We start from the raw sequence: 117,284 nt of genomic DNA on the forward strand, positions 1-117,284 counted from the left end.
GCTGCAAGCAGACCCTGGTCACAGGGCTTTTGTGTCCCCTTCTGTGACCCATGCAGAAGAAGACCTGAACCCCTGGGGCATTATGGCTCAAATCCAGAAACTGAGGGCAGGGGAACATGAGTTTTATTCATGTGTAGAGGAATTTGGGGTTTTTTAATCTGTTGTTCAAACGTTCAGTGAACATTTGTAAAGCCTATACTCTCCAAATCCTTTACTATTACTTTTGACCAATTATAGTAGCCCCCTTTGCTTCCTCATATAGGAAGTAAACAACTGCTTTGACTAACTAAACACTTATCTCAGGTTTCAATTAGCTAATTTCCCTAATCACGCTATCTGTTGCTGTGGAACAATAGAAAAGGCTGTTAATACACAATGAGCCTGCAACTGTGCTTTTTCCTTCAAGATAATTAGAAAAGGTATTCTGACCATGTCTTGTAATATGTGACAACAGCGGTACTTTTTCTTAGGTTTTTGTCTTAGAGTTTAATACTGTTTAATATCCAGTACATCATTTGTTGTGGAAACATACCTTACAGTAATAGAACAGGTTATGTGTTTTATAGAGGCCAGCTACAAGTTTGAAGTGAAATGAGAATTCTGTGAGTACTGTGGTACATCTTGTTCCTACCTACCAAAGGTTGAGAAGGACACATATATCAGAATTTAAAGTTTTATGAGAATCGATGCACAGAAAACAAACCCAAAAACCCAATCAAGAAAACCTCAACTTTAAAATTACTTTTCCAGAAAAAATGCCATAAAACACTGCAAAAAACCTAAATGTACATGTTTTGCTCTTATGTGCTGTAAAATTAATGTGGAAGTTTGAAATCTGGTATAGTAAGAGAGTGTAAAAACTTCAGTGTAATTCATTTGAGAAGCACATTTTGTAATTTTAAAAGATGGGACAATGAATCTAAAGTAGTTGTATTTGAGAAATATATGTAGTGGTCATAAAAATTTTGAGGCTGACATCAATGTATATAAACCTTGTTCAGCCAACTCTGTTGCACCCTAAGTGATGGTAATTGCTCTGAAACCAATGACCTAGACTCTGAAAATGTGGGCTGTCTGCCTGTACTCATTTTTCATACAATAGGTACAGAATGGGCAATGGTGTTGCCAGCTTCCCATGCAAGGCAATTGCTTCACCACCCCAGTCAAAAGCGATCATTCAAAAGTGATCATTCCCTGATCAGAGTGGAAAGAGATTATTAATTTGAATATGTTGTTCAGTACTAGGACTTTATGTTGTGGTCAGCAGGTCATGAAAAATCTGAGTGGGAAACACCACCACCTTAGTCCTCTTGGCTGCCAGGTAGTAACTTTCAGTCAGTGCTGCACTGGTCCTAGACCCAAGCAGTAGCCTGGAGGTAAAAAATGTGGAGGAACTGCTAGTGAATCTTTTGAATTGCCTAGTTCCCACTTCTTCACTTAAATTATACTTTTTAATGTTTTTACCAAAAATTACATGGTATTCTTTGAAGAAGAAAGTTTCTGTTTTCAATAAGCATCACTATTTACGTTCTCTTTTGAAAAATTGCAGGTGCATTATATCGCTGTTGCAGGTGCTATTCATTATTATCTCTACTGGGAAATAAATTGGTGCTGCAGAGGGCAACAACAAACACCTATAGCAAAAAGGAGATGATATTTTCCTGTGGCGATATTGATGAGACTGATATATGGTAAATACATGGTCAGAGAAAACCCCACTGTTAGCCTGGCAGGATTGATTTTAAACAGCTATGTAGGCCCATATGTATTCTGGTTTCAGTCTGCCACCAAAGCAAAAGCAATGGGTGCAGTACACATGTAGGCTGAGTGTCAGCATTAAAATTGCATTTGCATCACTTTTGTTTGTTTTTAGAAGAATGCTCTTGGGTCTGTTTGCTTGAGTAATGAAGCAAGGATTTCATTATTTTAGTATGAGGCTCTGTGGCCTGAAGTGGAACAGCAGCCACTAGTCCTTTACTTATCTTGCAGTCAAAAAACAATACTAAAATATATCAAAGTATCTGACCTCTCCTGGTTCTCTGAAAACCTCAGCTACTGTCTCTACTGCATATCCTCTTATTGAAAGTAAATGCCAAGACTCCACTGCACACCTGGTCTCTGGTTTTGTGTTTAAGTTTGTCTTATTTCTAACTTTCAGTGCTGGTGGCAGAGCATTATTTTTGTGTAAAGCCCTACAGAGGCTACACTAGCATGACAGACTTTCTCTGCCACGCATTGCTCTAATGCACAACGAGCACTAGCATCTGCCTGGGACGAGCACAAGCCCTAGCTGTGGCAGACAGAAATTCCCTGATATTTTCTGTAAGAAAGATACCATGTCCCAATTTAATTCCAGCTTGGATAATTACATTGTCTAGTCACCCTTGCCAATGGTATCACTAGAATATAGCCTGTATTTACTGCTTTGCCTGTTGTTAACAAACTGTTCAGCTATCACACTGTTGGCTAGTCCTTAAAGCACGATCATGGATATTCTCAAAATCTGTAAAACAATTGGAGTTGATTGAACAGGTCCACATCACACTGCAGAGTTAACTGCATCTCAGAGAGAAATGAGGTTTCTCCTTTATTTAGTATAGGCCTAAACTTACTTTCTCTGAAGTCAGTAACAAGCTGTGACTGACTCCGGGATAAATCTGGTTCCAGTCTTTCATTTGTGGATAGACTTTGGATTTACAGTGAGGAAAGCTCACACTGGATACGACAGTATTGTTTTTCTATGTGATCTAGTAAGTGACTTCTTCAGGTCCTAGCCTTGACAGTTATAAAAACTTTTGTCATTGTCTTCTGAAGTGCAGCATTTGCATTTTTGAGGAAATCTAGCAACATTCACGTGGAAGAAAAATAATAAAAATGTGGCAGACCATTAGAAATGCAAGACTGAATTATGGTCTACTGGGGAAAACTAACCTGAGTGTGCCTAATGACATCCTTCATAAAACGATATTCATCTAACAAGATATATTGATGTCATTTGTATTGATAATCTACTATGTTAATGCTTGCAAAGAGTTTGATTTAAAGATACGAAAAAATGTTAGGGAGTACATGGTATCATAGCACATGGTATCAAAAAAAAGGGAAAACAAATATGAAAAGCCTAAAAGAAAGAATGAATCTTATTACACTTAGATGAGACGACAACCAAAGTAACGTAAGAAAAAGTAAGAAATGTCAGTAAAGCTAGTAAAACATAGGCTAAAACAAAGCAAATTTCACCTTGGCCATATTAATATATGATATAGTTTAAAGCAGGTTGAATGGTCGCTGTTTAGCCACAGCTGTGCAGAAATCAAATCAGATTATACCACTCTGGATTTGTGGTTAGCTAATATCATGCTGAATGCGATTTGACTTCGTCTCTGCTGGCTATTTGGTTGTGCTCAAGATGTTCTAACAAATCCACCTTGATTTTCCATAATCATATTAAAACATAGAATCACCTGTGTGGGCAGACAAGGTTTACGATTTCAGTTTACACTTGAAGGCTTTCTGTTGTGTAGGGTGATTTTTATGACATAACTACTTCAACAAAAGCCCTAGCGTAGACACAATTACACCAGAAAAAAACACAAGCGGTTTTGATGTTATGGTTTATATTGCTTGCCAAACTGGCATGCGTTTTACAGGCAAAACCAACTCTAATTATATAGGAGGACTTTACTGGCCTAACTACACTAGCATGACAAAACTTTCAAGTGTAAACAAGAGTTAGGTGCTTATTTAAGTCAGTAAAGTCTTCTAAGCACTTAAAAGTACAATCTGTTTCCAAATCCTTTCCCAGCCACACACTGGATCTTATTCTCACCTGGTTCAGAAGTCATCACCAGGACACCTGCCCATCTCCTGATTCCTGGAGGATCAGGCCTGCTCTTTTAGATATGCAATTCCCCCACTAGCAGAAGGTAATTTAACAAGAAGAGCAATGCCACAGGAAGTTCAAAAACATGCAAAAAAATTAGTCCTTCTACTGCTACTTACACATTTGTTAACAATTTCTTACACCTCCCCATGTAACTTCTGCCAGCTCAAACCTCCTTAGTAATCAGTGTATGGTGCAGCTAGGACAACAGGGACTTAAGAAAACAGCAAGAAAACACGGTTGCCAGTTCTGCTGCCAGAACCAGCCACAGGGAACTTTTTCCTTGTTTGTGGATGGGCTGGTGTGTAAGGAAGCCTGACCAACCCAGGTTGTCCATAGCTTGCCTCAATCTTCCAAATGTACCCAGGAAGGCTGGGCAGAAAGTAAAATTTCAAAGATTAGAGGAAATGGACAGTACTGTACCTGCCTGTTGTACTTCTGACTGCCACCATCACATTTTGCATTTACCCCTTCCACTCTCTCCCTATCCTCCACCCCCCCAAAAAACCCCAATCAAGCCAGACATGTTTTTTTCTTGTATTTGGGTTGAAAATGGCCAGGAAATAAGAAGAAAAAAAAAAGAAAGATAAAACTGTAAGATCACATTCCAAAAATATTTTGGAAATCCATGGGCTTTGTGAGAGAACTGAACTAAATGCATGAATGTTGTCATTAGCAAGTCATTCTGAGCACATAAGAGAAAATGCTTTTGAAATCTTTGAAGTAAATGATCATGCAAAGACAGAAGATAGTCAACACTTGAGGCAATAGGTGTTTAATTAGAGTGAGAAAAGTCTTTGTTCTAAGTAATTAAAGGTAAAATTCCAGAGTAGATGAGAGAAATCCAAACATTTGACAGCTTTAAAGAGGAATTTGCAAGGGTTCAGAGATAAACCCTCACAAGGAGAAGCAGAGGCTAAGGTCTGATTGTCTGCTTACATAGCTATGCTGAGGCATTGCAGAGGGCTGAGAAGTAGGTCCCTGCCCATGTAGGGTGATTCAAAGCACTCAAGACAGGTGTACAGACATCCGCTATGACCAACGAGTAGAAGAAGCACCCTTCAAAGACTGATGGAAAATCCCATATGCCAACCAGGGAGCTGCCTTGAATTAGTCTGTAGGTAGTAGTGTGCGGAGATGTACAGAACATAATTTAGAGTGGATAGGATCTGGGGGTCACTGGGTCCATCCCCTTCAATTTAAAACAGAGCTGGCTTAAGTCAGGAACTCGGCACCGTGCTGACTCCTTGTCCTGCTCAGCAGGCTGGAGGGTCTTGTTCCTTTGCATGCTGGTTACTGGACCCTCTCCTTAGCTAAGTATTTAGCAGGAGGAGGATTTACTCTTTAAAAGAAGGCTGTGGTGGTGATTGCCAGTTTTGTGGAATGATCCATCAACTAAAGTGTGCACTCAGAAAATGTAATTTGGGATCAAGAAATACAACACTGTGCAGGGCATGCTGTAATCCCCAACCTATGGTATAGTTTGAGAAAGAGGGAAACATTTCCTCCTTCCAGTAAAGCTGGCCTGTAGGCATCTGGGTAGCCACAGTCATGGGGCTTAGACAAAAGGTTAAGGCAGCATGTCATGCTGTAGGGCACCTAAGCTTTCGTCCTTACTCTCAGAGCTGTTAATGGATTTTATATTAGATGGCATCTTCTTCACATAAAATAAATAATCCTGGTATCTGGGACGAACAATAAAAAAACAGAATAAGTACATGGGTCCTCATGAAACTGAGACATTGTGGTACCAGTACTGTTTGTGCTGAACCACTTTTGGACATTCTCAGAAACAGGACTGCAAACACAAGGGGGATGTAACAAATCTGAGATTTACCCACCAAAGCCTTAACTTGGAGCCTGATAGGGTGACTATGGGCATCACAGTTTTGGAATGTGGCATTGCCAGAAGGAGCTGTTTAAGACTTGGGCACCTACATATTTTGGGCAAGTCTAACTATAAAGACATACACACGCTACAGTGACTGTTTTACATGATAAAAGGTTTCAAATCATAGTGCTCAATCTCCTAGGTGAAAAAAAAACCAAACAGAAAAAAATTCTCAGTGTGCTGTGAGCTTAAAATGTTCTTTTTCATTTGTTCTAGGTACAACAAATTCGGGTATTAGTGGTGTAATCTTTCAGTTGTAATTGTTTCCAGTAAAATCCATACTTTCAACAACAAGCTTTGTTGTATGAAGGTCATGACTGAGCTTAGAATAATTTGAATTCTGCTTTTTTTTTTAATAGCATTTTCCAGTTTAGTGCTTTCTTCCTTCTCTATAATTGTTGCCCAGCGAGAGGATTTCTTGTCACCCAAAGCTTTCCTATGGAGATGCTCATTGATATTTGCTACCATTTTTTAAATTATCACACAATTACACAGCTACCAAGTGTACTGCACTTCATTAACAAGCTCACTGATGTTTATTGAAATTTATTTTACTCAATTTACACATATATGACAGGACACTGAAAAAAGCTGTATCTTCTCTCAGGGCCGGTGAAAACCAAAAAGCTTTAAGATTACATTCCACTTCTCAACGACTCAATATCATCTGCACAAAAGCCTAAACCATTTCCTAGTGACATATTTTAAAAGACCTTGCCACAAGTGGAAGTGTGATTACCTAGGATTATGCAGAGCAAGCTAATTATCTAAAGCAGGTATCAAGTGGTATGAAAAAAATACACAGATGAGTACCAGAAATCTTTTCTTCCTGATAGAAAAAGAAGAGAAAGCAGAAGAGTTAATTTATACCTTGGCAAACAGGAGGTCAGCTTGCTGCTCTCAGAGGAAAAAGACAAAAGCTGAGTCTTATCAAAGACATTGCAGCAGTATTTCTGTCCCTCAGGAAAGAGTTAAAACTCAGTGGTTGCTGAAAGACAACTGTCAAGATCACTAACCATCCAATTACAGTTTATTCTGATTAGGAAGTGCTCATATTTTAATGGATGAGTATATGAAATTTTAACTGCCACACGAACTTCTCTGATAATTTAATTGGAATGAAAATGATCATTGAAGTTTTGGGTTTTGTTAGTTTTTCTTTTTAAATTCATAGGAACAGCCCCCAAAAGGAGCTCAGCTTCAAACAGGGGATTTGTACTGCTTAGCTCTCAAACTCATCTTGTGAAGGACATCATTTATAGAGCGCCAAACTCAGAAAGTGCCATGCCCCGCACAGGTGCTATAACTGTCTGCGCTGCAGTACATACCTAACAGATGCTGTGTGCAAACAGAAGTGTTCTGTGCAGGCCTCCTATGTTAAACACAGCCAAGGTTCTTAGGGAAAGTAAGACCTTTTTATTGGTTTGTGGTTTGGTGGGGGTTTATTTGACCAACTGTATCAGTGCTCTCTCTTTGTCTCTCTCTACATGTATCTCAATATTTTCTTGTTGCCCAAGGCAGCTCTGGACTCAGTGGTTTAGTTTCTGGGGGGGTTTCACTCAATGACCCAACTGACTCTGCCCTGCTATAGACTTTTTTATTTTAAGTCTCTACAAGGGCATAGGACTGCAATGCCTGTCACCCTTTTGGCTTTGGGCCTTACACAAAATACAGCTTTGTCCTTTTACTTCTGCTCCTGTGAAAGTCATAAGAGTGTTTATAACAAAACGTTTTCTCTTACACTTGTTAAAGAGCCTCAGTAGCGCAGCCAAAATTGCCTGTATGTTCTAAACTTATAAGCACCATCCCACCAGAGATGTGTTCTTGAATATTAAATTTAGGCTAATTGGAGACATATCCTTTAATTTAGCAAGCTGAGGTTACTAATACAGATCAAGAGCTAAAAATTAACAGTGGAGTTGATGTATGCAAAATGCCTAAGTGATATCTTAACCTATAATTATACAAGTTCTGTTAATAGTGAATAATTCAAATCTGCAGGGATTTCGATAGTCTAATAGGCTGTAGTTATTTCCAATTTACATTATGGTTGCTAGGTTTCATTAAAATGAGAAAAAGGCTGTACGGCGTAGCAGAAGAAAATTGGTGTTTGAAGTTATCACTCAGGAATCAAAATATGAAATTTAAATTAGAAGGTGTCCAAGCAACACAATGACACCAAAGCCAAGCGTTGATAATGAAAGTAGGAAGAGAGTGAGTTTGAGGAGAATATTAAGGGAAGATGGCACTACTATCAACACGCTCTGTAACAACGATACCTTAAATGCTGCACTACTGTAGCATGTAAGGAGTCCAAAACATATCACAAACCTCAACTGAGCCTTGCTACGTTCTCTGAATTATTTAAATTTTGTTATCACTGATTTGCAGATGGCAGGCTGAGGCACGATAAAGCATGTGGCTTATCTGAAGTCATGCGATGACTCAGTAGGATGTGAGAGCACCAGCTCAGGACTGCAGTCTCTCCGCTAGCCCCCTGCCACAGATATTTACACCACACCAGCACTTTGGGGGGCTGCTCAGCCAGCCCCCCACCATGGTTTGCTGCTGCTCATTTCATCCTCACGCCATAGTCCTTAGTCTCCTTGGCTGGGCTGAGACACACATGCATGGGAGATATGCTATCATACCCTGTCACTCTGAGCAACATGGGTTAAAGCTGATGCTTTCGAGAGAGCGGCAGTGGGTTGTTATGCATCTGGATTGCTGCAGACACCTGGCTTGAGGTGCAGTCCTGCACACACACCAGCACAACTGCCTGGATGGCAGATCACTGCCGACAAGGACAGCAGGTGCTTGGAGAGACCACCTTCAGCCAGGATTGCCACCACTGAGAAAGCACGGTGTAGCCAGCCTGGTGTTTCCACTGACCTAGGATATGGGGGTTTTTTTTGGGGGGGGGCTACAAGGTACACTCCCCAAAACCCACATATGCCAGCTAATGGCTCCCTCTTAGCCAAGCCCAAACAGGCTTTCAGATTAAGTCTAGGCTTTCATGACTCAAGGCTTAAACCTATCTAAGGTCACTTATTGTTGCAAGTCACAATGGTGTGGTCCCTCTCAGCTCCTGCTCTTCTGAGCCATACTGTATGCAGATGAACTATTTTTGGAAAAACAAGGATAAATTAGATTGACAGATAGTAAAAGTACCATGTAAGTTAATAGGAATGAGCAGCTTGTGTTACAATTCGGTAGAAGTCAAGGTGCCTGACACCTTGATATCTAAATTTGTCTGATGTCTAAATTTGACTTTAAAGTTCTTTTAACTTCTTCTGGAGTGTACTTTAAATATACAGAATGCGTGCTTCTTAGGAGCAGATTAACAACTGAAATAAATGCTCTTTTGTACCTCAAGATCAGCTATTTCCTCAACATTTTGTTAGTGATTCATGATACTTTATCTAAATTTGGGCTGGAATTCCTTACTTGTCTATCATTTCATGTTTTGAAACTAAATTAAGTATCAGAATTTCTCTAAAGAGGCAGATAATTCTGTGCGGTTTGTTTATTTGTTTGTCTGTTTTGATTTAAACACTTTGAAGCTCTGCAGCTTCCATGTTACTGAATGAAAATAGGGTTTCCCAATAGCTTTTATTTATTTATTTGTTTGTTTAGAATCACAGTAACCTCATACATCTTGGTCTGAAATACATGTCTTCATTTTGTAACATATTGCTAAATTTCTCTAATTTACATAAGAAGCAACAGCAAAACTCCACGTACATTGTGTTAAATTATTATTATTATTATGTAATTACATAATGGAGAAATAGCAGATTCAAACTCTGAAAATGCTGATCATGAATATACTAAATTATAGCATTGCCTCAACTACAGGGTAGGTGTGCTCAGTGTCACACCCTCCATCATGCAGATGATGGGAGAAACCAGAGTACGACACAGCTTCTCTCCTGGAAACTGAAGGAAATCGAGACCCAAGGAGACATTTTAGACTTCACCTGCAACAGGGACAGGTTTTAGGGTTTGCAGCTGTAGGACTGAGAAGCAGTACCTAGTGATTCACAATAAATATGCATCTCACTAACTGATCCAGAAAACCGATGTGCTTTTTATGGGCAGCTTCACTCTGATATTGCAAATAGAAAGAAATCCTTCCCAAGACTATTTTTACATGCAGCAGGCGATGGGGAGTCAGAAGGGTTAGATTTGGCTCAGGAACTTGTGCTGCAGCCGTCAGTGACCACAAGGCCTGGAGCCCCTGTAGCCTTGCTTGCCATGCTATGAAGAATATTGACCAAACCACACCAGCCTCCCAGTAGTCCAGCGAAACAGTGTACCTATCATAACCGCATAGTTTAATTAGTGAGTGGTTGAAAACCACTTCCAGATTGGTAAAAAAGAGATGCCTTGGTAGTGCAGAGTTATGTTAAGCAATAACAGCACAAATCAATACAAAACACCAAATAATTAAGCACCTTCAGACACTAAACACCCATTGTAACTGCCATTAGCAAGAGGCTTGAGAGCTGCTCACGAATCCCTTTAGCATATTATAAATTCCCCGTAGAGCACTCAGATGTCACAGCTAATGGCGATGCGTGCTGCATACACCACAATCCTGTCCCTGTGCTATTAACAGTAATGGTTTCACGTTTAAAACTCGTGTCCTAGAAATATGACAGAGGACACAGCACACTAGAGGTGCATTAGTAAGAAAAAAGACATGTGGATGGCCAGGGCACACAGGAGATGAGACTGTGACTCACTGCTTAACTCAGAGAATCTCATTTACCTTCTCATCTTTAGCGTAACCCTCTGTGAGAAATGTGTCAAAATTTCGTTACTTCATGGACTGTTATGTAGTCTGATTAACAGTATTTGGAGAATACTGGAGATCCCTGGATAAGGGTAGAGGGTTTTTTTTTTTCAGTCGGTCTATTATTACTGCCTTCACAGCTTTCATTTCTTATGTTGGGTCCCTGACTTTTTTAAGAGAGTCCTTCCTAATGCTCTGCACACATTTTGTGCAACTCTGGCTGCTGGTGTCAAATGCCAGCATATTCACAGAGCATAAACCATCTGGTTTTGCTGAAACTAAATATTCCTGTGTTTACTTACAAAAATGGATGCAGACACTTTCAGTTCTTGCAGCTGTTCCTTCTGGGGAAACAGGAGAACACTTTTCTCTCCAAAGCAGAGGAATAGTAAGCTTGATCGATATTCCCCAAACTGCAGATCCTGCAGGCCCAAATTATTTTCCTTGTTTTTCCTTAAAAGTCCTTCCCCCTTCCTCGCTTGGGGAATAACGCCACAGCAGGTGTTGTGTATTTCTGATAGTCTGTGGGCAGTACGACAGGCTGCCAGAGTAACTGAGATTGCATCATATGCTAATAAATGTAATTTTTAAAAGAAAACCTCTTCACATATTCAAATAGATGAAGCAATCTGTGATACTTACCTCTCCGTAAGCCTCACCTTGTCCTTGTTTTGCATGGACTGCCAGGAGGCTCACTCATGCCTTCAAGGCAGTGCTTACCTTGCCCAGGCTCCCTAACCCAGATGGCAGCTGTTGGGATAAGGCAGGGGTAGCCGCTCTTTCCAAATAAGACTTTTAAGTCACACTTACTGGATTGAATTTGCTATTCTATTTTTTTAAAACTGTTTCAGCACTGGTTCTTGACAACGACAACCTGTTTTCTTGTTTCGATTCCAGAGAAAATAAAGGAACACCTGGACCTGGCCTGCCTTTTAAGTACACATAGAGAGTAATGAGAGCATAACTACATTCACAGGAGTCGAGGGTCAGTTTTAATTCTAAAAAAAAAGAAGCTTGTTCTTCAAAAAATACTATTACTAAAGCTTTCGTATTTGTGTTAAAAACAAGGATCTCATAATGTGTTTCAATTATTTTAGTTATGTATCTTTCCTCCCTGGAAACATTCACATGTGTTATTATTCCCATCTTACAAATGTGGGAATTAAAACAGAGAGCTCACCAAAGGTGCCCAGGTAATGATGAGCCAGTGTATGACAAGAATCTAGGGAGGCTGAATCTGACTTACCTATTAGCTCTTTGGAGCGGAAAGACTAAGTGTAAAATTGTATGTAGAATATTTACAGTGTGTTACCTTAATAATACTCTGCCTCTTTGGTTGGATTAGTCTTTAATTATTTCTACAAACTGAAATTGCTGCTTCAAGAGAGACAGACAAGCTTTATCACTGAATGACTGGGGCATTCACTTGACTCAGGTCCAGACTTGAGTCTCTGCCCCCGTGGATATTGAATTATTTATACAAATTGTTGCTGTTCCAAACAGTGATACCAAAAGATGTAGCAATTCAGGAAAGAGTTTTTCACATCCTAGTTATGTGCCTCCAAACCCAAACAAGAGGCTAGTTTGGGACTCTCCTCCTCCTCTTCTAATTTCTCAGAAAGGTTGAGAAAGTCTTGGTTTTATCTCAGTGTAGGAGAGTATTTTATTTTAAAAACCAAAATCCTTAGAAGATATAACAAAATGTACTATTTAGCCAGCTTCACTATAAATGCTACAACCAACTATATACAATACTACAAGGAAAAAGGGTCATAAAGTGCTATGGAATGGGATCTGTTTGGTTTCCTGCACCACTCTCTGAAGCTAAATACAAAATAGTCATCATTTATCTGCAGTCTTTCTGTATATTGAGATTACCTTGATACAATTTCTTGCTATTTCTGACTAAAGAAACAGGACCTGTGAATATTTTGTTAACAAGCTAACATTGCTGATTTAGATCAGTAATTTCTGTTTCCAGACAGAAACTGGGAAAGGCCACTGAGGAGACAGCGGTGTCTCAGCTATCATCGCCCAGGGAGAATATGCTCCTAATTACATGCTGGAAAACTAACCACATGGCTCCTTTCAGCTTCCTCCTCTCATCAGCATTACAGCTGCAGTCAGCCCAGAGTTACAGTCAGCAAAGGTGACAGAGTACACCAGAAACAAGTTATAGTGATGGGATAATGCAATAAAACACTGCCGTGTGCTGTCTGGCAGGTAAATGATGACAGACCTAGGAGGGCAACATAGCTGGGGCCACGGATTTTGAAAGCAGCAGCTACAGTGGTGCAGCAAGTAACTTAAAAGCACGTGTAGTGCACTAACATTACAGCACAGGGAGCAGTAGAAGTACTGGCTGAAGTAACGTTAGGCTGCTAGGAAAGAGCAGGTAATGTCACAGATGCTGAGACAGTCTCAAATTCGCAGCTGCAACCTAAGTGAGAACTCATGTCTAGAGAGCCACAGTTTAGGGAATTTAGGGAATGACAGTAATGTGTAATTTTTCACCAGCTCCTTTGGAAATGTCTGTCTTTCAAATCTTCTAAACTCAGCAGAAGAGCAGTGCAAATTAAAGAACACCTTGAGATGGCATGCAGATAAGGAGAGGAAAGTTGGTACACAGGGTATTTGTGGTAAATAATGTTGAGACCAAGTAGAGGAAAGTTAGAAGCAAATCTACATTGGTGGACACAAGAGGAAATTTCAAAATAACTGAAAGGAAGTTTAGAAAGCTGAGCATTATTAATGAGAATTTGACACAGGCATCAGCAATGATAACTCCTCCTGCTACTTGAATCACCTGTTACGTATCTCTGGCCTGTATCTGTGTTGTGATGTTGTGAGCAAACTTTACAGGGTTATGCTTCACAATATCCAGAAGGAAGGAAGTCAGGTGTTTTGGGTTTGGTTTTTTTTTTTCCAGCTTGTTCTGTTCTATAGCATCTCTGCACATTACATTATTTTATTATTATGATATGCCACTGTTGGATTATTTTCTCTGGAACATGCTGACATGCCTAGTAAAACCAGTTGGTATAAAATTATAGTTTGCTTAGTGCATCTGAAAGGTTAGTATCTTCTGGAGTTTTGGAAATCATATCATAGTCATGCCTTTATGCCATAGTACAAGATAATTTCGTATTTTTTGTTGTCAATGCATAATGTTGAGCGATAATATCATTATATCTGAACTTGATATGATGGCTTAAAATAACCTTCAGGGCAGTTTGGTTGTGGGACATGAAACTGGGACAATTCCTAAACGCTCAACAGGGATCGTGGATCTATTAGTTTTGGCAGCAATAATGCAGTCGGGATAAGGAAGATTCTTTTAAAAGCTGAATAATTATTTTTCCTAGTTTGACAAAAAAAAAAAAAGACAAATAAAACAAAATACGGTTTTGATTTAGATTTCCGCTACTAGTAGAATTTTAAAAATAGGCAGGAATAGCTATATATGCTTTCACGAGATGAGTTGCAGGTACACTTCCATATAAGCTGCCTACAAATGAAGAAACAAAATAAAATTGATTTTCTGGGGTTTTATCCTCTTCCTTCAGTGTATCAAGTGAAACTTTATTATCATTGTGCAGGTATTTAAAAAGAGTGCTCTTATAGTTGACTGTCTGGACACCTAATATCATCTGACACGTGGCCCCACGTGTCATAATTGCTTTTGTGTTGCTCGTACTCATTTTCTCCTAATCAAGAGGTTAAAATATGGGGTTTGAAATAATTTAAGGTGACAAGAATTTGCTGCCTTGTATGGACTGACGGAAAAAATCAAGTTTGAGCTCCCAGAGGTAAGTTTCTACACAATATTTATATTTAGGCATATAAATAAGTGGCTTTTCTTAGAACATCTGCACTTTATTATTTTGTCAACATACATTTATTTTTCTGTCCAGTTCACAAGAAGTTTCACCACCTACATTTTAAAGCACCTCTCTGTCCATCCAAGGCAAGCACCTGTTGGCAAAAGTATGTACCTAACACATCTTGAGACAGTTTCTCTTTAAAAGAAACAAAACCGTTTCAGAAGTCACCAAAATAGTACTCTTAGCAGGTCCAGCCACAACGAGACATAAACCACATTGGTAATTTTTTTCTGACAACCGTGTTAGAAGAGGGATATGAAGAGCACAACTTGTCATTCCAGTTCTGACAGGTCTTTTACTGAACTGGTAGCTTTCAGAGGCGCAGTTTCCGGAGAAGAAAGGGTGACACACAGGTTACACACAGCCTACTAGAACTCAGTTTCTTGCCTGTTGTCGGTAACTGATGGCTGCCAAAGCAACCTCTCCTTAAAGCCAAGCTACCTGCAGTAACACACTACGGGCAAAAGGGGCACCAAGAGCGATGCCAACCATCCCCACATTCACGATGAAGCCCTCTGAGCTGTTCCTTGTGTTACGGAGCCAGCCGGAGGGGCTGTCTAGCCCTCACGACCGGCCACTGCAGGCGTCGTGATAACAGAGACTTCCTCGTCCTGCGCTCTGCGGCGCGAGGCTCGAAGGGGCTGACCCGGAGGAAGCCCCCCGGCTCAGGGGCCCGGGCTGGGTAAGGCCGGCTCGGGGCGCATGAGCCGGGCAGCTCCCTCCTGCCATACCAGCGTCTGCAGGGCGGCCTGGTGCCCGGCCCGCCGAGCACTACCCATACAGGGTCGCACCCGTACGACCCATCGACCAGTCGAGCACCCTGGCGGGAGGGTCTGTGGAGCTGTGCGCACGCGCCGCGGAGCCCGCCAGCACCTTCGACGCCTGCGCGGTACCTGGAGCGCGGCGCGGCTTAGCCGCGGCGGCGGGCGAGGCGGGAGGAGCGAGGGGGCGCATGCGCGCTGGGGGCTCCTGAGGCGGGGAGGAGGTGCAGGGAGGAGGGGTGGCCGAGTCCCCCCATTTAGTGGTGAGGGAGCGGGAGCGGCGCTTGGGGCTGCTAGCGCGGGAGAAGCCAGGTGGCCGCAGGGGACTGTCGGAGGGGGGTGGGGGGGGAAGAGCGCCACCACAGCTGCAGCCACCACTCCCTGTTCCTGCTCCTCCTCCCTGAAGCGCCCTTCACCCCGCCCTCTCCCCGCCCGGGACCGAGTCTGGTGGCCACAAAATGGCGGATGGGGAGCTGAACGTGGACAGCCTCATCACCCGGCTGCTGGAAGGTGAGCCAGGCGCCGGGCGGCCCCGCCTGCCTTCCTGCCTGCCTCCTCACGCGTGGAGGGCGAGAGGGCACCGTCGCTTCCCCCGGGGAGCCGACTCTGCCGGCGGGGCGGGGGGGAAGCGGGCGGGGCAGGCTCGTCCCGCGCTGCGGCCGGGGGCGCGAGGGCAGCGCCTCCGTCGGGGCCCGGCGTGGCGGCTGGGACGGTGCTTGTCTCGCCTCGTCTCGTGGGAGCCCCGGGCCTGGCCCCGCGGAGCCCCTCGGAGGAAGGGAGGAGGGGCATTGAAGCGCGCTGTCGGCCCTGTTAACGCGCGGGAGTCCGTCCTCACTGGGTAGCTGAAGTGGTCACTTTCATACTTAAACAAGCAAACAGACAAACGAACCCCAAAAGAGCGCCTCGCATTTCATTTTCCCTTTTCCACCCCACCGCAGTTGCCTGGCTGAGTGCGAGCTGGGGGAAGCCTCTCTCGCTGAGCTATGGGCGGCCTTATCCCTTCCTCCGGTGAGGTTACCCGCAGTATTCTGTGTTCAAAATTGTGTGTCCAGGCTGTATGAGGTAGGGAGTTAAGTGTAAGTGAGCGTCAGGGGAAGCAGAGGGTTTCGTTGCGCTGGTGTTTCGCTGCTTGCCTACGGGGCACTCTCCGAAAGTGGCTTTCACGGATGGCTAATAAAAACTATGTGTGTATTAAATAGCGAGTCGTTCCTTTAAATTGAGGAAGCTGCCTTACTCATTGCTTTTGGAGAAGCTGAGAAGTTATTGCTAACATTATCTTTTTATTTAAGTTATTTCCCGAATGTTTAGTCTTCTTAGGCCCTCTTCTCCCATTAATCTTTCATTCCACACTCAACAAAATTCTGGTATGCTGGAGAGTACGTGCATGGGTATGTGCTGTTCGCTTACTTGGTTGCTGTACTCATTAAATATTTGTATCACTTTGCAGAAGCCTCATAGAAATGAATTTATGGAGTAGGTACAGTTCTGGAAGTGAAACAACTTTTCTAAGTCTGAAAGTTTTGTTTACCTGAGTTATTTTTACAAAGCAGAATTATTCGGGCTTTGAGATTTTTTTAGTAGTTGGTATCTGATGTTTTTAGATGTGAAATGTAATTGTGGACAATAAAATCAGTATTTTAAAACACATAAATGGCTTTGAGCAATTGTGATTTAAGGTGTGTAGTGTAGTATGAAGAAACCTGCAGGTATCATCAGTCAAAGTTTATCTTTGATCACTAATACAGATAAAACTCCCTTTTTCTGCATGTTGAAACCCAGATTAGTACGGAGGTTTTTAAGGTAAACCAAATAGTAACCTTGTAAACATGGACATCATCTTGCAGATTTTTGGGGGATGTCAAAATACATGTACCTATGTTGGTGGTAGGTTTTAAAAAATATATTGGGAGATTACTTTTTGCTCAACAGTTTAGTTACTTAGATTGCTTTAATAGGAGAGGATTCTACCGTGTTTTGGTATGCAACTTGTTGGATTGTTCTGCTCTCTGTTATCTAAGTATTGCTCTGCATGTGCTGTTTTTTTAACAGAGACTTTTAAAATACGTGTTCAATACCTTTTACATGTGCCATTAATACTTGTGTTGCAGCTTACTAGGTTTTTGGGTTGTGATTGGGTGCCTTGTGTCCGAGCAACCTAATCTGTGCTTTGTGTTCCATAGTACTTTAATCTTTAGGGATGCGTATGTGCAACTTCAGAGCCAAGCTTTGCTTATAATTTTTAATCTCTTATTTCTCAGTCTGTTTCTTCCTCTGAGCACAAATTGGGAAGATCCTTAGGGAAAATGGGGTGGTTTTTTTTTCAGTTTGTCATCTATTAATAGTAGTAGAGTGCCTTGCACAACACCTTGCTTCTGAAAGGGAATAGATTCTTGCAGACTGCTTTATTTAAAAAAACAAAACAACAAAACCTCTTCGAAGAATGCATTGTGTAGAAATTTTTTTTTTGCTTCCATTTGACATCTTTTATTTGTTGTACTGCAAGTGTGTAATATTGTAAGCTGTGGTTCGAATAGTAGTTTTTCACAGTGAGGAAGGCTTTTTATTTTTTTGACAATTGGCAGCTCGCATTCTGGAGTTCATGCTGTTGTTTAGCTGCCCTGTTCTTGTAAAGGGAGTACAAATCCCTCCCCATACTGCTTGCACAATAAAATTTCTATTGACTCTTATCTCTGGAGCAATTAATTAGTTTAAAGCAAGTGTTTTGTCTCCATTACTGACACTTCAACTTTGACTTAAAGGATAAGGGCATGTGGCTTTTGAGCTGTAAAAAAGCACACTGAAGTAAGAAAAAGACGATTTTATGACATTGTCATGTGGAACATATTTGGCCCTTTTGGTTACTTTTAAGATAAGTGGATGGCTTGAATAGCAGTTGACAATTGTCTCTCAGTGGCTGCTGCATGTAAATTTTAAAGGGTAACAAATACATGTTGAAAGCCACTGCAAGGGGAAGCTTTCCTGCTGTCATTGGGTTGCTGGCTGGTGATACCTGTTTCTAGATTGTGATATTAGCTGTCATTAATTCTTGCTCTTTAATTAGGTTACTCTGTTTTTACATTCAAGACTACGTATCGTAGGGTTATATGACCTATTAACTTGGCGCTTGATTGGAGTTACCTACTTAGATCATCTTACCCTCCATGCATTGTGGTTTGGTTTGTTTTTTTAGGTGTTTTGGGTTTTTTTTCCAGATATCAGTATGAGGTGGCCTAGAGCTAGGCTGCTTGGGAGAACTCAGCAAGAACTTGTTCCCACCCCCCAACACATGTGCATGCATGCTTATTCTTGACTTTGTACTTAGTTTAGAGATGTTTTGAGTGCTGAAAGCCAGATAACGCAAGTTAAATTGAGGATAGTTTTCTGAAAAGTTCAACTAAACTGTAGTTTAATCGCAGTAGTCTTCTAGGACATTAGCTTTTATTTCCATGTTCTTTTCACATGCCAGGTTCTTAAGTGGTGAAGTTAGGTATGATAAGTTTGTTTTGCCTGACTTTTTCTCGTGCAACGTGTTTCGTACTTGTTTACTAGTTAGTGGTACTTCATGAGTGAATTCTATTTGGAGGAAAGTAAAACTGAAGTGTATACTGTATGCATAAAATCTGAACGTAGCAATGCTTTCTTGTATTTGTTTTACCTGTAGACTTAAATTCCCATTCCTATTTCTTTATTAGAAGAGTGAGGGAGATGCTACTGCTCTTAGATGTGTGTGCCTGACTGATCTTGGAGATACTTTGAACTTTGATATAAGTTGGTTTGGTTTTTTTATGAGTGAATCTGCAAAGGTTTGTAGATCACGTAAACACGTAGTTCCATGGCATTGCTGAAACTCTTTTGGGTGAATATGTGACTATGAAAGCGAATAAGCCAAATTAGTCTTAAGACTGTTTTCTACCTGCAGTGGTATTCAGAATTCTAGTCAGGCTTAGTTGTGTGGTAATGCACAAAAAGATGGTAGTCACATTTTTTTGCTTCACTGTACAGGATTTTTTTTGTGTTGGCTTTTTCCTTCCTCCCTTCCCAGCTATGCCATCTGGTGGATAGATTTTCCATGTCCATTCTATCTGTGGACTGCATGGGAGTATGCACTCATGTGAGACTGCTGTCAGTACAACAGATGTAAAATGTAGAATCATAGAGAGGTTTGGGTTTGGAGGGACCTTTAGAAGTCATCTAGTCCAACGCCTTTGCAGTGAGCAGGGACATCTTCAACTAGATCGAGTTGCTCAGAGTGCTGTCCAACTTGCCTTTGAATGTTTCCAGGGATAGGCATCTGCCACCTCTGGACAGTCTAATAGTAAAAAATTTCTTCCTTATATCTGGTCTGAATCTACTCTGTCGTAGGTTTTAAAGTAAAACCTTGTCCTATTGCAACAGGCCTTACTAAGAAGTTTTCCCCTATCTTTCTTATAAGCACACTTGAGTGCTTATAAGTATTGGAAGGTTGCAATAAGGTCACCCCATAGCCTTCTCTTTTCCAGGATGAACAGAAAGTTTTTCTTAATTATTTTTTTTTCTTCTTGATTTCTGCAGCTGAAATTTCTGCACATTTGTGTTGTGTTTTGTCCATCTAGGGACACCATGGATCCCTCTTTGGGAAATGCCCTGAAATCTGCAAACATGCTGAGCTAAACAGATACAATAGACTTACATTTAAGCCAGACTCTAAACTAATTAAAATTTGATGTGTGGAAAAGTTCCCTCTGTATCAGAGGAAGGATGGTGGAAGACTTATGACCTTACTTGCAAGGAGTACTGTGGATGGTATTAAGTAAGACTGCCATATTTCTGACCAGGTGGGCTTCCTGCTTCTGTGCTGCATATGTCTGAAGTTCTGGATATAAGACAGCCTGTCTGGACTGGACTTTATGCAGTTTTAAATATATAGTGTCTATCTTGGTAAACACTAAAGTTTACCATATGGAAGAGAGGATGTACTTGGAGGAAACCTAAACACTTAGTAGCCTTCAATATAAGCTACATTCCTGTGAAGACAGTTTCTTTATATAGCTGTACAAACAAGTTTACCTTGCCTATGCAAGACCTCTTCCTTGCCTAAATCTAGATAACCTGTTTGAAAAGAGCAATTTACATTCATTTGGTGAAACTTTGTGGATCTGCTGTAAACCAAAATTGTTCTTGGTGACACTAAGAGATCTCCTAGTCTTCATAGTATTGATCCACTGAGAAAGCTGGGAAATACTTATCCAAGAGAGTTGTCAGACTTTTGAGTAGATGTGGAGAATGATTATTGCCTCAGTATTTATCTCAAAATGTGGCTTTCTTCAGATTGCCTTAATAACAGCTGGTTACATAGTGCTCTTAGTGTCACATGATGTCTCTTAAGATAGCTGCAACCTTCATTTTCTTCTGATTTCAGAGGTCTTGCAGGTTGTGATGAAGGTAGACATCAGAATGTTCAGTTTTTTTCAAATGGGAGTTGGATTTTAAATGTTTATGAAGTACTTGAAATTTTCCTTATTAGATTGTGTTACAGAGCTACCAACCTAATGTACTCAACAGTATAGTTATTCTTTGGTTAGTCTTAACTAATCAATGCATCTAGCCAGGCTGATGGTGTGGTGTGATACAGAAGTAGTGCTTGCAGTTTCATGAGCTTTTAACTGATACTGAAAAAGAGGCAGTTGTAGAGAAAAAAAATAGACCTTAATCTGTTGCAGAAGAATATAAACAAACCACAGAGCAGAACCTTGAATAAACAAGGGTTATTACCTGGTTCAGTGTAAAGTCTTTGGATAATCTGCTATTAGATAAGTGAACAAGGAGAAAATGAGTTTCTTGCAAATGATGTAGTTTTGAAATAGTCCTCAGAGAGAAGGAAAACAGGTAGTTTTCATTTATTTCTAGGAGTGTAGGTATTGTACAGGTTGAAGGGATAGAAAGAAGAATAACATTTGTTTCTGGGTTTATGCAGCAGTGCAGATATCAGCCAGTTCATTCTTAGCTTTGTAAGTGTATGACAAATGGGATAGTTGGCTTGAAATGGCACTGAAGGCCAGGAGCGGAGCATCGGGCCACGTGTGCTGGTTTTCTATGATTCTGGCTGGTTGTTTTTCCACTTGAAGGTTACATGATTCAGTTACTGTTTCACTTATGTATTCTGCAGCACAGTTTTTGAGTCATTCCATGTCTTGCTCATGGTAAAGGTAAGTCATAGTATAGAAGGAGAAAAATATTGGTTTTATTTAATACAGATAAGAGGGTTTTTAATACTTGATCATTGCGATTAAATGTTCATTAGTGACCACCAAATGTAAGCTTTTTAAAAAAGAGGGGAAAAAACCCCACCATCACAGTATATGGTTCAGCACTGTGGAGTCAGGCATACTATATTTGGTTATTACTCAGTAAGGTCAGATGCTGTACTCAGCAAAGGGGGCGGGGGGGGTATGTGTAGAGGAATCTGCTCAGCTACAACCTGAGGTTGCGTCTCATGTGATATGTATCTGGTTCATAACATGAACATAGAAAAGAACCTGGTTACTGCTACCTCTTACTGTTATGTGATTTGCCTCTGTACATAGGCTAGATGACCTTGGTTTCTCAGAACCATCTTCTGTGCAGTTTGTGCCTTTTTTTTTAATGCAAAGCTTGAGACAAAGCTTTTGTATGTATATCCCACATAACTATATTAGTTAAATACCTGAGAAATTTGAGAGATGCAGAAGTCATGTTAAACCTTACCTTTTTGTATTCCAACCTCAGCAACATTTCTCCTTAGTACTTCTCGGGAGTTAAGAAATAACTTTGTAACTTATCTCTACCTTCCTCAAATTTTAGGAATTTTGTTAGCACTACTTTAGACGAAAAGGAAGCCAAACTTTGAGAAGAAAACTTAGATTGTTTCATGGGATTTTTATGCTAGTTTATACTTCCAAATGGACTAGAACAGGAATTATTACCACTTTCTATAATACAGTGTACTGAGATGCTTCTGCCTTATCCTATGCTAATTGCGTGAGCTTTAGGTTTGAGTTGAATCAAGCAAACAGTAAATATAGACCAATACCAAGCATTAGGGTTGCATATTTTGATTACAGAATGGAATGACTAATATGTAATCTTTCAGTCTTGAATTCATCAGTTCTTGGAACTGCATGGTACAGAATGACTGAGACCACTGGTTTGTGGAACTGCTATGTAAGGAAGCAGGTGGTCCCTGAAAGCAAATACAACAGGTGAAGGTTGATGTAGGAACCCTTGTGTGTTTTCAAGGGCTTACTTGGGTATCCCCCAACCCAACTTTACACACTAGTATCTAATGGTGCTCCTTCTTCATAATCATCGATTCTGATGGATAGTGTATATATTTTAAGACTGTCAATTCAAATTTGGGTTATTATGTTTGGTTATTTTCCTCATTGAAAATTACAGATTTGGGCAGGTCATTACTCTGCAGCAAATGTTTGTTACATAAATCCTGCTAAAATAAGCAATCACTCTGTTCTTCAGCAAGATACTTCATATCAAGGGTATCCAGTGAAGGCAAATTTATTAAGGTTTTAAGATTACTTGATTGTAAAAGCACAGTTCTTCAGGGTGAAAAACCTCCCAAGAAGGCTGATTATTTTCAGTGGGAAGTTTGGGTGATACACCCTAGGAATGGTGCAAGTCTTTGCTGTGTACACCATGCAGAGGAAATGTATGTTCAGCAATATTCTTCTTACTGATTTGAACAAAGCTCTGTCAGGACTTCATTTATATTATTCTTGTCCACCGGTGCAACACATCAGTGAAAGCCATTCTAAGCTTGTTTTCGTTACAGCAGTTCTGAAACTTTGAAAACTGTTTGCTGGCTTAACTATTGATGTTTTACTGCAAGGTAGGGAGTGACTGCTTCTGAATGACATCTGAACAATTTAAATAACAGAAAATATTTTGAGAGAGTAGATGTTTTCCTTTCCAAAATGAAAGACACTTCTAATACCCAATGTAGAATTCCTCAAACCATGAAAATGTATAACTTGAATTTTAGAAATGCTGAAAGAAGGTAATTTCATAACATGTTTCCAAAATTAATGTAAGGATTATGTGGGTTTTTTTACAAGTATTAAGTAATGCCACCTTTACTTTCCAAGTCTAGTCTGCTCTTATTAAGAGGCTGTTTAGGATTCATCAGATACTCCAAAGTACCTTGAAGTACCAAGAAAGAGTTAAATATCATAGTTGTTAATCACCAATAATTAAAAATTCTACAGAAGATGTGGGGGAGGCTGTGGAGTTGTAAGCTTGTGGGAGTTGCTTGTGTACAATTTGTAAAATTGCATGCTTGCAGCCTTGTGTTGTAGTTTGGAGTTGATTTTATATATATATATATACACATATACACACATACACACACACACTCTGGCAAAACACATCTCTAAGCCATAATTTCAGAAATAAGCTTTGGCTGTAGTGAATGTGAAAAGCCGCAGAATCAGCTGCTTAGTTCTTCACTAGTCCTAGGCCAAATTCATAGTGGATATATTCTCCAGCCTGGGAATTCATCTGGATTATGTTTTTCTTTTGTTATCAATGACATAGCTAACTTTGAGGCTGCATAAAGGCCTCTGCCTGCAAAAAAAAAAAAAGAGTGTAGGGAGGAGGCTGCATCTTACAGATGAGGAAAGACTGCGGAAGCTGGGGCTGTTTATAGTCTAGAGAAGAGGAGACTGAGGGGGATCTCATTAATATTTACAAGTATATAAATGGTGGATGTCAGGAGATTGGGGCATCCCTTTTTTCTATTGTATCTAGTGACAGGACAAGGGGTAATGGAGTGAAGCTGGAACACAAAAAGTTCCATTTAAACAAAAGGAAAAACTATTTTACTGTTCAGGCACAGGCTGCCCAGAGAGTGTGGAGTCTCCTTCGTTGGAGGTCTTCAGGACTCGCCTGGACATGTTCCTATGAGACCCGATCTAGGTGAACCTGCTTTAGCAGGGAGGTTGTACTAGATGATCTCTAAAGGTCTCTTCCAACCCTTACTATTCTATGATTCCATAAATATTGATTACCTCAATTTTATGAGATTTAGGAGAAGTTTTAATGTTATGCCAAAACCAAGAGTGTTTTGTCCAGTAAACAGGACACCTGTGGTATTGGAGAACACAGTATAAATGCTTAGATCAGCTCTGCGTACCACAGCTGATTTAGTAATTGTAGAAACTTCTATTAATGATGCCCTAAAATGAGCACCTTATTTAAAAGTAAGAGGCAAGCCAGAAGCAGTGTGGCAGCATAGGTTAAATGTATTTTCTCTCATTTGTGAAAGAATGTGGCAAAACTCATGCTCATACAACTTCTGATGGACAGTACTTGACCCACTTTCCTCAGTGTTACTTATTCCTCTCCAGCACTGTCAGAAATAGTGTGACCAGTACGGCCAAGGAAGTGCCTGTACTCCTGTACGTGGCACTGGTGAGGCCACACATTGAGTACTGTGTTCATTTCTGAGCCCTTCACTGCAAGAATGGCATTGAAGTGCTGGAGCGTGTCCTGAGACAGTCAACGAAGCTGGTGAAGGGTCTAGAGAACAAGTCTGATGGGAAGCTGCTGAGGGAGCTGGTGATGTTTAGCTTGGAGAAGATCACTCTCTACAACTGCCTGAAGGGAGTTGTAGTGAGGTGGGGTTGATCTCTCTAGTAATGAATGATAGGACACAAGCAAACGAGCTCAAGTTGTGCCAAGGGAGGTTTAGATTAGATATTAGACAACTTTGTAACTGTGAGGGTTATTAAGCATTGGAATGGGCTGTCCCAGACACCATCCCTGGAGATACTGAAAAGACACATAGATGAAGTGCTGTGGGATATGGTTTAGTGATGGGCTTGGCACTGTGAGATTAATGGTTGGTCTTGATGATCTTAAAGGTCTTTTCCAACCAAAATGATTCTCTGATTCTGTCTTGCATAGTCTCCTACTTTCTGGCATGACTTTGGATGGATTAAAAAAATTACTGTCTTTGCTGAAGTGTTTCTTCCCTGCCCCAGTGTGACTCAGGTCTTGAATTACAAACTGTGGTTAGTAGACTTGCAAAGGTTATGTAGATGCAGAGACTATTTTAATATTGATTAGTTCAGCTTTTGGATTACTATAGGATCTATAGCTCGACAGTACAATGCATATAGTTGCCTTTAATTCTCTTTTTTCCTTGCTATGTCACTTTGCTTTAAGCTCCAGGCACCAAACATAGTTGTGGCGCAGCACTATGGATGTGGGGTTGTGTATTACAACAGGAATTGTTGTCCCAACCAAAGACTTTTATGTAAATCAAAGCTCATCTACAGCATCTCTGTCTTAAAGAGAATTAATTTATGTCTAGTGTTGGGATGCTCTTTCTTCTTTGGATAGATGACAACCACTGAAAATTACGTTTTTCCCAATGCTGTTAAAGGCTTTTTGTGAGCTACAGTTTCTATAATGCATGCAGCTATGACTTGCGTATTTTAGAAATGGTCACCTGTAGTAATTCGTAGTCTGAAAAACACCATTTACACTCTTGATCTCATTCTAATAACCTTCTCTCAAATCTATTCTTGGGGATTTGTCTTTTGGAAAACAGTGTATTCCAGATATGCTTTTGTTTACAGTCTATAAAGTCCTCATCTGGGTCAAGAAAACTCAAAGTTCTAGTTGTAGTGTGAGTTGGAGAAAGATAGGCTTAGTTTTGCTCTTTGTCTGTGTACCACAGCTGTGCAACAGCTGTTTGCATGACTACTTGGTGAACCTTTCAGTGCCTTTGTGAACCCAGTGAAGTGTTGAGGCTTCCAGGGTCACAGTAGCATCTTGTTTATCTGTATGTAGTATGTTTATTGATGATCAGAGGCTTGTGGGAGAAAACATTCCTCTGTAAATATGCTATTGATTATTGGTCCTTATTTCACAAGGAAAAGAAACTTCCCCAAGCTTTGTGCTCCATCAAAGGTAACTGAGTGTACATGTTCATTACATGGAGCTGCTGACTGTTTGGATGGAGGGTGCATTTGCAAGGGTGCAGTGGCCCAAATGTGTACACTTCCCAAGGGCTGGAAGTAACCACAATCATGAGGTGTGTATAGTCTCCTCTTCCCAGTGTTACATAGTTGACATAGTTGTAGAAACTTCTCTTATCTGGGGAATCTGAAGTGGGGTAATAAGATACTGCCTTTGTTTATTAGTTTGTCTGTTAAGGACTTGCAACATTTGAGGCTCTACTGTAAAAAGTAAAGCTGACATCGAGGTACTGGACAAACTCATGGCAGTTAGTAAATGTTGAATGTTTGTACTAACAAATAAAGATGATCTGATCAGGGATGTGAAGACTGGGGGCAGACTTGGCTTCAGTGACTATGAGATGATGGATTTCAAGATCCTGTGTGGAAGCAGCAGGACAGCAAGCAGGATTGTGACCTTGGACTTCAGGAGAGATAACTTTGGCCTTTTCAGACACTTTCTTGGAGGAATCCCATGGACTAGGACTCTAAAAGGTAGGAAAAGCTGATCAATCTTTTAAGTGCCACTTCCTCCAAGCCTGTGTATCCTCATGAATAAAAAATTGGATGAAGTAGGTAAGAGGCCTGAATGGATGGTCAAGGAGCTCCTGAGGCAACTCAAGTGGAAGACTGCAGGCTATGGAATGTGGGAAAATGGATTTGGTTACTTGGGAAGAGTATACCAATGTCATCAGAGTATGCAGGGATGAAACAAGGCTAAAACTCTCTTGAAATAGAATCTTGCAAAGGATTTAAAGCAAAAAGGGCTTCTTCAAGTACATCTGCAGCAAAAGGAGGACTAGAGAGAAAATGAGCCTGCTGCTGAATGAGGTGTGTGCACTGGTGATGAAGGATAAAGACAAGGCAGAGCTACTGAACGCCTTCTCTGCTTCAGTCTTTACACCCAAGGCTTCTGCTTGGGAATCCCAGCATGTGGAGGATAGAGGGAAGGTCTGGAGAAATGAGGAACTTCCTTTGGTTCAGGAGAATTGGGTTAGGGATCTGCTACACAAACTGAAAACTCACAGATCTGTGGGACCTGATGGGATGCATACACGAGTGTTAAGGGAGGTGGCTTATGTTATTGCTAAGCCACTCTCCATCATTTTTGATCAATCATGAAGGAATGGTGAGGTGCCTGAGGACTGGAGGAAAGCCGGTGTCACTCCAGTCTTCAGAATGGCAAGGAGAACCCAGGAAACTACAGGCCAGTCAGTGTCACCTCCATCCCTGGAAAGGTAAAGGAACAACTCATCCTGGATGTCATCTCCAAACACATGAAGAAAAGATGGTTATCGGGGGAGTCAACATGGCTTCACCAAGTGGAAATCCTATTTGACCAACCTGATAGCCTTCTATCAGGCTATGTATAACCGACTGGGGAAGTAAAGGGAGAGGAGTGGATGTCATCTACCTTGACTTCAGCAAGGCTTTTGACACTATCTCCCATAACATCCTCATCAGAAAGCTCAGGCAGTGTGGCTTGGAAGAGTGGACAGTGAGGTGGATTGAAAATGGGCTGAACAACAGAGCCCAGAGGGTGGTGATCAATGGCACGGAATCAAGTTGGAGGCCTGTGGCTAGTGGAATTCCACAAGGGTTGGTTCTGAGGCTGGTCTTGTTCAACATCTTCGTCAACAACCTGGATGAGGGGACAGAGCAAGTTGGCTGATGACACCAAACTGGGAGGACTGGCTGATTCCCCAGAAGGCTGTGCTGCCATTCAGCAGGATCTTGTCTGGCTTGAGAGTTGGGCAGAGAGGAACCTCATGAGGGTTCATCCTGGGGTACATGAAGAAGAATGTGTTCAGGAGGTTGAGGGAGGTTCTCCTCCTCTTCTCTGCCCTGATGAGACCTCATCTGGAGTCCTATGTCCAGTTTTGGACTCTCCAGTGTGAGAGACAGAGAACTTTTGGAGAGAGCCCATTGGAGGGCTACCAAAATGATCAGGGGACTGGAACATCTCTTTGGAGGGGAAAGGCTGAGATAGGGGGCTCTTTAACTTGGAGACATAAGACTGAGGAGTGGACCTTATTAACGCTTCTAAATACCTAAAGGGTGGGTTCTGAGAGGATGGGATGAGTCTCTTTTTCTGTAGGGCCCAGTGACAAGCCAGGGGGAAACGGGCACAAGCTGGAAAATGGGAAGTTCCACCAGAACATGCGGAGAAACCTCTTTCCTGTGAGGGTGAGGGAGTGCTGGCACAGGCTGCCCCAGGGGTGGTGTGGAGTCTCCGGAACTTTTCAAAACCCACCTGGATGTGTTCCTGTGTGACCTGATCTCAAGGTGACCCTCCTTTGTCAGGGGAGTTGGACTGGATGGTGTCTAGAGGTCCTTTCTAACTTCTACCATTCTGTGAAGTCAGGAGTTGCGTGTTCAATGTGTCTTCTGGTGCAAAAATCCACCGACACTGAAAGCCTCAATCCTATAAAGCAATTGTTCCAAATTTAAACTTCCATGCGAGTTTCCAAGGGAGTTAAAGGCTAGTGTTCTAAGAAATATTGATTGGATCAAAGTTATTTTAAGTATTATGAGTGCCCTCATTGCACTACTGTTTCGATTTTGGACTCTGTGCTTGGTCTGGTGCTACTTACGGTAATGCTAATATTGTGTATAGTGTACTTTTCTGGGTTTGAATTTTGAAACTGGAGTGGCTGTAGAAACTGGCAGTTACATCACTTCTTGGTTTTAATCTACTCGAAGTGGCTTAATTGTGATGTTTGAAAATTCAGAGAATACAGAGGAGAATTTCATCGATTATGAAAGCAGGTTAAAAGAATGCACAGTTTGTAGAGGTCTTCTTTGTCTTCTTTGACAGAAGAGTTTGTTGTGCCTGGTGTTTTAAGCTCTTAATTTAAAATTTAGCAGTTTTTTCAATGAAGTGATAGCCTTTGTGATAGGAAGACTCTTTCAAGTGGGAGCTTTCTTACGTGTAGTGACAGTTTGTTGTGCCTAGCAGAACATTTTCCTGGTTTCTGAAAGGGATCACTATAAGGTACAGAGTGCAAGTGTTTGAAAAAGTGGAGATCATTGGAGCATTTTGGTACCTCAGAAATGGGATGGTCAAGTCCTGTGCAAAGCTGTTGAACCTGAGATGGTTCTTTTTCTTTTTTTTTTTTCCTCTAATAATCTCCTTTGGGCTGAAATATATCTGTGTGTGCTGTGTGGACATTTGAGATGTGATGAAATGGAAGCCTGTAGGCATTTTTGTTTTCTAGTCACCTTGATTGTGTCTAGTGTCTGCTTTTGTGTTCTTCTTCTAGCATCTTCATGCATAAAGTATAACCAAAAAGAAGTGTCTCAAAAAAACTGTTTGCTTTTGCAAGTACAGCTGCAATCTTAATTTCAGCAAAAGGAATGTGACTTGCCATATGGTGAATATCACCTGGTACTGATTCAGAGTTTCAGTGAAAACACTTGGTGAAGCCACAGCCTTGTTCTTTTGGGATTCTAGTAAGCAGATTTTCAGTATATTCTCACTGCAGATACACTAGCCCTCCTGCTATTTTGGCACTCATGCTGACTGTCCTAGAATCTAGTTTCACATCTCTTCCCTGCTTGAGGGAACTGTTATTCATTTCTACCTCTTCATGTGTTCCTGTGGCTGCTTCCTAACCTCAGCTTGACAAGTGTCTGGTGTTATTAAAAATAAAAGATCATAGCATAGTGTTGAAATGGCCAGATGTGCAATTACACTGGGAAAAGTATGCAGTGATAACCAGAGCAGAGCTTTTTGAGCTTAACACTTTGGACTGTAGTGCTAGGTGACCGACCACAGGTTCCCCTCAAATCCCCTTTTTCTCCATTGCACAACATAGATAATACCTGATCCCCTCTGTAAAGTGTGTTTTCTAGGAGCTAAGCAGAAACAAAAGGATGAGTGTGGTGTTACTATTTTTTTTTTAAATAATGTTGCAAGCTTACTCATCTGTTTTGGAGAGGGGAAGGTGAGAAACCAGGAACTTTTTTTATGTGTGAAGAACTAATATTTCCTATTCTGTCTGCAAATATATATTATTAGCTTTCCTGAAGCTGCAGCTTGATTTTTATGAAGTAAAGTCTTATGTTTGAGCTTGCAAGCATTTGGATTTGAACTGCTGAAGCTTTATGCCACTTTCTCTTGTGGGTACTACTGGGGTTTGATGCGGACTGTTGCTTCCATCTAAAGCAGATGGCAGAACAGGATGTTCGCCTGTTGTTGACACGGATCCATTCTGCTTTACTAATTTGAACTCTGAAATTTGGTTTGTGCTGAGATGCAAGACTGAACTGGATCAACAAAAGTGCAGACAGATTTGTTCTGTTTTTCTGCCTCACTGAAGAAACATTAAAGCCACTGACAGAGGACTCATGTAGGTATTTGTGGAGAGAAGGAGCTGTAGATGAACTTGACAGAGAATGTTGATTGGAGTGCAGTGGCATGTGAATGTTTTTGAAAACTTGATGCTAAATATAGATCTGAGTTACCTGACTTACTGATTTAGGAGTTCAGTTTAGTTTCAGTTAGTGTGCAAGTTTGTTCCAATAAAGGTTCCAAGTAACTCAGAAGCCGTAATACATGAATGAAGGTGTGATGGTCCTGTATTTTGGCTGCCAAAAGTGTAAAGGTGACTGTGTTTTGGTTTTCTTTTTTCTTGTTGTGTTTAGCTAGCACTGTTGAACTCAACAGTTTTAAAGAAGTTTATGTTGTGCATAACACATATGAAAGTGTTTTCAGGATTTGGATTCTCGGGATTCTTTTGCCTATTGTGAATACTCTAGCATAATGGGATTGTTATTTTAAACAGTTTATGAACTTGCACTTACCCAAATGTAGATGAAAGCAAGGCTTAAATTATTCCCTTGAGAATCTTGATTTAACAGGGATGCATACAGATTCTTAAGCACAGGTTACCACACTGTCAAAGATTAATTTTAGAATTTGCTGGAATACATATAATTCCAACACAATTGGCAGATATGTTGGCAGATGCTGATGGCTTTTTGCAAATATAGATATCAGATACAGCTCATCTGCACTTATCTGTTGCTGTGTATTGGTGTGATGGTTACTTTCAATTGTTAAACATCTCATTTCAGTACGAGGATGTCGTCCTGGGAAGATCGTTCAGATGACCGAAGCAGAAGTTCGGGGCTTGTGCATAAAATCACGGGAAATATTTCTTAGCCAGCCTATTCTCCTGGAACTAGAGGCACCTCTGAAAATCTGTGGTATGTAAACTTCATATGTATATGCTTCACGTAGGCATTTTGACTTGGGTGATACAGATTAGAGTGGGGTCTTCGTAATCCTGAACGTAATTTTCAGTTTGAGACTGAATTGAGACAAAGTAGCTAAACTTAATCCAAACAGTTGGTAGATTACTCATACTCCCAGTACTGTTTAAAGCAAATTCCCTTGGCAGTAAGAGCTGCTTGTGTTCTCTAGGCAAATCCCGTAACCTCTCCTTTGTAGTTGCCTAGGGACTACTTGCACAGAGCTTCTACTTGTACAATCACTATTTCAAAGCTGCTTAAAGAAATTTCAAATGATGAATGCGCTTCGAAGCATAAGCAAAACAAAGGTCTTTCCATGTTGTGAAGTGGTACATCTCACAAATAGTGGTGAAGAAAGCATTGTTAGTCTTTTAAGTTGAAAAAATAGAACTGGATGTAGACTGTTAAATTAGTTACCATGTAATAAAATCCTTGAGCACTACAGCATGCTTTAACAAACATTCTTGCTACTATCATCTCAGGATAGAACTAAAACCTGTATGTTCTTTACTTCTCTAAGCCTTTGTAAGAAAGTAGACTTCTTTGACAGTATACTGTTAGTTAATAGGTGTGTGAGCTTGTAAAACTGTTACAAAAGTATTGTAAATACTGGTTTGTGATCATCCTTTAAGTTATTAAAAGCAGTCAGTCTTACAGTAAGAGATTTCTTGAATCAGACTTCTTCAAGTTTCATAGTATTAAAATGGAAGCAGTCTTTGAATTTTTTTATTACTAACATGCTCAAAGATAGATTAGTTTCTTCCTAGGCTTCCTCTAAGCACACATAATGTAGCAATGTTTCTTACATTAAGAGAGGATATTACCAATTAAAAAAAAACAAACCAAAATACTAATGGGACAGTCATTTTCAAGTGACTAATGACTTAGTAGGGCGGGGAGGAAGAACCAGACCAGCTAGAATGAATAATGGCATAAGTTTGAAGGTAAAGTCCATGTTGTGTTTATGCTGCCCTGCAAAGACTACAGTAGTCTCATCGTATTCTTAGATAAAGAAAAAAAATGAAAACTTAAATTTTTAGGTTTTACATAAAGTCTGCAAAGTATAACTAGCATCTGTCAAAGTTAGTTTTTCATTTGCTTAAATTGAGACAGATGAAAGAACTGTTAGGAGCATACTAACAGGGTAGCAAAAATGCACAGTTAAATAAGGTATTTGTTATTTTTAAATTGCATTCCAAAAACAGTAGTAGCACCAGGAAGTGTCAGGTGTATCTAAATTTAATATTAGAGCAATTGTCAAAGAAATATTTTGATAAAAGTGAAAGGAAGTTGATCGCTCTCATTTAAAAGCAAAATGTGCAACTGTACTGCTTTGAACTAGTCTTTCAGTGTGTTCAGGCAATACCTGAGGAGCCATTATAGGATTGTCTTGTCCTGTGATCAAGTCAGTTCACAATAAGCTTTTACATGTTGACTGGCTGTATTTTAATGTAAGATGAAAGAAATTCTTATGTAAACATCCATTTTAAATAGGTGTGGTTTTCACTTGGAAGACTGTTGTATCTCTGGTAATCCTAAATTTATTTTGTGCTTATATGAAGTTGCACTTTGCCAAGTGCTTTGAATGGAACAGTAAATGATTTGGTCCCTTTACAAAGCTGTTGCTGTAAAATGTTCCTTTACCCTTTAAGTGCTTTGATCCTTCTGGATTGTGTGTAATTGCAAGCAGTTCGAGACAATGAACAAATTTGTAATATTGTTTCTTGTAGTATGTTTAATTCTGGTGATAGCAAAGTCTGGGGAGCACATTGATAGTGTAGTTCTGGAGTACTAGACTCAGCATAGCAATGAGTTGTCAAAGAGTCTTCTATGTTTTCTTTTGGTTGTGCCCTGGAGATTTCTAAATATCAAATAGGTTAGGAATCATTTTTCTTGCAACATACGTGAAAATTATTTTAGTCAGGATACTTCAGATTGTATCTGGAATTGGATATTGGATAATGTTCCCTGTTATTATGAAAGTGATAGTTATGTGTGAAATACATAAAGGAGAAGGCATTTCTCATAGAGTAACAAGGAGCGTAGCTATGTGCTCTTAAAACTGTATGCTTTAAAAAGTAAACTGGAAAGCCTGCAGTTCTGGGAACCTTTTTTAGGATTATGTGAAAGCTGTATAGAGATGCATGAGTGTCCTGCTTTAAGGCCACCATAGCTAGAGCTCTAGTACACAATAGCTGTGCTTAAAGTTGGGATTTTGCCACTGAATAAACAGCAGAAGTGAAAATGCGTTTATGGAATGGTTAGTGTGAGGGACCAGGAGGTATTAAATATAAACAGTGTTGAAGCTTGTTCTGAAGGCTTCTTGTGTGTAGCTTTTTCGTATTCAATCACTTTGCTAATGAATTCTACAGTCAGCTGGAATACATTGCATGTATTGTACAAGTTAGTGTAGAGCAGCATTATACTTTCTTTGACCTTATGGGCAGCTCACAGATAGCTTTGGCTAGTCTGATAGGGTATGCTGTGGTGTCTTAATTGCCACACGGAGCTGTTCCATGGAAAGCCTGCTTAATTGCTGGCAGTGTGATGAGTAACACGACGGTTACTCTTCCTAAGATATACCTGCAAGGTTGAATATCTTGTAAGGAAATCAGTCTTTCAGACTCTATGTTTTTTCCATGAATAGTTGCATCAAAGGAGGATTTACCTTAGACACTGGGGCATGGGGATCTTAGTACAGCAATGTTATGGGAGGACAAGCAGTTGACCTTTGAAGTAAGTGCTCTCTGCCAGCACAATCTACAGTTTCTTGACGGTCTGTCAGGATTTACTGATCTGTTTTTGCAGTAAATAATGTGACTTAACTTTTTCATACTGCATCAGCTTCCCGACTTTACATCTGGTGATATAAGTCATCAGTTAGAGGTTGTCTTTCTGACCTTGTTTTAATTTGACAAATTCGAACTCTGTTGGAAAGCTTATGCTTGATTGTGAAGAATTCTGTAGCTGACATAGCAGTTCTGCAAATACTGTGTATTGTTTGCATGTAGTGAGCACTTCAGTTTGTAATATTGGGATGGTTCTTGCCTTTAGATACCTATTGACAGTCTATTTTAAAAATAAATACGAATACATTTTTTAAGGTTAATTACTAAAAATTTATTAGCTGAGTTGTCCTTAATTTGTGGACTCTTTTGTTGCACTAATCCTCATTAAATATTTTCTTATTCAGGTGATATTCATGGTCAATATACAGACTTGCTTCGATTGTTTGAATATGGAGGATTCCCACCAGAAGCTAATTATCTTTTCCTTGGAGATTATGTAGACAGAGGCAAACAGTCTCTGGAAACAATTTGCCTATTACTGGCGTATAAAATCAAGTACCCAGAAAACTTCTTTCTCTTAAGAGGAAATCACGAGTGTGCTAGCATCAATCGGATCTACGGATTCTATGATGAATGTAAGCAAAACCTGTTTGTTTTGAAAGACTGTAGCAGACTAATACTGTGTTTTAAAGAGACTTATAATAGTGACTGGTACTACAAGGATTTCAGTATTCTAGGAACCTGCTTTTAAGCTTCCTGAAAGTACAATTCAAACCAAGGTTAAAGTCACTCTACAGAATTACTAGTTGTTCTTCTGCGGTCCTTAAAATGCTGTTGCTGGAGACTGACTCCTAGATAAAGCCATGTGACAACGTTTGCTAATGTTTTTTGACAGTTTGTGATATGTATTGCAAGTTGACTGTAAGAAAATGGCCTTCTCTTCCTAATGTCACACTCTGTTCTTGTAGGCAAGCGGAGATTTAACATTAAGCTGTGGAAGACCTTCACAGACTGTTTTAACTGTCTGCCTATTGCAGCTATTGTGGATGAGAAAATTTTCTGTTGTCATGGAGGTAAGATGATGACAGCTTTTAAAGGTTGAGTCTAAACTGATCTTTGGGTTACTTCTATACTAAATGCAGTGTGGATGTGCATACTTGCTATTTAGCTGGAGATGTTTAACTTTATGTTGTCTGTAAGGTTGCTGTTATGCCATGAACTTTTCTGTGCATGTGGCAGTAGACAGATGTCATCTTTACCTCACACACTGGCCCTCTGTGCCCAAGGGGCAAGTGGATCTGGAAGTATTCCCATCAGTATGTCCCTCTCTGAAGGATACTAAATGCTAGAATTCAAGCCTAATTTACTACATAACTTAGTGCTGCCAACTATCAATGCAGCCTTAGCTAACATTGACATCCCTAGCAGTCAATTGGAAGAAAAACTTTCACAAGTAACCTCAGCTCTGTAGTCTTGGCATTTTTAGCTGGTTTGATATTGGTAGAAAGAACCTCAGAGGTCACATAATCAAGTCTGCTGCTTGAAGTAGGACATTTGTTAACATTGGAGCAGGTCAGCCATGGCATGCTCTCACTCCATGAAACCTTTGCTATTGGAAAATCTCTGTTCCCTGGGCACCTGTCCCAGTGCTGCCCTGTTCTTGTAGGGAAAAAAAGTGGTGATTTGGCCGAGGCTTGTGACTTGTCTGAATGTTGGAACCTACTTGGGTGCTGTTCATTGTAGGAGACACCTCATGTTTTTACAGGCAATGATGCTTACTGGTTTTCAGGACCTTGCAGAGACAAATAGACAACAATTTAAAATTACTTGTGATGAGAGATGTCCTGCATTATTGCGATTGTCTTTGCAACTGCCTCCATTAATAAACTACTCAATGCCTTGCACTGAGTTATTCGTAGGTGGTCTGGTAGGTGTTGCACCTGCATTGCCACAGAGATAAGTGGCAGTGAGAGTACTGCAGAAACCTTCAGTTTGACTGAACAGCTCCATGTAGAATTAGAAATAACTATTAATCCAAAATTCCTGAGCAGACTTTTTCAAACTTTATGGTTGTTATTGATGGCTGCCATCCTGCCTTTTGTTAATTACAGGTATCTCTGCAAGAGCTTTGTATGGAATGTACTGTAAAAATGATCCTGCCTCTTCTTACATCTTGTATTCAAAGCTTCTGCCTTCAGTGCCCTGCTAGTATAAGCTACCAGTACCTTATGCATAATATTCTCTGAGATATTGTCACATCTCTGTAAAAATAGAATTAGTGCAATGATATACAGTTGAGTCTGCCAGTCTCCAAGTAGCACTGACATGTTAAAATACTTGTTTTCTCCCAGGTCATATTTTTATCTCATTCTCAGTGTGACATCTGTTTTTTTTACCCTCTTTTTTTACCAGTAGCTATCTATGAGCTAGATACCATAATTTTGAGAATGAGATACAGAATCACTTCCACAAGGAGGTAGCCAGTTGTCAGTGACTAAAACCATGTAAAAAATTTGTTTCCAAAAAAAGTGAAGGAATTACCATTTTACTAAAAACTGTACTTTTTTGAATGTTGTTTTATTTGGGAAACAGTAGAGACTGAACGGTGACAAAATACTGGCTTTCAGGCAAAAAAGCTCAGATGGGTGGCAGAAGGTAATTGAGGGAGCTTAGCAGGTAGAGTAGGATGCTATTCTATGACGAAACTGGTAGTTTTGTGTGTGTCTGTGCACTTGAGACTTGAGTTATGAGCAAAAAGCCTAGAAAGCTATTTTTCAAGAAAATATAAAGCTCTGTTGTAGTTGTATTGGGGGGGGATTAACTTCTTGTTTAAACAAGTAGAAGAACTTTTGTGCATATTGTTCTTTAAGGATCCTCTTAGGAAAAGCAGCATTTATTTCTTTATTAAATGTTAATTATCCCTTAAACTTGCATAGGCTTCATCTGTACCTGAAATTACTGTCACTCACAACTGATGCGCGGCTGTGAAATAAAGCGAAAAGATTACTAAATGTGCTGTGTGCTCCTCGTAACTGAAAGTGGCCATTCAGCACATCAGTAAGTTCTGCCCTTTTTCCGCTCTTCTCCAGTCCTATCCAAACTGCATTCCACATCCTGTGAAGCCATGGACTGTCAGCGCCTTTTCTTGATGTTACTGCTATAATAAACAGTGGGGCAGCAACACAAACCACTCAACTCTGCTGGAGAATGAAGCTAGCATGTAGCTATAAGGTAGGTGCCTTTTTTACTATATTGCGCATTTTTGCATAGTTTATTTTAAATATATTGCCCTCTGGGATATATAATAAAACTTTGCAAAACCGCATAACATAGTAAAACAAAAGGCACCTAACTTAGCCCAGCAGGCTATCTACAATAGCTTAAAGTCCTGGGTCAGCATTTTTACCTAGACTTTTCTGGATATCTGCTGTTTTGAGTTCTCTGTCTCACAATAAAAATCAGACCTCTCCTGTCATCCCTGTCTCTAAATGTTCATGCTACTGCAAGGATCTTTTGTTGTATCCTTCCTGTCACCTCCCCCTCTGTTACCTGTTCTTTCCACGTTGATCGTACGAGTCATACTGTGGCCAATTTTTAAAGCTTTCAGCTTTTGATTTAGCTTTAGTGAAAAATAAAGAGCGTCTTCTATAACCATTTCCTTTTGTTCTGCTTTGTATTCTGTACAGTATTGTTGTCTTATCTAAGACACCACTTTCTAGTTCTAATCTTTAGAGACCTTATGTGATCACTGTCAAGTTTCTATAAATTAAGTCCATGTTGTAGTGCCACGTTGATGGAACACATCAGTCTTACCACATTGGATTTAAGCTCTGAGATGGGAGACATGTTAGTTTAGTAGAATACTGGGTTTACATAGTATTTTCAAGCTCTGAAATTTTACTTTTCTTGTGACATTAATGACAGTGAAATGTTTGAGGTCTACTTGGCAACTTTACAATGTCCAGAGACCTGATGATTTTCCAGGATTACAGTTTAGAAAGAAACAACCATCGCTCTTATCAATTCCACTTGGTTGGGCTTCAAATCTGGAAGCCTGTATTTGAATCTGCCAGGAGTAATGACAATTCATTTTCTCTTTCCCTTAGGGAAGGGGTGCTCCTATGCTTCAAGAAGACAGTATACTGAAAGCTAGTTTTTCTGTACTTAGCTGTCATTATGTGACAAGACAACTTAATTCAATTGTGTGCTTTTCAGTTTTCTTTAAGTACATACATAGTAGGTTGCACCAATCCCTATAGTGGCAGTGGGTTGACAGTGATCTTAAGTAGCTTGTGTTTGCATTCTTAATTCCTTAATGCTTATCATGTACAACTTTCTGTAGATATGAATTTGAGACATGAGCTGTTTCTTTATGTGCAGAGGGATTAGGAAGGAAGAATCTGGGAAAAGATAACCTCTTGTATGGTTACAGAGAGATCTGCAAACATGTGAGCAGTTCTGTGGGGTTTTTCTATTTTAGTGCTGTAAAATAGCACCAAAATGAACAGCTATAGGGTTGAGATGGTTTGTAATAACACGTTTCCTTTTAAAGAACTGAATGCTTTGAGTGCAACCTGAAATGCTGAGAGCTGTAACCTCAAAATCACAAACTGGTTGTTCTTATTTGACTGAGATTATGCATTACTATATTGAGGTGTGGTGCTGAGTAGCATTAGAGTAAAATCCACATGCCTTTGTGCTAATGTAATCTGTATGCAAATAGATCAGTTCTGAGGAAGGAGAAGTGGTGGGTTGGTTAAAGTTCAAAAACTAATTATCTATTTGAATTCATATTCAAAGTATCCATGTGTTGTTGCGTAAGTAGAATTGACTATATCTCATTTGATACACCATTTAAAGGACATGTTAAGATGATAGAGCATCTAGTAAGTAGGCTGTCTTCCTTGCCCGTATGCCTCAAGTAGAAGGGTTCTGGAGTGTGCACTTAAGTTGTTCAAAGGGTAGCTTTAGATTTTCATGCTTTGGTTGTAGTTACATATTAATATGGCAGAATTAAGCAGAGCTGCATCTTTGTGATAGATGAGATTGAGTAATCAAGGTACTATGGTTTTAGAAATGACTAAGCAGCTGAGCTTATAGGAGATGGCCACCTCTATGTTCCTCATTTATTGCAGTTTCACAGTCTAGTATTTGTTCACAGCATCCAGTGACTCCTGCTCAGCTGACATGTAGTGAAATACTGAAATAAGTGATGTGACTCATGATTGTAGTCACACCTGTAGGCTGTTTTGGCTTGTGGTCTTTTAAAGCTGGGTAGGGCATTTTTTCTTTAACTTTTATAAAAGTAAGCTGGTTGTAAAGAAAGCCATCTGCACCCACTGTAATTGTGTGAAGATATTGGGAATGCTGTTCTTCACTGGTTCTAGTAAGCTGTTGAAGAGAATGTACTGAACAAAAACAATTAAAGCCCCTTGCTAATTTCACTTGCATTATTCTTTGTCCCTCTGTTCAGGAACTTAATTGTCTTATAGCAGGCTGTCTTTTGTTTATATTACAGTGGAAACAATGGATACTGCATGACTTTGAACTTCTAACTGTGTGTTCTCTGGAACCCTTTTTACAGGTAAAATATGTAGATAAGTCACTTGTTTTCTTGTACTTACAGGACTGTCTCCAGATCTCCAGTCAATGGAGCAGATCCGGAGAATTATGAGACCTACAGATGTTCCTGACACAGGTAAGTGACGTGGAATTTGCTGTAAACAGATTTTAATAGTGAGACGAGCTGAATCAATTTCTGTACAGGCAATGCAGTGACTTAACCTCTGTTCACAGTACAGTATTCCTTGATGTCTGTAGGGTGTGAGTCTTGTTCCTCACGATGGCTAAGTTATCTGGTATGTTAGAGGCCCACGCTGGTATTGCTTGTCATAACAGAGTAGGAGACATTATCCAAGTTTGGATACATTATCCACCAGTTTGTCTTAAGCTTAGAAATCTAATGTAAGATCAAATGAAACTAAACAGTTCTTTTGCTCCTGTTGGTTAGGCACATCTAAACCTTTTAGTCTGTCATAGAACGTTAAGTGTCTAAAGCTTGATGAGTATTATTTAAAATGTTTTGGCATCTCTCTACCATGTCCCCCTCCTCTTTACATTAAGTAGAGCTCCTGCTTCACTGCATCAGAATTTCAGTTGCTTCTGTCATTGTGCTAGTCCTGAAATGTTTTTCTGCTAATGTATTAGTACTTTTTATATAGGTGTCGTGTGTAAATTGCCAATGCTTTCTGTACAGTATTCTTTTGAATTATTAAATTAGTCATCTTAGTGTCTCATTTATTCCAGATTTTGTTACTAGTGGATTGAAAAGACTGTTGAACACTACAATATTTTTTGAAGTATTTATTACAACAGTGGTCTTAACTTTCAGAGGAGATAAGACATCGAAAGAAATTGCAGTTACAGTTAAACCTTGAAATAAAATAATTCTGCCTCCTGTGGTGTTCCTCAGTGCTGATGCAAAAGTAATTCAGGGACTAAGGTTGATCTATCCACTGTCTCTTTAAGCAACAAGATTTCTATGCAAGCTGGTATACACAGAGTTAACACTGAGAAGCACTACTAGACTGGTGAATGAGTGTTTTTGTAGTATAAATTACTACGTTGTTCTTCCTTTATGCTGCTTATTCACTCAATACATAACCAAGTCAGTGTCAGTACAAACGAGTCAGTCTTTACATGTATCAGAGCTCTCAGAAAAAGTAATTCTATTCAACAGGCTAATACTACTTGTTTGAGCCACCCCCACTTCAGGAATGCCCTTGCAGAATGTAGTTCTGGTTTCCATGGACACCCCACTGAAATCATACGTATTCTTAGTACTTCCTAAAATAAGTGTAGAAATTTTAAAACAAGGCTTTTGATCTACAAAGTGTTTTGCAGTCTTAATTTGCTTTCAGAAGCAATAGCTGGATGTTCACCAGCAGAGGTAAGGCAAAATGTCCCATCAGAGGCATGTGCATATGGTACAGTGACATAAAATGTCTTGGCCTCTTGGACCTACTTTGTGGCCCTTTTTTCCTTCCTACAGAATGGAAATAAATCTTGTGGAAAAAATGTGAAAGTTACAAGTCCTTAAAAGGGATATCACTTTGGGAATGCGTGTTGATACAGACATTCGTGGTACGTGGTAGTGTGGCTTGTGCTCAGAAGATTATATCATTGTGAGGGTTTCTTCTAGCATTACAAAAAAAACCTCCCGTCTTTTCAACCTCAACTGCAATTTCAAGACTTTATTTTGGTGACATTTTTGTGGGATTTGGAAGCTGTTTGCTCAAATCTGTCTATTCCAACTTGAAACGCTTGTCTTTGTTAACTGTTGAAGTATTTGCATTTTGTGAAGCCAAGGGAGAAGTGCTGCCTTTTGGTCAGCACTGCCAAGCAGTTGCTTATTAGGAAACTAACTCCCTCTGTTCTGTAATCACGAGTGCCTTGTGACAGCTGGGCTATGGTGTGCTCCTGGTCAGCCTAAGCTAATGCAGTGGTAGAAGTCGTGTGCTAAAATACAGTCGGACTTGGGTAGCAAGGTTTAGTTCAGTTCAGACAAACTTGTTGCACTGATTATAGGACAGATTTGCCTGTTGCTGTGTATAACGCTGAAGATTATTTGGTTTTGGAGAGAGGATAGAAGCAGCAGCACTTCCTAAACAGCTGAGAAGCAATTTCTGCCACTTGATGGAGATTAATGATAAGAAACCATTAGTGATTACAGTGCAACGATTCTGTTTTGAAAAACCTGTTATTCCTTGTAGAACTGCATTTTGACAAAGTAAGTTTTTCACAAATGCTGTCTGTATTCAGTGGTTTATTTCTAGATAGTTATTTTATCTAAAATGCAGTTGGACTTGCTCCATTCTCTGTTTCTTAAAAGCAAGTGAAATCTTAGCCTCTGCTAGAGAGGAACTATGACTGACAGTGGAGACCATTTAGTTGCTATATGTAAAGACAAAGTAATTTAGTCGCACAATAGATTTCAGAAATTAATTTTGCTTGATTACGACTGGAAGGATCTATTATTTAAGAAATAGTGCTTTCAATATTTTGTTTAGCAAACAACGAGGTGTAATTGTAAATCAAACTTCTGAGTGCCAGATAATGGAGCCTGCTGGCATCTCTTCCAGAATGTAAAACAAAACTCTTTAAGCATTTAGATGCTTAAGGGTTAGTTATCACGAGTAAAGAAGGTACAATTTCAGTAAACTATGTAATGCCTTTTGTTTGTGTTGCAGTTGAATTGGCCTGGTTCTTCTTCATGAAAGATGCTTAAAAAGTTCTGTGTACAAAGGCATTGAATTAATCTAGAGGCATGTTTTTTAGTACTAAGTTCTAACTCCAGACCTAGCTCACCATTTTGCAGCAGAAAGAAAAGATCTTGACCAGGGTTAAAACACCAGAGGGGTTTATTGTTTTAATTTATATTCCAACCTGGTTGTCACAAGGCTTTTTGAGAAGTCACAGTAGTCCAAGCAAAGTGCTGTCTGAAACAATATATCAGAATTTTGCTAAGCTTTTTTTTTTTTTTTTTGTCATGTAAGAGTCTCCTAGTATGGTAAGAAACATCAGAATTAAAACTGTTCTATGTTCAGAAGCTTGAGGTATGAGTTTGTTTGCTGTATTTATGACTGGCTTCACATAGGATTCTAAAATTGACTGCAGCTTTCAAACTGAGCTTTCTTGGTGAGCTGTGAAATTCACGATTCTAAGATGTACCCACTGCAGTATTTTTAAACTGAAATGCTGAATATTACAATTACATATTATTTTAGAGAACTATTTGGCTCTGACTTGTTTCATCTCAAACTACTACGAGTGGTGAGAGGAAAAAGTTTTTCTAGATTCACATAGACCGTATCTTTTGTCTGACTACAGTTCAAGTATTGGTGAATTTGTTGCTGGGCTTATTTTCTTCAGGAGAGCTCTTCTGGTAATTACAAGCAAACTGTTTTGTGCTATAGAATGATACCTTCTAAGACTAGCATCTTCACTTGTATTGTCTTTCAAAGGCTTGCTGTGTGACCTGCTGTGGTCTGACCCAGACAAAGATGTGCAAGGTTGGGGTGAAAATGATCGTGGGGTCTCTTTCACTTTTGGTGCTGATGTGGTCAGTAAATTTCTGAATCGTCATGACCTGGATTTGATCTGTCGAGCTCACCAGGTATGAATTACGCTGCTGTTGTTTCTTTAAACTTCTCCTCCTAGACTTTATCTCTTTGGTGCTGCTTGTCAGTAGGATGCATTTTAAACTTACTTACCACTGTGTTACTTTTTAGGGGGGAAAAAAACCCACCACCTCCCAAATAGTAGGGCTTCTAAAACTGTAGGGCTGTGTCCTGTTGACTCATGTTGAACTGAGTGTCTAATGTCAGTGAAGTAACACTAGATTTCCCCATGGTTCTTTTTCTTTTGATTTGCCTGTTTATTGTTAGACTGTTCTATATGAACATCAGAGCTAAAGTGTCCAAGTTTTAAAGTGTCAAAATGAGTTGAATTTGAGATTTACACCGAAGTTTCACAGTTCTTCCATTTCAGTAGCAGTCAGTTCTCTGCTAGTTGTGCCTTAAACTGTCTCTGCTTCACTTCACGGAAGTATTAAATATATTTTGAATGCTTCTACAAAAGCTTGTACATAAAAGCTTTCACCAATGCTTTCGTTGTGGTTCTGTTATCTAGAGCACTTTGGCATAGACTGTTTGACTTCCTGAAATGTGCAGAGGGCAAGGTTATTTTTGTCATTGTCAATCTTTAAGTACACTTTTTTTGCAGTTTTTATTAAGTTACTTTAAGCAAGTGTCCTAGTTAGGTAGACATCAGGTTTCAATTTCCTGTGTAACGTTTCAGTTCCATTATTTAGTCTTTTTTTTAAAAGCTCTCTCCTGCTGTGAAACAAATGGACTTTTTATTCTGTGTCACTATGTACTATTAGAACACTAAAATGTATCTCCTTGCAATTCTACTGCTAAAATAATAGAGAAGATAGTGTATGGAATGGATATTAAGATTTCTTAACTGCTGATCAAGATTATATGAATAGAAGAATCTGGTAGCAGTCACTTCAGTCCTTTTATAAAAGTAGTAGGACATCTTTTAAAGACCATAGTGACTGGACCAAAGTAAGCAGTTGATGCACTAGTTTCACTACATTATAATGTGAGGCTTCTGTGTTGGGGAAGAGGGAACGTGCTTAGCTGATGCATCATACTTGTTGCACTATTTTAAATGTGAGTTGTACTCTTAAAGGAAATATGACAGAACCACTTTGCTTTTAGAGAATCAAAATCAATGAAAAACATGCACTTGAGTAATATACAATCAATACCAGTGTAAGTGAAACGTATAGGTACAGTTGCAATGAAGATAGTATTCAGACCTTGTGTACTCTGAACTAATACACATCCAGATTCTGGATATAAACTACAAATGCCTGGAATACTTTTAACTGGCAGTGCATTGTTGGACTTTCAAGTATGAAATTATTGGAACAGTCAAGCTGATATCAAGTTAAAGCTACCAGACCTAGTATTCACTGTCCAGATAAAACAAAACGACTGAAAAGTCTGAAAGCCAGGACATACCTTTTGATGTGTTCACATCAGCTCTTTAATATAAATCCTGTTTGCCTCAGGACTGGAGCTTTTCTTCAAAATTTTTCTGTTTTTTTTGAGCTATATTGATTTCTCTGGTGTTGACAGGTGGTTGAAGATGGATATGAATTCTTTGCTAAACGGCAGTTGGTCACCCTATTTTCAGCTCCAAATTATTGTGGAGAGTTTGACAATGCAGGAGGCATGATGAGTGTGGATGAAACTCTGATGTGTTCATTTCAGGTAAGATATGTTTGTACATTATTACTTTAGGTATTGGGCTGTATGGACTGAGTTAGTCTGCTTGTTGCTGTACTTACGGTTAGTCTAGGGTAATGTACCCAACATACAGAAAGGACTGCAGGGCAGGCTGGTGTTTGTGGCCAGTTAAAACTGCAAACCATATGTTCTCACAGGATCACACAGAATCACAGAGATTGGAAGAGACCACTAGAGATCATCCAGTCCCAAACCCCTTGCGAAAGCAGGTTAACTTAGATCAGTTTGCACAGGAACACTTTTAGATAGGTTTTGAAAACCTCCAGAGAAGGAGATTTTCACACAGCCTCTCTGTGCAGCCTGTTCCAATGCTCCATCACACTCACAGGAAAGAAGTTTCTCCTCGTGTTGAGGTGGAACTTCCTGTGTTCTAGCTTGTCCTGTCACTGGCTACTATCCTCCTGACACCCATCCTTTAAGTATTTATATGTGTTGATGAGATTCCCCTTCAGTCTTCTCTCCTCCAGGATAAACAGCCCCAGATCTCTCAACCTTTCCTCATCAGAGAGATGCTTCAGTCCCCTAAATCATCTTGGTAGTCCCCAGAGAACTATCTGATTTGCTGTTTTCCAAACTCCTGCATATCAAGTTATACCCTCTATTCAGTTGCTCATTTCAAAGTTTAATTGGGTGATTATTTTTAGTCACACCCAGTGCTCAGAGTATCTAATTATGCAGACTAATGGACTATTGGGGTCTCTTTGGTATGGTTACTCTGATCAGATTTTAATCCCTGTTCCTTCCTGGAGATGTTTTCAGCCCTTTTCCACTTCTTGCCCCAACACAGCGGTAGAACTATAAAGATTTAGGAGCAGTGTTGTTGCTGTTGTAGTATTAAGAAATGTGTAGGACCCTGTGATTTCCCCTTCACTCTCTTTCACACTTTCCCCATCTTGTTCCTGCTGAATGAGATTTCATGTACTTTAGCAATATTTAGAATGCTCTTAGTTGCCAGTGACTCCAAAGAACTTCTTTGTTTTCTCTTAGATATTGAAACCATCTGAAAAGAAAGCCAAGTACCAGTATGGCGGACTGAATTCTGGACGTCCAGTCACTCCACCTCGCACAGCTAATCCACCGAAGAAGAGGTGAAGAAAGGAATAATGTAGAAACACCATCCGATCTGTCAAGGACAAAACTCCATATTACAGTATATAATAAGTGTGCACTGTAAAACCATCCAGCCATTTGACACCCTTTATGATGTCACACGTTTAACTTAAAGAGACGGGTAAAGGATCTTTATTAATTTTTTTCTAGTAGAAGGATGTGCGACACTGTATTGTAACAAGTATAGCTCCAAGTTCTAATATCCAGCATAGAGTTAAAAAAAAGATTAGGAAAAAACTATTGCAACTACATATTCACATTTACCACGGTTTTTAAAGTTGACCAACATCCCAGTTAAAACTTGATGTAATAGTTAAACCAGATGAGAGCATGATGTTCCATTTGTGTAATGTGGTCTTATTGTTGCTTGATTGCTTCTACTTTGGTTATTTTGTAGCTAGAATGATGCAAATATGGTATCTAGTCTTATTTCCCGGCTCTCTCTTTGAAATTGAAGTAAGAAAGGGGCTTTTTAGAACAGCCGTTGATCTCTTATCCTCCCCCTTAGCCCTCTGTTGTTCATAATAACACCGCCTCAATGTGTGCCCAGTTATAACGCAAACTTGATAGTATGGTAGTGATTAAATGGCAAACTAAGTCCAAAAATGCCCAGACTGGACAGCTTGACAGCCAACATAAATTGAGACAGAAAAAAACTGTCTTGACTTTTTAACTTATACTGCCACACAATGGATTTGTGCACTACACTGTTTTAAATTATTGACGTTACACTGTGCTATGGCACTTCATTTAACTTAGGACAAAAATGGTATTGCCTATTAGTTGGTAACTCGATTATGTGGTACCTTGGCTTTAGTTTTATTAGCATGAAACACCTTTGGCATGCTTAGCTTCCAGGTAACTCCTACCTGCATCAAAATTCATCTTACATAGTTCCACAGAACATGAAGATCCTTATTTGCAAAGCCTTTGAAAGCTGACATTCTTTTTCATAAAGAGGGTATGTTGAAATAGATGTTCGTCAATGGACAATAGGCTAACTGACGAGTGGTGAGCTGAAAATGCAACGCTTTAGGAATGTCCAACATGATTTTATAAGGCTTATGTCACTAAAGAGTCTACCTTTTGGATTTTCATGATCAAATTTCATATACTATTGTATAGACTTCTGCTTTGTAGTGTACTATAGTAGCAATAATTTCTGTACATGATTAAGAGTTATGCAGTATTTCTTTTCCGCTCGTTTCTTAAGAGTTAACATTGGCAAATGGCAAGATACACAAAATATACAGAGAATATACAAAATTTATCGTAGGATAAAGGAAAAGGCACAGATTTGTGATGCTTTAGCATCAACTTAGGATGCAGTACTTATTGGATATAACTACAAAAGCTTTTATTGAACATTTTCAAATTTGTACTTTTCTTTGGGGGAAGGCTGCAGATTTCTACCATTCTAAATGTGCATCAGTAGATGTAAAACTCTTGACTTCAGTATTGTCTTTCAAAATGTTAAATTGAGGATTCTAGTAACTTACGTTTTTTGAACTGGCACATTTATATAATGCAAGAGTTCTATTGATTTCTGACACAATGGATTTAAGTCTCTTTTCTAATTCCATTTTGGTTTAAATGCATATTTTAAATGTAGGTTTTTTCATTTAGTAAAAGTTGTCTAATTCATTTGAATGAAGTCTGACTGGTTATTTTAACATACCTTACTGTTACTCCAGAAGCATGGAGTTTGTTGCCTTTTAAAAACAAAACAAAGTCACAGCATATGTATCTGCTATTGATTTATGTTGGATTGGTCTGTGGTTTTGAACAATGGTGTAATTTACCCCACCTTGAAGCGAGCACCAGTTTCAGTACACAGAATAAAATGCAGAAGTAGATTTCTTCTGATACTCCTCAAAGACGCTGTTCTTGAAAATCATTGATGAGAGCTGTATGAGGGTAACTTCAGTTTGTGATAAGGTAATTGAAATCTCTTTTGTAAGCCTCGACAGGGTAACTTCCTACTGTCAGTCATTGCTTACTTGAGCTTTGGTTTTAAAAGTTTTGAAAGTGCTGGGTTTTGCAAAGTGCCAGCCTCTGTTATAAGAAGCATCGTGTTACCAAACATCTGGATTAACACTTTCCCACTTTTTTCCTTAGTTTCTGGAACAATGTCTTCTGTATCATGAAATGTCCAGGTGTAAAGCTGTATGTTATGTGAGTACCTAACATGCTCGCTTGTGTTACAGATGCTATGTGAAAAGAAAAATAAAGTCTTCAGGCCTTCTTACGTGTCCTAAAGAAATAGGAACTTCTTAATTTATTTTGTGACACTAGAAAGCTGGATCTGGTGGTGGTGGTATTCTGAAGTATTGCTGGTTTTCTTTAGCAGCAATCACATGGAAAGGATTTGAGTGCTATTTTGACTTCTGGGGAGTTGAGACCTCTAACATCCCTCATCAGCCTGTATTGTGCAGAAAATACATGATTTAATAAACTTACACCTACATATGTGATTGATACCCAATGCTAAAGTGAATCAGGAGCATCAGATACATAATAAACGCTCCATACCACTTCAGCTTACATTTGCAATGTTGACGTACATCTCTAGAAATGTTACTCTTTTCCATTCTGGAAGAGGTAGTAAAGAGAACCTGAATCTAGTTATACTCAGATAAAACTGACACTTCATTTGATGGAAATCACTGGTAGTCCAATTTGTAATAAGGTTTTTTCCATGTAACGTTTTTTTCCATGCAAGCTTAAAATGCTGCTAAGTAGCACAATGTTAGTGTGCTGGGAGGTAACAGGGAGGTTCTCAAACTAACTGTTAAGAGGCAGATAAAACATTATACTATTTGAGGGATACTTTTGCATGTTTTCCCCCTCACCCCCTTTTTATCTGACAGTAATATCCATTCTTAATTTCATAGTAGAGGAGAACATGGGACATAACCTCTTGTCTTTTTGGTTGACAGGAATTCTGTGATTCTCAGATACTACAGAAATACTTGCTTTATCTGTTGTAAAGTACTGCTGCAAGGAGTGCTTCTTTGGTCTCTTCTGTGGTGATTGATGTGAGATTCTTGTCTTACATCCCTTTTTTTTGTATGCTTCATAGTAATCAGTGTTTTCTGTGCATGGAATATTCATAATTGTTTACTGCTTTAAACAAGTTGGGGAAAGTAGAGTTTCATATAGCTATGGGGTTTTTTCTGTTCTAAAACCTTGAATGCTGTTTAGGTAGAGGGTTTTTTGTAATGATCTGATGCCTTTACAAAAAACACTGTGGAAATAGACTCACTGAAAACACTGTAATGGGTCTTACACTAGGGGATTGTATTCAGTTTGCTATGTCTGGACACATAGAACTACTTGTGGCCGCTGAAGTCTGAGTTGATATTTCTGCTTTTAACTTAGCAGCAGTCCATTTGTAGTTAATCACACTAGGTGTCAAACAAGCTTTGCAGTTACAGTGTCAGTTGGTATTTGTACTATGTCCTCTGTTGAGAGAGGAGCTAATGGGTTTGTATGATAAAGCTAGTAGAATCACAGTGCATTGCTGTGCACTGACTTGCCTGGAGACTTCAGATCAGTGGAAGGAAGTTGCTTTTGTTGGTAATAGCCTACATCCCCGTTGAAGGATGTCTGAAGATAAATATCTTCTCTGCTGTGTTTCTGCCAGAAGATGATAGCAGTAGGATTTGATGAGCAGCAAGATATCTTTCATGTGAAGAAGTGTTCCTGTCTGTGTCTTATCTTCTGATAAGTCCAAGAGGATATTGCTATCATACCAGCTGTCAGATGAAATTACTGGAGCAGTATGTGGTTAGTTTGGGGTTGGCAAACATGTTCTTTGTTCTGTAGTAATGGAAATGTCACCGAAATTGGTGACACCACAGCTATTGAATGTGCTTGAACTGAAGGTCACCTGGGTAACTCTGTGTTGGATAGCCATATTTTTCAGAATATGTAGAAGACAAACACAAATATCTCATGCTTAGCATTGGGTATAAAGTTTGAAGGTTAACAGAAAAGGGTACCTGCTTTGTAGATGCTTATGTAGATAATAGTTGCAAAAACCTAGCTTTAAACCAGGTGTTGAATTTCTTCCTGGCAAACTGTCAATGTCGTATCCATGGCCAGTGTTTCTGGAGCTTTCCGTGCTGTCAGGTGTGTGTCGGAGGTGAAGCTACTTTATACAAACCTGGCAGGTAATGTTACAGCTGAACAAAGAGCAGAGGCGAAGTGATACTGTCAATATTGTATTGCTTTTGAACTTGCTTGAGTTGTAACGTGATTCATGTTTGGCACTCGTCTGCTTCATGTTCGTGGGGGTAAATGTGAATATTTGGTTTCCGGTGAGCTGGTGAAAAGACAAGGGTAAGAGAATGTCTCCTTACGCTGGAGCAGAGGCAACTACAGCACAGTCACATGTCTCTCAGTCCACATGGGCCAATAATATGCTTTAAAGAGCAGTGTAGGTAGTTTTAATACAAAAGAACTGCAGTGAAGTTCCTGCACTAGTCCTTTTCAATAAAAATTTCTTTTTCTCCTTAAGTGGAACTTTTCTTTGTGTTCTTTGCAATTACAGAGATATGGAGGAAGAGCTCCTATGACTGGAGCTCAGCCATGAATGGCCATGTCCTATTTAGGAAAGACAGGCCAAGGAGGTGAGAGGGTGGAGTTGCTCTCTGTGAGAGACCAATTAAGAGTATGTTGAGCTCTGCCGGGGCAGGTTGAGTGTTTATGGGTGAGAATTAAAGGGCAGGGTAAGGTAGGTGGTGCTGTTGTGGGAGTTTGTTACAGGCCACTTTATCAGGAGGAAGAAGTGGATGAGTCTATGAAAAGCTGAGAGCTGCCTCACAGTCACAATCTCTGGTCCTCATGGGGGACTTCAACCACCCAGATATTTGCTGGCAAAGCCACTCAGCCAAGCACACGCAGTACAGGAGGTTCCTACAGATTTTTGATGACAACTTCCTGACACAAGTGGTCAAGGAGCCAACAAGGAGAAGTGTGCTGCTGGACCTTGTGCTGACAGATGAAGAGTAGAGGAAGAAAAGCATAAGAGCATCATCAGAGCATGCAGGGACAAAACCAGGAAAGTCAAAGTGCTTTTAGAACTAAACCTGGCAAAGGAGATAAAGGAAGAAAGGCTTTCAAATACATCAGCAACAAAAAGATTAGGGATAGTGTGAAACTGCTGATGAACAAGGAGAGTGTCCTGGTGACAGAGGATGCAGAGAAGGCTTAACTACTGAATGCCAGACTTCACTGCCATGGTCAGCCCCTAGGAAGCTAAGTCTGTGCAGGACAGTAGGATAGTCTGGAGAATGAAGACTTTCTGCTAGTGGACAACAATGAGGTTAGAGACCTGTTGGGCAAGCTAGACAGCCACAAATCTATGGGATGCACCCATGGGTGCTCAGGGAACTGGCTGATGTTATTGCCATGACACTCCATTGTTTTTGATCAGTCATGGAGGACTGGTGAGGTGCCTGAGGAATGGAGGAAAGCTAGTGTTACTCAGGCCAGTCAGCTTCACCTCCATCCCTGGAAAGGTAATGAAACAGCTCATCCTGGATGTCATCTCCAAATGGGTGAAGGAAAAGATGGTTATCGGGGGAGCCAACAGGGATTCACCAAGGGGAAATCCTGCTTGACCAACCTGGTAGCCTTCTTGAGAGTAACTGGCTGGGGAGATGAAGGGAGAGCAGCAGGTGTCATCTACCTTGACTTCAGCAAGGCTTTTGACCCTGTCTCCTGTAACATCCTCATCAGAAGGCTCAGGTAGTGTGACTTGGAAGAGTGGACTGTGAGGTGCATCGAGAACTGGCTGAATGACAGCCCAGAGGGGGGTGATCAGTGGAGCCAAGTCAAGCAACAGCTTCATCAATGACCTCAAATGAGGGGACAGAACGTACCCCCAGCAAGTTCATTGACACCAAACTGGGAGGACTGGCTGATTCCCCAGAAGGCTGTGCTGCCACTCAGCGGGATCTTGACTGGCTTGAGAGCTGGGCAGAGAGGAACCTCATGAGGTTCAATAAGGGTAAGTGCAGAGTCCTACACCTGGAGAGGAACAGCCCCATGCACCAATACAGGCTGGGGGTGACCTGCTGGAGACCAGCTCTGTAGAGAGGGATCTGGGAGTCGTGGTTGATAGTAAACTAACCATGAGTCAGCAATGTGCCCTCGTGGCCAGGAAGGCCAATGACATCCTGGGATGCATCAAGAAGAGTGTGGCCAGCAGGTCAAGGGAGGTTCTGCTCCCCCTCTACTCTGCCCTGCTGAGGCCTCATCTGGAGTCCTGTGTCCAGTTATGGGCTCCCCAGCTCAAGAGGGACAGGGAAGTGCTGGAGAGAGTCCAGTGCAGGGCCACCAAGATGATCAGGGAAATGGAACATCTTCCTTATCAGGAAAGGCTGCGGCAACTGGGGCTGTTTAGTCTAGGGGAGACCTTGTTAATACTTACAAGTATTTAAAAGGTGTATGTCAGGAAGACAGGGCAGTACTTCTTTCTGCCGTGTACAGCAATAGGACTAACGGTGAAGGACAAAAGCTGGAACACAGAAAGCTCAACTTAAGGAAAACTTATTTCCTGTTCAGCCTGGAGGAGACTGAGGAGGGATCTTATTAACACAAGTATTTAAAAGGTGTATGTCAAGAGGATGGGATACGTCTTTTTCTGTAGTGCACAGTGACAGGACAAGGAGTAATGGAGAGAAACTGGAACACAAAGTTCCACTTAAGGAGAAACCATTTCACTGTGAGGGTGAGAGAGCCCTGGCACAGGCTGCCCAGGGAGGGTGTGGAGTCTCCTTCTCTGAAGGCTTTCAAAACCAGCCTGGACATGTTCCTGTGAGGTGAACCTTTAGCAGGGGGTTGGACTTGTGGATGATGTCTAAAGTGCCCTTCAAACCCCTACCAATCTGTGAATCCATAGCCAGCCTTGGGATAGTTAGGCACAGCACTGGAAGCTCTTTGCTGTTATGCGTAGCAGTTTTCAAGCTCTGTCTTGCAGCTGTGTACTTTTTTTCTCCTGGATCATACATTGCTTTTGCTTGCTTTGTTCCAAAGATTGATCAGGTTTTGATGACAGCATCTAACCAGGTGGCTATACACAACTCATGGACTCATAACCAAGCATTCTTCTCTCTACATTGTGTCAGATGATCAAAGCTGAAGGAACGTCAGGCCACTTTGGACCAAACACTGCAAAGCCGTTACAGTTAAGTCAGTGTTGGGAAAATAAATAAGTTGCCAAGATAAGACACAAGTTTGGGTACTTTTGTTGTTATGGATCTGCCAAGTACTAATCTTCCATGGATTTCCGCAACTAGTAGTATTTGAGCATCTTCCTTGCAAATCCCTCGAGCTGTTGGGAAACCAGCAAAACTCTGTGGTTATTTCTTCTTTATAGTGTGCCTTGGTAAAGTTGTAATTATGATCTCAGTGTGTTAACTGGTAAGAAGAACAAAATTTTATTCTCTTTCAGGGTGTTGTGTTTGAACTCATTAATCTCAGCACCTGAATGTCCTGAGAATTTAAAAATGTAATTCAAAATAACAGTTTCCCTCAGGCCCTGGCTTTAGTGGTCTTTTTCCAAGGAAAACTCTTACTGCTGCCTGAAACAGCCTGACAAGTGGAGCTTTAAGCATGGTATGTGCACTGCACATAGCCTCACACAGCCCCTTTCCTAGGTTCTGCTCCCTTGGTTAACAGAATTTGCACCCTAAGCTTCCTATTTAGCCTACTGCAGACTCAGAAGCAACCATATCAGAAAGCAGATGATGACTAGATCCGTTTGCTAATAAAGATTAGCAAAAGCTATTCTGTATCTTACAAGCTTTACGTCTCCCAGGCAGAGCTGCTTTCAAGCACCACTTGAAAAATCCTGTTGAAATAGGATAGACTTTCCCAGGTGTTAAGTTTTAGTGTTTAACTTAGCCTGAGTTACTGTTACATGGAGGAAGTAAAGCAAACAGACAGGATTACAGTTTTTTTACCCTTACAGTTGGATGCTATTCAAAAATAGTAAATTATGTTTGCAGAGTGCAGAATGAGTTACTGATTTTTCTCTTGGTAGAGGGAAATGTTGCTTTGAAGGTTTTAATCTTCAGGGTGCAAGAGAGAATGCTATACATGGATTCAGTTAATCATTGAAAAGATTTAGCTGGAAAAAAGTAGCATCTTGTGGACAAAGTGGTGCAGCTCATGGTATGAAGCAGAGGAGCACACAACATCGATGTATGTGGAGGACAACCTGGATAAGTAAATATATTCCAATGTAAAGTTACTCTGTGCTGCTTTCAAGTCCCAAGAACGATACCATGGTCTGAAAGCAGTTACAAGTAATGCACATTGCTCCCTCTTCCGAGGGGCTACTTCCGAGCAGCATTTCTACAGTTCCACCTGTAAGTCCCTCATTTCCTCATCGAATTTCTGGGCATGTATAAATCAGCAATTTTCCACTGGCTACCACAGAATATCTTATATTTCAGGTTGCTGTTCCCAAGTGGCTTCTTGGCACTTTCCACAAAGATGGAACAGGTATCATTTCCATGAAATGCTGGGAAAGGGCACGTGTTATGAGAATTACATTTTAATGGACATCTTAGTTGCATCTTAATTGCCTCTCGTTTCCAGGAGGCTGGGCTAAGGGTTAAAGCTGTTCTGTTGAGGCACAAACACCTTATTTCTTTCTTTTACCTAGAGGCACATCAAACAACAGATACACTAGTCTTAGAGACTCTGGCCTTTACCAGCTTGGGTAAGAAGATGTGTTCTTTTCCTTGGTCCATCTTGTTTATGCTAACACTGTGCAAAAAATTTGACAGTTACTTAATGAAGTCTGTTCTTCATATTAGAATTGGTCTAGCTTTCATATGCCATCTAGTGGTCGGACGCCAGCAAATGAAAAGCCATTCCTGTGGAGCTGGCATTTCATTGTGTGTATCCTGCACTTTTCTAATGTGGAAACCTTATCCCTTGATCAGTGCTGAAACATATCCATATCAGATCTTGGTGCATGGGAACAAGACTTCCCTCAGTTAGACATGCAAGTTTATTTTCATGAGGTTTGGCAGACTTCATGAAGTCTCCAGGAATTACCTCAGGATTCTGAAGGCAAAAGGAAAAATCAGACGCTTAGGCTTTGCCTTAGGTGAAGGTTTCCAGGTTTCTTCTCCACTCTGGAATCTTCTGTTCCCAAGTTGAACCAAGTAGGGTGGGTTTCTTTGTGTAAGTTTCCAGTGACTTGTGGAGAACTAGTGGAAAATATGTAGGAAAACGTGTGGTTAGGTCTGGCATAAACTAATATGACTATATATAAAAAAAAAAAACTATTCTGGCGTAACTGGGGAAAACTAAATGGGCAATGCTGTCAGAATAGGGCTTGTTTTGAATTTTAACCTACTCAAATACTACGTCATTTATGTTGCTTTTAATTAGGCAGTTCTTCCTCTGTTCCACATATGGGCTTGATAATCATAGGCATGTGCTGTTGAAAAGAGATCTATAGACCCGATTTGAGGGAATCACTTGATGTTTAGCCTGGTTCCCCTAGTTGCCTACAATGAGTACTCTTGAATAGCTCTTATCTACATTAGTGTGTTAGTTGGGAGCAATTATGTGGTTTTGAAGTGAATTCTTCTGATTGTCCCCATGCAGAGCTCATGCTGTTGTATGCAAATTAGATCTTTTGGTTTAGTTTCATGCAAAAGACTTTTGTTCCTAGTGTATGTCCATGGTGCCAATGATCCAAACTTCTGACTGGACTCTACCACTGTGGAGTTCGCCAGGAGTGGGTGACACATGGATATACTAACAGTGGAATCAAAATGGAAGGAGCTTCTGTGACACTGAAGGGCTCCTGTGCTGTGTAAAGTCAAACTGGCATTTGCATGTCTTGACATTCTGTCAGGAGTCTATTACTGAAGTCTATTACTCGACCATTCTATCATCTACCCAACGTTTTCTTCGTTACCCTTTCCTTTCTTTGTCGTGCTTTCTGTTGCTCCAATTTTGTCTATTGTTTCTCGTTTACAACTGCTTTTCTACCCAGCTACAGCAAGATCTCTTTGGCTTCCCAGATGTTCCATATGGTGGCACATTAGGCTGTCTGGCATGAGGGCTGTGATCTTCAGTATCTGGATAACCTAGCAGCAGGAGGAGGAAGTTGTATACCGCAATGATCACTGGCTTCCAGAAGGCCAGCAACTGATATGTGTATCCAGGCCAAGAAGGTGGAAGAAGCCTTAAAGGTCAGAACAACAACCAGATGTTGAGGTATAACAGCTCATGTCCTTACTACAATGATACCAAAGAGATCTCTTTGGAATTGTAAAGCCTCCTGTACTTGTAGCAGCTGAGATTCAACCCATGTGAATGTACTGCCTTCCTATAGATGTTGAGTCATGGTGAGGAAGGATGACAGACCATGGGTCCAAGTGTGTGGAAAGGCAGTGAGTTTCTAGTCTGAGCAGGAGGACCATTTTAGACTTTTAAAAACAATACCACACAACTGGAAACTGATGGAGAAATGAATGTGAAACTTTTTCCTCAAAGTGGTATTTTTCTGCTATGCAAGGTCTGTCCAAGGAGCAAAGCAAACTGCACACAAGGTTAACGTGCTCATGTAACATTTCTTAACTTCAAAAGGCAATACAGTGTCTTCTCTTCCATAAATGATGTAGGGTATGAGCTAACGACACTACACAACCCTGTGAACAGTAGCGATGACAAATATTGGCCGAGGTGTCAGTTTACTTGGAATGAAGGGCAGTTGTCTGCTGACACTGCAATAATGGCTTTTTTTTCCCCTTAACTTGCCAACAAGCCTGAAAGATTTGATGGCTGCCTTTCCTTAGTCAGGCCTTGGTGGCAGCAGCTTCATGTTTGCATTGGAGGAGGTACCTTACACCACTGTGTACTCACTTCAGGGTCAGAGGCTTAGAGGCCAGGTACAGAGCTGCTATTTCAGTAGCAACCTGCAGTCATGGATGAGTTGTGGGCCACACAACCCTAGTATTGCAGAGGAAAAAGGATGTGTTGTTCTGCTTGCTGGCATGATTTTGTTCCAAATAGGTAACAGTCTAGTGGGAGGAAGACAAGCTTGTGTCATGAGAATTCCAGGTGTTTGTTTACTAAGGGAAGGCCATGCTGGAAGGTGTGCTGTTCACAGCTGTGATCTCAGGCAAAAGTGAGATGGAAATTGAAAAGGAAGAGCTTGAAGACAGCCATGGTCAGAGTTACCTAGAACTGTAGCAGGCCCAACAGCAGTTCTTGGGCAGCCTATGTGCCAGAGTTGTTTAAGAGGAGGCATTTGATTTCCTTTCAGAGCTCCCACATCATGGTCTTTGGTAGTGAATCATGAGCTAACTGCAGGAGGAAAGGTGAAGGTCAGATTGATTTTTTTTCTAGCAGCTTTCATACACCTGGTCATCAGGTACCCTCTCCACTTATGTAGGTGAGCATGAGGTAGTGTGACATGGAAGCAGGTGCTATACAGAGTGCTTACTGGTCTTCTAGCCTTCTTCAAGACTTAGTGGTGTGATACTTGGCCCTTTGGTTAGGCTACACTGCTAAATTTGGGCAATTACTCCCTAGTGGGCCATGTTGAACCTTTGGGAGGTTTGTATTGGCCCAATCTTTCCCATCTTTCCGTGTCACTGAAGTTCTGGGCCCCACTGACTCCCCCAGGGCCCTGTCTCTGCTCATTCACATAGGGATTATGAACCACTTCTTGGGGAATACAATTTTGATACTTTTGCTGAGCCATTCCAGTTCAAATTGGGTGCTCTGACCACTCAAATTTTTAGTTTTGACCTCAGATTATTTGGCTTGAGGGTTTTTTTGCGTGACCTCAGTAACGTTTACAAATACATAAAGGGTGGGTGTCAGGAGGATGGAGCCAGGCTGTTATCAGTGATATCCAATGACAGGACAAGGGGCAATGGGTATAAGCTGGAACACAGGAGGTTCCAAAGAAATACAAGGAAGAATTTCTTCACTGTGAGGGTGATGGAGCACTAGCACAGGCTGCCCAGATGGGTTGTGGAGTCTCCTTCTCTGGAGACATTCAAAACCCACCTGGACGAGTTCCTGTGTGACCTACTCTAGGTGGTCCTGCTCTGGCAGAGGGATTGGACTAGATGATCTTTGAAGGTCTAACCTTGTTGGGCACCACTGGGAATCATGCAAGAGCTTGATTGTCACATACTTATACTTGTCAGGTATAAGTTTGCTCACATACTGTGCTACATAGTCTGTTTTTTAGGTAACAGTGCTGTCAGATGAAGTGCTGCCCCTCCATTTGGAAAAAAACAAACCAAACCAGTACTCAAGTTTGTGTCTGAGTTACCAAAATGGCCAGGAGGTGGCAACAGCGTACCACAAAGAAGAATTTGAGTTTCAAAATGGCCCTTCAAGGAGCATTTTCTGAAACTGTCAACGTTTCATTCAGCGCTAGCTTGGTCACCCTTGTATGTACCCTTGTTAGATAGGTGAAGTGCAGGATTTTTATGTAACTTATCTGCAGGTAGTTGTTATTTGCAGGCAGTTATGGTCAGATAAGGTAATTTTTGTACACAATTACTCAGTTCGTGTGGTTACCAGTTTATGCATGTAGGTTTTTTTCTACGGGTCACTGATCTCAGTCACTGGTTTTGGTGTCCTAGCTTTCAAACTGAGGAAGACTTGGGTGACTGAAGTTTATCATGTTAATGCTTTATGAACAAGAAATGCTTACTCTGTGTTGTGAATATAAAGCATTCCTACTCCTCCTTTCATGTTAAAGTACTCTATAGTCCACAAATATTCAAGCAAGAAATCTACCTCTCAGCTTTTTAAACTATGTAAGTATGGTGGTAGAAAACAAAAATGTCAAAGGAATTTTTTTACAATAGTGCTTGTGAGGACTACAGTTGAAGTTGCAGGAATTCCTGACTCAGGCCTACAGTCAGGGTTAAATTCCTACCTAAAGACCTGGGTTAAATTCCTACCTATGTGTCTTGTGTACAGTACTGACAGTGCTGGCCACCATTTCCTAATACAAGGTTCCATTTTATTTTCTTAGAACTCTTTCAAGACTTTGATTCTTTCTCAATCTTTGTTTTATTCTAATTTCTTTTTTATTTTTCCACTATTTTAGCCTTTTCAAAGAATGAACAGTAAGCAAACCTGTTTTCTCCAGCCATATCACAGATTACTTTGTTCTCGTGTTTTTTCTGATCTGCAAATAATGTTTCTAATTGCCATGAAGTGTTGGCAGCTCATCTTCCTAGCTGATTGCTACTAGACCTTAATGTCTCTGGCCCTTGAACTGATGCCTGTAATTCTTAGAATCAGTTCAATAGAGGAAGAAGCAGTACCATTGTGAGACAAGGAAAAAAAAAAAAGCATGATCCTTGCTCAGCTTTACAACTAGCACATGCCAAAGGATGACCTGTACTATGCTGAGATGATTGTTTCATATGCTGCAGTGATCTTGCATGTGGCTTTGATAGGTGATTTTCCCAAAGACTAGGGACAAAAGCATCTATCTGTATTCTTCTCATGGGAGACTTTTATTGATATTATGTGGCTGCTAGCAGCTGTGGAAAATCCCATGAACATGTCCATGAGGTGAGAGCTGGGCTTCTGAAACTTCATGAGATGCTTCTTTCTGTTCCTGTCAAGAAAAATTGTACACATGTGACTTTAACCAGCTTTAGTATTTCCATTCTGGGAGTCCTAAGCATTGTAAGCCTTGTGAGGGAATAAATTGCTTGTGTAGTTCCTTATCTGCTTCTGGTGGTATTTTATATTTATTGTATCCACTTTCCCCATCCTGAAAATCTGTCTTTATTACCTCTGTTCTATGTTTATTAGTTTGTGGCTTCTGATGATATACCTTCTTACAGCTGGGAGAGGTGTGTGTGTGTGTATATATATGTGTGTATCTTTTCAAACATCTTTTGACTCCTTTTTTTCTTTTGAAGTGGAAAATCAGAGTGGTCAGTTTGAGAGTCATTTACTCCTGAATCCTGCTACAGACACCTAAGCTCATTAAATCAAAGTTTTAAAAAAAGCAGTTTAATTGCAGTAAAGGTAACAACACCCTGCTGAGGTGTTTGCATGTTCTGTGCTGCTTTAGCAAGTGTTTAACTGGTATCTAGGCTACCTATTTTTAAGCTGTTCAGCTGGAGGTGGTTATGATTGGTACTGCTGTTTAATAAACAGTACAACTTGGTGTGAACAATCCCAAGAACAAATACGTCTTTGGAATGTGCGATGCTGCTGACCAAAAGAGTAGATACGAAGTGGCCCTTTGGTACAAAGAGTTACAGAGATACGCCTTTACTCCCTTAAATTTGAGGTGCAATAGTTTAGGAAAATTGCATGTAGAAGCTTTTGTTGCTACCTAAAAGGGATTCTTGAGTTCTCTGATCTGTAGCAAAGATACTGGTAGAATTTGTGTTGGGTCTGTTTCTCCATTCTCTGCCAGGAAGGACTTAATAGGGCAAAATGCTGACCTCCAATTAATGATAAGTATTTCCTAAGAATTCAGTGTCTTTCAGAAGTAGTCACTTGTGTAAATGTAACATCATGATAGGACAAGGGGCAATGGGTATAAGCTGGAACATAGGAGGTTCCAAAGAAATACAAGGAATAATTTCTTCTCTATGAGGGTGATAGAGCACTGGAACAGGCTGCCCAGATGGGTTGTTGAGTCTTCTTCTTTGGTGACATTCAAAACCCACCTGGACGAGTTCTTGTGTGGCCTACTCTAGGTGGCCCTGCTCTGGCAGAGGGATTTTTCGAGGTCCCTTCCAACCCTTAAGATTCTGACATCTGGAAAGAGAAAGAAGTATTTTCAGAGGTCATCTCTATATCAAACACACTTTCCTTCCTCCTCAGGTTATGCTCTTTAAGAACAGCGGAGACGCTGCAGGGAGAACAGAGGATTGAGCTGCAAACCTAAACACCTAAGTAGCTCAGTCTGTGCACCCTGATCCTAGCATATTTCTAAACCTCCTTGACTTCCTCTTCCAAAGAGTTGAATTTGAAGATATTACCATCTCATGCTTCTGCTGTAACAGTTTGCTCTCTGTTTATGATGTGGGGTAATGTAAGACTGTCATTTTTTTTTTTTAAGAACTCCCAAACTGTCATAGATTAGAACATTAGCTACTGTCCTGCACCATCTGTTGTTGCCTCTTGGGCATACAAGCGTATTCCCAAGTATTCCCTTTGTCAATATACCACGTATGGTAGGTAGAGAGATTTAACTATTTGTTGACAAAGTGTTTCTGCTTTTGAGGTGATATCTTGCATTCCAAGGAGATTTCCCTGTATGATACTTTAACTCAAACCATTACTGTTATAGCAGATATTACAGAGAGTTTTTCTAATTTTTAAAGCATATTAAATGTTCATTGATTTCAGACTCATAAAACTTTTGACATAGTTACAGAGCATAGCTCTGTCTACAACCAATATATTTCTGTTGTTTGCTCTCATGAAATGCTGTTTCACTAATAAGAGCAAGTGTTGCTCCATAAAAAGTGAGGAGCTTATGTTGATCCCTGTAATTACTTTTTAAGCAGATGTAACATATGTGTCCAGCTCATTTCAGAAGCCCCAGGCACAGCAGTCTTGCAATTATGAGACACTCAGTCTCACTTGCATGAAAAGGAATAGCAGTAAAGATAAGTTGTGAATTCTTCTTGATCCCTACCACACTGCAAGTGTACTGTTGAAAGGACGTGGAAAGCCTTGAAAAAGTAGCTAAACAGAAATGAATGCTGCATAAAGTGCCCTGGACACCGAAAAATGCTCATTTTCAATGTCAGCTGATCCCAGTGTGAAGCTTTCAGTGCTGTGATGGTCATATTTTGAGGTGGGCCAGCCTAGTGTGTCAGCTTTCTGGCCAGAATCCTGCATGGATCATGAAGAAGTGTCCAAAAAAAACCCCAAGTGGGCAAGATCTTTTTTTCCTCACACTGCACAAAAGCCATCTATTTGGCCTCAAAGCTTATTTACTACTGCATGGAATCAACCTTTTATTGAACATTAAGAATCTCACTAGAAGTTTGTCTGATGATTAATATCTACAAACAGTCTTTTGCTGGATCCCAACAAAAAGCTTGTCAGGTCATGTATTAATTGAAGCATGACAGACAACTGTTTTTCTCATGGGCAATGGCAAAAAACCCCATGTGATTTAAAGAGCTACAGTTGCTAATTTGGAAAAAAACTAAAAGACAGGATCTGGATGCCTTTCTTTTCGGCTTATACTTTTATCGTCAGGATTTCTGGAAGCAGCTGGAACTTCTGCTAAAGAGAAACAGGGTCTATCTGGCTTCAGCTGAGATGTGTGTTGTGCTGCCTGTGCCAGCTGAGCCCTTTTTTCCCAGAGGAAGGGTTCCACCCTGTGGGAGGGCACATGACAGTTGTGCCTCCTGTCCTCCTCCTGACTCTGCCAGAGCAAAACCTGGCTCTCTGTGGGAGTCCAAGAGATCATGCTCAGAACCTTTACACTCTTTCATTGCCCCGGCAACAGCATTTTCCTCTCTGAGCTGCTTCTCTGCCTCTGGTACTGTTGCATACCCCAGGGCTGAAGCTACCTCTTTACTCTTACAACCAGGAGTAGGTTAGGCATAACCTTACTGGTGAAAATGTCAGTGTCTTCTTGCATATACTCACCTCCTCATGGATTTTGATGAGAAGGCATTACCTGAGAGAAGAACTAACATTACATAACCATGACATAAGAAACTAACTTTTCTAGTTGCTCTCTGTATTGAATATCTTTAGTACATAGTAAGCCTCTTCAAATCAAGCACTCACCTTGGTCTCTTTCTGTTGCCTTGGATATTTTGTCAAGTATTCACAGAAGAATGTCTGTAGCAAGATGTGGCAAGTTCAGGTAATAGAAATCCTCTGCCGTCTTACTCTTAGTGTAACTTTTTATGCATTGCAGGATCCTTCTTTTGCAGCATGGTAAGAGTACAAGAGATGTCTGTAAATGGCTTTTTGACGTGGGTGAAAGTGTGTCAAGGTTTGTGCTAAAAAATAGCGCAGCAGCTGTGTAACAGTGCTTGGGGCCATTCCTCTTTATGGACATGTCTGTGAGTCCTGCTAGACTAAGGAATGTATCCAGAAAGAAGGTGCATAATATGACCTATGCAACCTGTTTAGTCATATATTGTCCTTAAGTTGCAACTTCAGTGAAGCTCTTGCCAGCAGCTCCTCTCATTGTGGTAATCTTGTTCTGCATTTAATGGCTGTACAAGATAAATTCTACCAAAGTTACCCCAAAGCCTGAGGCTACATTTATAGAAAAGGTGACATGGAAACATCAGCACCCCAAAGTTTCCTCTAGGTTTATGTCAACACCATTACTAAGAGAAAACTGTCTTACAGCAGAGCAGACTGTTGCCTCTGGAGAGGAAAAGGTCTCTTTGGAAGGGAAAGGGCTTTGAACAGGTGACATGCAATAGAGATGTGCTAGTGGAAGTAGGAACTGCACTTGGAGATTGTTGGAGGTGTTCTGTAACCCATGGCGAGGGCAATCGCTGCCTCCTTATCCCTCAGTGAAGTGGCTGGCATACTGGGAGGGACTGTTTAGTTGTGGGAGCCTGTGCAAGGTGTATGAGGAAGAGGGTGATTATACCCATAAGGACCTAGACCCAACACAGCCTTAAACAACTGAATTCTCACTCAAGTAAGCAGCTGGCTACTCTTGTGAAACTGTTCTTGAAGGAAGGGGAAGAAGCCTTAAGATAAACTTTCAAGTTGCTGAGCTGTCGCATGCTTCATGCTGAAGATCAAATAAGGTGATACTGCTTCCTTCCTCCCTGTGATATTTCCAGCAGAGAAAAGTTCTGCTTCATCTGCCTTTCTATCATCATGATTCTGGGATTTTACAACATTTCTTCACAATACTTGTAGTCTTCTCCACATAGGGACTTTGCTTTTACAGAGTCTGCAGACAGTAGTAGTTATCAGTTGTCAGGATGAATTTGTTTAATTGATCAGACCAGCTTGTGGGAGGGAGAGGATAGACCTTTCCTACCATTTCGGTTATCAACCTCTATGAAGTCATTTGTGTGCCAAGAGGAATAGTATATAATCTCTAAGATTTGACACGTTTTCCTGTATCTGTATTATTTTCTAGTGGGTAAATAGGTGTTACTAAAGAGGAGAATTTGTGCAAGCATGAGAATTAATGAGATTAACATGAAACCAGAAACATTCTGTCATGGTGCTACCATCTGATGGTACGACCGTCCAGCAATTTGAGTACTGCTTTTAAAGCCAACAGGTCTGCCTCATGTTAGGGTTTGGTTTTATGTTATCTTTTGATAGCTTTGCACTACTGAGAAGTAGTGCAGAACAGTGTTGGAAATTAGCCTTTCAGATCAGTTTATGAAATCAAGTTCTTCAGGTATTTAATTTAATCTTGTATGCAGATTTGTAATCTTTAATCCTTTTAAACACTGGTACAGTGGAGAACCTAAGTGTGTACTTAATTTTAAGCAGAGGTAGTTCCCTTTCAATCATTAGGGCTGCTTGCATACTGTACTTTAGGGAAGTATTGAAGCACTTATCCAGATCAGGATCATAAACGGGGACTATTTGACAAGGCAGCAAAGTACACTAATGCCAGCTCTAACCTTTCCTTAACTGTTTCAAGTCTTTATCCTGTTCGTACGTGTTTTCTTCAATCAGTAACTTGAGCCTGTACTTGTCTGATCCTTTCATGAGAAGCTTCCTGGTCCCTTAGCGTTTAGCAAAGCAGTGTATTCTCATGTTCCATCCACCTCTTCATACTAGGGGAGAAAAAAAAGTGGAAAAGAACTCCCCCACAAAACAACAACAACAACATGAACTGGCTTCTTTTCCAGTGTTCTTTGACCTCAGCACAATTATATGGTTGCACTAGGAAGCAGAATGTGGCTTTTGAACTGGTGTTTCATCCCCCCAAGTTTTGTCATTGGTTTTAAGATCATGTGAATACTGTGACAGAGGGAGATGATAGGCTCTTCCACCTTGTGTACCACTAGTTAGGTTTTGACATCAAACAGGAATCAAGTGCTCTCCAAAGCTTATGACGCCTGTGTCCTATAGACAAGTGTCCCCAGCCCTTTCCGATACATTCTATATGTTATTGATCTCACTAACATTTGTGCAGTTGCCTGCAGGCTCTGCTGTGCAGTTTGTTCCCGGGATTTCCCATAACTCAAATGCCTCATTAGTTACTGTTTGTCCTTTGCATGAAATTTGAATGCAGCCTTTAAAAAGATAAGTGAATACCTTGAGCTGTTTGAGGCCTGCAGTTGTAGCCTCCTTGATCCTATATGAACTGCAAGGTTGTTAGAAAGGCAAGTAGTCTTGTTAGTCTTGTATGAGGGCACAGGTATGTGCAGGTGTGGTTTTATCTGTGAGTCAGTACGTTGCCAATGCAGTGTCCGTCTGTTGCAGGCTTGACCACAGAGTTCTACTCCCTCTTAAATATAGATGCTTGCAGAGGTATTGAAAAGAGTTCCACGATGAAATTGCAAGGAAGACTAAATGCTGGTATCCCAGACTGTTCACAGAAGAGGTTTTTGAAATATCTTAGAGTGATTTTAATGTCTAATTCCTCTTCCCTCCAAAGAGAAGTACTCATATATCCAAAAGGTATTGAGAATCTCAATCTCTTTTTATATTTGTGTATAGTCTTTGTATGTGTGACTGACATATGCAATATTTCACATACGCATGTTTGCCAAGCTGTAATTGCCATGTTATAGTAGTGCTTCCCTCACTGTGATGTCTGTTTTGTTTCAGGAGAGGAAAGAGAAATCTAACTGAATAGCTACATCTTGTTTATTGCTCCTAAATATACCTGCATTTTTATAGGAAGTTATTTTGTTTGCGTGAACAGTAGAGGCAAGAGAAGAAAGACAGTATATCTTAGCCAACTTCAGTAAATTTAGTCTTCTTGATGTTTGAGTAGTAAAGAGAAAGAACACAAAAGCAAACGAATGGAAGAAGATGTTATTCAAGTTTTGCTCTATGAGCCTGTGGCTCTGTAAAAAGTTTAGGTAAGTTGCAAAGCTTTAAAGGAACATGAAGAATAACTGGAAAAAGAACCCAAAGGAAATCTCTATATTTTTTCTTTTAAAATGCATATAAACTATTTAGTAAGACGTGTTGTCTAGACAACTTAACTGCAGTGATGCTAGGAAGGTTCAGTATGCTGCAGTGCTTCAGTGACTGTGCAGTGTGGAAAAGCTCCAGACAACTGCACTGGGACATTTTGTTAAGGAAACTTACCAGTAATTTGGCACAGTCTGGGTCAACATACTAGTAAGTCCTGAAGTAGAGGGAAAAAACCCAAAAGATGGTACAGTCAAGGCTGTGGTGGGCTTTGTGTTGGAACTGCAAACTATGGGCCCATAATAATCCAAAATAGATACCCTCATAAGCAAAAGTATAACTGGAGGTGATCAACCTACGGTCTGTTTTCTATATGTGTGCAAGAAGTGTAGCAAGAAAGCAAAGCCTGTTGTTTCTAGTTGTCTTCTTCCACTTAACACAGTTTCAATACAGTGTGACTGTAATGCCTGCTGTGCACGTTAGGGTGGCTTGCTTGGCGCTTCCTCCTCAGAAGTTTTATAAGCATCTTACAGCAGAGGGCAGTAGGAACCTAACTGTGTGAAGTGAGTTTATGTCACAAACATGCAGTACATATTTTCTTCCTACTCCCCTTCCCTGTTGTAATGCTATTCAAGGGCCAGATGAAGCTTATAGAGGGGAGCTGCCACAACTGTTGTCACCATACTCGTCACAGCAAATGCAAGGTCTGTGTTTGTAGATCCATTTCTAGTCAGTGAACTGATTCTCTAGATTTGATGTATGCTGCAAAGGATCCAGGCCCAAGCTGATGGCAGTTTTTATCTCAATTCAGAATCCTGTAACAGTTGGTAGAAGGGAAATGATGACAAACTATACGACTCATCCTCAAGAGTATTTTCCTGCTAGTTGCTGAAATATTTTAATCTTCTCCCGGAAGGCTGTTTTTTTTCACCCCCCAGTACAATATCTAGTGTCTGAAAACCAGAGACTTTTAAAAGTGAGTGCATTTGGGGATGCAAAAAGCTGACACTGCAAAGCAGCTTCAGCTGGGAACCTTTCAGATCCATAGAAGGTGATGATGTCATCAGTGCCAGGATTACCTCCCCCCTGTTCATCTCCTCTCTTTAGTCTTCACTCACCCTCAGCATCTTCTGCCAGTGCTTGAGAGCCACTGCAGTTCACTTCAGCTTGGTTGCCGTTGCCTGCTGTCAGTTCGAGTCAGTGTTCCAGTGCTGCAAGCCACCTCAGTAGGTCTGGGGTTTCCCTTCCATCCTGTTTTTACTTCCTGAGGTGGGGACATGCTCATACACTCTCTTCTCTGGCTCAGTGGGCTTGTGACTTGGCAGCGAGCGCAGTCGTCTCTGAGTATAGTGCCAGTTCACAGCTGAGATCAGCGGAGGCTTTGAACTCGCTGCCTCCTTTAATTGGAAGTAGCCTGGGTCTGATGAGCTTCCAGACAACATTGCAAAGCTCAGCTTTCCCCCGCCTCCAGCTTCTCCAGGCATGTGAGAGTGTACGTGTGTGGGAAGGACGGAGTTGTCATTCTGAAGAATTGTTCAGGAGAGTGGGGGATTTACTCATTTCCTAGCTTACTGGTGAGGCTCTGCCTTATTGCTACACCTAGGATGTATTTTTAACTTTTCTCTGGTAACTATAGCATACATACAGATGGACTTAATGAAAGATGGATAAAACATGCTACAAATTACATGGGCTGTGCATAGGGATACTGGGAGCGTGGCTGGCTGTAGAAGTTCCCATGTCTTGCAATCACTTGTGGGGTTTTTTTTAAACTGAGTCATTACTAGATAGTCTGGGGTTTTTTTGTGTTTTATTTTCTTTGTTTGCCTATATGCTTGTAAAGAACAGGTTGAAATCAGGACTTATGTAGCAGAGCAGTTCACAAAATGGGTTGCTTCTAAGGCCAGATCAGTCTCATCTGTAAAGGACAAAGGCTGCTCACTGCAGAGTGGTTCAGAGCTGTTCAAGGATGGAACATGTAAAAAAAAATAATAGGGGTGAGGCACAGTTTCCAAAGATCCCCTGTATCTTGCTCTAGTGCTCTCCTTTCCCTGTTACTCAGATTAAGCCCACGCCAGGTGAAGTCCTGTTTTGAGTAGATGACTGTCTTGGAGGATAAGCAGCAGGAAAGGAGTCAGGGAAATGAGCTATTAAAGCCTTTTGCTTTGGTAATATCTGCAGCTTGTCAAGTTGTAGCATTGTCATAACTCTAGCGCTGCATTATTGCAGCTTTGTGTTCCGATGACCCCTTTGTCCTGTTATGCTGCAGGGGATCAGGGAATACGGATTCTCTGAGAGTTGTGCCTCGGATTCTATCATTCAGGAAATGTCTGCTAAGTACCAGGTGGAGAACACGCCTCTCCAGGCTATCTGTGCTTTCAGAGCTGAGTATCCCTGCAAAATTCCTTTTAGAAAACTGGTTTCACTATGAGTAACTATCAATATTGCTTTTACAAAACTATATTTTCCAAAAAAAGCACTCAAAAGTGGCCAGGAATTCAGTGAGATTGATTGTAACATAGGAAATTAGTTAATGGTTGTTCCCCAAAAATATAACTCTGAAGACAGGTAGAAGTGTATTGCAAATATATTTAAGTTCAAATTTCAACTCTTAGTACCTGAAGAACAGACACATGCAGTTTTCAGAAATCCTTAATTAGATGTTGTGGAGTTTTATCTATTATCATAGTTTCACCATGAAATGTGAAGAACGCAGCTTGAAGTGAACCTCTGTTCTCAGCCCAGCCTCTTGGGCAGATGGATATCAAAAGGCTGTTTTCTTCTGTGGACATCAGAAGACTGAAAGATTTGTCATGTCAAATGTACCAGGGCTTACAAAGACAAAAAGCATAGGTGATTAAAGGGAAGTTTTGCATTTAAATTTAAACTTGCTATTCTGGTAGTCTAGATTTTTTGGTGTAAATACTTGCACTGGATCTGTTCGTGTCCTTTTTAGGGGAGTTCAGAATCACTGAAGCTCTGTGGGAAAAGCTAAACCATGCGATTTTTATCGAATTCAGAGGCCTGTACATTCTGTGCAGTACCAGTGAGGTGACTCCTTCTCCGATCAAGTCATGCTGTGGTTGTACCTTGTTTATGTTTCATTATGTGCTGTTTATTAACAGAAAACTGTGAAAGTAATCAGCTGTTTGGAGGACCAAAGCAACATTAATAAAGCAAAAAAGTCCAACATTTTCCAACAGGTTTAATGTTGGAAATTGCTGATTAAGTAAAATGGAAGCTTTTCACACATGCAGACACATTCAGTTTAGAATTTCAAGGAAAGCTTTTGAGCCTTTTTTTAATTTGACGAGCCAAAAGCATCTCATCCCAATTATAACTTTAGATGTTGCATGCAATGTAAGTTGGTAAAAAGCACTTTGAAAGGCAATTTCGGTGTCCTATTTTGCCATTTTTTGTATTTTTAATTATAAACCAAACTTGAGTGTTTTGATATCTTGAAGAGAGGATGGAAAGTCTGGTTTGAAGTCAGGTACTGCCTGAGATTGGTCAGTGTCTTGTGTAGATGTGAAGTCAGCACCCTGCATAGTTGGGTGGAGGAGTTAAGATTGTAGGGGTTAAGAGAAAATAGAGGAACAAATATTCACATTGAAGCTGCACCGTCTATCTCAGCCTTGGTCAAACTTTAACAAATGGCTGATTTAATATAGCTGAATCTGAACCAGAGGGCTGGTAGAAATGTTAAAACTCCTGGAGCAGGGTCTTGGAATTCCATCATCATTGCGCTTTCCCACATTATGAAGTTTTGTGCTTTGATTATCTGTCACTGATATGTAAATTTGAGGAAAGATTCAAAGAGGGTTCAAAAAAGACAGGATTTCTCTGAACACAGGAAAGAGGACTTGACAACAGTAGAATGCACAGCAGTTGATTATCAGATAACATAGTATCATAGAATGGTAGAGTTTGGAAGGGACCTTTAGAGATCATCTAGTCCAATTGTCCTGCAGAAGCAGGTCCACCTAGATCAGGTCGCGCAGGAATGTGTCGGCTTCATTATATATACCTAGAACACAGCAACCTAGAGGAGATAATCCTATCATTATAAAGGAAGTGCTACATTACCTGAGGTCTTCTGGTTTCCAGTGTCCATAGAGATCCATAGTTATTCAGAGTGGTAGGTGATGAAACAGGAAGGGAAAAGCAGGAGTGGTTATCTGGTTCTTCCTGTTGGGCATGAATTGGGAGGAACTTGAGCTTTGTATCTGGCTGTGTCATTGTTCGGGGACTAAACTGTTAAGTAGTAAACTATGTGTCCTAGCTTGTTCTCTGGTCTGCTCCTAGCAGGGTGCTGAAACATCCCTACAGAGATGAGACCGTAACATTACTAGTGGGGTTTGCGGCGGCATGGTTGTGGCAGTGCCTGCAAGGAAAAGTACGGAGGCAAGATTTTTACACACAGGTCACTTGAATATCCTTAATAAGAAGCTTCTTGCACATGATTAAGCAAGAAGAAAGTAGCAGTACAATTGCTTCTTTGTATTCAACAGATGTTTCTCAAACTAAGTAGTAAATGCTTAAGACCAACAGTATGAGCTAATCTTCCTTGAAGTAACACCCTCTGCTATCTCAGAATAGTTACGATTGTTAAGATTCCGTAGGTATGTAGACATGCTGGGGATCAAGGGTTCACCGTTTCAAGGTGTGCAGCACATAGAGCAAGAGGGACCACCTGGTGGTAAGACATTCAACCCAAATGGAAAGACATATGAAGGAAAGCATTGCAGTTTGCTCAATTCATCTATTATCTCACTGGCCTTTGCTTAACGGGCCTTACTCTGAAATAACAGCTTTCAATTTGCCCTGCTTTCAAATTCCTTAAAAAAATCCTTTTAGAAGAAACTGGGCAGAGGTTAATAGTAGCTTTACTTTGAAATCTGCTTATGCTTTACATAACATAAAAGCCTGCCTGTCTAGGTTAGATGTCTACTTAGCTCTGTGCCACCTTGCACGAGCATAACAAGTAAGACTCAGTCTTGAACAACAAAAGGTCAACTGAATTCCAGTTAATCCATTTCTTTCAACTCACAGAAAGAGGAGAAAGAAAGACACCGATGCAGAGTAGAATGGCATTCAAATGGTGAACTTCTCATGTAGTTTCACAGAATTGGAACAAAGGTAAGTTTAGCCTGTTTACCCACAGTCTCTAGTTTGGGATCAAATCCAGCCTTTTCCTATTCCAAAGGGAAGAGTTCACCTCATTGGGAACAGTACTGAGGCCAGCAAACAGTGTCTGGCAGATCTTCTAGCAGCTACAAGGAGCATTTCAGCTCTTCACGTGAGTGCAGCCAGCCATGATGGGCTATATAGATGAATCCTGGTGTTGTCTTTCCTTCCCCCCCCCCACCCCCCAGCCCTTCTTTCAACAGCTGGGAAAACTTCCATGGATTTGAGACCTACATTGAAGCTGAAAATTAGTCAGCCTGGGTTTTGCCAGCATGCAGTTCTGCTGGCCATGCTCATACACTGTTCTGACACTACCTGCTACTGAGGTGAAGCATCCTACTCCTCTGAGATTGAATGGGGTACCAAGCAAATACAGCCACAGAGTTTTTGGTAACACAACTATCTCCTGCAGAGCTAGCTTGGGTCCCTAGGCACAGGACCACATCACAGATGTATGTGTTTGCTTCTTCAAATATGTTAGTTTGTGTAGCTGCCAAACTGCATGATGTGATCATACATCCCTGCTTTCACTTCCAGCTAACTTTTGTTATTGTTGCTTTTCAGATTTGTGTCTCATCTTGGAGGAATATCTGCAGCTTTGTTTCCTGCAGAGAAAATGCTAGTTTGAATTCTTCTCACTCCAGAAGGATATAAATCATCACTAAGTCACGGGCTTTCTACTCTGAATGCAATAGGCTTCAGGTGAGGTCCTAAATCTGCTTGTGTTGTATTTTCTTTCTACTTGAACCACACTTATATTACTTCCCCTGTAATATTTCTTGGCCCTTGGTAGCACTTATGAAAAGTTACAGTTTAATACTGTAGAAGACTGTCATTAATGTGCCAATGACTCTGTCTTTCATATCGCTGAGGATGCTGAAAAAGATGCCTGGAGACGTTTCTCTGTATTTCAAGTTCATGTTTATTCTTATTCTGTTTACAGTGTTTAGGAAGATCTTAGTTTGCATGATCTTGCTCATATCTGAGATGATTTGAATCAATTTGGAAAGGTGACCTTGTGTAAATTATCTTCTATTATCTAACCCTATATCCAATGGTTCCTTTTCGTTTGCTGGTGACATGCCTAAAATGAAACAAACACAGTAATATCAGGAACTGAAATTAACCAAAGATTTGTGCTTTAGAGTCCCAGGCAGTAGATTTTTCTTACTTCTCTTGTCCTCTATATGTCTACAGATTTTTTTTTTCTACCCCTCAGAACTTGTTCCTTTCAGTTTATTGGCAGTAGATGCTGTCATTACTGTCACAGAGCAGAGCTCAGCATTTTTTCAAGGATGTTTTGCTATATTGCATTTTCTGTCCCAAGATGGAAGTCAAATGTGCTAGCAGAAATTTAGCAGAACCCAAGAGACACTTCCTCATGAAGAAAGAAGATGCAGACAGACAGTTTAGCAATGGTGGTAGTCTAGCTCTGTCTGACTTCAGTGCTCGGTGGGCACCAGGAGCCGCTGCCTTTCACTGAGGTTTCTATAGGTGGTGTAGTTCCAGGTCTCTGCATATGATTCAGTGTTTGTCCATATGAGATGTTTGGTATCCATGCGGTGGGATGGTGATGGCTGGCAGCCAAACTCCCACCAGCTGCTCTCTCACTCCCCCTCCTCAACAGCAAGGGGAGAGAGAAGAGGAAGCACAGGAATGAGAAAGCTTTTGTTGAGATGAAGATAGGGAGATCACTTCCAGGTATCATCACAGGCAGAAGAGGCTAGACTTGAGGGAAATTAACTTAATATATTGCCAATTACTATATATGTATTTAATTACTGATTTGGGTATTGGAAAATAAAAAGACAAACACTTCACCACTTAGAAAATACCTGTTCTTCCCCATTTTCCAGGCTCAACTTTACTCCTTTTCTCCTTGCTCCTCTCTTCCCCTTGTTGTCACCAGAGGTTACGTGCACTCAGTCTCCTCAGTGAGGCAACTGGGAGCAAGCTTATGGTCAGTACACAGCAGTTGCTCTCTGCTGCTCCCTTGGAGTCATGCTCTCCCTCTCTGGTGTGAGCCCTCCCCAGACAGCAGTGACTGTCGCTTTTATATCATCAACTAATACAGGATTCAGTACCCCAAAAGCCCAGGGCTGGCCACAGTGCCTGGAAGTGGTGGCACTGCAACCCGTGCTGGGTAGATGTGAGGATGCCCAGTGACTGGAGAGCCTGTGCTGTCCCTTGTCTCAATGTCAATGGTTGAGTGTGAAGGTGCTCAGCACTTTCCAGGATTGGGCTATCAATAATAAACCACTTTAAATATCTCAAAAGCAGTACTGTGATGACAACCCAAGTAATTAATTGCATTACTTTTAATAGACCCTTCAAAGAGTGCCAAGTCTGTGACATCTGCTTCAGGGAAGAACATTTTTAATGTGATGATGCCTCAAAAGGCAGGCCACAGATAGGCTGAAAATGGCCATGCAGGGGAAACAATGTTTTAACAGCCTGTTAAGGTCTCCTGCTTATTGCTCAGTCAAAAGAAATAATTAAAAAAAAAAGACCATTTCCTCATTTGCTGGTGGATGATTTAATTAAGACCCATTTCTAAAACCACAAGATCTGTCTGCCCAGGGTGCACTCTGCAATTCTTGGAGAGCACCATGTTCTCCTGCACGCACCTTATTTCTGTGGGTATCAGTATTACTGTTGCTCATTTTAACATAGTTCAGCCAATGGTGAATCAAATCCAGAGGAGACCTCATCCTCAGCTGATGCAAGCAGGCTTGCCCCAGAGCAATTAAGAGCACTGATTAACTGCAGCAGAGTATGTGGAGCTGGAGTTTTCATACAAACACAAATTCACTTGCTGCTCTGGTTCTCTTGGGGAAAAATGCAGATGATGTTATTAAAATAGGGTTTGTTTATTGACCTTCTCTAATGTCTGTGTTTATAAAATAATCTTGTTTATTAACAAGTCATCTTTAGCTGAGATGCACTGTGTTCTCTGAGACATTTTGTGCAGAATTCATGAATTGAAGCTGGACGAGCTGAATACCAGGGAATTCATTTTAGAGGATATGATCTCATCATCTCACTAACTATTCATCTCTGGAGATGGATAGATTTTGGCTGGCAGCTGTAACCCTGGAGATAAATGCATCCATATATTTGAAGGAAATGGATCCTTTTTAAAAAATGAATTTACTATTATATTTTCATGCTTGTGAGAAGAGCCAGGGTTTGGATTAAAGGCTGGGCTTGTTCTTGTTTTAGTGCTTGTACCTGCCCTATTCCTATTCAGTGGACTTAATGTGCAAATAAATAGTGACCTAACTTTATTATCCTGCTCCAGTGAATCTCAGGAGGATTTGCAGAAATGCAGCTTTTTAGGGTCTTCATGAATCTCTCTGCACCAAGAACTGTGTGCTGCCGAGACAGTGCAAAGCTGGTGGAGTTGGCTTTATGTCTCAAAGGAGTGGACTTGTGTTTCTGGTTGGTTGGTTGGTTTGTTTTCTGGAGTCAGTCTGCAGCCCTCTTTGCCCTGTGAGTGTAGCAATGGTGAATCACGGATCCTACAGTGCTTCAGAAACGGAGAGAGAGACAGTGTACCATGCCAGGTAGAATGTTCTTAATGTTTTAAAACGTCAGCATGTAGAAAATAGAGGAAAAGTTGCCTAAAAGCAGGATGGAAGCAGGGGAGGGTTGTTCAGTGGGTCTTTGATATCTCTGTGGCATGGAAACAGAGAGCTGGCAACAGTGCTTCAGTGACTGGAAATCTCCAAGGTAATTTCCAAGATTCGCTGATGGCTTACACGGAAATTGGGCAAATAATTTTACAAAGGAGTACTTCCCAGTTAATTCCTCTTCTCTTTGCCGTTTCCTCAGCAAATGACTGTTTTATTGCCAAAATTTACTTATTTGGCTGCACTGTTTGTACAATCTTCTTTATATATTATGTGCCTAAATTTCCAAAGGACTCATGATTTCCCCTGACATTAGCTAAACCTGCTGGAATTCAATATCTGAAAAAGGAAGCTTGCTATGTTTCTGTAAAGCAGCAAGTGGAAAAACTCAGCTTCCAGCATTTAAAACCAGATCCAAAGCTTGGTCATATCTGCTCTGATGCATTTAGGTGAGTAGGAAATGTCACTGCTCTGATTCCTAGGGGCTGTTCTCATGTTTAAACATATCTATCTTTTTTGCTGAGCTACAGACAATGTCCCAGAAGCTTAGGTGAAATGAGCACTTTGATGCTGAGGGGCCAAACTGCCCCATGTGCAGATCTACATTCAGCACCCTGCTGTATGGGGAGCTACACCCTTGAGAGGAAGAGGGGTTCCATTTCAGTTCTATTTACCCTAGATGAAGAGAGCAGACATAAACGGCCGTGGGGAGGGAAATGGGCTTGCTAGGAGATAGGTTATGTCCACAGTGATTAGGACTGAAGATCTGAGTGAGAGCTCTGTTAATGAAGCAAAGGCCTTGTAGAAGGGCCCAAAGCCTTAGGCTGGGTCTTCTGGGTAGAAGTTCTGGAAAGAGACACTGGGGAGTAGTGTGAAGTTGGGAGGTATAGAGCCTGATGCTTTAGCTCTTGTGGTGTGCTATGGGGGTGTGGGGGGGTGCATAATGCTGTACCCAAAGAAGCTGATGCTGAAGGAGGAAAATGGATGAAGGAAGGAAAACTGAAGTTTGAAACTGAAGTCTGACTGGTTCTTTTTTCACTCTTGTTTGGACTTTGTTTCTGGGTATTAAATCATCACCTTTCCTAGGTTGTGACCCCACGATGAGAGAATCTGATATGAATGAGCCTATGGCTAAACTGAATAATCACTAGCTTGAGGAAAACTTGTCTGTATTCAGTGTTGTAGAGTAGGAGACTATGTTTTACTAAGTCCAGTAGATGTAGTCACCTTGCTCTGCACTCACTGCCATGTGAGCAATCCCACCATGTAACATATCCAAAGTTATGATAAGCTAAGTGGAAACAAAAATACTTTTATGATGTGGTGACAAAATGGCATTTAAAAAAATGAGGCACCTTGAAACGCTGATCCTCTGCTGAGGTGTTTCACATGTTGCAAATTGCAACTAGATTTTCAAAACGAGGAGAAAGAAGAGCAGCAGCAGCAGAAGACTTGAAAGGGCTGTACTAGACACTGAACATTAGTGTTCTCATCTCACGAGAGCAGCATGAGTGAGAACCGTTGCCTAAGATTACCAGATGATGTTCAATAGGTATCAAAAAAGGAAAAAGATATCATTAAACCCCCTTTTCCTTGAGGTTTCACCTGTTACAAACTTGATTGTGTGAGCCTAGTTCTTGCATGTTGTAGCTGAAATTCTGCAATTGTCCTTGGGACAGAGTAATGAGTGAAGAACAACAAAGGGAAGTCATCACATAACTTGAGAGAATACTGTTGGTGCATCTGTCAGAGGTTAGCAAGGATTAGACTTTACAACAGCAGACACTACAGAGAGTAGACTGGTAACAAGACTGTCAGCTCCTTTGCCTTCTGACTAACCCACAATGTGAACTGAAAATGCTTAAAGATTTTTGGTGTTAGTAACCTGTTGAACTCCACAAGTACTTCCCCATCCTGGCTGGAGAAGACTGGAAGATACAGAGCTTTTGTGTGAGCTGCAGGCATATAATTTCAGTGAATGTTTCCATTTACTTTCACTTGGGCAGCTGTGGGCCTATTGGTTATTAATACTTAGACCTGAGTATTAAAATCTTTCCTGGAAAAAAAAGTAAATTAAAAACTCACCTAGTGTAAAGCAGATTTTAATAAAGCTGCATAAGTTTTTTGTAAGGGGTTATTTCAGTGCCCGCTGGAAGCCATAGAAACGTTTTAACTGACTTTGGTGACTACTGATGAGATGAAGTAGGCTGTTTCATGGGAAATCTGGAGGAGAATGGTGATGGTACTATAATAAGACTGTGAACAAAAGCCATTGCTCTCAGTAGCATCAGTGGGGGGGAGGGGGAGATTTTTTTCTTAGTCTTTCTTGCAGAGAAAGAATATAAAGGTTAGGAAGGAAGAAAGGCCCTAGAGCAAAGAGAAATATGAGTCAGAGCTTCATCAGGACCTGACTGTGGCTGAGGTTTTCATCTTTGTGCACAAAATGAATATAGCATACAGATCAACTAGTGAAATCAAGACTTGTATGCAAAATAACGGAAGTATATGAATTTAGTATGTATGATGGCTTAGTTTTTCAATCTGCAGAATAAAATGTGACAAACTTTCAAAGAAATGCAGTCATCCTTGTTGCAGTACTAAGTGCTCTGTGGGAGTTGCAGCACTGATTAAGTTATAGCCTGTGGATTTCAAGGGCACTTTTTCAAGTGTGACAGTGTTGATAATGAGGTTAAACTTCACAGGGAAACCGGGTGATTCAAGGAAGCTGAACTACAGTGCTGCTTTCTGCACTGTGAGCTCTGCCCTGCTCAAAGGTCAGCTGGAATAGGTGGACCTAGGAGAGAAGCAGCAAGTGAAAGGCAGTCTTTCCTTGCTGTGGTGCAGAGCAGGAAAGCAAACTTTGCCCTCTTCAGTTTTTCCACAGTGGCACTGCTTTGGCAAGGAAGGTACCTAAAAATATGTTGGGTTTTATTGGTAATGTGCAAAGTTCTATTGGTGTTTTCTGCTGATGTGGACTCTGTGTGCAGAGAGCTGTGCATCTTTCCAGAGCCCCAGTGAAGCCAGGAGGGTCTATACAAGTGCTGGAAGTCTCCTATGTGGAGATCTGTCACTGTAGGGTTTTAGGTACTGTATGACATAAGGATCCTTTGCTGCACAAGCAGCAGTTTTGTGTTTGAACATGTTGCAACAATATGACAAAGACTTGAAAAAAATTGCTCCCAACTTTAAATGAAGAGCTAATTGCTAAGAAGAAAATAATAGGACTACTGCTTTTCTTGTGTGTTGCCTACTTAGTTGACACATCTCCAAAATCAGCTGCTACAGAGATAGATTTGCATTTTTTTGAGAATGCCTTAGGTAATCCAAACCCTATACTTGGCTATACGTTCCCACTCCACTCGAATTCCTTTCTGAAGTGATGAACACACAAGGAACTTGAATACACTGTGGAGGAATAAATGTTACAATAATTTGAAAGAGGGATGAAAACCCACAAAGCATGCTGAGTTGCTGTTTTCCAACTCGTGAGTTAGAACTTTTTTTGGGTTTTTTCTTTCTGAAGCTACTGCATTGGTTTCCTGTCTTCCATTTCTTTCTTTGCCTGTTGAAGGATGAAATGAGCCCTGGTGAAAAGAGAAGTCTATGCCTTGAAGTCCTATTCTACACATTGAAGTGGATCTTAATTTTTGCTTAGACTTTGTGCCAACTGTCTCTTAAGCAAATTTAATTCATTAAAAAAAACCCAACAGCTTTATTTCTCCCTTTGCATGTTAAGTTTGGGCAATGTTCAGGCCCAGATGCTGTTTAGCTCAATGAAGAAAAGTTTTAGCTTTCATTAACACACACACAACTTACTCAGTGTTTGTGGATATATCATTTTCTATTTCCTCTTCAGCTTCATTTTAGCCCGCCCATATGAGATGCATGATTTTGCCATTTCCTTTGTTGTTTTTCTACCACACACTGTGGTGTACACGTGTGACATAGGAGAGAGTTGCCGGGCACAGTCTAATGGGTTAGCAAACCCCAATTTACTGCCTTTCTGTTAACCTGCATAGTGTCTTTCAAACTGATCTTTAAGCAATTCTTCCAAATTTTTCCTCCAGTAACTTTTATAAGTAGTGATGAATGCTCTTGTTGCTGGATCAATTTTGGGAGAGGCAGTCGGTGTGAGGGGCTATCTGCCATTAAATAGGCCAAGGACACTCTGCTCAATAGCACACAATCCCACACCAACACCCAAATATTGTTTTGATTTCTTCCCAGTTGTCTCATTCAGAAGCTACTTCCCAACAGCTCAAGGTCAAAAAGGGGAATGCACTTGGTAGCCAAGACCCAAACTGGGAGAAAACATAACATCTCTTGTGCAGGAAATGTGAATTGTTCTGTTTCCTTCCCTCAGTGTAAATAATTATCTCACTTGCACATCCCTTGTTAAGTGACAGAAACTGTACTTTCCAACAGAAGAGATGAGATACTAACTTTCTGGGCAATGTAGGTAGGCAGGCCTCTAAGACTGAGAGGAGGGACAGGCAAAAGCTGGCTTTCAAAATTCATGTTAGCAGCCTTTTCCTCTGCAGAAGCTTGGGGGAGGTGGTTCTCAAGGAAGTTTTGAAACATATTATTACAGTAAATGTAGGCTCTAATCGTGGTACTGAGCTGATAATCCTGGAAACCAGAGCTCTCAGCTTACCCAAGAAGCCTAGCACGGGGCAAGGAGCAGAAGCAGGTGCCTCCCCACCTTGACCCCCTCCCGGGAGCAGAGAGCATAGCTGCATCCCTCTTCCCAGCAGCTGCTTTGCCTGCAGAGCTGCTCCTAATAGAGTATTGACTCACTGCCACTTGAAATATCTCACATACTGACGTTGCCCAGAACCCAAAGTGTATTACCTCTGCATTAATTGAAATGTAGCTTTCAGCAGCCCTTAAAAACGTGCTCAACTGTAGTGTGAAAGCATTTGTTTCCAGTGGGGATCCTGATAACTAGTGAGATTCAGGAGCGGTGACTGACCTTTGATCATCGGCTTTCAGCTTGGCTTGCTGCCTTGCTGGGAGGAGGAAGGGAAAGTTCTTCCTTATAAGAGCCAACTTCATGTCAGTGTCTCCCGTTAACATTTAGTTTGTTTAGCTAAAAATGCACAGCTTTTGAAGCTCTCTTTGTATTGAATTGCCTGGCTCCTTTCCCCACTGATACTCATAGCTCAAAAGTTACGTCTTACTTCATATTTAATCCGTATGTGACTTCCATTTCAACAGATATTGCAGCTGCTGCATTTCCAAGTTTGCCTGTCTCCTAGCTTCCCCCCCATTTCACCTCAAAAACCGCCTTGGGATTTTCCTCAAGGCTGCCAAAGTCAACTTCACCTCTTCCTTGGAACTTCATTAGCTCAACTGCTCAGGGACAAAACCACTTTTTGGATGCTGCCCAAGTGCTGCTGCTCCAGCTGTACTCCCCCAAGGGCTGGAAAGGTAAGAGCCAGCAGCCCTGTGGGTTGCTGAGTGCCTTTGCAGTCCTTGGACTTCTGAGGGAACCCAGGCTCTCACACTTGCAGCTCCTTCAGGATTCATTCCCGTTCATCCTCCCCGGTTGCTTTTTCTGATCGTTCTTCATGGCAGGAGGCTCAACTGACACCTGTTCAAATCTAGGTTTTGGATTGCTGTCTGCTACATGACCGGGTTCCTCCTGTGACTTTGGAGTAACTCATGCAATCTGAGCTTGACTCCATGCTTTTCTCTCAAATTATTCTGATTTACCTTGGTTATACAAAACCCATTTAGCACATGTCCCTGGTAGCGCTTCATAATTAGTGGAAACAAAAGCACGTAAGTATCTTTGGCTTCTACCACACCTAAAACCAAAATGAAGTCTTGCTAACACCTGGAAAGGCAAGCTTAAAAAGGAAATGCAGAAAGGAGAGCACAGTATTTGAAAGCAATTTAAACTGAACACACAAAACAAATGCATCCTGGGATAGAACACAGAAAACAAAGGCATCCTGGGACAAAAGCTAATTCTGCAAGGGCAGCTGCCCTCTTTGAACTGTGTTTTTTCATGGTGCACTGCACCATTACTCCATAGGTTAAATAACCACCGTGTAAGGTCAGTGGCCCATTCAGGAGTGTGCTAATTTCACACAATGCCATTGCTAATAGGCAAGATTTAATGGAAATCACTCTTGTAGCTCTACTAAACAAATTTTAGATAATTTTGATCTGCCTTGTTAGAGAATCAGTTCATTGTTTCTGGCAATTTTCTTGTTGGAAGATTAGTCTCATCTTTAAATACTGGGAGAAGTATGCTGTTATTTCTGTTGGCGTTCTCCTCCTCTGCTTTAGTTTCATGTTTTCTGGTGTTTGACAAGGTCCATACAAGTAGATGTGCAGAAAAGGGGGGAGGAGTAAATCTGTGAGAGGGTTGAGTTTAGAAATGTAACCATTTTTGCTGTCACCCTTAATGGTATATTTTGAACCTGCTTTGTTGCAACAGGTCACAAATCACTTTGCATTTTCCTTGAGACATGTATTTGTTGGAAACCTGTCTTGGTGTCTTGAATCAATTAATCATATACCACTGTTACAAGGTTTCCTAGAAAGTCCAAGATTTTGGTCTAATGTGAACTAATATAATTCCATTGGCTTTAGCATTGCTCCTTGATTTTTAGAGTAGCATACTTAAGGGGTAATTTGCATTGTACTTACGAGAAGAGGCTTGTAAAGGGCACCTACCTGTGAATCTCACTGCCTTTACGGTCCTCTGGATTTTGTAACCTGCCTTGGTTGTGAGTATTCCTATTAGCAGTCTGCCTGAATGTGCATTAGCAAACATTAAGGCAAGAACCATCACCACATACTTGTTGATACCTCTGGAGATTTGATGTACCACAGCAGTAGTAACCAAACTGTGAAGACAGGAGGTCCCAGTTCTCAAAAAGGAACGATGAAGGATGACATTTGGAGTCCCTATCCCTGGAGATATACAAAAGTCATGTAGATGAGGTGCTGAGGGACATGGTTTAGTGATGGGCCTGGAAGTGTGAGGTTAGTGGTTGGGCTTGATGATCTTAAAGGTCCTCTCCAACCAAAAGGATTATGTGTATGTGCAATTTAAATTATGGATTTAAAAGCACGTAATTCTAAATGGTAGGTGTCAGGAGGTTGGGGCATCCCTTTTGTCTATTGTATCTAGCAACAGGACAAGGGGTATTGGGATGAAGCTGGAGCACAAAAAGTCCATTTAAATATAAGAAAAAACTATTTCACTGTGAGGGTGACGGGGCCCTGGCACAGGCTGCCCAGAGGAGTTGTGGAGGCTCCTTCTTTGGAGGCCTTCAAGACCCGCCTGGACATGTTCCTATGTGACCTGATCTAGGTGCACCTGCTTCTGCAGGGCAGTTGGACAATGATCTCTAAAGGTCCCTTCCAACCCTTCTATTCTATGATTCTAATTAGTAAGTCAGTGTGCCTGTCAGAACCTGAGTGGCATATTTGTGTATTCTGGTGAATGCATGTTTTACATTTGGGCTTACACTAACATTGCTCAGTAGCCCCCAAGGTTCTCTTATTTGGCCTCAACCCAGCTGTGTGCCATTCTTGCCTAAGTGGAGTTTCTGAGTGAGGGCTGTAGTCTGGACTGAGTTTTGATGGCTTAAGTTATGGTAAGGCTTTGGACTGAGAACCTCTTCTTTTTCAGTAGGTAAGCACATTTTGAAGGTCTGCAGTAAGAGAGCATTTAACAAGCCTCTGCTGGAATGAACACCAACAGATTGTAAATTGCAAAGTGAAGTGTAATTGAATCTGATCTCTGGCTTTTACAGATTCTAGTAATTGGAAATTGCCTTTCTTTGAAATGCATGCCATTCCTAGGACGCCTTCTTCTTGAAAGTGTGATCTGGTCATTTTTAAAGACATAATAATGTGAAGTAAAAAGTGCTATACAGACCCTTTGGTACTGATGGAGAACGGCAAAGTAGAGACTTTGAGATACTCTCTGCTGTGTCATTGGTATTAAACTAAGTCCTGCACAGTAATTAACAGCTTAGCAAATACAAACTTGGTCCTTGAATAGCCACGGCCTGGAGCCCAAATATCAGTGTTCTGTTCCAGGTCAGAACAGATGACCTACAGCAGGGCTGAGTGGAAGCAGTCACTGCTTGCACTTGGCAGAAAGATGCAGAGTGCCGCGGGGCTCCCTACCAGCAGGTCCACATCGTCCTGGCTATACCACAGCTATGCTCTTCACACCTCTTTAGACTCAGCCTTTGTCTGAACACCCTCCAGCCCAGTGGCTAGGCGGTTCAGTGTGTAATGCACTGTGTCTAAATGTCTAAAATATTTCTTCAGCCACAGAAATAAAATTATTTTCCTAATGTTTTCTTCTCAAATGTCTAGGAGATACAAAGGTAAGGTTCGAACTTAAGGAAACAAGCCAGATTAATTCTAGACCTGAACACTGTCTTTTGTAATGTTACAGACTTGCTGTTTAAGGAGCTCACTCCTTCTCTTTCTACGTCCCTTTTCTATCTCAACATCTGTTCTTTTTCTTTAAACATGTAAAGGCAGATACATTTGTTGCCTTGATATTGATTAAAGATTGTGTGGGAAGCCACAAACAGATCTGAGCCCTGGGATCTTTAGTGGAGAGCTTTAGTGGGAGCCTACTTAGCTTTATCAGAAGAAGACTAAGAATTAATTTGCTTAGTATAAAGTGCCCTCATGATAAGATGGTACAGTCGCCAAAACATGATTGAATGGCTCAAGAGGATGTGTGGAGATGGTGAAGTATGTCTCAGCCATCTGGAACCTGAGGCTAAGCAAGCTCACACTAGAAATTTGGCTTATACTTTGAAAGGGTGATATATTGCTGAGGAAAACCTCATAAGGAGTGATTGATCTTATCCTCCTCTTAAGACAAGACTGAATAACTTTTCAGAAGACACATTTTAGGAATATATTTACTTAAACACATGGTTATTTGGTTCTATATGGGGCTACTGAGTTGAAATTAAAAGAGTGATGATATATTAGAGATAACAAAGCGTGATTGTGGTGGTCCATTCTTGCCTTAAACTCTCTGAACCTATAACAGACCAATTTCTCACCTGAGTGTGCCAGATGAGTGGATACTCAAAACTAGGTCTAGATCTAAGACAACAGCCGTGAATTCTAGAAAATTCAGAATATGATGGAGAGCAGGAACTCGTGTGGACCTTTCCCCCATCTACCTACTATTTCCATGGGGGAAAGAAACATTCACAGTGCTCTTAGGCAATGCTGCAGGTAGAAGTTGGCAATCACCTTCTTCTTGTCCTTAAAATAGTTGTTTTGTTGTCCTCTTTGTTGGTGAGGACATACCACCACTTGTCCTGTTGCTGTGCATAGTGAGTGATAGGAAATATCCTGATGATCAGGTGCTTTGGGGGGTTGTTATGGAAGAGGCTGACCAGCACCTACTGTTCCAATGGTCAAGTCTCTTTTGTAGTTTCAAAGTAGTTCAAAACTGACACCCACCTGCTCTGTCTGCCAGTCAAGATGATCATGTTCTCAACTTTCCATTTCATGGGCAGAGGTACATGAGAATTTAGACTGTAAAGACAATTATTACCTGCAACTGCACTCTGCCAAGATGTGGTTACAGGTTGGGTTTCAGTTTCACGTTTCTTATTTGCTGTAGCTATTTGGACTGGCTATGGCATTTTGCTCAATGTTTTTCCTTCATGAAATCCATCTCCTGGTATCTTCTTACTTAAAAAACATATTTTGCATGCAAGTTCCCCAGATAGCCAATGCCTCCCCAATTCCCACCTTTTTAAGGAAATACAGCTTGAGTAGCCATGTGTGCAGGGCAGTGGTGTTTGGAAGAGTGGGAGTGTATTACAGTGAGCACAGGGGAGGAGATGGGATTAGGTACCTATTGTCCGTTGCTTCCATTATTTCAGTTGGAGTTTGGTGTGCAGATCTCCAGCAGTGGGTAATGCAAGTGAGGCACCTGAAATTAGAAACCACTTTTAATAAACACTGTATAAATAACATTAGTATGAGGGATTAAAGGAAGAGTATTGAAGGAATTTAAGGGCATGGGGTTGATGGTTCTCCTTATGACCCTCCTCCGAGCCCGTGACCTAATCCCACTGTTTAGCCTGCAGTATTAATTTGCAGCGCCAAAGCAGTTGTCTGTTTTGGAAGAGGTAACAGTTTCACATATGTACCATATTTTAAGAGTGATTGATTTCAAGGAATCGGAGTTTTAGTTACACCTAGGTAATTCTGCTAACTAATAAATATATTTAGCGTTAACCTCTTTGTGGCTACTCAGAAATATCTGTGCACAGTCTGAAAGATTTCCTGTGCTTCTGACTTTTTTTCTTCCCCCCCCCACCCTCATGCTAGTGTCAGTGCTGGTATCTTCTTTTCTCTAGTAAAGATAGAAGTGCTATTGTTGCTCTTCCTGGGACATGACATGCTACCTGCACATTTCTACCTCTGAATTCACAGCCAGGCTTCACCCAGAAGGTACTGACATAAATAATTTTAATTTTGTGCTTTGAAGGTTCCCTCTAGTCATATAAAATAGATTCCATTTGCATGTGTTTTTCTGAAGTGCTGAATGCATATGGATAGAGCATACCCTTTTAAGTAACTTTTGTATCCAGAACCTTAAGCCAGATCTGTTTAACAAATATTGAATGAACATGTCATCTGCTGCTCCTGTGGTAGTGCAGTGCTGTGATATTTCTACTGAAAGGCTAGCTGCAAGCTGGACAGCAATGTGTGGAACACAAGTCAGTGGCTCTGCTGTGAATTCCTCTATGAATCTGTTATGTGATCCTGAGGAAATCTCGTTGCCTGTCCATTCCTGCTTCTTCCCCATGTCTCATCTGCTGACAGTACTCTACTTAACATGTTTCCTTTGAAAGGTAGTAAATATAGCATTTTAGAGTCCAAAACTGTACCCTTTTCAACTCATTTTGTACTGATACTGTTCCAGTTGGGTTAGATAAGACATATATAAAGAAGATTTCTGTTTTCACATGTTGATACCACACGTCCTGAACCAGACTTACAAAGGTATTACCTGCTGCATAATCAAGCCACAGAGATCTAACCTCATGAAGGTATTTGCTCAATTGTGTGGTTTTGAAAATGCAGGCACTGTGTTAAATGTCTTCTTTTCAAAAGTATTGAGTACTTTCAAGTTCACGATTACAAACTCCCATGAGAATAAAAAGTGTTGGATCTTACAGAAAAAAAAAACTTGAAAAAACCACCATGAAACTCCCACATTTAATGCTGATAACACACGCTGAAGGGTTTTTTTTTTTTAGTCAGCCACTGACCAAATAATTCTACAGTGCTGTTTATCTGTACCTTCCATTTGTCTGCATGGTAGGAGGAAATACTTTCAGTTTGGCTGGCTACACAGAAGCACAGAATTGTTTATGTTGGAAAAGACCTTTAAGATCATTGAGTCCCACATTGTGTTGCAAAGCAGTAATTAAGTTGATAAAATTTCTCTCGAAAATTCCTCCAAGTGCAACTTTAACAATCACATAGTGAATGATTTAGAAAATGCAGAAGTTCGCTTTTCCTCAAGTTTAATTATAGAAACCGTTTAACTGCTTAGACCTCCCCCAAATCAGTCTTTCCTAATAATATGTAAAGATTCTGCTCGGTATCTGTGCGTTATATGTGTGTGTGTGTATTTACATAAAGTGTTATTGCAAAACCTTCTCTTTGTTGCATAATGTGCCATGAAATACAATCATCAGCATACATGTATGGCAGTAGGCTGTGCAGTGGAAGCAATGCATTGGTAGCTGCCTTAGCTTTCCCTGTGAATCTGAGGTGGCATGCACTGTACAAGTCTATATCTAGGTAATCTATGCAGGCCCTACCACAGAGAGCAAGACAAGCTTCATCTACAAAATGTGTTTTGCAGAGATTTCCGCGGGGAAGGAAGCATCTAAATAGCTTAGTGGCTTTGGAATTAAATATATGGCAATTCTGAGATTTCTCAGAGTGCTGTCTTTGCTTCTTTTTGAAAATGTAGCTGGATGATGAGGATGATGCCTGTGCCCGTCTTTCAGACAAGCAACTGTTGTGTAGGGTGTTGCCAATCATCCAGATGAGATCCAAAAGCAGAGCTCCCACTCCGCTGGGCTCTGCCACGCTGCAGCCAGCGCTGGGAGTCTTCTGGCTGTGAGATCTTCAGTCTTACAATCGATGCCATTCTACTAAGCAAAAAGAAATACAATATTCATAGGGAGGAAGAGAAGGAAGCAAGGAGCTATGTCTCAGTTTCGCTAGCATGCAAGCAGGAAGATAGACACCTGGATTTTGATCGTGCTTTCCTTTTCAATATGCTACATGTGACTCAAGGTCTAACAGAGAAAAGGAAATATCTCTTCAGATACCAGATCTCGTATTTAGAAATTAGCATCAAGTTCTCTTTCTGTGCCAAGCAGCTCCTGGCTAGATGAAGACGCTATCTCGCTGCTTTCACCTGCGGATCTTTTACTATGAAATTGGGTACAGATTTTTTTAATGGTCACTTTAAATGAAAAAGCAGCCTGCTAAGTCTCCTAGAAATACTTTGAGAGGTCAAACATAATTTGCCATGTAGGATTTGGCCAAGACACATAAACTACTGTCTGCAGAGTATTGAAGGTTTGAGAGCCTTAAAATGACCATTAAGGAGTATCCATAAGCCTCTGTTTTTGTCTCAGATAAATATCTGTGCAAGCTGCCGTTATCATTTAGCAACATTGTTGAGCACTGTCTCAAAAATTTTATTATTGCATCAGCTCAGCTGCAGATTAAACAAGAGGAAAGCAAAGCTTCCTCTATGTTTCCTGCAGTTCACATACTGCCAGCATTACAAGGGTAAAATAAATGGAGTGGGGGGCAAGAGGCTGCCAGCAATAAGCCTACTTTCTGTGTGCATTTTAATAGAGATCTCCTGCTACACCGAAGCCTGGATGTGGCTTAGTAATTGGCTCCTCTGTGTTACCCTGTCCACGACTCATCATTTGCAGCACATCTGGTACTAAAGTCTGGACCTTGCTCTGTTACGTGGTCTTAACCTTGCTTTGCCCTTCTACCTGACAACAGCTGCTTTGTTTCCTTTCACTAACAGTCAGACATCACAAATTCCTTCTCTCTGAAGCCATTAAAACAGAACCAGCACCACCCCAAGTGGTTTCAGAACTAACTGATTTAGATGCTAGAGTCTGCTGCAAGGCCAAAAATAACTCCTCATTTCTTTCTCCTTCATTGGTGAAAGTAGGAAAGAAAGTGGCCAATGACAGAGACACAAATCCCCTGTAGGCACCAGAGACAAATCTATTTCGTGGCAGGAAAAAAATAATGCTCTTGAAAAATGTTTCCTAGCTCAGGCCAATAGATACAGAACTGCTGCATGCAATTTTGCTGAACTGATGGTATCACTTGAATGGCTCACAGACTACATAAAATGCATTACATAATTGTATTTTTTAAACACTGTCCCCAGCTGTGCTGATGCACATAAAAGCTGTGTTTACAATGGACTCTGCACATGTAATTATTTTGTGGCACTAGCTCTGTGCATTTCCTTGATGGATGCTCCATGGTGCATAAAATTGTAGCTTTTATCATAGATTCTTGAATATATTCTTTGGCTGTTTCAGCTTTAAATACTCCGTTGTCCTCGCATGGGTGAACAGGACTGATGCCCGGAAGGGCTAAATTATAGCGTCTGAGAGAACACCTTTAAGTCCTCTGGGTATAGCAGAGGAGGAGCATGATGAGTGTTGAAGTTAAGGCACAGCTGGGTCATGGGAAGTGCTGAGTGGCAGAGCTGGCTGCTTCTCCGTGAGAGGTTTGCTGTCCTGCTTCTCAGGGTGGACCAAGGGTTCCTCTCCTATTTGGCCTGCACACGTCGGGCCTGGCCTGATTCACGCTGCATTGACCCCAGCGGCTTTGCAGCACAGCCAGGCCAGGTACTGCCTTATGTTCTGTGAGCATCAGAGTGTTGGGGCTGGAGGCTGACAGTGCAGAGGCAAACAGAATGTGGCCCATACTGTTGAGATCAAAGACTAGCTTTGATTTATTTTCCATTCTGTTTGTATACAGCAAGCAAGCTTCCAGCATTTCACTGTGAGCTGTCCCTTGTCTGTTCTCCATCCAGTTGTGGAATAGCTAACATTTCTTCATGCTAGGGCAGTGGTTGATGTGCACGACCCAGTAAAGAGGACAGTGGGATATTCATCTTTGATCTGTTTCAGTACTCTCGAGTATTAATATCACTGTGAAAACCTAGATGCCGGAAGGATTGGCACATAACACAGTCCAAGAGTTTTGCCTGCCAAGCAATAACACTGGGAAATAAATAAAGACAAAAAGTAATACAATATCCTGAACAAAAGCCTCAGAATGATGGAAAAGCAGCATCACAGCTAGATACTTGAGGGGTTTTTTTACTTCTTCTTTACTATTGTTGCAAAGAATTGTCAGGCTTTTATTGTCAATAATGAAAATGGTTTGTCATTTCACTTCTCATCCCTGGCTAGCCTTAGAGATGAGACTCCACAAAGGAAATGCGGATTTTGTTGTGAGCCAGTTATTAATGGCAGGTGTTTGGTTGGATGTCAGGTCTGCTTTCTGGTAGTAGATAGCTTGAATTCCTTTGTTATCATTCCTTGCCCTTTTCAGTCCTATGTTTGGTCGTGGAAGCTGGAAGCCTATGCTTCCCAAAGGACAATTGCACCATGTAAAGCAGTAACTGGTCTAATGCCAATAGTGACCAAATAATTCCACAGCAAATGGCCCAACCAAGTTAACCAAGTTTTCCACCCTCAGATGAATATAGTCTTCTCCCATCATGGAAACTGTTCAGCTATGGATGTCCTTAGCATTCCCCCCTCTGTTTGGCATGTGAAGTTTACATACCAGCTTCTAGGCTGTTGATGCATTTTGTACCAAAGGGTCAGGCGATGGAAGAACAATCTTTGGAGTGGAAAAAATGTGGAACTGCAGAAGTTTATTGTATGTTCGTTTGCATAGTCTGCCTTTCAGATAAACCACATCCCTGCAAGTGCACTGGCACTTGAAGAAGTGTCCTTGGATAACCTGCACAGAAACTGAACCACCAGAGAGGGACTACTTCAGAAAAGTAAACGGATGAAGGTACCAGAAGCAGAGCAGGGGAAACATTTGTGGGGTAAGCATCCCTTTGTATTGTTCATACATGTGTCCATCCTGTTTCTGGATCACAAGCTGTTGTTATTTTATTAATATGGCTTCTACATACAAAACATAACAGGTGCATTTCTCACTGGAGAAGATGTATTGTTACTGAAATATGAGAGTATTATTTTCTAAAAGGCCTTATTTTCTGCTGCTCCCTTACTCTACAGAGCCGGCTATGGGGGCCAGGCCAGCCATCTAGGCCAAAAATGTTTTTCAAATGTGGGATCATCTTATACAAATCAGAGTAATTCCATGTGATTTGATAAAGCTAATACTTAAGCCAGTAGAGGATCTAATTCCTCGGTATTTTGAACAGAGAAGAAATATTTCCAGGTATAACATGTTTGCATCGTTCCTCTTCTATGTTAGTTGCAGTCCCTTGCTGGAGCCACTTGTGCAAGACTTTAGTGTTTATCTTTACATGGAGATAGATAAGAGTTGCCTGTCTTTTGCAAAATGTTAGTGTTACATACAGATGAGACTAAGAATCCACGCTGATGTTAGTACAAATTTCACAGTTCAATGAGAATGAAAACAGTACTCTTAAGACTACTGTTTGAACCCTGACTGCGTGACTCTAAGTCACCCAAAGCTTCTCTTTGACTTTGAGAAGTCAAAGTTCGGTGTAAGTGATGTCATGGCCATGGGGTTTAGGACATCGCCTTTGTTTCAGCGAGCTCCTCTTGGAAATGACCAACGAATCCAGAACGAAAACAGAACTTTTTTAACAGATTTTTTGGAGCGCCATAATTCCATTCTTGCTACATTACTGTCTGTGAGAGGCTTTTTCTCTTTTAATTCCATAAAGAACTATCACTATATTATCTGAGCAGTTATAAGACTAAGATTATGTAAGTTGAGCATAATAGGATGTCTGAAAAACTTTGTTGCTTACAGCCGTGGAAATTTCTACATTGCACTTCTGTGGTGACTCAGCTGAAGATCTCCCATATGATCTAGGAGAGTGCATGGTGGCGCGATTGCCATCTTTCGAGGGAGTGTAGCATGGTCCCTCAGGTATGACCTCAACTGCAGCCTGGCTCCCTTCCCACATCCTCTGGGTGTCTCTGGGCAGTCTTTAGCTGCTGATCAGCAGATACTTACTGCAGTTGCTGTCATGCATTGTTCTGTCCTTCTAGGAATGTTTACCTTATGTTTTTAAAGCAATCCACCTTTTTATTTGCACAGCAGGAAAATTCTCCCAGATAGCAACCTCAATATGTACTTTCACAGTCTCTTTCTTCTAGAGGGTATTTTTGGTGCATAAGTGATGTTTTAAGAATAATTCTACCAGTACTATTTTTATGATATATGTCTTGCTTCACAGTGCATTACTAACCATATGGCCAGGCGCATTACATGCAGCTACATGACAAGGTTTACTGCCCAGTAGGAATGAGAAGCATGTATTTTTTTTATAGATGTGTATTGAGGGAAAAAAAGCATTCAGCTTCAAAGGTGCAGGCTTAGGACCTTTATTTCTTCTCTCTGTTCTACCTTGGTTTTGAATGAGGTTCAGCATCATCTTCCTTGGAATCTTACATCAATAATGTGGGCTCAGAGCAGCTGTTACTTTGCCTTGCTGATGACAGGATATAAAAGGCAGAGGAGTAAATTCTGCCTGGCTGCTACAGGTTGCATCACAAAACCTCTGGTTAAGTATCTGAGAAGAATTACTGATAGCTAGATTTTATCGTGATGGTTGTAAGAGCTCCTGAGACTGAATGGCTAAAGGAATGACTAATGAAAGCTTTGTGATGAAACTTCTGTCTAAGCCACGTCAACTGTGACCAAAAACTATCTTTGGGGTGTTGACAGTCCAGAGCTGAGTGAGCAGATGCCCAGAGTTCATATTGTTACAAAGATGTCTCCTCAATGAAAAATCCATTAACTCAGTTTGTATCAATTCACGTCAGTGGACAAAGCCACAAATGGTGATGTGGCACGGTGGTGAACTACGCTCTTACCCCTCAAGTGGCTTCTCCAGTTTAGAGCTGGGCCATATAATGAGGAAGATGATGTTGCCATTACTTTGTGTTTTTCTCCTTTGTAGATAAATAATTCCAGTCAGGTGTATACACACAGCTGTGTTTTGTGTGTTGACACAGAAAAGCAGACTCTGGTTCTCTCAGGAACGGTCCCAGCTACTCAACTGGGAGTTTACTAACAATACAGGCATCAGAATATTTAGGATGGTCTCCTATGCAACTGTCATGAGAAGTTCCCCTGTGTTACTCTAACTCATTACCAACATATTCCTCTTCAGCTCCTCAATCCCAATCCCTGAGTTTTGTAATGTTTTATAGGTATCTTTGCTGCTTCTTTTGTTCTTTTGTGACACTAGTAGCTCTTGTTCAATCCCAGATCATTAGTTACATGCTTAAGACAATGACAAATGCATTGACTTCACAGCACTCAGCAAAATTACCTAGTGCCTTCTCATGTCAACTATCACATCCCACTCTCTGTAAAGCCACGTTCAATTTCCTCGTTTCTGCCGTAAAGTATTATTTCCCCTGAAAAATAACAAACTCTGCCTTTGGGCCAGGGTTGAACTAAGACAGGGTGTACTCGGGGTGCAGGGGGTAGAAAGGGGACGTTTGCCAGTTTTCCTCTGGGCAGAAGGGAGACAAGGTGGGAATCGGGGAAGTCAGAGCTTTAGCCTTGGCTCTGATAATGATTTTTCTGTATGGACTTTTGTAAGCTCTTTCATGTTTCCACCTCGTTTTGCCCAAACCTAAAATGGAGTTCAAAATCATCACTTCTTTAACACTTCCCCCTACACACACACACACACACACACATACACACACACACACACACACACAGAGAGAGAGAGTTGTGAGGTTTAATGTTTATCTCAGAGGCTTTGAACAGTATCATACATCCAGGGAATGTATATGGGCATTCAGACCCCTGAATGAACTGTATGAAATCATCAGTAAAAAAAAAGGTATTTATCTTAATCATAAATTTGGGGTTGCAACAGAATATGTGGTTAATAAACCTGCAAAACAAGCTTTGTCTCATTGGCTTGAGCTGCTTTATGGTTCTGTTTGTGTACATGGAAGTGATGTTCAGTCTTTTCAAATGAGTCACAGGACTGGAAGAACAAAAATATTTGATGGTAACATATAGCAGCAAAACAATTACTCTTTTCATTCTGACAACCACGGTAACCAGAATAGCAAGTTAGCGCGAGAGGTCTAGGCTGGTATTTTCTTTCTATGTATCAGGGATTTTATATCTGCTTGCAAGACAGTGAAACAGAACTGAAATGTCATAACAATAAAAAGACAACACTATATCAAACAAGAAAATCAAGCATGCCCATTAGGATACAACTATTTACACTTATGAAGGCTCTGCTGGTCAGTGAGTGCATGCAGTATTCTCACAAAGCTCAGCCTGCTCTCACAGCTTTCTGTACCTTTATCCAGAGGAGACTCCTTTCCACCCTGCTTGCTGCATTGCACCACTGATTTAGTGAAGACATCATCCTCATAAGGATGCTCTTCTAACTCACCTCTGAAATCCGCTTGCTTTTCTCCTCTGACAATTAGGTTTAAATGTGCTGCAGCAAAGTACTCATCCTTAGCAGTCGTATGGCTTTTTAAGTGATAAACTGCATTAGCAAATTCCTTATTAGATAATCTATCAAATGAGGTCATACATAATTTTAGCAGTCTCATCTTGATTTATAGCATGATCGCAGCAAATTACGCATACACAAACCAGCACGCTGGCTGTCAAAGGCAGGTATTTTTACCCTGCTAAAAAAGCCAGTTCCAGGCCAGTCCAGTGGCCTACCGGTAGCACACTGTATTCCCAGGGCTTGCCCAGTCTGCACGACAGCCCTCAAGCTCACCCCTCATCTCTTACTGGGACTGATGAGAGTTGGAGGTGGTAGCTTAAATCCTCACTTCATACCTCCCAACAACAACCCTTTAATGGTGTTTATTCTGACAGGTTTCCCGTGCTCCCCTTAAGTAGGGGCAAAGGCTCACTGAAAAGCCAAGCTTAGGTTTATGAATCTCTGTCTGCGGGGTGCTGATCTGCTCCCTGCCTCCCTTCTGTGTTCCCAAGGGAATGAAACGCTGGTTGGAGTGAATCATCAAGCAGTGTTGCGCACGAATGTAGCAGAGTCTGCCTCCCAGTCCAGGCTGCTGGGGCCCATGGAGGCACTGGAGGAGGCCGTGTTCTGTCTCCTACAGCTGCCTGCGTTGGGAAGCTGTGCCACCTGCCTAGCCGAGGGATGAAATCTGGGGTAAAAGGGAGGGAGCTTCAAGAACAAACGCTGTCTCCAAACTGCTTTGACACAGCTGTTGCACCTCTGCTTGCTGCACCCAGCATCTAGTCTCTGTGCTGCAGGTAAATTCCTCTGGGCTGCCAGAAAGTACATGATTCCTATCCCCCAGCTTCAAACTTCTGCAAACATTTCATGTGTGGAGATTTATCTGTAACTACCATCGGGGTGAGTTGCAATAAATTATCCAGCCTTGCCTTTCTCTTCACCTGCTTTCACCTCACATTGACATTTCTAGGGTTTGAGCTCTGCAAAGTGGTGAGATTACATCTCATCTGCATGTTTCTGAATAAGTTACGTCTCTCCCACTAGACTTATGTACAAACCCTGCCCATGAAGGACAAAGCGGGACAGAACAAGCTGTGTTCCTTGGCATTACAGGTATCTGCCCTGAAACTGTAAAATAACAACTAAATGAAAATCTGAAAGAAATATTCCCTGGCAGATAGAGAGCTCAATAGAGGCCTATCTATTACTGCATGAAAGCTTCTTGAAATGCTTAATACAAAGGCCTCCATGTTGTCTTTGCAAGGATATTCCTGGAGTGAGAGACTGGAAGAAATCAGAGCTATTTATCAAAGTGAGTAAACAAAGGGCACTGCTGTATTGTCCACATTATGGTAATTTTGCCTAATCCTACTGAATGAATTTTTCCTGCATATTTATATCTATGTGTCTGCATATCTGTCAACAGTAAAATCCATTGTCTCCTCAGTTGACAAGCTGTGTGTGGCAGATTGCAGTAGAGCTTTGGGGAGAGAAATTCATGACCCAGACTGAGTTGAGTTATAGGACTTCCCTCTGGAGCCCATCAGCTAAAATAGCGATCGCACCCCTCCCCATGGTGCTACTAGCACCAGTTTGAGGTCCTTCTTTCCCTTCCTTTCACCCCTGCTAAAGCTGGCTGAAGATGCAGCAGAAAGGATTATGAGAATGGGTTTATTTCTTTAGGGTGCAAATATAGGGTGAAAATGGGGTGAGCAAAGTAGCATGTCAGCCCCAGAGGGAGGCCAGCCACAGGATGAAGAGGGATGAGAGAGAACCCTGCCTGCTCACCTTCCTGCTCCCTACCCTGGACAGGGATCCCCAGACAAGCAGAGGAGGGAGCACAGCCCTATCTTCCCCCCTTGGGACTTCACAGGAGCCCCAGGAGGAGCAGCCATGCCCCCTCCCCCCCCACCTGGCCTCCATGGGGTGCTGGGGGCCCCCCAGCAGCAAGCAGCCTCGGGTTGGCCGCTCCTTCTCTAGACCTGCCTCTGCAGAGGTGTTTGCAGCCATTGGCACGGGCGCTGCAGAGCCGGTTGCCTGGCAGCACGAACGTGTCCTCTTCCCCACGACAAACATCATCTCCGTCGACCCAGACCACCTCCTGTTTCAAATGCCTGCCCAGGCTGGAGAACCCAGCAAAAGCTGCAATGATATGAGCAAGCCCTGTTTCATTATTTGGGTGATGCAGGGGCCCTTATGCTAACCAGCTGCCCCACAGGTAAATTCATCCAGCATCCTAAGCAAAATGCCGTTGTGCTGGCAATCCAGCTCGAATTAGCACTAAAAGAAAAAGCCTCCTTAAAGAAACACATGCTAATTAGAGTGTGTGAACATTTAGCTTTTTGTGAAACCATCAGAAGCTCAGTCGTTGCAAAGCTAAGCCCAAGGTCTGCCTTGGTGCAGCCGGGGCTCAGGTTCCCTCTGAAAGCACGCTAACGTGTTTAATGTGAAGGCAAAACACAGAGTTACTCTAGGTCTCTGTGGCTTATAAAGCGTGTGCAGTGTGTTTATCAGCTCCCGGCTTGGCACTCAGCCTCTGAGCACGCCACTGCATCCATCTCGTGCTGTAGTAACTCAGATGCTGAATGTCGCAGCGATCACAGGATTCTGAATTTGAGAGACATTGAAATTACCAACTTCAGAGATATCCGTTGTTCTTAAAAGAAAGAAAACCATTATGAGTCAGGCACGTTACCTGCCAGCAGCCTGCTGAAGAGAGCTGCCTTGTGCAGAGACGGGGAGGACAGGAGGATGCCTGATGAGTGCAGCAAGGGAGATGGCACAGACTGGGAATGGAAGGAAAAGACCAACTCCATGCAAATCACAGAGCAACTGTGGTCAGTGTGCCACGGTGCCAGAGCCATGCAGGAAAGCACACAGGAAGAGGAGCTGGTGGACTCTGCCAGGGGGGCTGTGGTGTACTGCAGGGATGCGGATTTGGGCTGCTCAGGCTGGGTTTGATGGAAGTGCAAAGGTGCCTAGCTCAGCTCCACACCAGCATAGCTGTCAGCGTTGCCAGGTAGGGTGGGTATCTCTGTGCTGGGGTGCAGCTACAGAGACAGGGTTTTATGAGACACTCTCTTCCTGTCTGGAGGAAGACTGAAATCAGTGTGGCCCATCAGTTGTTTTCTCAATCTACTTTTAAACAGAAGATTTGTCCTAAGGAGGCTCAAGCTACATGAAAGCAGACACACCAGGCACAGAGACAGCTCCCTTCCAGCTGACTGGGCATCACGCCATCGAGGGGCTGCAGCTCCATCTTCTGCAACATCGGTGTCAGCCTTCCTCACCTAGGGCAGTGGTGATGGCTCACGGGAGCCAAAGCTGGGACAAAACAAGATGGGCATAGACCTGCTTCAGGGAGGAACACAGCAGGGAGCATGGCAGCTCGGCTGCTTTCAGGCACAGGAGGAAACCTGCGGTGGGTGCTGCACAAGAGGGGCTGTGGCACGGCAGGCAGCAGGGTAGAGCTGTTGAGCTTGGGAGGAGGGTGGGGAGGAAGGGCTGCTATTTAATTGCCAGCCCCAGTTCTATTGGCAAATAGGAGGCCGAGCTGTCGCTGGCGTGGAAGGTAGCAGATGGCCTAATTGTGAGATTCTCCCTCGCAAGAGCAAAATGATATACTGTTTTTAACATCTTTGCCTAGAGCCGAGTGCTAGCTTCAGATACTACCAAGATATACTGTACAGAGGCACTTTGTGCCAGAAATGTGCTCCAGCGATAATCAGGAGAAAACTGTGCTTGAAGTGACATTTAAAAAATAATTATTATGGCCCATTGCTGTTAGTCACACATCCCAAAAGCTGATCTGGCTCACAGAGCTTCCCAAAGCATCTTCTGCTTAACATATCATCTGGAAATTATGCCATCATTGTGTCACCATGTCTCCCCTTGTAACCGCCAGGACACTGGCTATGTGCACACACTATTTTTTCCCTCTTCTCGAGGGAAAATAGTTCTCTCTGTCCTCTGGTTTTTCTCATGCTTCTTCATCTGGTTTCACGCATGTTCTCGTCTCAGCCATTTGCTGGAGAGAACAGGCCTCGCTTTCCCATGGGCAGCTCTGAAGCATCACCGTCTCCTCTCTCCTCATGCAAAGCCCCAGGCAGCACCAGCCTCTGCGGAGGGCTGAGGTGCCCTGTGACAGCTCCGTGCCCTGCAAAACTCCAGGCCTGGAGGCAGAGGCGGCAGAGCTCGCCTGCGTCACGCTAATATCAGGTGCTTGAAACTTTATATTGAAGGTGCAGGGTTGTTACTGGTGAGTTCTTATGGCAGGTGCATTTTGTCAGCTCCAGCTCTGACCTGACAAGAGAGGAGCGGGCAGTGTCTCTCTCAGCTGGGTCTGGTTGTCAGAGAAAGCTCTGGTAGGGGCTTGGTGGGAGAGAAAACTTTGACTGACCTGTCAATCTGTTTATTATATTGCAAAACCCAGGACAAGGATCAGCTTTAGCTGGAATCAAGTGAATGCTCCATTTGAGGATATCAGCCCTTTTCTCACTGATTTTTTCTTGCAGGCCATTGGATATATTTTTAAGCACTTTTGCCTGCTGAGTATACCACGTGCTCTCTCTTATAGTTGGTCCTTTAAACTTCATCACGTTTGTTGGAGATTTTTGGTAATAAAAGGGCTTTAGGGAGTTATCTCTAAGCTTTGACTCCTAAAGTGTTAGGATGTATTAAATATTCTTTCAAATCTAGCTTTACTGTCCATCTTCAAAAGACTCTTGTCCATGCAGAAGATATTTATGCTGCAGCAGTCTGTCCTTCTTCCCCTCTGCTTACCTTCTTCCCTGCAGTTTGCTCAGAAGTCTCCTTCTAAAAATCGCACAGCTGTGACACATCAACCCATCTCTCTCAAATCCCACTGATTTCATGTCTCTTAGCCTCCAATTAAATCTCCTTATCTCTTCAGGGCCCTCCATAATGCTAGTTTGCCTTTGATCTCGTTCCTCCCACTCCTCCTCCTGCCTCCACTCCCCCAGTCATTCCTCTTTTCGGCTCATTTTATCTTGTTCTTGGATGGTTCAATCTCACTTTTTTCTTCACACTCCTCTGACAACAAAATCCCTCTCCCATTTTCTATTAGCCAAACATTTTCCTTCTGCCAACTCTACCTTAAATCCCTGTCTTTTTCTTCCTCGCTAGTGCTAACATCCCACACTCATACGCACAGAGTCGCCTGAGCTGTTGTCCCATGTGTTTTCCTGGAGTGCATGTTCTTCACACTAGGAATTTGTGGTTCTCCTCCAGTGCACACCCCATAGATACAAACACATATGGCTCTGTTGAAGAGCTCCAGTTGCTGGTGAGGAATCATTCTCAGGAGCAGGCTGCTAGAAGAGGTTTTGGGTCTTTATCTTCTGCATTGCCTTGCATTACGACATCGTCAGTTCAAGTTGCCTTTAACATCTTTACATTCCTGCACATGACAAACAATAGGGAGTAGTTCCCATACAGCAAAGGAAATATAGCAGCAAGTGTCTCACATCCATTTCTCAACTGTCATCAAATAGCTTTTATTCACGGCATAGCACAAGTGTCAGCCAACTGGCAAAGGCAGCCTATATTAAAAATGTTGGGGATTATTCATGTCAACAGACACAAGGGAGCTTTTCTCAGTCAGTGGATCTGCACTAGCAGTGGTATGAAAATGCAGCAGGTTCACTAGAGTCATCTCAAATCTGAATAACTTCAGAAGAAGGCCAACAGCTGACTGTCATTTCCAAGTACAATTAAAAAATTCATCTAGCATAATCAGACAAGAGCTTGAATAGGTGAGAGGTTTCACTCTGCAGACAGGTGGAAAAGGCTGTTAGCATAAGGATGTTACACAGAAAGACTAAGATGGCATCTTTTTTAAAATGCTCTGATTGAAAATGGGCTGCAGGTTGTGAGCTGGTGGTGGCTTCTCAAGTTTGCTCCTTATAACATAATTAGCTGATAGGCCCTTGGCCTGTTTGATCGCAGGCGTTTACTGTGCCATTTGGAATATGATTTCCATTGACCACGGGAATAGGGAGCTGCTGGAGAGAGTTCACAGGGCCACACAGCTGATGAAGGCAGTGGAGCATCTCCCTTATGATAAAAGGCTGAGGGAGCTTGGGCTCTTTAGCTTGGAGGAGACTGAGGGGTGACCTCATTAATGTTTACAAATACATAAAGGGCAGGTGTCAGAAGGATGGAGTCAGGCTGTTCTCAGTGATGTCCAGTGATAGCACAAGGGGCAATGGGTACAAGCTGGAACATGAGAGGTTCCAAAGAAATACAAGGAAGAATTTCTTCACTGTGAGGGTGATGGAGCACTGGAACAGGCTGCCCAGATAAGTTGTGGAGTCTCCTTCCCTGGAGACATTCAAAACATACTTGGATGAGTTCCTCTGCGACCTGCTCTAGGTGATCCTACTCTGGCAGGGGGTTGGGCTAGATGATCTTTGGAGGTCCCTTCCAGCGCTTGAGATTCTCTGATTCTGTGACAAAGTGTGATTTAGAAATGGATTCACTCTTTCTCTTTTTAATAAGAGAATAAATAAAAGGAAAAAAAAACCCAAAAAACCAAATGCCTGGTTAACTGAAAATACCTTTTATTAAATTTATGAGAATATTAATAGGAAAAAGTAATGATAGACACAAGCAGTAAAACTGCTTGCCTTAAACACATCAGGTAAAGGTGTAAAATGATGGAGAATTCAGATGTCTCAGGTTAACTGTTAAGGGCAATTCCCTGACCAGTTATTTCATCCCCACTGTATCTGCAGGTCTGTTACATTCTGTCATCTTGCATTTTTTAACTGTTGCTTTTAAACATATGGCCTGTTTCTTTTCCCCCTCAATTATTTTCAACTAGTTTGATTCTCTGAACTTGGTGATGTTATGCAGATATGAGATCAGGTGCAATTTCAGAGGAAACAAAAAATGGAGGCCCATTCAAATTATCACGAATAAGGTGACCCCAGCTGCTCTGACACAGATCTATGCTCCACTTATGCTCTGGAAACTTTGGATACTATATTTTTGTCAAAACCCAATTTCTGTACAAATGTGTGATGCAGAAGAAACCCAACTGGCAAAACGCTCAGATATATCCCATGGCATCTCCATGACAACATATAGATGCAGAGTCTGCTATATACATCGTTATTAGGAGACTAACTACTCTTAGATTTTCCTCACGCTGAGCTGAAAGGCAAAGCGACCAACAGTGTAGCTGCTGCAGAGGACCTTGCTAGGATTTATGTGTGGAAACTGCAGTTTGGGATCCATGCAGAGTAAATCGGAGGCAAATGGTGAAACCTCACTGAAGAGGTGAGCCTTGCACTGCAGCTTCCCTTGCTAGGGCTGCTTAGTCAAGCAAAGAAATGGGCATTGGCAGGCCTCTGCTGAGTTTGAAAAGTCACACAGAGGACCTTTGCAGGATTCTCAGTGTCTTCCTGGAAGGCCATTAGTGTGACTTGCCAGCAGAGTGAGATACGGGCGGAAGGTAATTTGGGTTAATGAGTTATCCTGAGAGGTGGGTTTTTTTCCTGCACATATATACAGAAAGGGAAAGCAATCCTGTCCCCTGTCCCCCACGGAGAACTCTGTACTCTGTGGCAAGAGGTTCATTCTCTGCTCTCCAGCAGTGTGCAGGAAACCAGGGTCAGCAGGCCAGGCCAGTGGGACAGCCAAGGCTTTTCCCAGACGCATGATCCATTCCTCATAGGCAAAGGATCAGACTAGGACCAAGAAAAGGAACTTGCAGTTCACTCTCTGTGTGTGATTATCTCCTTTTTCACAGTCCCCATTGTTTATTGCACTGGATTTAATTGCTCCATAACTTCCATGTTAAAACAAACGATACATTTTGTCATGTCATTTATTCGCTTCCTGGAGCAGTTAGACCCTGAGTCAATGAGCAGCCCTGTGGGGTCAGCAGACCTGCTCTTTCCTTTAGGCTGCTCTTCAGAGGGATTGACCCCATACAGCTGCAAACACTCTCCCTTAGGCACTGGTGGCTGCAGTGCAGCAGCTCCCAGCCAGACACTGGAGCTTCAGAAGCGTGGTATGGACGCTCCGGCTGGTGTAGCTGAACAGTGATAGACTCAGTAAATCCCCCCTCCTGGCTTTCTTCCTAACCTGTCCTCTCTCTCCTCAGCTCCTCCTGGCAGTGCTGGCGTGGGTGCCATCACCTCACTGACGGGTGACTGGCCTTGCCTTTGCAGTGGCCGCCGTGCGCATGCAGACGCTCCTGCAAAGCAGCTGAACTGCTGTAATTTCATACACCAGCTGACAGTGCAGGAACTTGTTCATCTGCCTGTCCCCTAACGTAGACACGGTCCTGGCTGCCGCAGGCACCCTCAGCGCAGTCTGTGGAGCTGAGCTAGTGCTTGCAGTGGTTAGGAAGCACTGCTGCTATAAACAGGCCTCTGTGTGTAACCACTCAAGTAAAGCAAGGTTGGCTTTTGGTACTTGTTTCTGACTTCTGGACGTGGGAAGTCTTCTGCACACCTACATCCCTCTAAGTGAGGCACCTTAGGTACCTTAACTCCACTTTCTGCTGCTCAGCTTTCTGACAAACGGAGATAAGAGTATTGACCTTCTTGGTAAAGCACTTTCTCATTTTTTTATGAGACGTGCTACATAAAAGCTGATTGTTAGATTTTGTTTGGCTATAAAAAGTTGTCAGCTTAACAGTGGGGCATGGTATGCTATCAGCCATAAAAAACCCAACCTTACACTGATCTTTAGCATTTAGGGATAGACCTTTGTTCTGCCAAGTTACTTATACTCTTTGGACTGGTGTGGCCTGGGTTTGGGTTGGTTCTTTTTCTCTTCTCTCTGTGTGTATGTATTGTGTACATACAGTTGACTTTTGCTTCTGTTAGGGCTGAAGATCAGCTTAATGTACAGGTATTAGTTGGCGTCAGCCAAGTGATTGGCCTGTGATATTTCCTCTGAAACACAAGGAAAATTAGTTTGCCAACAGAAATAGAGCAAGGAAACACTGAACCAAAAAAGATGAAAGAAGGACTATGATTCCCAAGAAACAATCTGCTTTTCCTTCAGCATACACTGTATGAACATTTTATGCTGATGGCCAGAGCTTGTCCATTCACTGCAGAGAACCTTTATTACAATAGCATATATTTCCCTCCGTGCAGACTCGAAAGAGGAAATTCCTTTTTTGCAAGGGTAACAAGAGTTGAGGAGTGCCCAAGCTCATGGTGTCTGGGCTCGATGGAACCCAAGAGTCTTAGGGAAGTTCCTATTTAACACCATTTCCACTGCAACATCTAGCTACATGTCAGAGGGATGTATTGGGCCCAGTTCTGTTTTATCAACTATCTGGTTGAGAGAATCGAATGCACCCTCAGTAAATTTGCAGATAACACCAAGTTGAGCAGGACCGTTGATCTGCTTGATGGTAAGGCTGTACAGAGGGACCTGGACAGGCTGGATTGATGGGCTGAGGCCAATTGTATGAGGTTCAATAAGGCCAGGCGCCAGGTCCTGCACTTGAGCCACAACAACTCCATGCAATGATACAGGCTTAGGGCAGGGTAGCTGGAAAGCTGCCTGGCAGAAAAGGACCTGAGGGTGTTGGTCAACAGCCTGCTGAACATGAGCCAGCAGTGTGCCCAGGTGGCAAAGAAGGCCAATGGTTTTCTGGCCTGTATCAGATATAGTGTGACCAGCAGAGCCAGGGAAGTGATTGTTCTCCTGTACCCGGTGGTGGTGAGGCTGCACCTCAAATACTATGTTTCAATACAGTGTTGGGCCCCTCACTACAAGAAGGACACTGAGGTGTCCTGGAGCATGTCCGGAGAAAGGCAATGAAGCTGGTGAAGGGTCTGGAGAACAAATGTTATGATGAGCAGCTGAGAGAGCTGGGGTTGTTTAACCTGGAGAAGAGGAGGCTGAGGGGAGACCTTATTACTCTCTATTATCTACCTAGAAGGAGGCTGTAACAGGGTGGATGTTAATCTCTTCTCCAAAGCTATAAGCAACAGGACAAGAGGAAACAGTCTCAAGTTGTACCCGGGGAGGTTTAGACTGGATATTAGGAAAAAGGGATGTCAAGCCTTGGAACAGGCTGCCCAAGGAAGTGGTCAAGTCAACATTCACAGAGGTATTTAAAAGATGAGGTGCTTAGGGACATGGTTCATTGTTGGACAGTGGTGGCAGTGTTTAGGGTAACAGTTGGATTAGATGACTGTAAAGTTCTTTTCCAACCTAAATGATTCTATAATTCTTTTCTACGATTCTAAAAAGCCATCACAGATAATGCTAGTTCAAAGTCAAGATAACAGTAGCAACAGCAGGGTCAAATCCCAAATAGTTCCCCATGGCCTAATACCTCTTGTTCTGAAAATTAGTGTGTGGAAATTACTGCAGAGTGTGGGGAGCCCCAGTGCTGGGCTGGATGATGCCAGAGGCTCAGTTCTCTAGTGGCAGTCTGAGGAAGTGGCAGCCATGGTGGGATAGCATTTACAGCAATGATGATTGAGTTTAGGGTGTTTCAGAAAGAATTCAGCATATCCTGCAGGCTTGGGCTGATGTTCCTGAGGGATGCCAACCATTCAGGTGAGAACCAAATAACTAACTGGATTTTCTTTGCTTACAGATAACTGAAACGATTGGAGTTGGACAGGCTCTCCGTAAGGCTCTTCTGGAATTTGAGTCTAGAAGGATCATGGTTTGGCTAGAGGCTAATCTACCCATTAAGACAAAGATCAGCTTGAAGGCTGCAATATCCTTGGGTGGTAGAAAAAAACCAGAAACGGGACAGAGAGCCAAGAAGGGTCAGGTGTAGCTGAAAGAGCCCCCAGCAGTGACCCCAATCAAAAGCTGAGGGAGGGATTTTGGACACAGTGCTTTCAAACAAAATACATTTCCAATTGCAAAGAAAACTCCTCACTTCTTGCTTGGCCTTGTTTTAAAAGTTCACAGAGAAAGGGCTTCGTGTGTTGTGTTAATCAAGAGCACTGATGTAAGGAATTACCTGATGCCATCAGCATTCTCATCTCAGTGGAACCAACCCAAAATAACTCTTACCACAAACTGATTGGGGCTATGTAACTGACATGGAATGAAAATAATAATGGTCTGTATCAGAAAAAGTTCTTACTTTAAAGACTTTGGTAACAAATACATGCAGGAGTTGAAGGCAGCCAAGAGTCGGATAGGCTATTTACTCTCCAATCAATTCCATTTTAAAAGCTTACTTAAAGAACGCTAATTTAAAATAAGATATCCTTCTGATCATTTCTACAATTAAGGGCATGTAAATTCACATTCATAATGAATGCTTTTTTTGAATATTTGATTGCAGTAATCCAAATGATCCTATTTAATATCAAGGATGGAGCCAGTACCTATTTTTTGATAACTGTTTTGCATAGCATGCTCCATATAGTTAAAATTTTTGGAGAACTGTTTTAGAAGTCACGACCTTTTGGTAGCACAGTCCTGGTAGCTGGAACTGGCACCTCTTGTAGACAGGATGCTGGAAGACCACAGAGCTAAAAGACACAAATTTCAGGTTCTTTGTGTTTTGTCCTAATAATTTTTTACTGCATTTTTCTAACTGCAAGCATCGCCTGTTTGGATGTCAAAGAATAAGATGTGCTCATTTTACCTGCCTCCTCTTTTTAGCTTTCACCTTCTCCTGTTGACAGAGCTGGCAGGTCTTACTCCAATTCTCAGTCTTTCTGTCCAGTTCTACTTTTTCCAGCCTGAAAACAACCTTCTTCAGCCTTGCAAGGTACACTCAATTGTCTTACCATCCTCAAGGTGACAAATTCAAAGCCTCACCATCTTTAGAAAATGAAGTCTTTACTTCTCAGAATCATACATGTGAAAATCCTGGGGGGGGAAAAAAAAAAGGAATTTTGGAGGGCTTTTGACCAATGCAATTTGGAGTGACAAAAATCCTTAGAACCACTTAGATTTTCTATGGTAATTATACACACTGAGAGTTAATGAGAATGTGTAAGAAATGCTGTTTGTTTCTATCTGTAATGTGAATAATCATCATCAACTTTGCAGAACACAGAAGACAAAAAGCAGATGTTGGAGATAGGCTGGTGATAATGGGCTGTTCATAACAGAGTATTTTAATGTGTTCCACGGGGTAATATGCAAATATTTCAGTTGAGCAGAGCTTTAGGTCATATATTGTTTTCTTACAATTTGTAACAAGATTAAGAATCATATTTGCAGAAAAGCAGCAGAGTTGAGTGTAGTGCAGATGAGAAGCAACACTGTTCCCTGTGAAGTCTTCAGGCATCCTGAGCTGAAAATTACAGCTAGCCAGGTGTCACGTGGAATTACAGGAAGACGGTGTACCTGCTATCCACTAGCCAGGTGTCACATGGAATTATAGGGAGACAGTGGACCTGCTATCCACAACAGTGCTTTATCATAATTATTATTATCCAGACGCTGTGCTGCCTGCAGTTTGTAGATACTGAAAGAATTTTAAGAGGGACATAGCCAGAATTTCTCAGTGTTGGATGTGAAGCCAAACATTTCACCTCTTAACAGAGACTTGCTTCATGGCTTCAAGACAAAATATCTGCTCTCCTTCCATTCCCTCTGTAAATGAGGCCTAGGATTTGTGTCTCATGGAATGTTGTGAGATTAATCTTTTTCTGTATGCATAAACTGTTTTGAAAGTGGAAAGGTCCAAGTCTTATTTTACAACAGCCTTGCAATTACAGCACAAATGGAGCAGGCCCCATCTCTCCTAAGAAAGGGACAAACAGCTCAGAACTCAGCAACTACTCTAGCCAGCTAGAACAAATACAATTTTGCAGTCCATTGATTTCCGTTTACAACATCAAGTTTTATTTGATTTATATTTTTTTATCTATGTGCCACAACAACAACAACAACAACAACAACAACAACAGTGGGTTTTTTTAACCTTTTTTAATGAAGTGTCACTAGCACGTGGTTCCTGTTAGCCTGGGGATATTTTGGATAAGCTAAGACAAAGGACCAGCAGGCAAACAAAACAGGGCCATTTAGGACAGTGTTGATGCTGCCTAAAATGGTTTTCTCCTTGGGATTTCTGAGCTTATTGGACTACTATATAGCTGCATGGACTATGTAAAGGCATCTCACACATATGTAGTTAAGGCCAGAGTGTAACATCCTAGGTGTTGTTTAACGACTTTTAACAAATAATAGTAGCAAATGCATGAATGTTGCTTGGGAAAAATTCTGTCCTCTAGTGTGACTCCCCCTGCACTCCCCTAAGCACTATGTGGTGCCTGGCACAGTACTGCAAGGCATCAAGTTAGAATCCTCCTGGTGTTGAAAGGCTGATGCTGGGAGTGGATCCTGGCGTCAAGCCCTCTCCGTAGAGCCTGGCTTTGGGCTGTTTCCCCAGCTGGACATGCACCTTTCACTCTTCCCTGTGCCTGGTGTATGGGCCACTGTCACTGACTGTGACCATGACCAAATCAGGCCATGAGTGGAGGAGTCTGCAGCACATTGGTACAGGTGCCATAATGTTGCCTGGAGAAAGTGGGGATGTCTGGGGAGGAAGGGAGGAGGGAGAGAGAGGGAGTAGCTACTGTTGAGAGGAGGCATGCAATAGTGCCCTCTAAGCTGCTGGAAGAAGTCAAGTTGCCGCTGAGTACCTAGGTGTTGCAGGGAGAATGTGACCTATCCGTGAATAAATAAGGGAAAACTTGCATTGTCATTGTTCTCACTGACTGGTGCTTATGGGAAAATGGAAGATCAGGCTGTCAGGCTGTCAGCTTCTATGAGCCCTAACTTCCTCCTTAGAGGGAGATGGCTACTTTCCCAACAATGGCCTCAGCTCTTTCGGTTACAGCCAGTCAAGTCCAATGACATCAAATATTAATCTGGCACAGAAGTTGGGCTGTCCAAGTACATTTTATAACCAACAGCATATCAAATCCTTTGGACCTGATGACAATTGCTCCTTTGTTGTCACATCAGTCAGTCACTTTAACCCAGATTTTCAGTCAATTCAAAGGAAAGAAAACACTGCTTCAGAGAACTGACTACTGCAAAAGTACTTTAAAAAGAAAAAAAAAAGAACAGAAGGAAGGTAGGGCTTAAACTCATCACAAAAGATCTCACCATAAAATCAGGAGAATGCACAAGGAGCCTTAGATGACCTCGCAGCAAGAGGCTGTGCTGATGTTTTGGGTATAGCCTCTCTGCAGGGGCAGACTTCTGACCATCTCAAAACTAGTCTTTGGGCTCACAGTTAGTTCAGAGCCTCAGGCCTGACCTGTTTGTGTAACAGCATTTATATTACTTTTATAACAGAATTTCTGTCCATATAACAGAAATTGCTAGCACTTTGAAAGCAGACAAACTTCAGAAATCCAGTTTCCCAGGTGGAGCTTGAAAAGACAGGACCAAGACAGTGCACCCTTTCAGTAGTTACCTGACTAGAGTCCCCTGTAATCTGGCAGGCAGATGCCACCTTCAGAGGGACTCTGTGTCAGGCAGCTCCTGCCTACATTTTTTCTAGCATCCAGAACTGGCACAGTGCTTTGATCCACCTCTGATTTTGTCTGTAGAATGTACAAGGGAAAAACAACTCTTGAGACAGCAGAAGGCTGAACATGCAACCCTTGCACATTAACAAAACCACGCCAATTAGCTGGGGGGGAATATGACAAAAATGAGGAGAATTTTGCTCTTCTCTGCACAAGACTAGAGACAGTATGAGAAAATTACAACTTGACCTTAAATTGGTCAAAGGAAACAAAGAAATAAAATATAGGCTAAAGAAGAATTCTTCCTCATAACTTGAACCAAAGGCCAAAGCACTTTAACACATGAGGACTGGAAGATTCAGAGAAATATCTGGAAAAAAATTGCACACCTATAGTCATGGAGGAAAATGTAGGAACTTGCTTAATTTAGTAATATACCTGGCGTGACTCAAGAAAGCTGGAGTTTCTACACTGTATTGGCACCACTCCTGACCTCATTGTGTGCAGAACAGATGGCTCAAGGAACAGGTAAGGAATAAAAAGAGGCTTTTTATATGTTGAGAGAGATTCTTCCATGGAGCGTTTTTCAGCAGGTGTTTCTGAGTGGGCTGTGGTGGAAGAAAGGGTAGGAAGTCCAGTGTTATCACTCTTGATTGCAGAGTCACCTTTTAAATGATGCTTAGAGGCATAAGCTGTCCCAGCTATGGGAAAACGTGTACTTGAGGATGTTTTAAGAGATCAGCATGTGTGCTTTCAGATGTCTCCCCAGCCCTTGGGAACCTGGGATGAACCTTTGATATTTCCAGACTTGGGTACAAGTATCTGAGTCTAAGCTGTTTGTTTTAAAAAACAAAATAAAAACCCCAGCAAATGAAGAAAAAAAAGATCTGAACACCTTGCTTAAGGATGTATCAGAGAACTCGTGACGTCATGTTAAAAGCTACTTCTGTGGCAATGGAGCTCAAAACCCAAATGCATTGCTAAAGCTTAAAAGTAATTACTGCCTGGAAGGCTTGAAGATCTTGTTTCTGTTCTAGCAAGTGTCTGAACATGCACATGTGTGCACACACACGCATGGGCCATCATAGTTGCCCGTTCCCTTTGGGGCAGCTTCAGCTGCAAGGATAAAGGCAAAATAAGCATGGGGATGGGAGACCCTCCCAGTCCTCTGTATTTTCGTTGCAGGAGCTTGCAGTATAGTAGTCAATGCAGCAGTTATTCTGCAAAGAGAGAGCTCTGGTCTAGTGCTGTCAGTCTCCCACCCACTGTTCGTGAACACCTACATTGCCTTTAAAAATAAAAATGTAAGAGCTCTGAATACAAATGTGAGAAAGTTTTACTATTTAAAGGGATCTTCTGGAGAAACTATGTCAAATATGTGGCTCTTTCTAAAATGCCAGTGGTATCCAGGATTATTCGTCCTGCAACCGCTGCTTTTTGTGGCCAGCAGGTAGAGGATGAAGCTCACACCCTGCAAGGGGCTGCCCCTTCTCCCAACGGCCTGCGTCCCGCCGTGCTCCGCTTCGCTACTGAAAGTGTTTCCCAGAGTTGGGAAAGGACTGGAAATTGCATGTGTTTCCAGTAGGGAACCTTAGTAGTTGCTCTGAGCAATTAAAGCTAGTGGCCTGAGGAGGTATGGGAGGCATGCTCATGACCTCCAAGTAATGCTCCAGAAAGGGAGAAACAGCCAGATGGAGAGCGCTGTCAGCAAATACCATCCACCCTGGCAGCACAGCTTTCTGAAGCTCTGCTAGCTTCAGGCAGGTGTAGTTGCAGTATATTGCATGTTGTGAGGGATATGGTGGTGCAAGGGGAGCAGAGAGAGGGCAGGATAATGGAGGATGACAGCACAAGCACTGTGCCAGCTCAGTAGTGCCCCATTCAGAGGTTCAGGTGCACCCTCTACCATCCTTCTGCTTGATGGATGGATGTTGGGTCAGTTTTAGTGGGTATTTGCACAGTTCTCAGCTTCCTGAAGAAATGAGATGCTTTCTACTTAGGCATTACTGTTATTTAAGAGGAAAAGCAAGGCATCTGAACAGGAATGAAGGCACCAACACCTGATATCCCCTTTGCCAGGTAAGCCGATAGCATGAATGGGATGTTCACTCAGTCACAAGGCATTAAATATTTCTGCTCTGACTTACGCCAGCTATGAGCTATTGTCAGAAGAACCATTAGCTGCTTACATCAAGACATTAAGCCAAATGCAGGCTCCAGTGAGGTCAGTCATAACACTCAAATTGATTTCAACAGCAATAGAAATTAGCCACTAGTGGTCAAGAGGGAGGAGTTAGATGGCAGTCTGCTATCACCTCACAGGGTAAGCTTGAGTTAAATTCACTCAAGTTTTGGGACATACTGAAATTCTGTGTGTGAGTGTGCATACAACACTGAAGCATGGCACTAGGAGATCCGGTTGGGAGCTACTGAAAGTGGTGTCCAAAGTTTCCTGCAAATACAGATGACTATTTTAGGAACTGATGGACATCCTGGCTCCCAGCTGTGTATGACTGACGGTATCTTCTCTATCTCATATCACTTAGCGCTGATATTCTGTTCATTTAATTACTCAACCAGACAGAAGTATTAAATGATGTTTCAGAACTCTTTATTATGGTATATGCTTTCCAGTAATTCTCTCCCTCATTCTCTGACAGTAGTGAGGGAAAAACCCCTCCTGCCTGTAAGAGTACTCACCTCTTAGAAATAGATCTTGTTCTTTATCCCTTTTGGTTTTGTTTCCAGTTGCATTTAGATGTGCAAATCTCTGTGGATGCTCCTCAATGTACATTTACATTTTCCCTTGCTTTTAAGGAAATGCACACAGATTGTACTTTTTAAATGTCTTATTTGCTTTCTATTTCTCTGTATTTTCCTATCATGACCACTTTTAAAAGGCATTCTTTTCAGACACAAAGGAATTAAGTTGCATTTTGTCCTATCCTGGACCTAAATTTTAACATTCGGCGTTAGTCTGAACCGTTTCCTCTTAGATCGCACAAGCAAATCTACAGTTCAGTGTCACGTCTGCTCTCCTGTGGTAATTAAAGTCTTAAGTTTATCATCATCACTAACAGCAAATACTGTATCCATTTTTAGAGAATGATCCAAACTGCTTGTATTTCCTGATCTTTCTTCTCATTCCTTTGTTATTATATGCTTTCTGCCTCTTAATTGTTTCCATATGAAATGGCCTCAGTCAAAGCCGTTGCAATGAACAGCGTCCATTTCAAACTGTCAGCATTTTGGTCCCAGCAGATAACCATGAGCTGGTTACTCCCTGCATACAGTAGCACTCCATAAGGACAAGTAATAAGTTCTGCAGTCTCGTTAACCGAAAAACAGTCAAGATCTAACACCGCAGCCAAAAGGCAGCTTAGTAAATGTAATTTCTGTCCTTTTAGCCAATAACCTTGATCCCGTTTTTTTAATTTCTGCACAGCTATAAAATTTGTCTTTCCTTTCAGTATAGATGAATAGTTAGGAACTAACTTAGCTTCTCGCCTATGGATGGTGTTTAAAATGTCCTTTGTCAATTAACTCAGGGAGTCCCTTTTATATTTTCAGTACTGAGGCTGCTTTATTGAAGTATAAACACAGGCCTCTTCCTCAAGCCACAAAGCTCTGCTGGTTCTGCTGCATTTCCACAGCTCGGTATAGGGCTGGATGCACTTAACTGAGAGGTGTGAAGGAGTATCCTGGAAGAGACAGAATCTAAATATATTCTGCTACAAGATTTCTCTCGTTCCTCTCTCCACCCCCAGATCCCAGAGACTACAATGGCTTATGCAGGGTTATACAGATGAAGCTAACGATGAAGGGAGGAGATTTCCTACAGATAAAGACTTTTAGCCCAGTACCAGCACAGCATACAGCCTGAAACAGTGCTGGGGTGGGTTTTGAGGGAAAGCACTCCCAACCATTGCTTCCAAAGAGAGGACCTACACAATTGTTTCCAGGAAAGGATCCCTGGCTATAAGGAGATCCTTCCCTACAGCTTTGACATAGGCACTTGGACAAGGTGGAGTAGGGGATGAGAGTTATCCAGACCCGTTGCACTTAGTGTTTCCTTTTGCTTATTCCTTTCCTAGTTTATTTTGTTTCAAACTACCCTTTGACATCCAACTATCTGTATGCATCATATGGCTTGCAAGTCTACAGTGCCATGGCTAGTCCTCCTGAGGCCAGGTGCCTGGCAACTTACTTCCCATATCTTACAAAGGCATCGCCTTATTCAAGGAGGCCAACTCCATAAAAGCACAAAAGAGCAAACAAGAGTTTAGTCTCATTTGCCCCTGATCTTATGCTTATGTAATCCCACTAATTTCATTTGCATGAGAACAGAAACAATCTCTTGGTAGAAATGGCTTTGCAGGGCTGTTATCCAAACCAGAAGGCTGAGCAAGAGTCTACTTCACATGCAAAACCACCACAGTATAAATGACCTGCAAAGAGGTTATTTTGATTCCCACTGTACATTTTTATGCATGCTTTGATATGTTGTATGTAGTGGGATGGGGGCAGGGGAGATGAACAGCCCTCCCCATTCCCCATGTGAAAGTTGTCTGCCTGATTATTTTTTTTTTCTCCAGGTACACAGAAGGAAATGAAACCATTAGAAGGGATACCTCAGAACTGTAAACTCCAAAGGGAGGAAATTACTATTGCTTCAACAGGTTTGTAAGTGAATTATTTATGTAGCTCAATAGATTTAATATTAATCAGAGATGAAAGACACAGGTTAAACATGGTTTGCAAGCACATGTGTCGCCTTCTCATTTACTTGAGAGTAGATCAAGTTAAAACTGATCCTGGTACAGCCACAGATAATGAAGGTGAGAGAGCTGAAATGAGGGACAAATGAAAGGAATCCAAATTGCTTTTAAAAGTTTCAAACAAGTATGCTGCTGGAAATGCTATAAAAGATAACCCAAAAGAGCCAGCTAAAAGTCCTGGCTCAGGCTCCACTTTATGCAAGCAATTATAAGCCTTAACTTCAGCAGCTTTGTGCTTGTCTAAGGGGCACTGGACAAGCGAAAAAAAGTTGACCTCATCATCATGTGAAGTTTCCTATTCCTGTACTAAGCTGCCATTGGTAAAAGCAGGCAGCAAGAATTCCAGCTGTAAACAGTGATGTGCTGCCAATGTTTCAGCAAGGGTAGCCCACATTTTTTCCTCTCTGCAGCTGTAGCACAGCTTGCGCATAAGGGGCTCAGTGGCTGCAGAGAGGGCTGCAGACCAGCCCTCCTTTCATTTGCTTCCCCAGTGAAACAAACTCTTAAGTATAACTAAAGAGGGAGATGCTGTACTTTGTCAAGCAGACTTTGAGCATCAGAGGGTATCATTTCTGTTTAAATGCTCATGGAAATAGGAGCAAGAACACTTGCCTTCTCATGCACTCTCCAACTGCCCAGCATAAAGACACATCTGCATATCTTGCACCCTCACAACTCATTCTCAGAGCTTATGGCTCTTGCCCAAATCATCCCCCTGGGAGAGAGGCAGGACACTTGCTTTTTGGGTGGCTGATGAAGGACCACATGGGTGGCATTGCATCCCTTCCAGAGAAAAGATACTCCTGAAACATGGGGTGCAATTCAGCTCACCTTGACTGCTCTGGGCTACATATTGGTGTGGAGCTGAAGGACTTGATGCAGCAGAATGATTAGTTCTCTTCCAATGTGTCTGCCCAAGGCAGGCGGCGTGTGCTTCAGCATGTAGTTCCCAGTATTACTTGCAGGATGGTTCCCTCAAATTTAGTTTTAAAAACACAGGGATTAGTAATTAGCCATCTCACTACTCACCTAATAGTTTTCTTTGGTGAAATTAAAAATGTCCCCAGAATGTATAATAGGAGTCAATTGCATTTTTAAAGCAGCGTGCATCTGCTTCACATGCTTTACAACAGCATATATCAGGCTGAAAAATACACTTGGTATCTTCTATCCCATGACTGAAACAGACAAAGAGAAAAAAGCTGTAGTTAAAGGAAGTCAGGGAAAAAAATAAAGAGAGCTTTGGAGTAGATTTCAGGGGTATTAAAACTTCCTTTGAAATGTGCCTGTGCACTTGTCATCTTGAACAACCTTAAAAATGCTGGCATTTTTTTCAAGCTTTATGTCCTTGAAAGTCTCCCACCTGTTTCTGTTGTTTGTTTGTTTGTTTTCCCAGGCCCAGTCAATATTGTCATTTAAGCAACCAAAGGGTCTCTTCTAAAGGATTGGAAAAAATGTGCTCGTAAAACTGCAAATACCTATTTCCCAAAATAACTAAAACTGCTATGGTTTCAGGGACAGAAGTGATGCGTTTGAAATGGGACTAAATGTTTATTTACATGAGAGAGCATGCTAGCTCTGGTCTACTGAGAAAATAATGGGCATTAAAACCTATACAGCATATGGCCTACTGAATAAAAAGTAGATTATACTTAAAAGAGAGACGTGTGGTTTAGTGATTTACTTGTTTTTAAGCAAGACAACTGACTTTGAGGCTTATGAAAAGAATGACTATTCTGGTAGTGATTTATTTCTTTGATTTTAAAACTCTGTCAGGCTGTATTTCAGATGTAACAAAAGATAATGAGAGGGGATGATAAATTAAAGCAAGAGCGAAGGCGAAAGTTCATTGTTCCCTACAGAAAATGGTTCATCTAAAGGCAATGGTCAGCTCCTTCACTCAGTCTTCTCTGTGTCACTCAGTCAACGTAGTGAGGCTTAGGTACGCTCTTACCCAGCCAGTGGTGGACTTCCTCCGGGGCAGAGGATGTCCACAGAAGTAAAGGAGCTGCCCTGTGCCCCCACCTACCTCCATCACCCAGCAAAGGGGATAGCATGGGCACTCAGAGGCAAAGAGATGGGGCCTGAGCAGAACAAGGTTGTGATACTTGACTGCTCGAGCAGCTAGCACTAATTTGAGCAGCCCAAAGGTCACGACTATTTATGCAGATAAAAGGTCAATGGCAAGCTGGCATGTGGCTGCAGGCTATCTTGGTCCACACTTCACTTGGAGCACTGATATGGGCTTCTGATTCACAGTTTGCCTTTCTGCATGAACTTTCAGGCCAAGCTTTGGCTGAAATAAAACACATTGGGGGGAAAAAAATAATTCTCTGCCATGGGAGCTGACACAGTTAGGAGCCAGATGCAAATTTTGTGGCTCAGGCTCATCAGTAGCTAAATCAAACCTTGAATAAAAGACAGCCAAATTCTGAACTGTTTGCTCAGTATTTAGTCAGCCCTTATGTGGATAAACTCCTCTGAAAGATAGAGGAAAAAGTGAATAAGATGCTCAGGGTATGACCTGCTGAAAGAAGGCCTGTGAAACATCTACCAACTTCAACAGAGGTGAGGTTCTTCAACTGTCAGGATGGGGACAAAAATCACTGTAAACGCACAGGACCTTAGAGCACAAGACTAAACGACATGGTTTGAATTTCCAGAGCAGTTTCGGTTTAGGTGAAATAATGTCTGTTTGGGTGAAAAGGGGTAACAGATATATTACATTTAGTCTAGTCAAATTCTATACTAGCTTTGAAATTTTAGTCATAAGTGCTTCATCCTTTGCTGTCATTAGAAAATGAAAACATATTTTAACCTTCATTCCAGCAGCTGTCTGTCTTACCTGCACCAATTTTAGACAAAATCCTTGTGCCATCTGTTGTAAAGCAGCCTCAGATACCCTGGTCCCCAGTAGGAAGTGTATGAAATATTTTGTGACATTTCATTTCCCCCCCCCCTAAAAAAAAAAAAAAAGGTAATGGGAAAGCATCATTACATTGATTTGTTTTTCATCACAGAGGTACTATTAGGGCACTATGCCCTAATTAAGGTTGTGGCAAGAACTCTATTTTAATCACTGCTTTGCCTCCCTTGGTAGTTTTTTCATAGGAGTTAGCTATCATTCTGGTATTTTTGTTTGCTAATAAAGAAAAAAAAATGATAGGATGAAAACCTCCCAAGTAGAAAGCCACAAAAGCTAACTGTCTTCAAACCTGGAAAAGTATGTTTTTCCTCTAGCCATCTCTTCCCATCAAAACAGAGAATTACCAACTTCTTCCTCAACCGCTGTCTTCCTAGATCTTCACATGAGGGGAGGCTTAAACAGTGGCTTTTGCACCATTTACTCAGATACATTTTCTCAAGTTTATTAATTCCATTATACTCCTTCTTCACACCATATTTTGCAGGCTCCACTTTGGGCAAACTGAAATCAACCCATCAGAAAGGTGTAGGCTGACTGGTGAATAAGCATATTTTGTATGTGCTTTCCCACTCAAAATGGCAAAAATCATATTCACTGTGCATTTGCAGAGATTTTCTCGGTTGTAGAAAAGCCAAAGAGAATCTCCATTGGAGACTGAGGCTTGTTACTGTCTCCACAGACATTAGACATGCAATTCTAATGCCCTGCAATTCACACAGTGCAGCTGTGAGAGCTGGAATGGTAACAGTCATGCGGCAGTTCTCTCGGACGAAAGCTTCTGGCCCATGTGTGGAAGTGCAGGTGACTTGAAGACTTTCTCTTACAGCTCACCAAAGGAAAGAAAAAGAGGCCTTTGCAGAATCTGTACACATTGGAATACAGGCTGCCATTTCCTGGACTTCATGCTAGCTCTTGTAAGTGTTATTAGTTCCAGTCCCTGGAAAACAGAACTGTGCTATAAATTATGACTGTGGGATTTCTGCTATCTTGGAGCAAATATGGTTTTTATGCTTTCCTTCCTAATAAGGTATTTTAGAAAATGAAACACATGAAAAGCAAAATCTTGCTCATAATTAGTGTTGAGGACCATCTATTCTTGTACTTCAAGAACACGGTTTAGAAAGAGAATCTCGTACTGCCTCTGCCCAGGCAGCTTTCTTACCTTCCAGAATGATATGCTGGTGAGATGAAGACATGGA

At 41.5% G+C, this 117,284-nt stretch overlaps 1 protein-coding gene across 8 annotated transcripts; it reads left to right on the top strand.

Moving 5' to 3' along the window:
• The first annotated feature begins 15,500 nt into the window (after positions 1–15,500).
• PPP1CB (protein phosphatase 1 catalytic subunit beta) lies at positions 15,501–114,819 on the top strand. Of its 8 annotated transcripts, none has more exons than XR_009818296.1 (15): positions 15,501–15,727; positions 31,291–31,422; positions 34,661–34,891; positions 35,225–35,329; positions 39,883–39,954; positions 43,280–43,431; positions 44,966–45,100; positions 46,124–48,421; positions 71,393–71,479; positions 72,092–72,229; positions 90,160–90,316; positions 104,520–108,909; positions 110,382–112,839; positions 112,977–113,060; positions 114,556–114,819. XR_009818296.1 is itself a non-coding variant. In XM_061991291.1 (8 exons), the coding sequence occupies exons 1-8, from the start codon at positions 15,676–15,678 to the stop codon at positions 46,226–46,228; spliced, it is 984 nt and encodes a 327-aa protein (XP_061847275.1). In that variant the 5' UTR covers positions 15,501–15,675; the 3' UTR covers positions 46,229–48,494. The 8 variants fall into 8 exon arrangements, 1 of the variants encoding a protein (XP_061847275.1); XR_009818297.1 differs by having other exon boundaries at positions 110,382–110,460; XR_009818293.1 differs by having other exon boundaries at positions 110,382–113,064.
• Positions 114,820–117,284: the final 2,465 nt, after the last annotated feature.

The sequence above is a fragment of the Colius striatus genome, chromosome 2 (assembly GCF_028858725.1).
Source record: "Colius striatus isolate bColStr4 chromosome 2, bColStr4.1.hap1, whole genome shotgun sequence".
Taxonomy (NCBI): Eukaryota; Metazoa; Chordata; class Aves; order Coliiformes; family Coliidae; genus Colius; species Colius striatus.

Coding starts and splice junctions, on each gene's coding strand:
- PPP1CB (XM_061991291.1), top strand. CDS start 15,676: ATGGCGGATGGGGAGCTGAACGTGGACAGCCTCATCACCCGGCTGCTG. Junction 34,892..35,224: donor CTACGGATTCTATGATGAAT/GTAAGCAAAACC, acceptor CTGTTCTTGTAG/GCAAGCGGAGATTTAACATT. Junction 35,330..39,882: donor AATTTTCTGTTGTCATGGAG/GTAAGATGATGA, acceptor TTGTACTTACAG/GACTGTCTCCAGATCTCCAG.